The sequence below is a fragment of the Mytilus californianus genome, unplaced genomic scaffold (assembly GCF_021869535.1).
Source record: "Mytilus californianus isolate M0D057914Y unplaced genomic scaffold, xbMytCali1.0.p SCAF_3, whole genome shotgun sequence".
In the NCBI taxonomy this organism is placed as follows: domain Eukaryota; kingdom Metazoa; phylum Mollusca; class Bivalvia; order Mytilida; family Mytilidae; genus Mytilus; species Mytilus californianus.
This window is the reverse complement of record NW_026262679.1, coordinates 70064210-70206542: the sequence shown is the minus strand read 5'-3', so window position 1 is coordinate 70206542 and position 142333 is coordinate 70064210. Positions and strand designations below refer to the sequence as shown.

General features: G+C 31.8%; 2 protein-coding genes across 4 annotated transcripts; one reads left to right on the top strand and one right to left on the bottom strand.

Annotated features, from left to right (window-relative positions):
- Nucleotides 1–34171: 34171 nt before the first annotated feature.
- Nucleotides 34172–55604, bottom strand: LOC127734983 (putative methyltransferase C9orf114 homolog). Its single transcript, XM_052245039.1, has 11 exons — nt 55486–55604; nt 51615–51645; nt 49105–49224; nt 48674–48759; nt 47040–47110; nt 46094–46233; nt 44459–44589; nt 43619–43691; nt 39110–39314; nt 36800–36947; nt 34172–34265 (listed from the first exon to the last, which is right to left on the bottom strand). The coding sequence occupies exons 1-11, from the start codon at nt 55540–55542 to the stop codon at nt 34197–34199; spliced, it is 1131 nt and encodes a 376-aa protein (XP_052100999.1). The 5' UTR covers nt 55543–55604; the 3' UTR covers nt 34172–34196.
- A 211-nt stretch (nt 55605–55815) lies between these two features.
- Nucleotides 55816–127542, top strand: LOC127734981 (cytosolic purine 5'-nucleotidase-like). Of its 3 annotated transcripts, XM_052245034.1 has the most exons (20): nt 55816–55881; nt 63356–63720; nt 78171–78290; nt 94327–94400; nt 95170–95287; nt 97212–97307; nt 97802–97890; nt 99080–99137; nt 107138–107231; nt 107645–107724; nt 110363–110423; nt 111428–111460; nt 112593–112613; nt 113779–113880; nt 114299–114365; nt 117199–117421; nt 119420–119480; nt 119872–119929; nt 121429–121547; nt 122053–127542. In XM_052245034.1, exons 3-20 carry the CDS (start codon nt 78178–78180, stop codon nt 122290–122292), a joined length of 1707 nt encoding a protein of 568 aa, XP_052100994.1. In that variant the 5' UTR covers nt 55816–55881; nt 63356–63720; nt 78171–78177; the 3' UTR covers nt 122293–127542. The 3 variants fall into 3 exon arrangements, with proteins under 3 accessions (XP_052100994.1, XP_052100993.1, XP_052100995.1); XM_052245033.1 differs by lacking the exon at nt 63356–63720; XM_052245035.1 differs by lacking the exons at nt 63356–63720; nt 112593–112613.
- The last annotated feature ends 14791 nt before the right edge of the window (nt 127543–142333 follow it).

Below are 142333 nucleotides of genomic sequence, written 5' to 3'. Positions count from 1 at the left end.
CTCTCCGGTAGCAGTGGGGATAAGGTTCTCGCTCGCAATGCAGACAGCAATGCAGTGAATGGGGGTAACGGTTCGAATCCCGTGTACGGACGGTTGATTTCAAAAACACAAGATGACATAATTTTTGCATTTTCCCTTACGTTTAAATGTTGTCTTCCTATCTTTAAACATAGGTAGAGATGATGAAAATTGTTGACCTTTTGTCTCTATAGTGTCGTAAATGGTTCTGTTCAATATAGCATTGTTCCGAGAAACAAATGATTTTAAGCTTGCTTAAGTACAAACATTCAGATATTTCTACGTCTTTCTCCGTGTTAATTGACAAATTTGTTGGGACATAATTGACAATTTTATCAATGTTTACATTAATATATTTTTTTTTTCTGATAAAAATTGTTTTTCAAAATATTTTAACGAACGTGTCCTGTAAAGTTTATAAAAAGGACATTTTGTACCTTTTCGCATGGACTGGCTAATATCATTTTCAAAGTGACAAAAGAAAAAAAAAAATGCCGAAAAGATAGGAAATAGAAAATACTCATAACACCTCATACGGAACGTTATAATTTTATGCGAATTTTGAAGAAAAAAAACAATTATCCATTACAACTAAAATTATATCCTTAACTGGCAACCACACACCAATCAGCAAAAAGTCCATATTTCCAATGATTTAGCAATGATTTGAAGCCGTTTCCAATGGATTTGGCATCTATCAACACATATAGATTGCAAAAAACACATCTAAGATATATTGATTTCAATAAAAAGTTATGACAAAATCACTTATTTAACTTACTTGGTACTTTCGTCGATATCACCTATATGAGCCAGTCGGCCATGCAAAAAGGTACAACAACGAAAAAATTACCAAATTGTAAAGTGTGCATATAAATTATTGGTAGCAGACTTGTGATCTATAAAACTCAGTTACTTTTCCCAATACCCTTAAGCTGTAAGCTATACACATCTGCATGTGCTGACCCCCCTTGTTTTATTCAAATTTTACTGAATTATTTCATATAGTTTAATCATTTTCCATGTTGAGTTTAAATATCTTAAATTGCCATTTCATGATGATCTCTCCGGTAGCAGTGGGGATAAGGTTCTCGCTCGCAATGCAGACAGCAATGCAGTGAATGGGGGTAACGGTTCGAATCCCGTGTACGGACGGTTGATTTCAAAAACACAAGATGACATAATTTTTGCATTTTCCCTTACGTTTAAATGTTGTCTTCCTATCTTTAAACATAGGTAGAGATGATGAAAATTGTTGACCTTTTGTCTCTATAGTGTCGTAAATGGTTCTGTTCAGTATAGCATTGTTCCGAGAAACAAATGATTTTAAGCTTGCTTAAGTACAAACATTCAGATATTTCTACGTCTTTCTCCGTGTTAATTGACAAATTTGTTGGGACATAATTGACAATTTTATCAATGTTTACATTAATATATTTTTTTTTTCTGATAAAAATTGTTTTTCAAAAATATTTTAACGAACGTGTCCTGTAAAGTTTATAAAAAGGACATTTTGTACCTTTTCGCATGGACTGGCTAATATCATTTTCAAAGTGACAAAAGAAAAAAAAATGCCGAAAAGATAGGAAATAGAAAATACTCATAACACCTCATACGGAACGTTATAATTTTATGCGAATTTTGAAGAAAAAAAACAATTATCCATTACAACTAAAATTATATCCTTAACTGGCAACCACACACCAATCAGCAAAAAGTCCATATTTCCAATGATTTAGCAATGATTTGAAGCCGTTTCCAATGGATTTGGCATCTATCAACACATATAGATTGCAAAAAACACATCTAAGATATATTGATTTCAATAAAAAGTTATGACAAAATCACTTATTTAACTTACTTGGTACTTTCGTCGATATCACCTATATGAGCCAGTCGGCCATGCAAAAAGGTACAACAACGAAAAAATTACCAAATTGTAAAGTGTGCATATAAATTATTGGTAGCAGACTTGTGATCTATAAAACTCAGTTACTTTTCCCAATACCCTTAAGCTGTAAGCTATACACATCTGCATGTGCTGACCCCCCTTGTTTTATTCAAATTTTACTGAATTATTTCATATAGTTTAATCATTTTCCATGTTGAGTTTAAATATCTTAAATTGCCATTTCATGATGATCTCTCCGGTAGCAGTGGGGATAAGGTTCTCGCTCGCAATGCAGACAGCAATGCAGTGAATGGGGGTAACGGTTCGAATCCCGTGTACGGACGGTTGATTTCAAAAACACAAGATGACATAATTTTTGCATTTTCCCTTACGTTTAAATGTTGTCTTCCTATCTTTAAACATAGGTAGAGATGATGAAAATTGTTGACCTTTTGTCTCTATAGTGTCGTAAATGGTTCTGTTCAGTATAGCATTGTTCCGAGAAACAAATGATTTTAAGCTTGCTTAAGTACAAACATTCAGATATTTCTACGTCTTTCTCCGTGTTAATTGACAAATTTGTTGGGACATAATTGACAATTTTATCAATGTTTACATTAATATATTTTTTTTTTCTGATAAAAATCGTTTTTCAAAAATATTTTAACGAACGTGTCCTGTAAAGTTTATAAAAAGGACATTTTGTACCTTTTCGCATGGACTGGCTAATATCATTTTCAAAGTGACAAAAGAAAAAAAAAATGCCGAAAAGATAGGAAATAGAAAATACTCATAACACCTCATACGGAACGTTATAATTTTATGCGAATTTTGAAGAAAAAAAACAATTATCCATTACAACTAAAATTATATCCTTAACTGGCAACCACACACCAATCAGCAAAAAGTCCATATTTCCAATGATTTAGCAATGATTTGAAGCCGTTTCCAATGGATTTGGCATCTATCAACACATATAGATTGCAAAAAACACATCTAAGATATATTGATTTCAATAAAAAGTTATGACAAAATCACTTATTTAACTTACTTGGTACTTTCGTCGATATCACCTATATGAGCCAGTCGGCCATGCAAAAAGGTACAACAACGAAAAAATTACCAAATTGTAAAGTGTGCATATAAATTATTGGTAGCAGACTTGTGATCTATAAAACTCAGTTACTTTTCCCAATACCCTTAAGCTGTAAGCTATACACATCTGCATGTGCTGACCCCCCTTGTTTTATTCAAATTTTACTGAATTATTTCATATAGTTTAATCATTTTCCATGTTGAGTTTAAATATCTTAAATTGCCATTTCATGATGATCTCTCCGGTAGCAGTGGGGATAAGGTTCTCGCTCGCAATGCAGACAGCAATGCAGTGAATGGGGGGTAACGGTTCGAATCCCGTGTACGGACGGTTGATTTCAAAAACACAAGATGACATAATTTTTGCATTTTCCCTTACGTTTAAATGTTGTCTTCCTATCTTTAAACATAGGTAGAGATGATGAAAATTGTTGACCTTTTGTCTCTATAGTGTCGTAAATGGTTCTGTTCAGTATAGCATTGTTCCGAGAAACAAATGATTTTAAGCTTGCTTAAGTACAAACATTCAGATATTTCTACGTCTTTCTCCGTGTTAATTGACAAATTTGTTGGGACATAATTGACAATTTTATCAATGTTTACATTAATATATTTTTTTTTTCTGATAAAAATTGTTTTTCAAAAATATTTTAACGAACGTGTCCTGTAAAGTTTATAAAAAGGACATTTTGTACCTTTTCGCATGGACTGGCTAATATCATTTTCAAAGTGACAAAAGAAAAAAAAATGCCGAAAAGATAGGAAATAGAAAATACTCATAACACCTCATACGGAACGTTATAATTTTATGCGAATTTTGAAGAAAAAAAACAATTATCCATTACAACTAAAATTATATCCTTAACTGGCAACCACACACCAATCAGCAAAAAGTCCATATTTCCAATGATTTAGCAATGATTTGAAGCCGTTTCCAATGGATTTGGCATCTATCAACACATATAGATTGCAAAAAACACATCTAAGATATATTGATTTCAATAAAAAGTTATGACAAAATCACTTATTTAACTTACTTGGTACTTTCGTCGATATCACCTATATGAGCCAGTCGGCCATGCAAAAAGGTACAACAACGAAAAAATTACCAAATTGTAAAGTGTGCATATAAATTATTGGTAGCAGACTTGTGATCTATAAAACTCAGTTACTTTTCCCAATACCCTTAAGCTGTAAGCTATACACATCTGCATGTGCTGACCCCCCTTGTTTTATTCAAATTTTACTGAATTATTTCATATAGTTTAATCATTTTCCATGTTGAGTTTAAATATCTTAAATTGCCATTTCATGATGATCTCTCCGGTAGCAGTGGGGATAAGGTTCTCGCTCGCAATGCAGACAGCAATGCAGTGAATGGGGGGTAACGGTTCGAATCCCGTGTACGGACGGTTGATTTCAAAAACACAAGATGACATAATTTTTGCATTTTCCCTTACGTTTAAATGTTGTCTTCCTATCTTTAAACATAGGTAGAGATGATGAAAATTGTTGACCTTTTGTCTCTATAGTGTCGTAAATGGTTCTGTTCAGTATAGCATTGTTCCGAGAAACAAATGATTTTAAGCTTGCTTAAGTACAAACATTCAGATATTTCTACGTCTTTCTCCGTGTTAATTGACAAATTTGTTGGGACATAATTGACAATTTTATCAATGTTTACATTAATATATTTTTTTTTTCTGATAAAAATCGTTTTTCAAAAATATTTTAACGAACGTGTCCTGTAAAGTTTATAAAAAGGACATTTTGTACCTTTTCGCATGGACTGGCTAATATCATTTTCAAAGTGACAAAAGAAAAAAAAAATGCCGAAAAGATAGGAAATAGAAAATACTCATAACACCTCATACGGAACGTTATAATTTTATGCGAATTTTGAAGAAAAAAAACAATTATCCATTACAACTAAAATTATATCCTTAACTGGCAACCACACACCAATCAGCAAAAAGTCCATATTTCCAATGATTTAGCAATGATTTGAAGCCGTTTCCAATGGATTTGGCATCTATCAACACATATAGATTGCAAAAAACACATCTAAGATATATTGATTTCAATAAAAAGTTATGACAAAATCACTTATTTAACTTACTTGGTACTTTCGTCGATATCACCTATATGAGCCAGTCGGCCATGCAAAAAGGTACAACAACGAAAAAATTACCAAATTGTAAAGTGTGCATATAAATTATTGGTAGCAGACTTGTGATCTATAAAACTCAGTTACTTTTCCCAATACCCTTAAGCTGTAAGCTATACACATCTGCATGTGCTGACCCCCCTTGTTTTATTCAAATTTTACTGAATTATTTCATATAGTTTAATCATTTTCCATGTTGAGTTTAAATATCTTAAATTGCCATTTCATGATGATCTCTCCGGTAGCAGTGGGGATAAGGTTCTCGCTCGCAATGCAGACAGCAATGCAGTGAATGGGGGTAACGGTTCGAATCCCGTGTACGGACGGTTGATTTCAAAAACACAAGATGACATAATTTTTGCATTTTCCCTTACGTTTAAATGTTGTCTTCCTATCTTTAAACATAGGTAGAGATGATGAAAATTGTTGACCTTTTGTCTCTATAGTGTCGTAAATGGTTCTGTTCAGTATAGCATTGTTCCGAGAAACAAATGATTTTAAGCTTGCTTAAGTACAAACATTCAGATATTTCTACGTCTTTCTCCGTGTTAATTGACAAATTTGTTGGGACATAATTGACAATTTTATCAATGTTTACATTAATATATTTTTTTTTTCTGATAAAAATCGTTTTTCAAAAATATTTTAACGAACGTGTCCTGTAAAGTTTATAAAAAGGACATTTTGTACCTTTTCGCATGGACTGGCTAATATCATTTTCAAAGTGACAAAAGAAAAAAAAAATGCCGAAAAGATAGGAAATAGAAAATACTCATAACACCTCATACGGAACGTTATAATTTTATGCGAATTTTGAAGAAAAAAAACAATTATCCATTACAACTAAAATTATATCCTTAACTGGCAACCACACACCAATCAGCAAAAAGTCCATATTTCCAATGATTTAGCAATGATTTGAAGCCGTTTCCAATGGATTTGGCATCTATCAACACATATAGATTGCAAAAAACACATCTAAGATATATTGATTTCAATAAAAAGTTATGACAAAATCACTTATTTAACTTACTTGGTACTTTCGTCGATATCACCTATATGAGCCAGTCGGCCATGCAAAAAGGTACAACAACGAAAAAATTACCAAATTGTAAAGTGTGCATATAAATTATTGGTAGCAGACTTGTGATCTATAAAACTCAGTTACTTTTCCCAATACCCTTAAGCTGTAAGCTATACACATCTGCATGTGCTGACCCCCCTTGTTTTATTCAAATTTTACTGAATTATTTCATATAGTTTAATCATTTTCCATGTTGAGTTTAAATATCTTAAATTGCCATTTCATGATGATCTCTCCGGTAGCAGTGGGGATAAGGTTCTCGCTCGCAATGCAGACAGCAATGCAGTGAATGGGGGTAACGGTTCGAATCCCGTGTACGGACGGTTGATTTCAAAAACACAAGATGACATAATTTTTGCATTTTCCCTTACGTTTAAATGTTGTCTTCCTATCTTTAAACATAGGTAGAGATGATGAAAATTGTTGACCTTTTGTCTCTATAGTGTCGTAAATGGTTCTGTTCAGTATAGCATTGTTCCGAGAAACAAATGATTTTAAGCTTGCTTAAGTACAAACATTCAGATATTTCTACGTCTTTCTCCGTGTTAATTGACAAATTTGTTGGGACATAATTGACAATTTTATCAATGTTTACATTAATATATTTTTTTTTTCTGATAAAAATCGTTTTTCAAAAATATTTTAACGAACGTGTCCTGTAAAGTTTATAAAAAGGACATTTTGTACCTTTTCGCATGGACTGGCTAATATCATTTTCAAAGTGACAAAAGAAAAAAAAAATGCCGAAAAGATAGGAAATAGAAAATACTCATAACACCTCATACGGAACGTTATAATTTTATGCGAATTTTGAAGAAAAAAAACAATTATCCATTACAACTAAAATTATATCCTTAACTGGCAACCACACACCAATCAGCAAAAAGTCCATATTTCCAATGATTTAGCAATGATTTGAAGCCGTTTCCAATGGATTTGGCATCTATCAACACATATAGATTGCAAAAAACACATCTAAGATATATTGATTTCAATAAAAAGTTATGACAAAATCACTTATTTAACTTACTTGGTACTTTCGTCGATATCACCTATATGAGCCAGTCGGCCATGCAAAAAGGTACAACAACGAAAAAATTACCAAATTGTAAAGTGTGCATATAAATTATTGGTAGCAGACTTGTGATCTATAAAACTCAGTTACTTTTCCCAATACCCTTAAGCTGTAAGCTATACACATCTGCATGTGCTGACCCCCCTTGTTTTATTCAAATTTTACTGAATTATTTCATATAGTTTAATCATTTTCCATGTTGAGTTTAAATATCTTAAATTGCCATTTCATGATGATCTCTCCGGTAGCAGTGGGGATAAGGTTCTCGCTCGCAATGCAGACAGCAATGCAGTGAATGGGGGTAACGGTTCGAATCCCGTGTACGGACGGTTGATTTCAAAAACACAAGATGACATAATTTTTGCATTTTCCCTTACGTTTAAATGTTGTCTTCCTATCTTTAAACATAGGTAGAGATGATGAAAATTGTTGACCTTTTGTCTCTATAGTGTCGTAAATGGTTCTGTTCAGTATAGCATTGTTCCGAGAAACAAATGATTTTAAGCTTGCTTAAGTACAAACATTCAGATATTTCTACGTCTTTCTCCGTGTTAATTGACAAATTTGTTGGGACATAATTGACAATTTTATCAATGTTTACATTAATATATTTTTTTTTTCTGATAAAAATCGTTTTTCAAAAATATTTTAACGAACGTGTCCTGTAAAGTTTATAAAAAGGACATTTTGTACCTTTTCGCATGGACTGGCTAATATCATTTTCAAAGTGACAAAAGAAAAAAAAAATGCCGAAAAGATAGGAAATAGAAAATACTCATAACACCTCATACGGAACGTTATAATTTTATGCGAATTTTGAAGAAAAAAAACAATTATCCATTACAACTAAAATTATATCCTTAACTGGCAACCACACACCAATCAGCAAAAAGTCCATATTTCCAATGATTTAGCAATGATTTGAAGCCGTTTCCAATGGATTTGGCATCTATCAACACATATAGATTGCAAAAAACACATCTAAGATATATTGATTTCAATAAAAAGTTATGACAAAATCACTTATTTAACTTACTTGGTACTTTCGTCGATATCACCTATATGAGCCAGTCGGCCATGCAAAAAGGTACAACAACGAAAAAATTACCAAATTGTAAAGTGTGCATATAAATTATTGGTAGCAGACTTGTGATCTATAAAACTCAGTTACTTTTCCCAATACCCTTAAGCTGTAAGCTATACACATCTGCATGTGCTGACCCCCCTTGTTTTATTCAAATTTTACTGAATTATTTCATATAGTTTAATCATTTTCCATGTTGAGTTTAAATATCTTAAATTGCCATTTCATGATGATCTCTCCGGTAGCAGTGGGGATAAGGTTCTCGCTCGCAATGCAGACAGCAATGCAGTGAATGGGGGTAACGGTTCGAATCCCGTGTACGGACGGTTGATTTCAAAAACACAAGATGACATAATTTTTGCATTTTCCCTTACGTTTAAATGTTGTCTTCCTATCTTTAAACATAGGTAGAGATGATGAAAATTGTTGACCTTTTGTCTCTATAGTGTCGTAAATGGTTCTGTTCAGTATAGCATTGTTCCGAGAAACAAATGATTTTAAGCTTGCTTAAGTACAAACATTCAGATATTTCTACGTCTTTCTCCGTGTTAATTGACAAATTTGTTGGGACATAATTGACAATTTTATCAATGTTTACATTAATATATTTTTTTTTTCTGATAAAAATCGTTTTTCAAAAATATTTTAACGAACGTGTCCTGTAAAGTTTATAAAAAGGACATTTTGTACCTTTTCGCATGGACTGGCTAATATCATTTTCAAAGTGACAAAAGAAAAAAAAAATGCCGAAAAGATAGGAAATAGAAAATACTCATAACACCTCATACGGAACGTTATAATTTTATGCGAATTTTGAAGAAAAAAAACAATTATCCATTACAACTAAAATTATATCCTTAACTGGCAACCACACACCAATCAGCAAAAAGTCCATATTTCCAATGATTTAGCAATGATTTGAAGCCGTTTCCAATGGATTTGGCATCTATCAACACATATAGATTGCAAAAAACACATCTAAGATATATTGATTTCAATAAAAAGTTATGACAAAATCACTTATTTAACTTACTTGGTACTTTCGTCGATATCACCTATATGAGCCAGTCGGCCATGCAAAAAGGTACAACAACGAAAAAATTACCAAATTGTAAAGTGTGCATATAAATTATTGGTAGCAGACTTGTGATCTATAAAACTCAGTTACTTTTCCCAATACCCTTAAGCTGTAAGCTATACACATCTGCATGTGCTGACCCCCCTTGTTTTATTCAAATTTTACTGAATTATTTCATATAGTTTAATCATTTTCCATGTTGAGTTTAAATATCTTAAATTGCCATTTCATGATGATCTCTCCGGTAGCAGTGGGGATAAGGTTCTCGCTCGCAATGCAGACAGCAATGCAGTGAATGGGGGTAACGGTTCGAATCCCGTGTACGGACGGTTGATTTCAAAAACACAAGATGACATAATTTTTGCATTTTCCCTTACGTTTAAATGTTGTCTTCCTATCTTTAAACATAGGTAGAGATGATGAAAATTGTTGACCTTTTGTCTCTATAGTGTCGTAAATGGTTCTGTTCAGTATAGCATTGTTCCGAGAAACAAATGATTTTAAGCTTGCTTAAGTACAAACATTCAGATATTTCTACGTCTTTCTCCGTGTTAATTGACAAATTTGTTGGGACATAATTGACAATTTTATCAATGTTTACATTAATATATTTTTTTTTTCTGATAAAAATCGTTTTTCAAAAATATTTTAACGAACGTGTCCTGTAAAGTTTATAAAAAGGACATTTTGTACCTTTTCGCATGGACTGGCTAATATCATTTTCAAAGTGACAAAAGAAAAAAAAAATGCCGAAAAGATAGGAAATAGAAAATACTCATAACACCTCATACGGAACGTTATAATTTTATGCGAATTTTGAAGAAAAAAAACAATTATCCATTACAACTAAAATTATATCCTTAACTGGCAACCACACACCAATCAGCAAAAAGTCCATATTTCCAATGATTTAGCAATGATTTGAAGCCGTTTCCAATGGATTTGGCATCTATCAACACATATAGATTGCAAAAAACACATCTAAGATATATTGATTTCAATAAAAAGTTATGACAAAATCACTTATTTAACTTACTTGGTACTTTCGTCGATATCACCTATATGAGCCAGTCGGCCATGCAAAAAGGTACAACAACGAAAAAATTACCAAATTGTAAAGTGTGCATATAAATTATTGGTAGCAGACTTGTGATCTATAAAACTCAGTTACTTTTCCCAATACCCTTAAGCTGTAAGCTATACACATCTGCATGTGCTGACCCCCCTTGTTTTATTCAAATTTTACTGAATTATTTCATATAGTTTAATCATTTTCCATGTTGAGTTTAAATATCTTAAATTGCCATTTCATGATGATCTCTCCGGTAGCAGTGGGGATAAGGTTCTCGCTCGCAATGCAGACAGCAATGCAGTGAATGGGGGTAACGGTTCGAATCCCGTGTACGGACGGTTGATTTCAAAAACACAAGATGACATAATTTTTGCATTTTCCCTTACGTTTAAATGTTGTCTTCCTATCTTTAAACATAGGTAGAGATGATGAAAATTGTTGACCTTTTGTCTCTATAGTGTCGTAAATGGTTCTGTTCAGTATAGCATTGTTCCGAGAAACAAATGATTTTAAGCTTGCTTAAGTACAAACATTCAGATATTTCTACGTCTTTCTCCGTGTTAATTGACAAATTTGTTGGGACATAATTGACAATTTTATCAATGTTTACATTAATATATTTTTTTTTTCTGATAAAAATCGTTTTTCAAAAATATTTTAACGAACGTGTCCTGTAAAGTTTATAAAAAGGACATTTTGTACCTTTTCGCATGGACTGGCTAATATCATTTTCAAAGTGACAAAAGAAAAAAAAAATGCCGAAAAGATAGGAAATAGAAAATACTCATAACACCTCATACGGAACGTTATAATTTTATGCGAATTTTGAAGAAAAAAAACAATTATCCATTACAACTAAAATTATATCCTTAACTGGCAACCACACACCAATCAGCAAAAAGTCCATATTTCCAATGATTTAGCAATGATTTGAAGCCGTTTCCAATGGATTTGGCATCTATCAACACATATAGATTGCAAAAAACACATCTAAGATATATTGATTTCAATAAAAAGTTATGACAAAATCACTTATTTAACTTACTTGGTACTTTCGTCGATATCACCTATATGAGCCAGTCGGCCATGCAAAAAGGTACAACAACGAAAAAATTACCAAATTGTAAAGTGTGCATATAAATTATTGGTAGCAGACTTGTGATCTATAAAACTCAGTTACTTTTCCCAATACCCTTAAGCTGTAAGCTATACACATCTGCATGTGCTGACCCCCCTTGTTTTATTCAAATTTTAATGAATTATTTCATATAGTTTAATCATTTTCCATGTTGAGTTTAAATATCTTAAATTGCCATTTCATGATGATCTCTCCGGTAGCAGTGGGGATAAGGTTCTCGCTCGCAATGCAGACAGCAATGCAGTGAATGGGGGTAACGGTTCGAATCCCGTGTACGGACGGTTGATTTCAAAAACACAAGATGACATAATTTTTGCATTTTCCCTTACGTTTAAATGTTGTCTTCCTATCTTTAAACATAGGTAGAGATGATGAAAATTGTTGACCTTTTGTCTCTATAGTGTCGTAAATGGTTCTGTTCAGTATAGCATTGTTCCGAGAAACAAATGATTTTAAGCTTGCTTAAGTACAAACATTCAGATATTTCTACGTCTTTCTCCGTGTTAATTGACAAATTTGTTGGGACATAATTGACAATTTTATCAATGTTTACATTAATTTATTTTTTTTTTCTGATAAAAATCGTTTTTCAAAAATATTTTAACGAACGTGTCCTGTAAAGTTTATAAAAAGGACATTTTGTACCTTTTCGCATGGACTGGCTAATATCATTTTCAAAGTGACAAAAGAAAAAAAAAAATGCCGAAAAGATAGGAAATAGAAAATACTCATAACACCTCATACGGAACGTTATAATTTTATGCGAATTTTGAAGAAAAAAAACAATTATCCATTACAACTAAAATTATATCCTTAACTGGCAACCACACACCAATCAGCAAAAAGTCCATATTTCCAATGATTTAGCAATGATTTGAAGCCGTTTCCAATGGATTTGGCATCTATCAACACATATAGATTGCAAAAAACACATCTAAGATATATTGATTTCAATAAAAAGTTATGACAAAATCACTTATTTAACTTACTTGGTACTTTCGTCGATATCACCTATATGAGCCAGTCGGCCATGCAAAAAGGTACAACAACGAAAAAATTACCAAATTGTAAAGTGTGCATATAAATTATTGGTAGCAGACTTGTGATCTATAAAACTCAGTTACTTTTCCCAATACCCTTAAGCTGTAAGCTATACACATCTGCATGTGCTGACCCCCCTTGTTTTATTCAAATTTTACTGAATTATTTCATATAGTTTAATCATTTTCCATGTTGAGTTTAAATATCTTAAATTGCCATTTCATGATGATCTCTCCGGTAGCAGTGGGGATAAGGTTCTCGCTCGCAATGCAGACAGCAATGCAGTGAATGGGGGTAACGGTTCGAATCCCGTGTACGGACGGTTGATTTCAAAAACACAAGATGACATAATTTTTGCATTTTCCCTTACGTTTAAATGTTGTCTTCCTATCTTTAAACATAGGTAGAGATGATGAAAATTGTTGACCTTTTGTCTCTATAGTGTCGTAAATGGTTCTGTTCAGTATAGCATTGTTCCGAGAAACAAATGATTTTAAGCTTGCTTAAGTACAAACATTCAGATATTTCTACGTCTTTCTCCGTGTTAATTGACAAATTTGTTGGGACATAATTGACAATTTTATCAATGTTTACATTAATATATTTTTTTTTTCTGATAAAAATCGTTTTTCAAAAATATTTTAACGAACGTGTCCTGTAAAGTTTATAAAAAGGACATTTTGTACCTTTTCGCATGGACTGGCTAATATCATTTTCAAAGTGACAAAAGAAAAAAAAAAATGCCGAAAAGATAGGAAATAGAAAATACTCATAACACCTCATACGGAACGTTATAATTTTATGCGAATTTTGAAGAAAAAAAACAATTATCCATTACAACTAAAATTATATCCTTAACTGGCAACCACACACCAATCAGCAAAAAGTCCATATTTCCAATGATTTAGCAATGATTTGAAGCCGTTTCCAATGGATTTGGCATCTATCAACACATATAGATTGCAAAAAACACATCTAAGATATATTGATTTCAATAAAAAGTTATGACAAAATCACTTATTTAACTTACTTGGTACTTTCGTCGATATCACCTATATGAGCCAGTCGGCCATGCAAAAAGGTACAACAACGAAAAAATTACCAAATTGTAAAGTGTGCATATAAATTATTGGTAGCAGACTTGTGATCTATAAAACTCAGTTACTTTTCCCAATACCCTTAAGCTGTAAGCTATACACATCTGCATGTGCTGACCCCCCTTGTTTTATTCAAATTTTACTGAATTATTTCATATAGTTTAATCATTTTCCATGTTGAGTTTAAATATCTTAAATTGCCATTTCATGATGATCTCTCCGGTAGCAGTGGGGATAAGGTTCTCGCTCGCAATGCAGACAGCAATGCAGTGAATGGGGGTAACGGTTCGAATCCCGTGTACGGACGGTTGATTTCAAAAACACAAGATGACATAATTTTTGCATTTTCCCTTACGTTTAAATGTTGTCTTCCTATCTTTAAACATAGGTAGAGATGATGAAAATTGTTGACCTTTTGTCTCTATAGTGTCGTAAATGGTTCTGTTCAGTATAGCATTGTTCCGAGAAACAAATGATTTTAAGCTTGCTTAAGTACAAACATTCAGATATTTCTACGTCTTTCTCCGTGTTAATTGACAAATTTGTTGGGACATAATTGACAATTTTATCAATGTTTACATTAATATATTTTTTTTTTCTGATAAAAATCGTTTTTCAAAAATATTTTAACGAACGTGTCCTGTAAAGTTTATAAAAAGGACATTTTGTACCTTTTCGCATGGACTGGCTAATATCATTTTCAAAGTGACAAAAGAAAAAAAAAATGCCGAAAAGATAGGAAATAGAAAATACTCATAACACCTCATACGGAACGTTATAATTTTATGCGAATTTTGAAGAAAAAAAACAATTATCCATTACAACTAAAATTATATCCTTAACTGGCAACCACACACCAATCAGCAAAAAGTCCATATTTCCAATGATTTAGCAATGATTTGAAGCCGTTTCCAATGGATTTGGCATCTATCAACACATATAGATTGCAAAAAACACATCTAAGATATATTGATTTCAATAAAAAGTTATGACAAAATCACTTATTTAACTTACTTGGTACTTTCGTCGATATCACCTATATGAGCCAGTCGGCCATGCAAAAAGGTACAACAACGAAAAAATTACCAAATTGTAAAGTGTGCATATAAATTATTGGTAGCAGACTTGTGATCTATAAAACTCAGTTACTTTTCCCAATACCCTTAAGCTGTAAGCTATACACATCTGCATGTGCTGACCCCCCTTGTTTTATTCAAATTTTAATGAATTATTTCATATAGTTTAATCATTTTCCATGTTGAGTTTAAATATCTTAAATTGCCATTTCATGATGATCTCTCCGGTAGCAGTGGGGATAAGGTTCTCGCTCGCAATGCAGACAGCAATGCAGTGAATGGGGGTAACGGTTCGAATCCCGTGTACGGACGGTTGATTTCAAAAACACAAGATGACATAATTTTTGCATTTTCCCTTACGTTTAAATGTTGTCTTCCTATCTTTAAACATAGGTAGAGATGATGAAAATTGTTGACCTTTTGTCTCTATAGTGTCGTAAATGGTTCTGTTCAGTATAGCATTGTTCCGAGAAACAAATGATTTTAAGCTTGCTTAAGTACAAACATTCAGATATTTCTACGTCTTTCTCCGTGTTAATTGACAAATTTGTTGGGACATAATTGACAATTTTATCAATGTTTACATTAATTTATTTTTTTTTTCTGATAAAAATCGTTTTTCAAAAATATTTTAACGAACGTGTCCTGTAAAGTTTATAAAAAGGACATTTTGTACCTTTTCGCATGGACTGGCTAATATCATTTTCAAAGTGACAAAAGAAAAAAAAAAATGCCGAAAAGATAGGAAATAGAAAATACTCATAACACCTCATACGGAACGTTATAATTTTATGCGAATTTTGAAGAAAAAAAACAATTATCCATTACAACTAAAATTATATCCTTAACTGGCAACCACACACCAATCAGCAAAAAGTCCATATTTCCAATGATTTAGCAATGATTTGAAGCCGTTTCCAATGGATTTGGCATCTATCAACACATATAGATTGCAAAAAACACATCTAAGATATATTGATTTCAATAAAAAGTTATGACAAAATCACTTATTTAACTTACTTGGTACTTTCGTCGATATCACCTATATGAGCCAGTCGGCCATGCAAAAAGGTACAACAACGAAAAAATTACCAAATTGTAAAGTGTGCATATAAATTATTGGTAGCAGACTTGTGATCTATAAAACTCAGTTACTTTTCCCAATACCCTTAAGCTGTAAGCTATACACATCTGCATGTGCTGACCCCCCTTGTTTTATTCAAATTTTACTGAATTATTTCATATAGTTTAATCATTTTCCATGTTGAGTTTAAATATCTTAAATTGCCATTTCATGATGATCTCTCCGGTAGCAGTGGGGATAAGGTTCTCGCTCGCAATGCAGACAGCAATGCAGTGAATGGGGGTAACGGTTCGAATCCCGTGTACGGACGGTTGATTTCAAAAACACAAGATGACATAATTTTTGCATTTTCCCTTACGTTTAAATGTTGTCTTCCTATCTTTAAACATAGGTAGAGATGATGAAAATTGTTGACCTTTTGTCTCTATAGTGTCGTAAATGGTTCTGTTCAGTATAGCATTGTTCCGAGAAACAAATGATTTTAAGCTTGCTTAAGTACAAACATTCAGATATTTCTACGTCTTTCTCCGTGTTAATTGACAAATTTGTTGGGACATAATTGACAATTTTATCAATGTTTACATTAATATATTTTTTTTTTCTGATAAAAATCGTTTTTCAAAAATATTTTAACGAACGTGTCCTGTAAAGTTTATAAAAAGGACATTTTGTACCTTTTCGCATGGACTGGCTAATATCATTTTCAAAGTGACAAAAGAAAAAAAAAAATGCCGAAAAGATAGGAAATAGAAAATACTCATAACACCTCATACGGAACGTTATAATTTTATGCGAATTTTGAAGAAAAAAAACAATTATCCATTACAACTAAAATTATATCCTTAACTGGCAACCACACACCAATCAGCAAAAAGTCCATATTTCCAATGATTTAGCAATGATTTGAAGCCGTTTCCAATGGATTTGGCATCTATCAACACATATAGATTGCAAAAAACACATCTAAGATATATTGATTTCAATAAAAAGTTATGACAAAATCACTTATTTAACTTACTTGGTACTTTCGTCGATATCACCTATATGAGCCAGTCGGCCATGCAAAAAGGTACAACAACGAAAAAATTACCAAATTGTAAAGTGTGCATATAAATTATTGGTAGCAGACTTGTGATCTATAAAACTCAGTTACTTTTCCCAATACCCTTAAGCTGTAAGCTATACACATCTGCATGTGCTGACCCCCCTTGTTTTATTCAAATTTTACTGAATTATTTCATATAGTTTAATCATTTTCCATGTTGAGTTTAAATATCTTAAATTGCCATTTCATGATGATCTCTCCGGTAGCAGTGGGGATAAGGTTCTCGCTCGCAATGCAGACAGCAATGCAGTGAATGGGGGTAACGGTTCGAATCCCGTGTACGGACGGTTGATTTCAAAAACACAAGATGACATAATTTTTGCATTTTCCCTTACGTTTAAATGTTGTCTTCCTATCTTTAAACATAGGTAGAGATGATGAAAATTGTTGACCTTTTGTCTCTATAGTGTCGTAAATGGTTCTGTTCAGTATAGCATTGTTCCGAGAAACAAATGATTTTAAGCTTGCTTAAGTACAAACATTCAGATATTTCTACGTCTTTCTCCGTGTTAATTGACAAATTTGTTGGGACATAATTGACAATTTTATCAATGTTTACATTAATATATTTTTTTTTTCTGATAAAAATTGTTTTTCAAAAATATTTTAACGAACGTGTCCTGTAAAGTTTATAAAAAGGACATTTTGTACCTTTTCGCATGGACTGGCTAATATCATTTTCAAAGTGACAAAAGAAAAAAAAAATGCCGAAAAGATAGGAAATAGAAAATACTCATAACACCTCATACGGAACGTTATAATTTTATGCGAATTTTGAAGAAAAAAAACAATTATCCATTACAACTAAAATTATATCCTTAACTGGCAACCACACACCAATCAGCAAAAAGTCCATATTTCCAATGATTTAGCAATGATTTGAAGCCGTTTCCAATGGATTTGGCATCTATCAACACATATAGATTGCAAAAAACACATCTAAGATATATTGATTTCAATAAAAAGTTATGACAAAATCACTTATTTAACTTACTTGGTACTTTCGTCGATATCACCTATATGAGCCAGTCGGCCATGCAAAAAGGTACAACAACGAAAAAATTACCAAATTGTAAAGTGTGCATATAAATTATTGGTAGCAGACTTGTGATCTATAAAACTCAGTTACTTTTCCCAATACCCTTAAGCTGTAAGCTATACACATCTGCATGTGCTGACCCCCCTTGTTTTATTCAAATTTTAATGAATTATTTCATATAGTTTAATCATTTTCCATGTTGAGTTTAAATATCTTAAATTGCCATTTCATGATGATCTCTCCGGTAGCAGTGGGGATAAGGTTCTCGCTCGCAATGCAGACAGCAATGCAGTGAATGGGGGTAACGGTTCGAATCCCGTGTACGGACGGTTGATTTCAAAAACACAAGATGACATAATTTTTGCATTTTCCCTTACGTTTAAATGTTGTCTTCCTATCTTTAAACATAGGTAGAGATGATGAAAATTGTTGACCTTTTGTCTCTATAGTGTCGTAAATGGTTCTGTTCAGTATAGCATTGTTCCGAGAAACAAATGATTTTAAGCTTGCTTAAGTACAAACATTCAGATATTTCTACGTCTTTCTCCGTGTTAATTGACAAATTTGTTGGGACATAATTGACAATTTTATCAATGTTTACATTAATTTATTTTTTTTTTCTGATAAAAATCGTTTTTCAAAAATATTTTAACGAACGTGTCCTGTAAAGTTTATAAAAAGGACATTTTGTACCTTTTCGCATGGACTGGCTAATATCATTTTCAAAGTGACAAAAGAAAAAAAAAAATGCCGAAAAGATAGGAAATAGAAAATACTCATAACACCTCATACGGAACGTTATAATTTTATGCGAATTTTGAAGAAAAAAAACAATTATCCATTACAACTAAAATTATATCCTTAACTGGCAACCACACACCAATCAGCAAAAAGTCCATATTTCCAATGATTTAGCAATGATTTGAAGCCGTTTCCAATGGATTTGGCATCTATCAACACATATAGATTGCAAAAAACACATCTAAGATATATTGATTTCAATAAAAAGTTATGACAAAATCACTTATTTAACTTACTTGGTACTTTCGTCGATATCACCTATATGAGCCAGTCGGCCATGCAAAAAGGTACAACAACGAAAAAATTACCAAATTGTAAAGTGTGCATATAAATTATTGGTAGCAGACTTGTGATCTATAAAACTCAGTTACTTTTCCCAATACCCTTAAGCTGTAAGCTATACACATCTGCATGTGCTGACCCCCCTTGTTTTATTCAAATTTTACTGAATTATTTCATATAGTTTAATCATTTTCCATGTTGAGTTTAAATATCTTAAATTGCCATTTCATGATGATCTCTCCGGTAGCAGTGGGGATAAGGTTCTCGCTCGCAATGCAGACAGCAATGCAGTGAATGGGGGTAACGGTTCGAATCCCGTGTACGGACGGTTGATTTCAAAAACACAAGATGACATAATTTTTGCATTTTCCCTTACGTTTAAATGTTGTCTTCCTATCTTTAAACATAGGTAGAGATGATGAAAATTGTTGACCTTTTGTCTCTATAGTGTCGTAAATGGTTCTGTTCAGTATAGCATTGTTCCGAGAAACAAATGATTTTAAGCTTGCTTAAGTACAAACATTCAGATATTTCTACGTCTTTCTCCGTGTTAATTGACAAATTTGTTGGGACATAATTGACAATTTTATCAATGTTTACATTAATATATTTTTTTTTTCTGATAAAAATCGTTTTTCAAAAATATTTTAACGAACGTGTCCTGTAAAGTTTATAAAAAGGACATTTTGTACCTTTTCGCATGGACTGGCTAATATCATTTTCAAAGTGACAAAAGAAAAAAAAAAATGCCGAAAAGATAGGAAATAGAAAATACTCATAACACCTCATACGGAACGTTATAATTTTATGCGAATTTTGAAGAAAAAAAACAATTATCCATTACAACTAAAATTATATCCTTAACTGGCAACCACACACCAATCAGCAAAAAGTCCATATTTCCAATGATTTAGCAATGATTTGAAGCCGTTTCCAATGGATTTGGCATCTATCAACACATATAGATTGCAAAAAACACATCTAAGATATATTGATTTCAATAAAAAGTTATGACAAAATCACTTATTTAACTTACTTGGTACTTTCGTCGATATCACCTATATGAGCCAGTCGGCCATGCAAAAAGGTACAACAACGAAAAAATTACCAAATTGTAAAGTGTGCATATAAATTATTGGTAGCAGACTTGTGATCTATAAAACTCAGTTACTTTTCCCAATACCCTTAAGCTGTAAGCTATACACATCTGCATGTGCTGACCCCCCTTGTTTTATTCAAATTTTACTGAATTATTTCATATAGTTTAATCATTTTCCATGTTGAGTTTAAATATCTTAAATTGCCATTTCATGATGATCTCTCCGGTAGCAGTGGGGATAAGGTTCTCGCTCGCAATGCAGACAGCAATGCAGTGAATGGGGGTAACGGTTCGAATCCCGTGTACGGACGGTTGATTTCAAAAACACAAGATGACATAATTTTTGCATTTTCCCTTACGTTTAAATGTTGTCTTCCTATCTTTAAACATAGGTAGAGATGATGAAAATTGTTGACCTTTTGTCTCTATAGTGTCGTAAATGGTTCTGTTCAGTATAGCATTGTTCCGAGAAACAAATGATTTTAAGCTTGCTTAAGTACAAACATTCAGATATTTCTACGTCTTTCTCCGTGTTAATTGACAAATTTGTTGGGACATAATTGACAATTTTATCAATGTTTACATTAATATATTTTTTTTTTCTGATAAAAATTGTTTTTCAAAAATATTTTAACGAACGTGTCCTGTAAAGTTTATAAAAAGGACATTTTGTACCTTTTCGCATGGACTGGCTAATATCATTTTCAAAGTGACAAAAGAAAAAAAAAATGCCGAAAAGATAGGAAATAGAAAATACTCATAACACCTCATACGGAACGTTATAATTTTATGCGAATTTTGAAGAAAAAAAACAATTATCCATTACAACTAAAATTATATCCTTAACTGGCAACCACACACCAATCAGCAAAAAGTCCATATTTCCAATGATTTAGCAATGATTTGAAGCCGTTTCCAATGGATTTGGCATCTATCAACACATATAGATTGCAAAAAACACATCTAAGATATATTGATTTCAATAAAAAGTTATGACAAAATCACTTATTTAACTTACTTGGTACTTTCGTCGATATCACCTATATGAGCCAGTCGGCCATGCAAAAAGGTACAACAACGAAAAAATTACCAAATTGTAAAGTGTGCATATAAATTATTGGTAGCAGACTTGTGATCTATAAAACTCAGTTACTTTTCCCAATACCCTTAAGCTGTAAGCTATACACATCTGCATGTGCTGACCCCCCTTGTTTTATTCAAATTTTACTGAATTATTTCATATAGTTTAATCATTTTCCATGTTGAGTTTAAATATCTTAAATTGCCATTTGATGATGATCTCTCCGGTAGCAGTGGGGATAAGGTTCTCGCTCGCAATGCAGACAGCAATGCAGTGAATGGGGGTAACGGTTCGAATCCCGTGTACGGACGGTTGATTTCAAAAACACAAGATGACATAATTTTTGCATTTTCCCTTACGTTTAAATGTTGTCTTCCTATCTTTAAACATAGGTAGAGATGATGAAAATTGTTGACCTTTTGTCTCTATAGTGTCGTAAATGGTTCTGTTCAGTATAGCATTGTTCCGAGAAACAAATGATTTTAAGCTTGCTTAAGTACAAACATTCAGATATTTCTACGTCTTTCTCCGTGTTAATTGACAAATTTGTTGGGACATAATTGACAATTTTATCAATGTTTACATTAATATATTTTTTTTTTCTGATAAAAATCGTTTTTCAAAAATATTTTAACGAACGTGTCCTGTAAAGTTTATAAAAAGGACATTTTGTACCTTTTCGCATGGACTGGCTAATATCATTTTCAAAGTGACAAAAGAAAAAAAAAAATGCCGAAAAGATAGGAAATAGAAAATACTCATAACACCTCATACGGAACGTTATAATTTTATGCGAATTTTGAAGAAAAAAAACAATTATCCATTACAACTAAAATTATATCCTTAACTGGCAACCACACACCAATCAGCAAAAAGTCCATATTTCCAATGATTTAGCAATGATTTGAAGCCGTTTCCAATGGATTTGGCATCTATCAACACATATAGATTGCAAAAAACACATCTAAGATATATTGATTTCAATAAAAAGTTATGACAAAATCACTTATTTAACTTACTTGGTACTTTCGTCGATATCACCTATATGAGCCAGTCGGCCATGCAAAAAGGTACAACAACGAAAAAATTACCAAATTGTAAAGTGTGCATATAAATTATTGGTAGCAGACTTGTGATCTATAAAACTCAGTTACTTTTCCCAATACCCTTAAGCTGTAAGCTATACACATCTGCATGTGCTGACCCCCCTTGTTTTATTCAAATTTTACTGAATTATTTCATATAGTTTAATCATTTTCCATGTTGAGTTTAAATATCTTAAATTGCCATTTGATGATGATCTCTCCGGTAGCAGTGGGGATAAGGTTCTCGCTCGCAATGCAGACAGCAATGCAGTGAATGGGGGTAACGGTTCGAATCCCGTGTACGGACGGTTGATTTCAAAAACACAAGATGACATAATTTTTGCATTTTCCCTTACGTTTAAATGTTGTCTTCCTATCTTTAAACATAGGTAGAGATGATGAAAATTGTTGACCTTTTGTCTCTATAGTGTCGTAAATGGTTCTGTTCAGTATAGCATTGTTCCGAGAAACAAATGATTTTAAGCTTGCTTAAGTACAAACATTCAGATATTTCTACGTCTTTCTCCGTGTTAATTGACAAATTTGTTGGGACATAATTGACAATTTTATCAATGTTTACATTAATATATTTTTTTTTTCTGATAAAAATTGTTTTTCAAAAATATTTTAACGAACGTGTCCTGTAAAGTTTATAAAAAGGACATTTTGTACCTTTTCGCATGGACTGGCTAATATCATTTTCAAAGTGACAAAAGAAAAAAAAAATGCCGAAAAGATAGGAAATAGAAAATACTCATAACACCTCATACGGAACGTTATAATTTTATGCGAATTTTGAAGAAAAAAAACAATTATCCATTACAACTAAAATTATATCCTTAACTGGCAACCACACACCAATCAGCAAAAAGTCCATATTTCCAATGATTTAGCAATGATTTGAAGCCGTTTCCAATGGATTTGGCATCTATCAACACATATAGATTGCAAAAAACACATCTAAGATATATTGATTTCAATAAAAAGTTATGACAAAATCACTTATTTAACTTACTTGGTACTTTCGTCGATATCACCTATATGAGCCAGTCGGCCATGCAAAAAGGTACAACAACGAAAAAATTACCAAATTGTAAAGTGTGCATATAAATTATTGGTAGCAGACTTGTGATCTATAAAACTCAGTTACTTTTCCCAATACCCTTAAGCTGTAAGCTATACACATCTGCATGTGCTGACCCCCCTTGTTTTATTCAAATTTTACTGAATTATTTCATATAGTTTAATCATTTTCCATGTTGAGTTTAAATATCTTAAATTGCCATTTGATGATGATCTCTCCGGTAGCAGTGGGGATAAGGTTCTCGCTCGCAATGCAGACAGCAATGCAGTGAATGGGGGTAACGGTTCGAATCCCGTGTACGGACGGTTGATTTCAAAAACACAAGATGACATAATTTTTGCATTTTCCCTTACGTTTAAATGTTGTCTTCCTATCTTTAAACATAGGTAGAGATGATGAAAATTGTTGACCTTTTGTCTCTATAGTGTCGTAAATGGTTCTGTTCAGTATAGCATTGTTCCGAGAAACAAATGATTTTAAGCTTGCTTAAGTACAAACATTCAGATATTTCTACGTCTTTCTCCGTGTTAATTGACAAATTTGTTGGGACATAATTGACAATTTTATCAATGTTTACATTAATATATTTTTTTTTTCTGATAAAAATCGTTTTTCAAAAATATTTTAACGAACGTGTCCTGTAAAGTTTATAAAAAGGACATTTTGTACCTTTTCGCATGGACTGGCTAATATCATTTTCAAAGTGACAAAAGAAAAAAAAAAATGCCGAAAAGATAGGAAATAGAAAATACTCATAACACCTCATACGGAACGTTATAATTTTATGCGAATTTTGAAGAAAAAAAACAATTATCCATTACAACTAAAATTATATCCTTAACTGGCAACCACACACCAATCAGCAAAAAGTCCATATTTCCAATGATTTAGCAATGATTTGAAGCCGTTTCCAATGGATTTGGCATCTATCAACACATATAGATTGCAAAAAACACATCTAAGATATATTGATTTCAATAAAAAGTTATGACAAAATCACTTATTTAACTTACTTGGTACTTTCGTCGATATCACCTATATGAGCCAGTCGGCCATGCAAAAAGGTACAACAACGAAAAAATTACCAAATTGTAAAGTGTGCATATAAATTATTGGTAGCAGACTTGTGATCTATAAAACTCAGTTACTTTTCCCAATACCCTTAAGCTGTAAGCTATACACATCTGCATGTGCTGACCCCCCTTGTTTTATTCAAATTTTACTGAATTATTTCATATAGTTTAATCATTTTCCATGTTGAGTTTAAATATCTTAAATTGCCATTTGATGATGATCTCTCCGGTAGCAGTGGGGATAAGGTTCTCGCTCGCAATGCAGACAGCAATGCAGTGAATGGGGGTAACGGTTCGAATCCCGTGTACGGACGGTTGATTTCAAAAACACAAGATGACATAATTTTTGCATTTTCCCTTACGTTTAAATGTTGTCTTCCTATCTTTAAACATAGGTAGAGATGATGAAAATTGTTGACCTTTTGTCTCTATAGTGTCGTAAATGGTTCTGTTCAGTATAGCATTGTTCCGAGAAACAAATGATTTTAAGCTTGCTTAAGTACAAACATTCAGATATTTCTACGTCTTTCTCCGTGTTAATTGACAAATTTGTTGGGACATAATTGACAATTTTATCAATGTTTACATTAATATATTTTTTTTTTCTGATAAAAATTGTTTTTCAAAAATATTTTAACGAACGTGTCCTGTAAAGTTTATAAAAAGGACATTTTGTACCTTTTCGCATGGACTGGCTAATATCATTTTCAAAGTGACAAAAGAAAAAAAAAATGCCGAAAAGATAGGAAATAGAAAATACTCATAACACCTCATACGGAACGTTATAATTTTATGCGAATTTTGAAGAAAAAAAACAATTATCCATTACAACTAAAATTATATCCTTAACTGGCAACCACACACCAATCAGCAAAAAGTCCATATTTCCAATGATTTAGCAATGATTTGAAGCCGTTTCCAATGGATTTGGCATCTATCAACACATATAGATTGCAAAAAACACATCTAAGATATATTGATTTCAATAAAAAGTTATGACAAAATCACTTATTTAACTTACTTGGTACTTTCGTCGATATCACCTATATGAGCCAGTCGGCCATGCAAAAAGGTACAACAACGAAAAAATTACCAAATTGTAAAGTGTGCATATAAATTATTGGTAGCAGACTTGTGATCTATAAAACTCAGTTACTTTTCCCAATACCCTTAAGCTGTAAGCTATACACATCTGCATGTGCTGACCCCCCTTGTTTTATTCAAATTTTACTGAATTATTTCATATAGTTTAATCATTTTCCATGTTGAGTTTAAATATCTTAAATTGCCATTTGATGATGATCTCTCCGGTAGCAGTGGGGATAAGGTTCTCGCTCGCAATGCAGACAGCAATGCAGTGAATGGGGGTAACGGTTCGAATCCCGTGTACGGACGGTTGATTTCAAAAACACAAGATGACATAATTTTTGCATTTTCCCTTACGTTTAAATGTTGTCTTCCTATCTTTAAACATAGGTAGAGATGATGAAAATTGTTGACCTTTTGTCTCTATAGTGTCGTAAATGGTTCTGTTCAGTATAGCATTGTTCCGAGAAACAAATGATTTTAAGCTTGCTTAAGTACAAACATTCAGATATTTCTACGTCTTTCTCCGTGTTAATTGACAAATTTGTTGGGACATAATTGACAATTTTATCAATGTTTACATTAATATATTTTTTTTTTCTGATAAAAATCGTTTTTCAAAAATATTTTAACGAACGTGTCCTGTAAAGTTTATAAAAAGGACATTTTGTACCTTTTCGCATGGACTGGCTAATATCATTTTCAAAGTGACAAAAGAAAAAAAAAAATGCCGAAAAGATAGGAAATAGAAAATACTCATAACACCTCATACGGAACGTTATAATTTTATGCGAATTTTGAAGAAAAAAAACAATTATCCATTACAACTAAAATTATATCCTTAACTGGCAACCACACACCAATCAGCAAAAAGTCCATATTTCCAATGATTTAGCAATGATTTGAAGCCGTTTCCAATGGATTTGGCATCTATCAACACATATAGATTGCAAAAAACACATCTAAGATATATTGATTTCAATAAAAAGTTATGACAAAATCACTTATTTAACTTACTTGGTACTTTCGTCGATATCACCTATATGAGCCAGTCGGCCATGCAAAAAGGTACAACAACGAAAAAATTACCAAATTGTAAAGTGTGCATATAAATTATTGGTAGCAGACTTGTGATCTATAAAACTCAGTTACTTTTCCCAATACCCTTAAGCTGTAAGCTATACACATCTGCATGTGCTGACCCCCCTTGTTTTATTCAAATTTTACTGAATTATTTCATATAGTTTAATCATTTTCCATGTTGAGTTTAAATATCTTAAATTGCCATTTGATGATGATCTCTCCGGTAGCAGTGGGGATAAGGTTCTCGCTCGCAATGCAGACAGCAATGCAGTGAATGGGGGTAACGGTTCGAATCCCGTGTACGGACGGTTGATTTCAAAAACACAAGATGACATAATTTTTGCATTTTCCCTTACGTTTAAATGTTGTCTTCCTATTTTTAAACATAGGTAGAGATGATGAAAATTGTTGACCTTTTGTCTCTATAGTGTCGTAAATGGTTCTGTTCAGTATAGCATTGTTCCGAGAAACAAATGATTTTAAGCTTGCTTAAGTACAAACATTCAGATATTTCTACGTCTTTCTCCGTGTTAATTGACAAATTTGTTGGGACATAATTGACAATTTTATCAATGTTTACATTAATATATTTTTTTTTTCTGATAAAAATCGTTTTTCAAAAATATTTTAACGAACGTGTCCTGTAAAGTTTATAAAAAGGACATTTTGTACCTTTTCGCATGGACTGGCTAATATCATTTTCAAAGTGACAAAAGAAAAAAAAAAATGCCGAAAAGATAGGAAATAGAAAATACTCATAACACCTCATACGGAACGTTATAATTTTATGCGAATTTTGAAGAAAAAAAACAATTATCCATTACAACTAAAATTATATCCTTAACTGGCAACCACACACCAATCAGCAAAAAGTCCATATTTCCAATGATTTAGCAATGATTTGAAGCCGTTTCCAATGGATTTGGCATCTATCAACACATAAAGATTGCAAAAAACACATCTAAGATAAATTGATTTCAATAAAAAGTTATGACAAAATCACTTATTTAACTTACTTGGTACTTTCGACGATATCACCTATATGAGCCAGTCGGCCATGCAAAAAGGTACAACAACGAAAAAATTACCAAATTGTAAAGTGTGCATATAAATTATTGGTAGCAGACTTGTGATCTATAAAACTCAGTTACTTTTCCCAATACCCTTAAGCTGTAAGCTATACACATCTGCATGTGCTGACCCCCCTTGTTTTATTCAAATTTTACTGAATTATTTCATATAGTTTAATCATTTTCCATGTTGAGTTTAAATATCTTAAATTGCCATTTGATGATGATCTCTCCGGTAGCAGTGGGGATAAGGCTCTCGTTTGCAATGCAGACAGCAATGCAGTGAATGGATGTAACGGTTCGAATCCCGTGTACGGACGGTTGATTTCAAAAACACAAGATGACATAATTTTTGCATTTTCCCTTACGTTTAAATGTTGTCTTCCTATCTTTAAATATAGGTAGAGATGATGAAAATTGTTGACCTTTTGTCTCTATAGTGTCGTAAATGGTTCTGTTCAGTATAGCATTGTTCCGAGAAACAAATGATTTTAAGCTTGCTTAAGTACAAACATTCAGATATTTCTACGTCTTTCTCCGTGTTAATTGACAAATTTGTTGGGACATAATTGACAATTTTATCAATGTTTACATTAATATATTTTTTTTTTATGATAAAAATCGTTTTTCAAAAATATTTTAACGAACATGTCCTGTAAAGTTTATAAAAAGGACATTTTGTACCTTTTCGCATGGACTGGCTAATATCATTTTCAAAGTGACAAAAGAAAAAAAAAATGCCGAAAAGATAGGAAATAGAAAATACTCATAACACCTCATACGGAACGTTATAATTTTATGCGAATTTTGAAAACAAAAACAATTATCCTTTACAACTAAAATTATACTAAATTGCCAGTATATTCAGAAAGTTGAATGTGGGCAGTATATGGAAGAAGAAGAAGATATCCTTAACTGGCAACCACACACCAATCAGCAAAAAGTCCATATTTCCAATGATTTAGCAATGATTTGAAGCCGTTTCCAATGGATTTGGCATCTATCAACACATATAGATTGCAAAAAACACATCTAAGATATATTGATTTCAATATTAATTTATGACAAAATCACTTATTTAACTTACTTGGTACTTTCGACGATATCACCTATATGAGCCAGTCGGCCATGCAAAAAGGTACAACAACGAAAAAATTACCAAATTGTAAAGTGTGCATAATTATTGGTAGCAGACTTGTGATTTATAAAACTCAGTTACTTTTCCCAATACCCTTAAGCTGTAAGCTATACACATCTGCATGTGCTGACCCCCTTGTTTTATTCAAATTTTACTGAATTATTTCATATAGTTTAATCATTTTCCATGTTGAGTTTAAATATCTTAAATTGCCATTTCATGATGATCTCTCCGGTAGCAGTGGGGATAAGGCTCTCGCTCGCAATGCAGACAGCAATGCAGTGAAAGGGGGGTAACGGTTCGAATCCCGTGCACGGACGGTTGATTTCAAAAACACAAGATGACATAATTTTTGCATTTTCCCTTACGTTTAAATGTTGTCTTCCTATCTTTAAACATAGGTAGAGATGATGAAAATTGTTGACCTTTTGTCTCTATAGTGTCGTAAATGGTTCTGTTCAGTATAGCATTGTTCCGAGAAACAAATGATTTTAAGCTTGCTTAAGTACAAACATTCAGATATTTCTACGTCTTTCTCCGTGTTAATTGACAAATTTGTTGGGACATAATTGACAATTTTATCAATGTTTACATTAATATATTTTTTTTTTCTGATAAAAATCGTTTTTCAAAAATATTTTAACGAACGTGTCTTGTAAAGTTTAAAAAAAAGAGGACCTTTTGTACCTTTTCGAAATGGGCTGGCTCATATCATTTTCAAAGTGACAAAAAAAAAAAAAAAAATTGCCGAAAAGATAGGAAATAGAAAATACTCATAATACTTTATATGGAAAGTTATAGTTTTATGGGAATTTTGAAAAAACAAAAATTATCCATTGCAACTAAAATTCTACCCTTAATAACCACAAACCAATCAGCAAAAAGTCCATATTTCCAATGATTTAGCAATGATTTGAAGCCGTTTCCAATGGATTTGGCATCTATCAAAACATAGTTTGCAAAAAACACATTTAAGATATATTGATTTCAACAAAAAGTTATGGCAAAATCAATAATTTCCTTTACCTAGAACTAACTTACTTGGTACCTTAGCCGATATATCACCTATATGAGCCAGTCCATGCAAAATGGTACAACAACGAAAAAATTACCAAATTCTAAAGTGTGCATTATTAAAGTATTAAATAGAAAATGACATCATAGTCATGGCTAAAAATAGAAAACTTTGATCAGCAAAATTTAATAGTAATATCTAAAAATAAATTCCTTCATCAAACCAAACCCATTTAAGTACATCAAAGTATTAAATAGAAAATGACATCATAGTCATGGCTAGAGAAAGAAAACCTTGATCAGCAAAATTTAATAGTAATATCTAAAAATAAATTCCTTCATCAGCATTTAATATAAGTTCTAAAAATAAATTGACAGCTAATCACCTCAAAAGAATACAACATTTCTTTATAACAAAACCGTTGAGAACTTAGAATTGGTTATAGGATTTGAATTTATACTTAAATTTTTGCTTTTGTGCAATACACTTTGCTGTTGAGAATTGTCCCCTCCAAAAAATTAAAAAAATTACCCCTCCTTTTTTTTTATTTTGTGCAATACACTACGCTGTTGCATATTGACTCCCCTCCAAATAAATAAAAAAAAATTTACCCCTCCCCCACCCTTTTTCCAAACATCCCCCCCAAAAAAAACAAAACAAAATTTTTTTTATCCCCCCTTTTTTTTGCAAAAAAAAAAATATATATATGAAGAAATTGTCTTTCCCTCAAGATATGGTCATAATCTCAATTCAAATTTCCATTGGAGTTTGCAACCAAAATTACCCATTTAAATACATCATAAAAGTCTTAAAATAGAAAATGACATACATAGTCATGGCTAAAATCAATATTCCTTAATCATCATAAATTTAATAGTAACTTCTTAAAGTAAATTGACAGCTAATCACCTCAAGACAGTACAACATTCCTTTTTACATAATTTAAAACATTGTTTGTGTTTGGATTACCTCCCTTACACTGCTTTTAAATTGTCTTAATTGTATTTTAACCAGGAAACCCTTGTTTTTCCCCCTTTTTTGTCCCTAACTGTTTGAGCCATAACCCCCCAAAGCCAATCCTAACCATCCCTTTGTGGTATAGAAACTTGTGTATAATTTCAGAGAGATCCATACACTATAACACAAGTTATTGTCTGGAAACTAAATAGATGCTTATGTGGGCCTCTTTTTGGCCCCTAATTCCTAAACTGTTAGGACCATAACCCCCAAAATCAATCCCAACCTTCCTTTTGTGGTTATAAACCTTGTGTTTAAATTTCATAGATTTATATTTACTCACACTAAAGTTATTGTCCGGAAACCAAGTGTCTTCGGACGACGACGACAACAACGTGATACCAATATACGACCGCAAAAATTTTTGGCGGTGGTATAAAAATTGGCTAATCAGAATAAAGGATTGCCTGTGGAAGCAATGCTTTAAAGTCTAAATCAAATTCTAATGAGGATCATTTGTAAAAGGCCATCATACATAATACCAGTCAAGCTTGTTTAAAATTTGGAAATATGATTTCACAGCTTTATGGGTGACATATAATGATGTGAAGTGATAGCAATAGATCACATGACCTTTCAGGCCTGGTGCTCTAGTTTAGAGAGATGTGAGGTATGTCAATGAAAAAGCAACCCAAATACAGGAAAAATAACAAACATTGTGACATCTGTGTATTACAAACCAACACAGTTAAGACTGCACACATACCATGGTTGTGGTACAATTGCTTCTATTATTTAGAAGTTTTCAGTCATTATGTGTTTATTTGTTTGTTTGAGGTGTCATGCCATTTCTATAAATTGCAGATTTAAAATTCACAGCTGTCAGTTGATTTGGTGCAGTAATTTAAAAAAATTTTACTAGCAAACTCGATCATCTACTGATGAAGTCGCATATCGCCTTTTAGAAAATGACTGGAAGAGGTCTTGAAAAAATATGGTTTTGGTGTAATGCTGTATTGATTTTGAAAAGCTACTGCAGTATAGTTGAAAATTTGGGCTAATTTTTATTTTTACAGTTCTTATTCTTTAGAAAAATGAAAACTACAAATAATCTATGGCAAATTGCAAGGGGAAACCATGATAAAAGAATGAAAACAAACATGCACTGGAAGGTCAATAGTAATTACTAATTCTTAAAAAATCTAATTAAATACACCAAATCATTTAACAACTGTTCAGGAAAAGTTTAATTTACAAACGGGAACGCATGGAAAAGAAAAGAAAAAACAATATTATGGCTCCACATGCTCTGTGTTGATTGTTTATCAATGTAACGATACGGTAAATTTGAAAGTTAAATAGCTTGCATCCTTTATTGCTGATTTTTTTTGCTGTTTATAGTCTCTATTTATACGTTTTCAAAATAATTGATAATAAAATGCTCCGCTGGGCGCAGCTTGATACGACCGCAGAGGTCGAACCCTGAACAGTTGGGGCAAGTATGGACACAACATTCAAGCTTGATACAGCACTGAATTTGGATTGTGATTAAATATTTGACACAGCATAGTTTCTGACACAGAATTAATGTGGTCTAAGAACTTAAAAAATTTTAATTTACCTATTCAAACCATATCATTATTATTTGCTTTTATATATAAATCAGAAATAACCAATTTAAAATGGAAAATTTTAAAGAAAAAAAAGGGGAAAAAAAATCCCCCTCAAATTTTTTAAACCCCCTTATGATTCATCACCCCCAAACTCAATCCCAGCCTTCCCTTTGTGTTACAATGTATGGTGCCTTGCAGTACAATTTCAGAGAGATCCGTACACTTGAACACAAGTTATTGTCTGGAAACTAGAAAAATGCTTGTTTTTTTGCCCCTTTTTTGGCCCCAAATTCCTAAACGTTTAGGGCAATTACCCCCAAACTCAAACCCAGCTTTCCCTTTGTGATATGGAACCTTGTTGTACAATTTCATAAAGATCCATACACTTACACACAAGTTATTGTCCTGAAACTAGAAAAATGCTTGTTTTTTTGCCCCTAATTCCTAAAATTTTGGGGCAATTACCCCCAAAATCAATCCCAGCCTTCCCTTTGTGATATGGTACCTTGCAGTACAATTTCAGAGAGATCCATACACTTGAACACAAGTTATTGTCTGGAAACTAGAAAAATGCTTATTTTTGGGCCCCTTTTGGCCCCTTATTCCTTAACGTTTTAGGCAATTACCCCCAAACTCAATTCCAGCTTTCCCTTTGTGATATGGAACCTTGTAGTACAATTTCAGAAGGATCCATACACTTACACACAAGTTATTGTCATGAAACTAGAAAAATGCTTGTTTTTTGCCCTTTTTTTGGCCCCTAATTCCTAAAATTTTGATGCAATTACCCCCAAAATCAATCCCAGCATTCCCTTTGTGATATGGAACCTTGTGGTACAATGTCAGAGAGATCCATACACTAACACACAAGTTATGTCTGGAAGTTACAAAAATGCTTATTTTTGGCCCCTAATTCCTTAACTGTTGGTACCATAACCCCCAAAATCAATCCCAACCTTCCTTTTGTGGTATTGAACCTTGTGGTAAAATTTCATAGAGATCCATTCACTTAAACTAAAGTTAGAGCGCGAAAACCAATGTGTCTTCGGACGATGACGATGACGACGCCAACGTCATACCAATATACGACCACAAAAATTGTTTGCTCTTACTCCTAAATCCTGTGTGCTTAGCGTATAAGTAGCAAATATCAATTTTTAAGTCTTTTGTTTTGACGCAGCTGGGGATCAAACCAAAAATCTTCTTCACTGGAGGCTATCACTCTACCAAAAGACCACTGAGGCAGTTTACAAGACAACAGATAAGAAAAAATCTAAAACTGCTAGCTTTTATCAAGGTAGCCATGATGGTTAATTGGCAGAAACAACAAACCAAAAGTTTAAACTAGATACACTTATAGTTAATTCAGGCCGATTTGGTTGAAATTGGTCCAGTAGTTTCATAGGATACCAGTAAACATTTTTTAACAACTGACACTGAATGATTACAACAGCTAACATGGCCCATAAGATAAGGTGTCAAGTGAGTTAACAAAAGTACAATATCATCCAGCACAACAATGGAATCATATCTAAAAGGAAGATCAAATAAAATGAAGAATGATAAAACAAACAATTTATTTTTGTCATGAATCTGGAGATCTGTTTCTGTGAAGTTGTGGTCGTAGTGATGATAATGTGATCAAAATGGCTTCCTAAAAAGAGAGAAATATCTTTCAGTATAAAGCATTGTAATTTGTTTACACATGTTTACCTAGAAATGCATGAATTATTTTTACAAGAGCAATTACACATGTCATCAAAATATTGTTTTATGTCTTGAATTAGGATGTATTGTTTTCAATGAAAATAAAAACCACCAAAATAGAAAAGTAACCAATGTTTATTAACTCTAAGATTTGCCGAAGGATTCTATCAAAGCAAATGTATCTTTTGTGCAATACTAGAAAAAGTCCTATAATTCTGTTATAGACAAACTGAAAACTCTACAAATTTTGTAGGAATTTTCAATTTTCGTAAATTAAAAAATTGAGTAAAAAATCTATGAAAGGAGGAGTGTTTTGGGCCTGTAAATATAAAAAAAAATGAAAAAGGTTCTCCTGAACCCTTTGTCTCGTCTGGACTGCTGTTGGCAGTGTAAATTGAATGTTGACTGCCAAAAAATAAGTCCTTTTAATAGTAAAATACTGAGAAAAAAAAAGAAGAAAACTTTGCTTAGGATGCTGTCTTGATTATAAAGAAGCTTCTGTCCAACTTTTGTAACATTCCATGAAGAATTGACAAAGATATTTAAGTTTTAAAATCTTTTACCACAGACTGCACCTAAATTTTTAAGGTGAATAATAAGTCCATTATTTAGTAAAGTACAGCAAAATGATGAACAAAATGTAAATTTTACTCTTGAAAGTAACTTTTGATTTTTGAGATGCTTCTGTAAAAATTTCCAGAAATTCTATGAAGGTTTGAAAAAGGTTATTAAAGTTTTAAAAACTTTTAAAAAAAAATGTATCTGAATATTAACCGCGAAAAATTTTATCAGTAAAAAACAGAAAAGTAAAAAAAAACGTTTAAACTTCAGTTCTGTCCAAGTTATTTGAGGTATAAAAAACTTTAACTCCAGAATGTATCTAAATGGTACCGGTAATTAAAAAATACTATGTCCATCTATCAGTAAAATACAGAAAAATAAAAAAATATATTTTCAAAATCTTGTATCAGATGCTATCTCTTATTAATACAGAAGCTTCTGTTCCGATTTCATAAAATTCTATGAAGGTTTGACAAAGTTATTGATTTCTACCGTAATAAGCCCTGTATAGTTTGCACTGGTAAATTGTCTGCATCCCCTTCTCGTCACGAGAATTCAGGTAAAAAACTGTTTGAAAATGTCTAATGAAACTCCGGTAATTTCCAATCGTGTGTGATCATTTGCAGTATTTTCAAGGAAAAACATGTTTTCGAAACATCATCATATAGAAGTTGAAATTCTTGTAAATGATTCTAAAACACTTCACAAGTGTTAAAATAAGTCAAAATCACAAAAAACAAATAATTGAGAAACTTGTGTTTGTTTAAACAGCAACTTCGAATAGCACGTGTAAACGAAAATAAATACGGTGAGAGTGTTCAGAAAATCTGTACTTAATAAATATCACTAGAATACGACTTTGAAAGTAAAACAGTTCCATCCTCAAGTAAAATAATGTTTAACATATCTATCACCTTAATGTGTGAAGTATCTTAAGCTAAAACAAACATGTGTTAGTACGAAACATCAAAACGGAACGAATAACTGATTATGTTTTGTAGTTTATACATCGTTATGCATAAGCTGGTTCCTGGCTGACTTATTACACTTTTTCTTTTTTTTAAAATTCAAATGGATTCCATTTTCTTTTATGCAATGCAGTGAAGAGAAACAAGAAATTTGTAATGAAGCATTTAATTTTGAAATTTATCCGTTTATATTTGATATGGAATAAAAGTGCATATTATATGGATTAGGTAAATTATTAGTTTTGAAAATCATAAGAGCGCCCACTACAATTTCAATAACAAACCTGACAAAACTTAAACAAACCTTGCGAAATCAAATTTTTCTCTTATTTCTTGCTTATCATACTCTATAATCCTTACCCCTTGTGGCAGGTTCAATTTTGGAGAACAAAACCGTGGACTATACAAGCCTGAATTGGGTAATAAAACTTTAACCCAAGACTATATCTATACAATGTGCATATTCAAAAGGCTTTGTCCTTTCACAATACTAATTTTCTAAAATGTTTTACCTTATTGAAGTTTGGATTCATCTTTTCAAACTGATCAACTGATAAAATATTTTAGCTAATTGATAGTAAAAGGTTATTTTTTGGGTAGCAATAATTATGCTTTATTCTATTTCTCTGTATGTGTATGTATAAAGTCAAGTTTTAGTATAATTTTGTCACTTTGCCCAATTTATTGTCATATCATGTCCATGTAAATCATGAAAAGAAAATAATTAAAAAAAAACAATCTTTCATTGTAAAACTCTACCCTAAAGCAAGAACCTACTTTACTTTTAGTAAACTCTCTTTAGCATAATAATAATTGAATATTTTTAACCTTTTACGTTTGAATGATAACTTTAAAGCCTTCTATTTTTTGTTTTAAAAAAAAATAAAAATTTAAACTGCTTTCTGTAAACCCAAAAATATCTGTTTACAATTTTTCTTTCTCTATAACTCACTTCAGTTCTGATGGTGCGACTCCCTTGACACGGGCAGGTGTTGAGGTAATGTTGGAACAACAAGCTAGGATCATCTACATTCAGCGCTTCATCTGCATCTAAACTTGCCTCTAAACCTTTAACACCACCAAATACTACTAGTGCATGTCTGAAATCCGATGTTACAAATTGTCAAAAAGGTATTTAAAAAAACATAAAAGTGACTCATCAGAAATCTTGAACAGTACTTCTTGGCTTTATTTGTTTAAGATTCCATGCAATTTTTTTAGAATACTTATGGCACTGTTTCACTATCTGTTCACTAGAAAGAGGTTGGGTACATTGTTTTTTCAGCTGAACAAATTTCCTCATGTTGCACTTAGAATTTTGAAAATCAAAACAAAAAACAAACAAAACATTGTTATTTGGTATGATCAGATAATATATGGCACTGTTTCAGATCTTTTTATAACTAGAAAGCAAGTTTAAAAAACCTATATAACTGAAAAATCTGCTCCATGTTCCTTTTAGATTGATAAAAACTAAACAATCTGCTCCATGATAAAAATGATAAAAAAACAAAAAAAAAACAAATGTAATTTGATATGATGAGCTGCATATAATGACAAAATTTTGAAAGGAAACATGAGAGCTATCAAACCAAGAGATCTAAATGACAGAAACTCTTGCTAAAAAAAAGCAATATATCTAAATGGCAGAACAATATGGTGAATTCTTAACATAACCAAACATCTTACAAATGAGACATCTTCTTTACAAAAGTCCTTGGAGAGATTGTTTGGTTGTCATGTGACCAGTTTAATGCACATAAAATTAGTGTGGTTAAATATCTATAATCTAAACAGAAGACATGTTTAATTTTGTACTTTTCATACTGTGTTGTATAAATAACAAATAGCTGAGAGGGTTATAGAGCAGATTGTTACCTCGAGAAAACAGTGCCAACCCTCTTAGGTATGTGATATTTAATTTATTAAACTCAATGTTCTGCCAATATTGTCTTTTAAATTTTTAATTGGAAATAATTAACTATGACGTCATGGTCATAACGTTGTTGTTATTGGAAAAACAACAAAATTGAAGCGAGATGTATCATTTATTTTGACAGTCTATGAAAAAAATTCGGAGGCCAAAACATAGCAATTGAGCATTTTCTTCAAAATTATTGATGTAAATTCTATTCATTGTCCTTTAAATTATCAATTTTGATTTGTCTGAATGGGAGGATAATATTCAAAAATTGAAATAGAGTAAACAAGTGAAACTGTGAGCTACTGCTAACTGATGATACCCCTGCCCAAATATTTTGGTAACCAGGAAGTTGTTGAGTGATGAATCTGAAAACGCATCAAACGGTATAGGCGACTTATATAAACCCTGAAACCAAATTTCAGAAATCCTTGTATTGTAGTTCCTGAGAAAAATGTGCCGAAAATTTTCAATTTGGCTATCATGTGTAAAATGATACAAGTGTTCAGTAAACAGGAAGTTGTTGAGTGATGAAACTGAAAACATATCACACGGTATAGCCGACTTATATAAACCCTGAAACCAAATTTCAGAAATCCTTGTATTGTAGTTCCTGAAAAAAATGCGAAGAAAAATGTTCATGGGACAGATGGATGGACTGATGGACTGACGGATGGATGGATGGACGGACAGACAGAGGTAAAACAGTATACCCCCACTTTTTTAAAGAGGGGGTATAATTATCTCCCTCATATTAGCCAATCAAAATCTGGCATTTTAACGTAAAGTATAACAAATTTCATTAACAAATATTTTTGCATTCAATGTTATAACCAGTACCATGTCTACATTTGATCTTTATCTTTTTGTCTAGGTCATTGAATAGAATGACTTTCTATATATATAGAATAATGGCATTTTTGTTTTTAATAATGACTTCATCAGCAAGAATATTTGCTTGAGAATATGAAGTAAAATGAAATAATAAGTAAAACTACTTTATCGAGTTCAAAATGTTTGGATAGTTGTTTGGTTGTATGAATGAAGTCGTGTGCATTTCATTGATAAATTGAAGCGGATGGACACACACATGTGACGTTGCTGCACTGATACATGATGGCATTGCCTAATATTTTCTAATATCAAGTCCTGTCCATGATCTTGAAAATATTAGGCAGTAAGATCAAAGGGAAATGTACAAATTGCCGATAATTAGACAGCACAGTGAGGGCGAAAATAGCTGATACCAAATTACCATAGTTTGTACTGAAGAATTAGAAATTTTACTTCTACTTAAAGAGACATCTTAAATATAGTTAAATAGATTTTCCTAAGACTTACTGATAACCATCCGATGTTGTAAATGTATCTATATGTGATCCTTTTTCTGAAGTACCGATGGTCAGATCATAACCAGATTTATATGGACACTCAGTAAACACGGCACCTAAACTACTGGCTAATCTGACATTGTATCCCCAGTACAAATCAGCTTCTTTCTGTGGTGTAGATGGTGATACAACTATGCCTTTCCATTTCTTTTTCTCTATAAATAAAACAATACTTTGTTATCATTGACTGCATTAATTCAAGGGAATAATTATTCATTTTAACAAGTTAAGAAATGTTGACCTGAAATGTCAAATCTGCAAATTGTAATAGAAAACTGTATGGTGCAAATGTAAAACTCATGAATCACTTTTTAAAATAAAATGATTATTACACTATGTTGCTATGTGCAAACTGTCTGGAAATTACATTTTATGTAACAGTTAACATTTCTTATCCTCAATTTAAAAGAAGATGTTCTGTTTCATGGACTTAATTGTAATGAACTTTGCAAATTATAATAAAAACTCAACGTAGGTCGTAAAGATGGTTGTACATGATAGCAGTTGATATTTTGGAATTAAAGGGATACTTCGCAAAAAAATGAAAAATTGATATTATGTTGATTATATATAAAAAACCACAAATTCATAAATATTAAAGTTTAATTCTGCTAGATAAGAGATCACCATCGATTTTAAATTTAGTGTATCACTTCTCCGTGTGCGGCCATTTTGACATCATCCCTGAATAGAAACCACGATATATCTATAAACCACAATGGACCAAAACAAGCAGTAACCTAACGTAGCCGCAATTGAGTGTTGATATCTTGTCATACGTACGGTTGTTTTACCCGACAAGGAAAGCCTAAACAGTTTCCCGGCTCACAAAAAAGATTATAATAGACATGGTTGTGCATGCAACCTTTCCTAACTAACTTGATAAGGAATTTTTTTTTTGAATAACTAGTACTATGGTCCGTCGTTTTAAAACTGTTTTTTTTTCACTAAGTTTTTGAAACAAGAAATTTTAATGGAAATTAGTTAAAAAGTTCAAAGTGATAAATTAAGTGTTCCGTGTAAAAATGTTTTCGAAAATCTAGTGTGTTCATAATTCATTTATGTAATAATCTTATTTAAATAAATTCGGACCTTCCCTTATCTGATCACCAGCATGGCTAAAAAATTGTTCCCAGAGGTATTGTGAGTTGACAAGTCCAGGTATTCAAGCGATTTCCTGTCGGGCTTTCAAACTCTTATTACACAATTACATAAAGCAAGTACGTGCATCACTTCACCTCTGAGGGTATTGAGAAGTGTACACGGCCGATAACTTGTAACTTTCCATTTTGAAACTATCAGGTGAATATACATCTTTGTCTTGCGTGTCCGATAGTGATATGCTAGTCTTTACTAAACCATAGATATAATAGCCATTATATTTATGACTAAACTCATACGCTTGTTAATAAATAACATTTATGGTGTAAAGAATATTTATGAAAATCTAAATAATTCCCAAAAAAGTTTTGATAAAATAAAAATATATTTACATATTTTCCAAACGTAAATTGGGGAAAATGTAAGTAATTACTCGTTGTCAATAATTATGGACATTTTGAAAAGTACAAATATTGATTTAACAAAATGTACACATTTGTCGATCATTGGATTATACGCCTAGATAGAAGGTTACGGAACTATAGATAGTAGCAATTTAGAATATATACATGTATATTGAATATACGAGAGAAACATCCAAAACCAATCTGATTTAAATACAGGTCGATATCTAACTTGCTTTGGTTCATCGAAGTTATGCACATAGTAAAATCACAGATTTTTATTTCAATTAGATTATTTTGAACAGTTTAAGAAAGTCGTCATCATCTCAATGGTTGTGTATTATGTATAATAATGTGAACATGGTTCTATTATACCGGTAGTACCTCATGTCAATTTTCCTGTTCCGACATGCATGTAATATATATGCCACTGGACGTACACTAATGATCCCCAAAAAGCTTATTTGAAGAAATAAAGAAACTTCACTCCGAATAGACTGATAGTAGATGTATTAACGTCTGGTCAGCTAGAGGGTTGATTAATTTATTTAGTTAGCTTAAAAGGGAAGGGGGGGGGGGGGGGGGGGGGATAAACCATTCCTAATATTGCACTTATGCATAAAATATTAAATGAGAGTAATATAAGAGAAAATATAAATACGAAAAGTCGCATATCTGGTAAAAAAAAGTCTCACTGGCAACTTTAGAATTTCACGTACAATTGTCATTCTTAATCGAAATAACGGACAGTCATTAAAATCAGAGACATATAATACATAATATATGTCTCTGTTAAAATACATGTATGTACACTTTGATAAAAAGGGGTGCTGCAGTTGCATATTATTCATCATAATTCTATTTCAAGTATATACTTTCCTGTCATTCTTATAAATTAACGCAGAGACATGTAACTATACATCTCTAGTTAACGACAATCAGCCATATAAATATTTGAATCTGATGTGACTAACCGTTCATCTCTTTCTTTTTTCTTCTTTTTTTATTTTATTTGGGCAGGTACACAAACATTGTAATGATAGATATACTGTTCCCATGTTGGGAGGGGGCGGTGGTTAGAGGTGAAGTATATCGAAAGATACAAAATAAGAACGTTGTATTTATGAATTTACATGAAGAATTCTTATCTTGGGCGTAGGTTTCTTTTTTCTTTTTTAAGTTCAGTAATTTAAATTGAGAGAAAAAAATCTAGTCAGAATTTAAATCGTACCGGCAATTTCCACCTAAGACTCCTCTAAAATCATGAATGGTCAAGCTTCACAATCATCAGAATTTTCTTTGCATTGGTACATTCTGTATCGGAAATGATTTACCTTGACATTTCCGGGTATAACAGAGCTACTTGTATATTACCTGTATGTGGTTAGGTGACGTCCCATGAGGTCTTACGTATACAGGTTCACATTTATAATGGTTTCTGATATAACAAGGTTTCATGACATTCACACTTCTGCATGTTCTGTATACCAAATTCTTGTCTTATTTTCAGACCAAACGAGGATGTGAATATTTTCCAGGAAAAATATTGAGTATCAAAGTATCAAATTAATTTCCGGATTTTTTTCTTTCTTGGTATTAAATCACAGAAACTTAAAGAATATACTGCTTGTCCGCTTTAGGTGTATTCTTGTCAGTTAAGACTGACATATATTTCTCTGGTATATAGTGGGTTTATGAATGAATGATAAGTCTTGCAAAGGTACAAGATATAAAGCACATTGAACATTTATTCCGCCGGTCTGTCTCCATTCAAAAAAGGAAAGTTGACGTTAGATTGATTCTGTTATTTTTTTTTAAACATCGTTGGTCAAATAGCTAAAGTATGTATACGTTGTTTTAATAAGGGCATTCCCGATTAGGTAAATGTAGATTGCTGTGGACGAACCAAGCTATATTAATCATGTAACCGCGATAATTTTCTCTAAACATTGAAATATTCAAGGTTAATACCCATGATAATTTGAAAAAGTAAGTACAGTGTTTGGTTTATACGCTCGTTTTCGTGGGCCATTTTTATTTATAAAATAATTTAATTGAAAGTAATTCAGAATTTCGATGTTACACCAAAATACTCACCTATCTATTTTAAAATTAAGCTTACGCAAAATATAAAAGATATACATGTATATAACGGCGATTCAGGTATTTTTGCCACCGCATTCCACCCCAAATAATTAATGTTTTTATCATTCATACGAAAAGTTGTTCACACCTGTAACGGTGAACCGTGTTGGCTAAAATTCACTGAGTGAAGATCAAAAGAATAGAATTACAGAATGCTAATCTTTTAATTACCTTCCCGAATTTAACCACGCATTCAACAGGTAGTCACTAAGTGTCACAGTACAATACACATTGTATTTACACAGTACTAGTGGGAAGTGTTTGCTAGACTGAAGTAAAAGCCTTCAGGTGAGAATACAAACATGCATTTATAAAACAATATCAGTTATATATGTTTGTTCAAAATATCTGTCGGAAAAAAAATTCATAAAAATATATTCTATTGTATGATTTACTTTTATTACTAAAATCATATCAGAAATCCTTTGAATATAAATCGTACATTTTAATTTTGAAAGTTGCACGGCTGATCACTTTACTTTCTTAATTATTAGTTGGTTAATAGCTACACCAAAAGTCGTCGATGCGCTTTAAATCTAGTTATAAGATGATTAACGAACAAGACTTACAATGAGATTTATTCACTCCCGGCATGCAAAAAGACTTAAACTACGTCACATAAGTCAGGAAGTTGGAATAAATTAAATTATTAATTCCCAATTTTCTTCTTTATTAGTGTTCATATCCAGATAAAACTTGGTAAATATGTTTTTTATGGTATTATGAACATAATAAGATGAAAAGTAAAAAATCGTGAATTTTCCCTTTAATAAGGAAATTGAACAACTAAATTATGGAATAAATTTTACCTGGATCTTGGTCAGATAATTTGACTGTAACTCTTATTCCTGGTTGTAAATGTTTATCTATCTGTACTTCTTTCTGTAAACATATATACACAGTTTGTATGATCAACATTACATGTCTGTTGTGTGATTCATACAATTCTAGGCTTTTTGGTAAAGCTCAACATTAGTGTTATCTTGGAAACAAATTATTTAAGCCTAATCTTGCTGTATTTGTTGCAAATATACAACAAATATGGCAATTTTGGCAATTATGTAATTTAATATTGATAACACTGAAAACTTTAAACTTGAAAATGATAGTTGAGACTTCTAGATTCATATTATCCTCAGTTTCATAGATAATATAAGGAAGGTTTCAGAATTTGTGCATTGTATCCAAGCATTTTTTATGACATGTAGATTTACAAAAAAGTGAAATAAACATATGAAATTCTAAAATACAGTTGACTGGAGTTATCTTGAAACCGCAAGAGTTATAATATTTCAACTCAACTGAAGTTCGACTCAAGAGGAGCTTATGTAAAAACAATCAAGGGGAGACAACTCAAATTTGCACTAGATAAAACCAGAATTGTGTATCTGATTGATCTAGTCATGTTTTGTACTGGTGAACATCAATTAGATATATGTTTTTCATTTGAGGCAGTGTTTTAGTTTTCTGAAGTTTTTAAATACTGTATTGTTCTAATTATGCAGCTGCTGCTTTGAAACAAAAAGTACAATATATCATGTTTGTGAAACAAAAAGTACAATATATCATGTCTGTTTGAATATTACTAGTTTCATTCTGACCCATTCTTTACATACTGTTTAAATATATAATATATGTAAAAGATTTACCTTTAGAAGACCAACATTAGCAAAAGATCCCTTGCCAGTCTTCACAGGTTTATCTAACACTACACCCTCTCTGTACTGGCAATTGTCGTCTGCTCTCATGTGGTGGGGACTATCAAGGGGATTCAAAATGCCTGAAATAAAATAAAAATTGGTCTTGACCAACTGAACATTGATTGCTTTGGTTCTTATAGCATACTCAAGGAGATTTTTAAATCTACAACAAATCTAAATGAAATAATACTTTGTAAGTACACATGTATAGAAAATTGGTTGATGCTGCTTCTTTGCCAACTTGCAGCATTGAGCAGTAAGAGCAAAGAATGGTGTTACAGGGTTCACCACAGAATGAAAATCAAGGGTGGGGGAGAAAGTTCATCAAATCAGAGATTTTGTGTTGCGAAGTCGAATCAATTCCTTGTGCATGAATTATTAATTATATGCCTTACATGTATTTGTCATATATATAGCTAATTTGGAAAGGGGGTCTCACACAGATTTTGTAGTTGGTCCTATTAGTGGTCACCACACTTGTAGGAACATATCAAACAGGGAGAGTTAACTCCTGATGTGGCTTCCCAGATTGCAGGAATATTCTGACAAATTTTATCTAAATTGTCTTATGTAAAACCACATGGTAAAAAGGTCTAAATAGATAAAGAAATTAATAATAAAAAAAAATATTCAGTCACAGAATTTCAGTCACTTCAACCAAATTAAGCCTATCTAGCAGTTTATAAAATCAATTAACTCCCCTCTTTTCTAATACAATTATGTAAAGATATTATATATCCAGTTTACTCTTTTCCTACATTAAAAGAGTTTTAAGATAAGGAAACTCCTATTCCAGATCTATAACTGTCTAAAAATAACCAGACAATGTTTGTCTGTATTTAGGTATTACCCAGTATTTTCACGCCAAAAGAGATCATGTGACATTGTTGTCAACAAAAGGACCATGTGGTCAGGGAATCCATTTGTTTTCTGGATTACTGGTTTTATTAATCTAGTTAGGATATAAACATTCCATTTAAGGTATAGTCAAACATATGCATTTATAAAATAACTGTAGTTTGCAAACAAGTTTTACTTTTCAAATTGAAGAAACTGGGTCATGATCGTTCATTGGTTGTTACCTTGTTCAACCACGTGAGACCATGTAAATAATATAATCAGCTGTCAGTGACAATGTACATCCCATGAGGCAATTAACAATAATTCGACTTCTTAATTGCCACTGACATGATAATTGGATTAGGGATATCTGAAATTTAACTTCAATCTATTGAATTTTGAAGTGTGGCGGACAATAAAATAAGCGTGGCGCTGGGAATTTTAACGTGGTGCTAGAAATTTTAGCGTGGCGCACCGCCATCCTTAAATAGGTTGTGGTGATCCCTGTGTTATCATCTGAATTAGCATGTAATACCTTAGTATTTGCTGCTGGAAGTTAAGCAGTCATCAATTCACACCTTGACCTACAGTTCTTAGGGTAAATGACTCTTTTAAAAGTATCTGTTGTCATGTGCACTTATATTCATAATGATTTCACCATGCTACATCTTGTACATGTGTAAATACATAAAAAAAATCATTATAAAAATACAGTCAAACTAAGAACTCTGATCCATAAACAACCTGCATACTGTAAATCTTTGTGTTGTGGGAAGAAAGATTTTCTGAGATACTGTGGACATTCCAAGTATTGTAAGATTCTGGCCATTTGAACATTAGCATGACCTTTCTTTCCAACTCCTTGATAATCTCCTTCCACACTTCTGTGAATAAAAAAAATAATTTCTAAAACTGTCTAAATCTTTACTGTTTGAGGAAAAATTATTGTCATTTTCAACACAAGAAATACTGGAGCATAACTAATGAAGGTTATTCTGAAACTGGTATCTGCACTCTTGAATTGGTATCATTATGTTTATACTGCCTGAGACAGTAATAGTGACATATAAAATCACAATAGATAAAATGATATATGGCCTGATCTTTGAGTATACATTGTAGCCAGAACTATAAAAATTTTATAACATAAAAAGTTGAATAAATATATTCATAGCGTATCTGCCTTGAGGTCGCGGTTTAATATTCTGTGTTCTTATGCGCCAAGTCTTAATTGAGATCAAGAACATGAGTTTCCCAGGTAAGGTGTGCAAGTTTTTTTTTTAGATATATTTTGTTAAATAAATTATAATGATATAGACCTGGATTTCTTAACCTGTCAATATTCACATCTACTGGGTTTTCTAGAAAATTTTGGACACAGTCCTTATACATGTATTTCCAAAGTAAACCTATTGCATGAAATCAATGTAATCTACTGCATAGTGGGCCATGACCAACCTCCCTAAAATTATCTAAATATTCAAAATTATCAATATAAAATTGTTGATGATATAACCTGGTACTAATCTACTATTGCTTTACTAGATGACCAAAATAACTGTTTTGTACTTCCTGGGGCCATACAACAGATGCCATCAGTCCCAAAAATAAAGAATATATTATCATACAACAGCGCCTAATTCTTATATTGGAAATCAGCAAATTCTCTTATTTTGTATCAGTACCTTACCTGTCCAAAGATCCTGTTTCATCAAATATAATGATTTCATTTACATTAAATATCACTGCAGCTCTGGCTATCTGTAATACAATGTAAATACACTACGATTATAACAGATTATCTCCCTTCCTTTGATCTCCTCAGCTCTTCACAACATTAAATATTATGTCTTTGCAAAATTAATGTATTTGCCTAAGCCTTAGTAACTCTGATCCTGAATCATCATCAATGTATTGTTTAACAAAGCACTTCTAATTTTACCTCAGACTTATAATTATTTTTATTTACACCTGGTTAGGTTATAACTAAAGAAAATCTATTGTTTTGATCGTGAAAACTACATACATACAATTAGATAAATCAATTAAAAGATTTTTCTTATACTGGTATGGTAAAATATCAGCTTTATGTCAAAATATGAAGATTTCTTTGCATTCATGACTAACCAACAAAAAATCTTCATATTGTGACTCCAAGCTGATATCTTATAATATTATTATTTATAAAATACAACAATTTTTTTATTTCATAAATATCACAACAGCCTTGGCCATCTGTAATTATAAGCTATCAACATGATATGTTTTAAATTATATAAATAATTCCATGTATGTAGTTGGATGAAAAATTCAAATAAAATTAGTTTTAAATTAAAATGCAAAGGAGTAGGGGCAATAAGGCTTCTATTTGGCCCAACTATTACTGCAAATTTAAAAGTTATCACAAATATTCTTAAATTTGTCCGAAGTAGACAAAGGTTCAAGGTATTCAGAAAATAGAAACAAATTTTACATTTAACAAGTTACCATGGCAACAAGCCATGAAGAAATTTGTATATTTTGTACGATTTCTTTAATTTCCTTGTTTTACGTCAAATTTTAAGTATATTTTAGATCGGCAAAGTATGTGCGCACCCAAGAAACAACTTTAAATTTGGTGCTATTATGTCAATAGTTATAATAAAGCTTCTCTCAAATTATTTTGTTGTTTCTTGGCTGTGCACGATGTTTCCACAATGAAAATAATGATGGATAACTGCATAAATTCTGTATTTTTCATTGTTTTCATGAAAACGGTACATATTATGACGTAATTGTGACGTCATCAGATAAAAAATCTTAGGTTTTTCATTCATATTTCTTGACTCCATGCATTTCCAAACATTATGTGCCAATTTGGAATAGTTATCAAACATTTTATTTTCTTGGGCCAAAACCGGGCCTTAATGTCCCTACTCCTTTTAACTGAAAGAGCACATTTTCCTAAATTATTCTAAGATTTCTTATCCGAAATATCTGTTTGAGATCTGCATTCCAAAAATTAAATTAAACTTTATGAACTAATACCCATGCATGGTTGACCACAATGATATGGAATAACTGGCTAGTTTCAACAAGGAACTTTAAAAATACATTCATAACATAAAAATTGCCTAAAATCACAAAAGAAAATGTAGTGTCATTACTTCTGATACAACACAGAGCCATTGGGTGATGGATGTAATAAAATTTTTCTATACCTACCTGGACAAGGTTAAATTTTAGAGGATATAAAATTCAAAGCTAACATGAAGGGTCATAATACAGATCAAAAGATAATCTTCCTAATGTTCATGCTGATTAAAACTTGACATATATGTATACCTGTCCCGCTAAGTAAGTCCTGAGTTCTGGTGACTGTGCATTGTCCAGTATTGACCCTGGAAGTGCTATAGATAAGGTCTGCTGCACTGCAAAAGAAAATTATTAAATAATTTATAATGCCATGAATAACTGGTAATTATGTTTGTTGCTACATCTAATTATTTCAATAAGTTCTTTACTGGTTTTAATTATGTGATTTAACTAATCTTAGTGCAGTGTAAAGAGGTTTTTGCATTATAAGTAAAAAAAGATGTTGTACTAAAAGTAAACTAAATAATGTGTCAACACAAATCTATCTGTCACATTAATTGGAATTCACAGTTGTATAGTTATAGATGTTAAAAGCTTCTACATGTAGCAAGAATGTAATCTCCAAAAATGCCTCCAGTTGATAAAAACTACTTTCATTTTTAAAAATGTGAATGATGTACCTTTATTTGTTTCTTGCAGAACTTTCTTACTCTTTTCCTCTTCTTCTTGTTTTTGAGCTTGAACTTTCTCTAGGTTTTGTATTAGTCTCTGTTCTTTCCATTTTCTTGTTTCTGCTTTTTCTTTGAAGAAAATAAAAGTAGATGTAATTTGTGCTTTAGTTGAACACACAACAAAGTATAAATGCAGGCTGATTCATGTCAATGCCTAAAGATCTGACACATAAAATAAAAATATATCTGTATCAAAAATTAAACAATTACAGTTCTATAATACAAGAAAACATTGTTTGATAATTTGTCAGAAATTACTATTTCTCATTGGATTGAACATTTTCTTGAAAGTGGGAGATTTGACCTCCCTGTCAGGAGACTAGGCTTAAGAGAAAGATTTAGATGTGTTTATAATATATATATATATATTGGGAGGCTCCCATTGATAGTCAGGGTATTAACATGTATGCCATAATCAGAATTTGTTTGTCTCTGTTCATTTTGTTCACATTTTGCTTACTGAGGGTCTTTTATAGCTCATTTTATGGTATAAATCTGTTGATAATTGAAGACAACAAGGTGAGATATATTTACAGATGTTCTCTCTCTTGTCATATTTACCCTTTGGTTAATACCTTATTGGCAATCACACCACATCTCCTTATTTCAATTCATTTATTGTTTCAGGAATAAAATTCATCAGGTATACACATGAGATTTTCTCATTGTTGAAGGCCTTTACAGCTCTTCTATAAAAGCATGCAAAGCAAACCTTTGATCAACTTGCTAGCTATGTTTGCTTGGATGTTTGCAAACAATAGGTAGGCGGAGTTTCAGTCTGTTTTATATATACTGGGATTTGATTGGACAATAAAAATTGACATGCAATGAAGTTAATGTTTATTGTCCAATCAAATTCCATTATATAGTAAACAGACTGAAATAGACTACCTACCTTTTGTTTACAATCATCCAAACAAACATAGCAAGCAAGGTGATCAAAGGTTTGCTTTGCATGCTTTTATAGAAGAGCTGTAATTGCTTACATCCACTTCATTTGAACTTGGGTGGATAGTTGTCTCATTGGCAATCACACCACATCTTATCTTTTCTAATTTGAGAGTATAAACCAAAAAAGGCCTGCACAGAATTGTCAAAAAAAATCTACAATGATCTAAAATTTGGTTTGGGAAATGCAACCTTAGATTTAGTACAATTAAATAATTATTTATTACAATTAAATAATTTTTTAAACTTGAAAATTAGCCAAATCTATAATGGTTTGAGCATTGTGAATTTTTATCCAAGTTGGAAATAAATGAACTGTTTGGCATTGCTTTGACAATTTTAGCAAAATACATGTTTAAACATTATTAATATATAATTAATATAATTTGATTTAACATGCTAGGCCTTTGTAATTAATTGTGTAGAGCTTTCCACCCATGAATATATCATAACATGTAGTGTTTAAGATACCCAACTATTATCTATCTGACAGCCAAAACATTTTGGTCTCATGTCAATCATTCAATATGAAAAATCCATTTTTCTTTTAATATCAATTTGCTACTGTGTCTTGGCAATGGTAGAAATTATTGTTACGGACTGCCTTGGGAAAATGTGACTTATTAATTTTTTTTACTGCAATGAAGTAGAGCTTTTCTTTATAATCATTTTGTGATGGTATCAATTTTTGGATGTTATCTTTTCATAATTTTTCATTGGTCAGATGTTTGGTTAATGTCTGTCATATTTGTTTTTTGTAAATTGTTTTATAAATTAGGCCGTTAGTTTTCTCAATTGAATTGTTTCATATTTTTCATGTGGGGGCCTTTTATAGCCAACAATACGGTATGGGTTTTTCTCATTATTTTTACATTGTTCTAAAGTGTTTCTTTTATTTTTTTTCTGTAATGCCTGTTTTTGGCATGGTACCTTCAGAGTTCATGACATATTGCTAAATAGAATCTTCTTTAAAGTACAACACCCAATATTAAGCGTAGCAAGACATGATAGCAGCAATTAAGAACTTTGAGCTTGCTTTCAGTAACTACTAGCATTCTCTATTTATCAAGTTAATTTGATAATTATTTTGTTATCTATTATCATGATTATACTGTTATCTATTATCATGATTATACTGTTATCTATTATCATGATTATACTGTTATCTATTATCATGATTATACTGTTATCTTAGAGTTTAGTGCTTTCCTGGGCTGGTTTTTATGTGGTATGTTCTTTTCTGTGTGTTTTGTTAGTCTACTGATTGAGATTAAAAATCAGGAGGGTTGAGATCTCAAAAACCCACTTTAAACCTAGACATATTGTATAAACACCAGTCTATTGTTAATGATTGTATGTTGCCCGCTAGAAGTCTTTTGGTTATGTTTGTCCTTTGGTTGTTGGTTAATTGACATATACTTAACATCTCCCTTTACACATATCAATTTAAACTACTTTTGCTATTAACAATTCTTTCTCAGTTTCTGTATATGGTCTTTAAAATAGCTTACTTTCTTTTTTCCACTTCTTCCATTCTTTGGGCTACAAAATATACATAAATATTATTTAAATGCATGACACTGGTTAATTATATCAAACATTTGTATTGTAACTTTATACAAAATTGGTTTGTTAAAATGATTCTACGGCTGAAAATAAAATTTCACACTCACCAGAAGGCTTTTTGTGTTTGTTCTAGATGACAAAGCAGCCAACAATGTTGTCAATTCAAACATTACAAATTCTAGATCTAGTACATCAAAACAAACTGTAAAGCCTGAAATAACTTCAATTTACACCCAAAATATACATAAGGAGATGTGGTATGATTGCAAATGAGACAACTATCCACCAAAGTTCAAATAAAGTAGATGTAAGCAATTATAGGCAAATTTGGGCCTTCAACAATGAGAATAAAATACTTCGCTGAGCGCAGCCTGATACGACTGCAGAGGTCGAACCCTGAACAGTTATGGCAAATTTGACCACAATATTCAAGCTTGTTACTGTCTGAATTTGGATTGTGATCAAATTTTTGACATAATATAGGTTTCTGACACAAAATAAAGGTGGTCAAAGATCTTACAAATCTATTGCGCAATACTGTGCAATTGAAGATTTCTTCTTGAAACTTTTCAAAAATTCGAAATTTGAAAAATTTTGAAAAAAAATATGAATCCTTTAAAAAAATTGTAAACAAAAAATCCTCCCCCCCCCCCCAACTTATTGAAACCCCCCTTGAAGCAATAACCCCAAAACTCAATCCCAGCCTTTCCTTTGTAGTATAATTTCAGAGAGATCCATACACTTAAACACAAGTTATTGTCTCGAAACTAGAAAAATGCTTCTTTTTGGACCTTTTTTGGCCCCTAATTCCTACATGTTTGGGGCAATTAACCCTAATCTCAATCACAGCCTTCCCTTTGTTATATGGAACCTTGTGGTACAATGTCTGAGAGATCCATACACTTACACACAAGTTATTGTCCGGAAACTAGAAAAATGCTTGTTTGTGGCCCTTAATTCCTAAACTGTTTGCCCCATAACCCTTAAAATAAATCCCAACCTTCTACTTGTGGTATTAAACATTGTGGTACAATTTCAGAGCAATTGAAATACTTATACACAAGTTATTGTCCTGAAACCAGATAAATGCTTGTTTTGGGCCCCTTTTGGGCCCCTAATTCCTAAACGGTTGAGACCATCATCCCAAAAATCAATCCCAACCTTCCTTTTGTGGTATAGAACCTTCTAAAAAATTTCAAAGAAATCCATTCACTTAAACTAAAGTTATTGTCTGGAAACAAATGTGTCCTCGGACGACGACGACATCATACCATTATATGATCCCAAAAAATTTTTTGCGGTCGTATAAAAACCCATACTGTATAGTCGACTATAAAAGGCCCCGACATGAAAAATATGAAACAATTCAATTGAGAAAACTAACGGCCTAATTTAAGACAAAACAATTTAGGAAAAACAAATATGACAGACGTGAACCAACGACAACCACTGAACAACAGGCTAAAATTTCATAGAGATCCATTCACTTAAACTAAAGTTATAGTGCGAAAACCAATGTGTCTTCGGACGACGACGACAACGCCATACCAATATATGACCGCAAAAATTTTTGCGGTCGTATAAAAATCAGTTGAAAAAGACTGAACTCATCAGATCAATACAAAGAAAAACATCAAACAAAGCTTTTTTTGGACAGTAAATTTATAAGAAACAGGTCGTTTCATTACACTGTATGTAAATAATGATAGCAAAATTAATATTTGATTGGTTGAGACTATCCCGGATGGCATTGAACCCCATTGAACAAAACTTCATATTCCCCTCTGAACATCTGGACTACCTGGTACGATGTTACATGCGGTTAATGTACATAATGCTATAACTTTTTTAGTATAATCCTTATTGTGTTCAAAATTATTTCAGATGCAAGAACAAAACAAACAAAAAATCTTAATAATAGAATAAATAATAAACTTTTGATCGGTACTGTACATCATGTTTCGTTATAAAAGCAAGCAGATATGAAAAATTGAATGTAAATTAATTTAATATGTTCAGGAAGTAAAAATTGTGTAGGCAGTGGAATAAAACATTCATTTCCCTTTTGCTTGGCATGCTTCGCCTCATAGGGAGATATGAAGATTTATTCACTCTCGAAAAGTGATCAAATCTTCATATCTCCCTTATATAAGGAAAATACTATAAACCAACTTATTTTCGCAGATACTTTATTTCAGATTTAGCCCTTTGCAGTCCACTTTAAGACAATGCACAGATGCACTGCTGAATATAAAATACATTACTTTGTTACTTTTACCGTGTAAAATTCTTCCCAAAAATCATGATAAAAGTTAAAAAAATTTTACAAAGAAATATTTAACTATGTTTTCTTATTCTATGTCTGAAAAGTTTCAGACTGCCCTTCTTTATATTAATGCAATAACTTTTTTCTTCCAAGAAGACATTTTTGTTGAATAAATCCTAAGTGACAAAATATATGATAATACGAAATCATAGGCAATGATGAAATAAATATTCTTTGTGTGTATTATCTTATCTTTATTTTATGTACATGTATTGTTAATGTTGATGTAAAAGCTCTGTATATATCCTTGATGATTGGAAGTTTGTTACCCTAACTCGAAACGGAAGAAAAAAATCACAACCTTGGAGCAAATATTATCTACTGGGGATGTAAATATTCTTTACTTATTTGCAAACAGTCTGATACATTTAATTGATGAAAAGCTTCAGAAACATGGTCAATCTTTCTATGTTTCGTATTGTGACCCGATTCCGTAAAATAGGTAGACATACTTGTAAGTTCGTGACCTTTGTCTTGGACGGTGGCTTTTGCGCATGTGCAACAATATATAGGTCAGGCCTATTGTTTTATGTATTTGAACATTACAGAATAAATTTGAGATCAAATAACAAATGAATATCTCGAAAAAAAAGAGAGATTGGGACATACTAGCTTTTTATTCTCCCTACAAAAACTATACTAATTTTTACATGTGACTTTCAATGGTCAATTGGAAAGTCCAGAATTAACACTTTAAACACATTTAAGATAACTATAACGATGTCATAATGTCATTAATACATCAAAGTATTTTTTCATTCAATTTGCATTCAATGGCATAGGATTAAATTACTTTTATGAGCCAATATTCGGCAGGTTTTGTTTTATCAAAATATATCAAATCATTTTCTGATCTTAAAAAATCCGCTCACATACAGAATTTAAAAAATAATACTCTTGGCCTTAAAAAAAAGGATTGAGAGGCCACATAACCTAAAAATAGATGATGACTCATTGTTGAGATGTCAATAACATTGCTGAAAGGATTTTCCCAAGAATTCAACGAAAATTCTAGGAGAGAAAAAAACAGTAGTAGTGGAAATAGACGTTTAAACAAATAATATGCTAGAACATACACAACTTCTCTTTTTCAAGTCGATATAAATGAAAATGCAATGAAAAATATTCGGTTTAGTTTTTTTGAAGTAGCACGTTGCCGATGATAAATACTTTTGTATGACGTCACGAATAAAGTTAAAATCCTCAAATGTCACGAACTTGCAAGCATAACATTAACAAACTTGCAATCAACGACGATATATGCAGTAGAGCTTGTGTTGTCTATGTTTTAAGATGTTCCGACTTAAAAAAGAATTTTTTCTTTGTATTTAAGTAGGTGCGTCTTTGGCTGCGCTAGGTGGTTCCAACCTGCATGACCTGTTAAAACCATATATTTCCTGAAACCGCATGTTCTGAACAGCTGAATCTGAAATTGACAGAGATAAACCCTATTTAAACTAATATAAATAGTGCAACACAAGGTCATTTACATTTTGTGGCATATCAGCTTTTTCATAACTTCTCTTCTCTCCCCGATCCTCTTGCATTTTGTCAAAAGAAGTCAAAATAATAAAAAAAATGTGCAAGTATCTTTTCCAGAAGGGAGACAATTCCTGAGAAATACCTAAAACCTGGAATTTATTAGTTTTTATCACCACTCTTTCAAGTTTAGTATTAAGTTTTAATTATTTGTAGCGTTTATATTTTCACTAGTATTGAAGTTGTTTTAATACATTTTGTTTTAATTATATAATTAATATATTTAATCTTTTAAATTTCAAGATTAACTGAATAAAATGTTCTGGGTTATAGAACGTCTATCCTACCAGCTGTTCATTGGAAAACGACGCATTTGCCTTGATCATTACAATTCAGTTAATCTAACGGTAAGTCTGCATTATTTTAATGATTTTCAATAGTTTTACATATTTGGCAATTTAAGAAAAAATGTGTTACCTTTAATTTTTTATATAGCTTGAGAATCTTAAATCACAGCCAGACATACAATTAGAAATTCATCTGGACTGTCCGGGACATATTATAGTCTGACACTGAGTGACAGTATACTAGTTAATCTGGTTAAATATTGGAGCAATTAGATGGTTATAAGGCATTTGAACACATTTTTATTCCCAGAGAACTGCACATCAAGTTAGTTTACTACTCACTGGACCTGGGAATAGTATATCAATATGTCAATATATATGTTCCTGACTGGACACACTGGTACAACAACAAAAGAACAATAGAGATTCACTGTGACTGTGTATTCCAGCAAAAAATGTTTTGTCTCAATAGTATCTAATATCCGGTATCCTGGGGTACTTTAGACACAGTGAGATTTTTGGAAAATATTCTTTATTTAATGCAAGACGTTTAAGCCACACTACCACGACTACTGCTCTGGATATCCAGCCATAGCAGTTGGGGACACATTTTGTTTCAGCCATACAACCAGTTTGGTTTCCATAAAGTGTAAAGTTAAGGTAGAGGGGGGTCTAAATTAAAATACTTAATTTTTAACCGGATTTTCGAAGGAAATATCGTTATTGATTTGGGGATGTACTAGGGCGGACGGGCGGCTGCCAAACAGTGTTTCTTAAATAACATGAAAACGCTGTAATGATTTTTTTTCAAATTTAGATACGTTGTTTCTTGTGACTAAATGAAGGTCTAGTTCAATTTTCACTATTTTAGTATTTATCCTTTTTGAGTTATCACCATTTTTAATATCCAAAAGTGGTATTTTTAAATATTTTTCTCTTGTAATCATATTATGACTAAGCGTAGTAAATGTCTTATCTCAAACAGGGGCGTAGCTACCCGGAGGAACGGCAGCACGTGCATCCACGTCGTTTTCACAAAAAAAAAAAAAAAAAAAAAAAGAGAGAGAGAGAGAGGGACAAAGTTAACATATAGGAATTGGTCTTTCTATGTATGCATTTTAAAAACTACACAAAGAATAAAAGCAAGAGGAATACACATGCAGTTGAATTTTTAATCCTGTAAGACATGTATGTGTACGATAAATACATACAACTGGTGTAAACTTAGAGGAACTTTTATATTATGGGCATTGTTTAGAAAATACCAGCTACATAGTTGTTGGTACCACAACCATACCGTATACTCGCTTTGAGTGCAAAAAAAAAACATAATCCCTTTAGGGTTAACAAAAAAACTTGAAAATTATTATTTTACGCTTCGCCCCAAAGCACCCATCTTACTAGAATGAAGACTCTTCAACTCGTATCGATCCGGGAATAATGACTGTTACCTTGTGAACAAGTTCAATATTGACTAAGTATGTAGGTCTTGACAACACGAATAGTTCATTTTCACATCACGTCAACGTATCTAGTCCTGTGTGCATGTAATATTTGCTACCGGACATTAATAACCATTCAACCAATCAATAGCTTTCCGTATACTAGTAGATGAGAAGTTGGAACTGCTGTTATTATAAAAAAAAGTACACATTTTCCAGTACATGTTTTACGTTTTTATTTATTTTACAAAAAAAAACTTTTATATAGATTCGATAATTCAGAGTCATTTCTATATGGGCCGGCTATACGAATGATTGATTGTAAAACCATTTAAATAAATTGTTAATTCTAACTCGTTTTACTGGACTATTAGGTCATTCAATTTTAAAAAGAACTATCTGTCCGAGTAGGACACTAAACTGCTGATTCTTGTTCGAAAGATACACCAAACTTTTATTACACGTATCTTCACTGTTATCATCTAGATATTGCCATACAACTGGTCGAATGCATATGCATTTGTTTATTAGCTGGCTAATTAAAAACGCAGATTATTAAAAAGATCGTGATCAAAGTACCATTAATTCTGAAAAAGTTCATTAATTTCAACTTCGAATATTCCTAACTATGTAAAATTCGAAATTCCCATCGCTCTCTTGTAGATTTTACCCACAAAATTTTTAAACATTTAAATACATATGTTAAGCAAAATATATGAGAATGTGTCCACCAAGTATTTGGTATCCATGATGTTTATGCTAACAGAAACTCCACATATAATATTGTGTTTATGTTTATTGTTTGTTTTTTTTAAATCTACTTTGCTCAATACAAATACTAGCATATGGAACAAATCTCCGTGATTTTAAAAGCTTTCACGTACAAAAAATGCGAGCGACAATGTTAAGTCTTCATTCGACTTGAAGTTAAACAAATAGTTGACAAAAAAACCAAAACAAAAATGTCCAAGTTTTATTTCCGTTGTGATTGTTTTGAAACGCTATATATGCGGAGCTTCCGGGGGGCTTCGCCCCCCTGGCCCCCTACCAGGGCTTTGTCCTGGACCTACTGGGGGCCTTAGGTGGCCCCCAGACCCCTCGCCCTATAGTTTGTGATTCCACTTCATTAAGAAGGTAGCTACGCCCCTGTCAAAATTGAAATTGGAGTGACAGATTTATTTGAAAATTTTCTATTTCCTTAGTGGTGATGATTATAAGGCCAACCTTAAAAATATGTTTGTTTGCAGTTTTCCGACTGTACCTTCAGACTGCAGGGTCGGTAGGTAGGAAAAATATTTTATTTTATCAGCCAGAATAAAGTTTAAACAAGTAGTTTAACACAAACCAAGTTTCTTGTGAAGAAAAAACATTTTAAAACAACAAACACTGAAAACCAACATGAAATGAACAGGCATTTTCAAAAAATGATAGATATCCCTATATGTATAGTACACAATAAGTCATGTTGTAAGTTGGATCAAATAAACATACAATAAGTAGCCAAAAAGAAAGTAAAAGTTAAGCATGTAATATATGACCGCCGTTGATGGTAAACTTGGAATTGATAGTAATTAGCAAATACAATGTACACTTTATTTATAGTATATGTATGTTCATAGTATACAGATAAAGCGGGGGAAAATATGTCCTGTCCCCCAAGCACCTATGAAAGAGGGTAGTAATGCCCTTTAACGTCAGGCGTCAAACAGTCATTTCGGCTACCGTTAGCGTCAAATTGGTAAATTTTTTACTGTGATTCGTCAAAATATCCTTATCGTGATTCGTCAGAGGTCTCAAATAATTATCGTTACCATCATTTTTGGAAAATAACCCAAATGGAATAATCATAAGCGAGGATGACAAATGCGACTATGCATGGTACCTATAGGAAACAAAGGCATGATGATTAATTTTTTGTGGAAGGAAGAGAAGCGACACACAAAATGAGGTCTTATCGTTTAATAATATAGATAACCCTTCAGATTTGCAAGTATGATTGATAATCATTGGAGTGACAGATTTATTTGAAAAATTTTTGTTTCCTGATAAGATCTGTAGGACTGTATATATAAAGTTTGAAATTTACTAGAAGGACTGTATAAATGAAGTTTGAAATTTACTGTTCATTATTAGACATTTTGTAGATAATTAAGTCTCCCTAAACCATATCTATTCTTACCCCCACCCCCCTTCAATTTGAGAATGTGCTTTTATCTTGTAAACAGTCGAGATCCCCACCCCTAAACCATATATATTCTTGCATGGGACAATAAAACAAATCAAATGAAATAAAAGGCGAGTCCCCTGAGGTCACCCCCACCCCTTCGGTTTGAGAACTTATAAACGGTCGAGATCCCCACCCCTAAACCATATATATCCTTGTATGGGACAATAAAACAAATCAAATGAAATATAGGGGAAGTCCAGAGGGGTCACCCCCATCCCCCTCTGATTTGAAAACTTATAAACAGGTCAAGATCCCCACCCCGAAACCATATATATTCTTGTATGGGACAATAGAACAAATTAAATGAAATAAAAGGGGAGTCCCCTAGGGTCAACCCCACCCCCTCCTGTTTAAGAACTTGTAAACGGTCGAGATCCCCACCCCTAAACCATATATATTCTTGTATTGGAAAATAAAACAAATCAAATGAAATATAGGGGAAGTCTATGAGGGTAACCCCCACCCCCCTTCTTTTTGAAAACTTATAAGCGGTCAAGATCCCCACCCTGAAACCATATATATTCTTGTATTGGATAATAATACAAATCAAATGAAATTAAAGGCTAGTCCCCTGGGGTCACCCCCACCCCCACCTGTTTGAGAACTTGTAAACGGTCAAGATTCCCACCCCTAAACCATATGTATTCTTGTATGGGAGAATAAAACAAATCAAATGAAACATAGGGGAAGTCCATGGGTCACCCCCACCCCCCTTCTTTTAGAAAACTTGTAAACAGTCAAGATCCGCCACCCAGAAACCATATATATTCTTGTATGGGACAATAAAATAAATCAAATGTAATAAAAGGTGAGTCCCCTGGGGTAACCCCCACCCCCCTTCTTTTTGAAAACTTGTAAGCGGTCAAGATCCCCACCCTGAAACCATATATATTCTTGTATTGGATAATAATACAAATCAAATGAAATTAAAGGCTAGTCCCCTGGGGTCACCCCCACCCCCTCCTGTTTGAGAACTTGTAAACGTTGAAGATTCCCACCCCTAAACCATATGTATTCTTGTATGGGAGAATAAAACAAATCAAATGAAACATAGGGGAAGTCCATGGGTCACCCCCACCCCCTTCTTTTAGAAAACTTGTAAACGGTCAAGATCCGCCACCCAGAAACCATATATATTCTTGTATGGGACAATAAAATAAATCAAATGTAATAAAAGGTGAGTCCCCTGGGGTCATCACCGACCCCTCCTGTTTGAGAACTCATAAACGGTGGAGATCCCCACCCCTAAACCATATATATTCTTGTATGGGACATTAAAACAAATCAAATGAAATATAGGGGAAGTCCATGGGGGTAACCCCCACCCCCTTCTTTTTGATAACTTGTAAACGGTCAAGATCCCCACCCCAAAACCATATATATTCTTGTAAGGGATAATAAAACAAATCAAATGAAATATAGGGGAAGTCCACAGGGGGTAACCCCCACCCCCCTTCTTTTTGAAAACTTGTAAACGGTCGCGATCCCGACCCCTAAACCATATATATTCTTGTATGGGACAAAAAAAACAAATCATATGAAATAAAGGGCGAGTCCACTGGGGATCACACACACCCCCCCCTTTTGAGAACTTGTAAATGGTCGAGATCTCCACCCCTAAACAACCATATATATTCCTGTTTGTCATTTCAAGAAGATTTGAATGACATACAGGGTCAATCCATAGGCGTCGCTTATGCATATCACAAACCAATTTGTACTGGACTTTGCCCAATGTCAGGCGACCATGGGAATGACGAATTATTGGAGCTTTGTTTGGGAGACTTCGTAACAGCATCCTGTTACAATTATTTTTTGTTACTGATAAGTTTTATAGATTTTGAAAAGACATTGTATTAATGATAAATAAGATTTTGGATTTTTTTCTTCTTTTCTTTGGTAAATTGTTTGAAGAATTTTGTGGCAAGTTTGTTTGTTATTCTGTAAAAACTAATTTTCTGAATGCTATATATTTTTTTTTATGAAGTGAACTCCTTTAAAAACTAAGCTTAAATTGTTTATTAATAAACATATATTTAGATTTCTGATTTTGGGCCCAGTTTTCAAGTTGGTCCAAATCGGGGTCCAAAATTAAACTGTGTTTGATTTCAACATAAATTATAATATATATAGGGTTCTTTCAAATGCTGAGTGTAAACCTGTATTTAAATATTAGATTTATGGGCCCAGTTTTCAAGTTGGTCCAAATCAGGGTCCAAAATTAAACTTTGTTTGATTCAACAAAAATTGAATTTATGGGGTTCTTTGAAATGCTGAATCTAACCATGTATTGAGAGATTTTGGATTGTGGGCTCCTCTAACAAATTGGTCCACATTGAGGTAAAAAGGTTCCTAAATTAAACTTTTGTCTGATTTCATCAAAAATTGAATTCTTGGGTTTCTTTGATATGCTGATTCTAATATGTACTTAGATTTTGGATATTGGACCATAATAGGTAAATGTCCAATTTCAAATATTTCAGTTCTTTGACCACATTCATTTTGTGTCACATACCTATGCTGTGTCAAATATTCAATCACAATCCAAATTCAGAGCTGTTTTAAGCTTAAATGTAGTGTCCATACTTGCTCAACTGTTCAGGGTTCGACCTCTGCAGGAAAATCCGGTTTGCTGTCACTCTGACAGCCTCTTGTTTTTAACAATTTGCCAAACTGTACATTTTGTAGTTTATATCATTCTTTTTTTTATAAATAGCAAAAAGTATAGGTTACCAGGCTTTTTTCACGCGACAGATTGTGCAAAATTGTCAGATTTTGTATAGATTATGCATGTTAAACCCAATTTTGTGTGATAAAAAGAAAACTAAACAATAGAATTTTAAGATAAAATATGAAAAGATAGCTCTAATTGTATTCTTTCAGTAAAGAAAAAGAAAAATTGGGTCACAAAACTTGTTTTCTTGCTACATGATAGAATATGTAAATTCATAACACATTCCTGTATAAAAGTTACTTTATCTGAGTCATCTCCCCTTATTTGGCAAAATCGAAAAAAAATGAATCAGTCGAAAAATGTTCTGTTTTTGTAATATACGGTTGTAAAATTTGATAAAACACATGATTATCTGTATTAATATGAAAAGTCTTACAAATGAAATACATTCTACTCTCGAAATAAGCACATTTCATTAAAGATCTTACACCAATTGTGTTCTGCTATTTTACAATCCAAGATGGAGGTAGACACCAAAGCTACCTTAAGGGATAGAATAACCTGGCAAAGTACTATTTGCTACATTTTGTACATGTACTTATGGCCTTCAACACAGAACAGATTCCATAATGTATTGTTAAGTTATAAGAGCCTGGTAATGACATAATGTGAAACTAGGGTCAATCTAAGGAGTGCACTGCAATGAAAATCCCATAATGCTTATAGATCTCAACCGTCCCTACACAATAGCAAACATAGATATATATTTATGTTCATGATGTTAGAAAGAAATCAACACAGCTGATTTCTCACATGTTAGAGGCAGTCATTGGGTGTCAATGTGTCTTATACTTACATGTACATGTATGTTTGTTATGAAATTTTTCGTATGTGTCTACTTTATTCATCCATAAATGACATATTGTAATACATTCAGTCTGCAAAGTTGAAGTGGTTAAACCAAAATAGCAGATGTAAGTGGTACATGCAAATGTTAGTCACCTTTTGTAAGCTGTTTCTATACAAATGCTTGAATAGCTGACACTGGTGAAGGTACCAGTTGGGATTCAAGATTAGCTATATTTCATAACTTCTCCATTTTGTAGCATTAGTGTCGGGATCCGATACTTATGTTTAACAAAATAAATTAAAAATTAAAAAAATGTTTTTGGTACTATATGCATCTTTCAGAGAACCACTAGCTGGATTTAAACTCAAAACCTCAGAGTTGACAAGCTATTGATCACTGAAGATGAACAACTCAGACCAGACGGCCACTGAGGCCCCACCAGAGTTTGAAATAGATCATGTTTTATACATTTATACATGTATGAGGGTCAGGATGAGATTTACAGAATAGAGAATATTGGCCAGAAAGTGCATACTAAAGGACAAACAAAATATATAAAGAACAGAGAAAAATAGGAACTCATTAAATAAATAAAGAATAGAGAAAAGTGGTCTAAAAAATTAAAGAATAAAGAAAAGAAAACCACCCCATTCAGACCCTCATGTATGATCTCTTGTTTTTTTCAAGCAAATTTAAGAAGACTATGGTAATTTGTTTAGTTTATGTACATATATAACCCCTTAATAGTCTTGATGTTATGATCAATCAACCAAATTGAAGAAAAGTTTAAAAGTACATTGATCATGTTTATTATAATTGAGGAAAAATGAAGAATAAGTTTAAATGAAATTGGTATTTTAAATATAGGTTAAATTTAAAGTTGCAGCCTTTAATGTGTAAAATTTACAAACAAATTTTAATTTCTCGGAAGTTAAATCATGAGTATTTATAACTTTTATCAGGTAAGCAACTTTGTTACTGATATATCTTTAATTTACTGTGAGAATATCTAGAGTACATTGTACTCACATCTGTTTGATTAACAGAGCCTTTTGTTAAGATTTTTCCAAGAAAACATTTCTTGTTAGATATTTTTTTTTTTTAATTTTGAATATAAGTTATCATTTCCCTGTATGCAGCTGAGTACATGAAATTGAGAAGTTTCTTTCAGACTTTAAAAAAAATTCAATGGGGAATATATTGATAATGTGAAATAAAAGTTGAGTTGCAAGAATTTAATTTTGATAGAATCTGTAGTTAAACTTTGATGTGTGTATTGACTTGTATGGACCTACATCCTGTTGATGTTTATATTTTTTGCATTACGAAAGGCCATGCTTTTCTCAGACTGTTATGAAATATTTACACTAAATCTGTTCAATGTATATACATGTAATATATACTGATTGATACATGTTTTTATGCGGTCATATATTGGCATGACATAGGCGTCGTCGTCGTCCGAATACACATTGGTTTTCGCACAATAACTTTAGTTTAAGTGAATGGATCTCTATGAAATTTTACCATAAGGTTCAATACCACAAAAGGAAGGTTGGGAGTGATTTTGGGGGTTATGGTACCAACAGTTAAGGAATTAGGGGCCAAAAATAAGCATTCTTCTAGTTTCCAGACAATAACTTGTGGAACGGTGTATTGATCTCTCTGAAATTATACCACAAGTTTCCATACCACAAAGGGATGGTTAGGATTTGCTTTGGGGGGTTATGGCTCAAACCGTTTAGGAATTAGGGGGAAAAAAGGGGGGGAAAACAAGGGTGTTCTGGTTAATGGACAAATACTTTAGTACAAAACATAATTTAAAGCAGTGTAAGGGAGGTTATTCAAATACATCATTTGAATTACCTCCCTTACACTGCTTTTAAATTATGTATAAAGTAATGGTTAATGAACAATTAAGACAATTTAAAAGCAGAGAAAGGGAGGTAATCCAAATACAACGTTTTGATTACCTCCCTTACACTGCTTTTAAATTATGTTTAAAGAAATGTATATTTATAAAGGAAGACCAGTAAAAATATCTGCAAATGTTGCATCAATTTTCTTTTACAAAAAAATCCATATGAAAGATTTGACACCATATTTTAAATTCTTTTATAAAATAGATTAAGTTAGAACTATGGTAAATTTAAATGGGTTAATTATGGTTGCAAACTCCATTGGAAATTTGAATTGAGATTATGACCATATCAATTTTTTTTCATTTCAGATTTCAGAAATTAAAGAAAAATTCTTCAAATATTATTTTTTTTGCAAAAAAAAAAGTGTGGGGGGGGGGGGGGGGGGGGGTTAATACGCAACAGCATAGTGTATTGCACAAAAGCAAAAAGAAAAGGGGGGGGGTACATTTTTTAATTTTTTTTGTGGGGTGAGGGGGGGTTAATTCCCAACAGCAAAGTGTATTGCACAAAAGCAAAAAATTGAATATAAATTCAAATAATATAACCAATTTTAAGTTCTTTGACTACAGTAATTCTCTGTCAGAAACCTTTTATGTGTCAAAAAATTTATTACAATCCAAATTCAGCGCGAATATTGGGTCCATTTTTGCCCCAACTGTTCAGGGTTGGACCTCTGCGGTCGTATCGAGCTGCGCTCGGCTAAGCAATTTTTTTAGACTGGGAAAATTGTTTTTTTAGTTAAAATTGGCTTTGAACTAGCTTTGAATAACTATGATTTCTCTTATATCTGTACAAGCACGTTCCAATATTTTTTTATGCCCCCGCTGTAGCGGAGGGGGCATTAAGTTTTATCCTTGTCCATCTGTATGTACGTACGTACGTACTTCCCAAAATTGGTTTCCTTTCTCTAACTTTAGTTTGCCTCAACCAAATGTTATGAAACTTATACACAATGCTTATTACCACAAAACACAGAACAAGTGTGAATTTTGGTCGCGTCACTTTTACTGTTCTAGAGTTGTGCCCCTTTACAAATGGAAAAATTGCTGAATTTTTCGTTTCCGTTCTCTAACTTTAGTTTGCCTCAACCAAATGTTATGAAACTTATACACAATGCTTATTACCACAAAACACAGAACAAGTGTGAATTTTGATGGAGTCACTTTTACCGTTCTAGAGTTATGCCCCTTTACAAATGGAAAAATTGCTGAATTTTTCGTTTCAATTCTCTAATTTTAATTTGCCTCAACCAAATGTTATGAAACTTCTGCACAATGCTTATTTCCACAAAATACAGATCAAGTTTGAATTTTGGTGGTGTCACTTTTGCTGTTCTAGAGTTATGCCCCTTTACAAATTGAAAAATTGCTGAATTTTTCGTTTCCATTCTCTAATTTTAGTTTGCCTCAACCAAATGTTATGAAACTTCTACACAATGCTTATTACCACAAAACACAGATCAAGTTTGAATTTTGGTGGCGTCACTTTAACAGTTCTAGAGTTATGCCCCTTTATAAATGGAAAAATTGCAAAATTTTTATTTTTTTGTGTGTTAGTGTATGGATCTCTCTGACATTGTACCACAAGGTTCCATATCACAAAGGGAATGCTGGGATTGATTTTGGGGGTAATTGCCTCAAAATTTTAGGAATTAGGGTCCATAAAAGGGGCAAAAAACAAGCATTTCTATATGGACAAATACTTTAGTACAAAACATAATTTAAAGCAGTGTAAGGGAGATAAATCAAATACATCATTTAAATTACTTCCCTTACACTGCTTTTTAGTGGGCCCCACTATCAAATTGGTTCATATTGAGGTCAAAAGGGTCCAAAATTAAACTTTGTTTTATTTCATCAAAAATTGAATTATTGGGGTTCTTTGATATGCCAAATCTAACCATGTATTTAGATTTTTAATTTTGGGTCCAGTTTTCAAATTGGTCTACATTAAGGTCCAAAGGGTCCAAAATTAAACTTAGTTTGATTTTAACAAAAAATGAATTCTTGGGGTTCTTTGATATGCTGAATATAAACATGTGTTTTGATTTTTGATTATGGGTCCAGTTTTCAAGTTGGTCCCAGTTGGGGTCCAAAATTAAACTTTGTTTGATTTCAACAAAAATTGAATATATGGGGTTCTTTGATATGCTGAATCTAACCATGTATTTTGATTTTTGGGCCCCGTTATCAAATTGGTCCACATTGAGGTCAAAAGGGTCAAAATTAAACTTTGTTTGATTTCATCAAAAATTGAATACTTTGGATTCTTTGATATGCTGAATCTAACCATGTATTTAGATTTTGGATATTGGACCATACTAGGTAAATTAAAAAATTTTAAGTTCTTAGACCACATTCATTCTGTGTCAGAAACCTATGCTGTGTCAAATATTTAATCACAATCTAAATTCAGAGCTGTATCAAGCTTGAATGTTGTGTCCATACTTGCCCCAACTGTTCAGGGTTCGACCTCTGCGGTCGTATCAAGCTGCGCCCGGCGGAGCATTTTATTATACTGTGGAAATCACCAGATTTTTTATATGACCTCAAAAAATTTGCGTTTGTATATTGCTATCATGTCATCGTCGTCCATAGACATTTGGTTTCCAGACAATAACTTCAGTATAAGTGAACAGATCTCTATGAAATTTAACCACAAGGTTCAATAGCACAAAAGGAAGGTTGGGATTGATTTTGGGGGTTATGGTCCCAACTGTTTAGGAATAAGGGGTCAATAAGGGGCCAAAAAAGGCATTTTTCTAGTTTCTGGACAATAACTTGGTATAAGTGTATGGATCTCTATGAAATTGTACCACAAGGTTTTATACCACAAAAGGAAGGTTGGGATTGACTTTGGGGGTTATGGCCCAAATCCTTCAGGAATTAGGGGCAAAAAAAGGGGGGGAAAACAAGGTTTTTCTGGTTAATGGACAATTACTTAAGTATTAGTCTATGGATCTCTATGAAATTGAAACACAAGGTTCCATACCACAAAGGGAAGGTTGTGTTTGACTTTAGGGGTTATGGCTCAAACTGTTAAGGAATAAGGGGCAAAAAGGGAGGGAGGAACAAGGTTTTTCTGGTTTAAGTATTAGTCAATGGGTTGTGGCTTAAATCGTTTAGAAACTAGAGGACAAATAGGGGCCAAAAACAAGACTTTTCTAATATTGGCTAAGCTGGTTCTCACAAACATTATTTCCGATCTATATAAATAAACAGCAAATACTGATATATATGGCAGGAGTTACACACCAAACAGGGTGTGTAAATTATTATATTTAGTTTGTAAACATATTTACTAAGTATTGCACAACAGAAAGAAATCTTCGATTGAAAATAAATACAAATCTTTTAACCAATTTCAATGAGGATTAATTTAAAGTCTTGAATTGTTTGAGGTTTTTACCATGTATTACTATATATTGGATATTTGAACATTTTTAAATAGGTCTACATTGAGGTCCAAAGGGTCCAAAGTAAGACTTTGTTTAATTTCATCAAAAACTGAATTCTGGTGGTTCTTTGATACATGTATGCTGAATATAACTGCATGTGCATTCAGATTTTTAATTTTGGGCACTGTTTTCAAATTAGTCCATATTAAGGTCCAAAGGGTCCAAAATTGAACTTTGTTTGAATTCATGTTTTTTTTTTTTTATATATGCTTCATCTAACCATTGGATTTTGGATATTGGACCATTAGGTAGATTAAATGTCCCATTTCAAATTTTTAAGTTATCTGACCACATTTATTCTGTGTCAGAAATCTATAATGTGTCAAATATTTAATCATTATCCAAATTCAGAGCTGTATGAAGCTTGAATATTGTGTCCATACTTGCCCCAACTGTTCAGAGTTCGACCTCTGCGGTTGTATCCAGCTGCTTCAGGCGGAGCACATTTTTTAGTCCCCTACCGACTAAGCCGAAGGGGACTTTAGGTTTGCACTCCGTCTGTCTGTCTGTCCGTCCTTCTATCCATTCGTCATTCCGGCAAATCAGTTTTCCACACTTTTTTCTTTGTTCTTTAAGATATTGATTTGATTTTATCATGACAAGTTATAGATCAAGTTCAAATTTTGTTCCGGTCTGATGATTTAGTCCAGAGTTATCATGGTTCATATCTAATGTTAGAGTACCACATTTTGTATGTTAAACCATATTTCTGTACAAAGGGAGATAACTGATTTTTTAAAAGACATTTAGTTAAATTGTTTGAAGTGTTTGTTATTTTGTATAAACTTATTTTGTGAATGCTATATATATAAAAAAAAAATTATGAAGTGACATCCTTTAATTAGATAATAATGTATTTTTATTAAGGTATATTTTTCATTACATTACATTGTGTTTAGATAAAAGTTGTTGACATTTTATAGATAAGTTACAAATCTAAATTAGTTTGTGACAAATGAAAGAAAAAATATTTGGAACTATTAATTATATTTGATTATAATTTGAAAATAGATATACATTGTATTACATCATATCTAATTTTAGAGAACTATTAATCATATCTAATGTAAAGAGTGTTTTCCACACTTTTTTCATCATGCTTGAAGATATTGATTGATAATTGGTATATAGTTTTATCATGACAAGTTACAGATCAAGTTCAAATTTTTGTTTTGGTCTGATAATTTTGTGCAGAGTTATGGTCCTTGGACTTGAAAAATTCACTCATATAATCTGTTTTAGTCATGCTTGAAGATATTGACTTGATATTTTCTTTTTGTTTACACCATGACAAGTTATAGAACAAGTTAGCATTTTGTTCCAGTATAATGAATTGTTACCCGGTAGGGGACTATGTATTGCCATGCAATACTCTCATAATGCTTGTTCTCTATGAGATGAAACATCTTGGAACGCAGCTATGTACATTTGTGTAAACAAAACTAAATATCTTTTTAAATGTTACATATCTCACCACAAGAGGTAAGGTTTGTTAACCACCAATATTTACAAAGTAAAACCTGTAAATTATAAGTTTTACACACACACAGAAAAATGTATAATATGTTGCCCCTGATGTAAGAATTAATGTAACCTTCAACCTTATTCCCTTTATTACTTATATTTTTATATAACATATTATGTTGATATATATGTTAATAAACATGATCTGAATAAAGATTATACTAAAGGCTATTTTGTCTATTGTCATTTATAAACATGAAGGATGTTTATTGTTAATCTTCTTATCATTTGCAATCTTTTACTTAGATTCAGGTTGTGTTTTTTTACAATTGTATCTTAGTAATTACTTAGTTGAGCTTGATATGCTAAAGATACAGAAATGGAAGTTCAGTAGGGGAATTTAATGTGTTTGAGAGTTCATGCGATGTTTTGTGTATTCCAATATAACTTTTTTTTCAAAGTAAAATATAAAAATTGTAATAGTAAAATCTATCTTGAAATATTTGACTAATGATTGAATTTAGGTTGTACTCTTAAATCTCATGTGTGTGTTATGAACAATGGAAATATTCAAAAGAAATAGATCAGGTAGATGTACATGTAGATAGTTGTGTTAGATAAGAAGGTCAGTAGTAAAAGACTTGTGTTAAAGGCCATAAGTGATGTTTATGATGCTGAATTGCATTTTTTTGTTTAAATACGACCGCAAAAATTAAAAAATTTTTGGTCGTATATTGGTATGACGTTGGTGTTGTCGTCGTCGTCCAAAGACACATTGGTTTTTGCACTCTAACTTTAGTTTAAGTGAATGGATCTCCATGAAATTTTACCATCAGGTTCAATACCACGAAAGGAAGGTTGGGATTGATTTTGGGGGTTATGGTACCAGCAGTTAAGGAATTAGGGGCCAAAAATAAGCATTTTTGTAACTTCCAGACAATAACTTGTGTGTAAGTGTATGGATCTCTCTGACATTGTACCACAAGGTTCAATATCACAAAGGGAAGGCTGTAATTGATTTTGGGGGTAATTGCCTCAAAATTTTAGGAATTAGGGGCCAAAAAAGGGGCAAAAAACAAGCATTTTTCTAGTTTCATGACAATAACTTGTGTGTAAGTGTTTGGATATTTCTGAAATTGTACTACAAGGTTCCATATCACAAAGGGAAAGCTGGAATTGAGTTTGGGGGTAATTGCCCGAAACGTTTAGGAATTGGGGGCCAAAAAGGGGCCAAAAATAAGCACTTTTCTAGTTTCCAGACAATAACTTGTGTTCAAGTGTATGGATCTCTCTGAAATTGTACTGCAAGGTACCATACTACAAAGGGAAGGCTGGGATTGAGTTTGGGGGTGATGAATCATAAGGGGGTTCAAAAAATTTGGGGGGGGGGGATTTTTTTTTTTTCTTTTTTTTTCTTTTTTTCCTTTTTTTTTTCTTTTAAAATTTTCCATTTTAAGTTGGTTATTTCTGATTTATATTCAAAAGCAAATAATAATGATATGGTAGGAGATACACACCAAACAGGATGTGTAAATTATTATATAATAAGTATTGTGCAATAGCAAGAAATTTTCAATTGCACAGTATTGCACAATAGCAAGAAATCTTCAATTGCACAGTATTGCGCAATAGCAAGAAATCTTCAATTGCACAGTATTGCTCAATAGCAAGAAATATCCAATAGCACAATATTGCGCAATAGCAAGAAATTGTCAATTGTACAGTATTGCGCAATAGCGAGAAATATTCAATTGCACAGTGTTGTGCAAAAGAAGATACTTCGTATAAATTGCTTATTTCTTGATCAATTTCAATGGGGTTTTATTCTTGAATTCTTGGGGTTCTTTAATATGCTGAATCTAACCATGTATTAAGTTTTTGGATTTTTGGGCACCGTTTTTAAATTGGTCCACATTGAGGTCCAAAGGGTCCAAAATTTAACTTTGTTTGATTTCATCAAAATTTGAATTATTGGGGTTCTTTGATATTCCGAATCTAACCGTGTATTTAGATTCTTAATTTTTGGTTCCGTTTTCAAATTGGTCTACATTAAGGTCCAAAGGGTCCAAAATTAAACTTAGTTTGTTTTTAACAAAAATTGAATTTTTAGGGTTCTTTGATATGCTGAATCTAAACATGTATTTAGATTTTTGATTATGGGCTCAGTTTTCAAGTTGGTCCAAATCGGGGTCAAAAGGGTCCAAAATTAAACTTTGTTTGATTTCAACAAAAATTGAATATATGGGGTTCTTTGATATGCTGAATCTAACCATGTATTTAGATTTTGGATATTGGACCATAATAGGTGAATGTCCAATTTAAAATTTTTAAGTTCTTAGACCACATTCATTCTGTGTCAGAAACCTATGCTGTGTCAAATATTTAATCACAATCCAAATTCAGAGCTGTATCAAGTTTCAATGTTGTGTCCATACTTGCCCCAACTGATCAGGGTTTGACCTCTGCGGTCGTATCAAGCTGCGCCCTGCGGAGCATTTTATTGATATATCAGTAGTAAGAACAAAATGCTTCAGGATGATTGACATTATCACTTATGACCATAGTATAACATTAAGTTGTGGAAAAGAACATGGAGATCAGCTACAGGGGGTAGTGCCATATATTTGTAAGTAAAAATTACATTGAAACTTGTTGGTGAAGTATCAATTGTATTTATTAAAGAATCTCTTCAGCTAGTTACATTTTAAGATATAGAGAAAGTGGATCAGTGTACAAAATTTTTATATCTGCATATACTGTAAGTTCAGAAATTTTTGCGATGTTTTTATTATTGTAAAAATTGCGACAGAAAAGGTATCTCAGATATAAATTCTCATTTTAAACTTTGATAGCATTATTTTTATTTAGCATTTACAGACGTCGCAATTGTTTATCTCACAATTTTGTCCATTCTTCAAAAATCACAAAAATAAATGCATGCATCTGCAAAAATTCTGAATATGCCTGAGTACACATGAAGCTATATGATATTGATATTGATATTCTAGGATTATGTTAATGAACGGATTTTCTCATGTACATGTATGGATATAATTAATGTATCAAAATGAATCTAAGAATTCTTAAGTATATTACATGTACTGTTATTTTGTGGCATTCAGTTTTTAAAATTTAGTAGTTTGCTAAGCACATCTTGTTCTTGGTTATTGATTTTCAGATTTTTACTGACTTTCTGTTTTATGGTAGTAATATTTTTTCATCAATGATGCTATTTTTTTATGCATTTCTTGAGTGTGGAGGTCATGGGTTCGATTTCATGTTGGGTCAAATCAAAGACTTTGAAATTGTATTTGCTGCTTCTCCAATAATGTAACATTTTGAAGTAAGAGCAAAGAATAGTGGGCTCTATGTCAAAATAATTGGTTTGAATTGAGTGACAAGTCTTTCTGTGTTCTTTTACCTTTTGAGCAAGCACATTAAAAATCTGACTGGTCATGCCTTTCTTTTTAGAAGCAGGGTTTCTTCCCATATCATTAACATGTTGTCATCCTCATTTGCCTCTGGATGTTAAATCGCCATAGTGGATTTTAATGTACATTGTACTGCAAAAATACAATTGTTATTGTTCTCTGTGTAGTTAAATCACTGAGACCTTTAAATTTCTTCTAAGAGAAATCTATCACTCATTGATTAATTTACCAGAGTAAAAAAAATATCATCTAAATAGATGAAAATACATGTTTCAACTCAAAAAAATTGCATTTGATGTTGTATTTATTCAATAACAATAATATTTTTTCAATCTATTCAATATAAACAATTAAACACAGATTTAATCATAAAAAGTTGATTTCTGACAATATTTTTAGCATTGTTCCTATTGAAATTTGCATTTTTTTTGTTTTTTGTTACAGAATACATTTAAGAATTTAAACATCGTCATTTTCCAGTTTGAATTTGTCAAACACTGATAATGTTTGGTTAAGGTCTAGCTAACTTGATTAACAAAAATATACGTTTGTACATGATGTACATTGTGGTAAAATAAAATTACATTACATAGTTTATAATTTAAATACTTCAATCTCATTTAATTTACAAAATGTTTATTAAAAAAAAAAAAATTGACAGAGTAAATAATATAAATTTTAAAATATTGTTTACATGCTCCATCTGTTGCATTGAAATTGTTACACATTAGACTATATTGTAGATTTATGCTGCATATTTGAAAATCCTTCTAATGAGAATGTTTTGCCAACATTATATTTTTATTTTTTTTGACATTTGTTGAGTCAGAATCCACTAGTAATATTTAGTGCAATCAACTTAAATGTTATGCATACCACTGTTGATAAACAAACTTGGATGAATACTTGTGCATTTTATTACTGTGCAGTAATTGCATCAGAATTTGTTATTTATTGTATAAATGAGGTATTCAAAATTTTACATGATAGAACAGGTTTTTGGGATACGAGTGCCGTCAGTCAATCTGTAGACTTTTACCATATTGACTCCCTTCCAAGACTCTCACGTCAACCGTTTTGTGTTTACATTAATAGGAACAACTCAGATTCTTAAGATTGTCCTGTTATAAAAAGTAAAAACAAACAAGAGATTGAATTTAAACAACATTCTGTTAAATTTCTTCTCATAATCCTCCTGTTTTGATAACTCCCTTTTTTTATTTGCGTTTATTTTCCAATACGGAAAATCAGAATTAAGCAGTATTTATATTTAGGGTTTTATATATTTAGAATCATGTCAGAGAGGGAATTCTGTAACCCGAATAATCCAGTCGTCATATAACAATCACTTCGATCACTCCATTAACGCTGGTCAACCGGAAATTAAAAATATGCTGCACCATGGGATCAATGTCTCCTGATGTATGGCGTGAAAAAAGGAGGAGTTTAAAATTGTTTGTAAACATGTGCAATGGAGCACGAAACATGTTTTCAATGTACACACATGTTTGAACAGGAGAATTTAGCGAAGGAATGCAGACGAAATATTCAGAAGATTCACGGTGAAATCGATATAACTATTAGAAATTTTGAAGTCAATTTACGGTGGTGTTGAACTGCATGGTGGTTTTGAACAAGAATGTTTTGTTTGCAGTAAGAAGTGCCATAATGTCATACAGGGCATCCCGAATAATCCAGTCTTTATATTATGATCACTTTGATCACTCCATTAATTTGAATTTTCCAAATTTCATAGAATTTTATTGTACTACCTGGATAGGCTAAATTTGATCAAAAGGGCAAAATTTTGAAGGAAAAACAAATTGTAATATAATTCTTTTAGTATTTTACTGAGAAATTAAAATGTACTCAGTTATTTGTAATGGGGCAAAGTAATTTAGACATCAATGAACATGATGAATAGCTTTTTTTTTAACAAGACATCAATGAATACTCAGTCATCAAAATTTCTTTAAACATCTTTAATGTATTAAGGTGGTACCCAACACCTTCACTAAAATTGATTTGGCTCGTTTAATTTTCATAAAATTTTGACAAAGTATTTACTTTGACCCTTTGACAAAAATATAAAAATTTCAAAAAATTTGAACCAACCAATTTATCAGAAAAATTAGACTGGTTATATAGCAGTTTGACAAACACTAACTTTGATCATTGAGAAGCTTAATATTCCCTTAACAACACAACGTAATTAAAACGTTTAGCTGATTTTACTCCCTTTTACTTGAGTTATCTCCCTGTAGTGTTAGGTACCACCTTAAATGAACAGTGGACATAATCAAGAAATGCATTGGAAGAAAAAGGTTGATTATTTCATACTGACAGAAGATACAGAAGCATAAGTAGCAAAATCTCATGTACAAAAAATGTATGGAACTTATAATTTGGTACGCTAGAAATGCTACTTAAAACTCATTAGTGGCATATGAATCAAAACAGTAAGAAAGTCAATCAAATACAAAGTTGAAAGTTGAAGAACATAAAAAACAGGGTTTAGTTTAATCCATTAGATTTTTTTTGTTAAATTGAGATACCGTTTTCCAAAAAGCTTTTCATTCATGATAGAATTTACAATCTTGCGCGAGATCATCATTTAAATGTGTGCAATTTTGGAAGACGTCTAGGATTTTTACATTTTGGGCTATTTGAATCCTAAACCAAAAGAAAGAACCCATTGACTTTTGTGTGCTTGTACAAATATATATTTTTGACACTTAGTATGTGGGATTACACTTAGTATGTGGGATTGATAACATTTAGAAGGAATCTATACTACTAAAGGAAGAGACTGATTTCATTGAGTCCCAAATCCTCTGAAACCATACAAAGTCGGAAATATTTGTGATATCATGTATAAATCTAGTGTTTTGTTCTTCCTAAATTTGTCTTTGAAACACTTGTTTTTCCACAGAAAATGCCAATTTTTGAGAAAATATCCAAATTTCGGAGACCGTTATCAATCTTTGTCTTATACACTGTCCTGCATGCTCAATTGACGTACTGCACGCGAAATCTAACTAATATAGGACAATGGTGTTGATTGAAAATTACGACATTCCAGGCCCGATCCCAATAGTACCTGTTACCTGTTGCATAATCTGTACTTTCCGACTGTCAGGTGCACCACCAAACGGTGTATATAGGATCAAAATCACACCTGAACTTTGTCATTATACTGACTAATATCAATGAAAACAATGGCAATCGTATCCCTCAGAGCAATCATGCTCTTTGATTTAGTGGAATGGATAAATACTTTTTTTTTAAATCACATAAAAATAGAATGCAAATTTGGCTAGACAACCCACCTCCCCCTTTTTTCCGGGTGAAGATCACCTTGAGTCGTCTTTCTATGTCTGGTTGTTTTGAGATTGTTTTTTACTTATACTCTTTTTTTCGACAGTCCATTTTATGTAAATAAATGGAACAAGAATATAGTCACATGATAGTGAGAGTCAATCCTATACTTAACATATGGATTACGAAACTCACATGCAATATACAAATGTATAATTGTTACCTGAATTTTATTAGTCCCCTTCCGACGAAGTCGAAGGGGACTTTAGGTTTGCACTCTCTCCGTCTGTCCATCCGTCAGTCCTGCAAATCATCTTTCCACACTTTTTTTCTTCGTTCTTGAAGATATTGATTTGATATTTGGTATATAGTTTTGCCATGACAAGTTATAGATCAAGTTCGAATTTTGTTCGGGTCTGATGATTTAGTCCAGAGTTATGGACCATAACTCTGGACCATATCTAATGTTAGAGTACTATGTTAAACCATATTTCTGTACAAAGGGAGATAACTCATTTTTTTAAATACATTCTTTGGTAAATTATTTGAAGAATTTTTTGTCAGGTTTGTTTGTTATTTTGTATAAACTAATTTTCTGAATGCTATATATATATATATATATATATATATAAAATTATGAAGTGAAATCCTTTAATTAGATAATAATCTATTTTTATTAATGTATAATTATATTACATTACATTGTGTAGATAAAAATTGTTGACATTTTATAGATAAGTTACAAATCTATATAAGTTTGTGACAAATAAAAGAAAAAATATTTGGAACTATTAATTATATTTGATTATAATTTGAAAATAGATATACACTGTAATACATCATATCTAAATTTAGAGAACTATTAATCATATCTAATGTTAAAGTGTTTTCCACACTTTTTTTCATCATGCTTGAAGATATTGATTGATAATTGGTATATAGTTTTAACTTGACAAGTTATACAGATCAAGTTCGAAATTTTGTTTCAGTCTGATAATTTTGTGCAGAGTTATGGTCCTTTGACTTGAAAAATTCACTCATTTAATCAGTTTTCCACACTGTTTTTAGTCATGCTTGAAGATATTGACTTGATATTTTCTTTTTGTTTACACCATGACAAGTTATAGAACAAGTTAGCTTTTTGTTCCAGTATAATAAATTTTTACCCGGAAGGGGACTATGTATTGCCATGCAATACTCTCAGAATGCTTGTTATATATGTAACATATTATATATAAATCAATTTCTTGTGTAATGTTTAGCAAATAACTAAAGATTGTGAATTTAATTGTTATGCTTAAAGCCATAGAGTTAAGCCAATTAGCCTGATTACTGTTATAATATTGTTGAGAGGCAAAAACAATGAAATGAATGAATTTTTGATGGATAGTCAGACTAAATCAATGAAGAAAGTAGTTATGGGATGTATATCATGTAGATATAGATATATATCAATAGGTTAAGTATTGATAAAGTCATTGACACATATAAATAGAATTATATTTCACTTGAATCAGTAGTTGAGGGAGTCACAGATAAGTGAAAGGATATTAATTTGTTACAGATAAACAATGACAGAGCTCGCTAGTTCACCTGTTAAACGTCCACGTGAAAATAATAAATTGAATGGGAGTACAATTACTGAAGGAACTATCAAGATGTACAAGAGGGATCCTGCCCACAGGTATGTTGATGCTAAATGGATCAAATAAAAATTACAAACATTATTTAAGTGCTAGCAGTCAGGGAAAATAAATATTTCTTTATTCAGGAACAGCTGGGAGGTAAATGCATGCATATAGACATGTACATGTAGATAAGTACATATATTTCATTGATTGGGGTTAATACTCCCAACGAAATGAATTAAAACTCCTCTGTAAATTAAATAAAATTTCATTTAATAAAAGTTACAATAGGTCCGAGTACACAGTTATTTCGTAGTGCATTTCTTTTAGACAATAAATGAAAATTAAAAAAAATCCCACCTGCGCTTTCTCAATAATATTTTTACAGTGTGTTGTACTACTTTTGGGACAAATTATATCAAAATTATAGAAAACTTCATCGGCTCTAACTCAAAATATGGACAATTTTATGTTAAGGGGGTCTTGAAATCTTTTGACAGCTTCCGGAGTGCTAATTTTTAACCTTTTTCAGCTGGACCAAATCACTACTTTACTTTAAAATTCATGACCCAAATTTTTTTACAGTGTCATTTCACCCCCTAACTTGCTATTTGAGGCATAAAACATGGAGAAATAAATTTGGAAGGGGTATAAAAAAAATTGGCAAGTAACACACTGTCCACACTAAGGACTATATTCGTGGACAACGAAAATCAAAGGACAATAACTGTGTACTCGGACCTAATAGGATAGAAAAAGTTGACCAATCTTAATAAAACTTGGTATGATCAAAGCTTAATAAATTATAAGGCTGCTTACAAAGATTCATTGCAATAGGATATATATTATAGACAATATGATTAATTCTATATTCAACTTTGCATGTTAAATTTAGACGTTAAAATTGAAAAATTTCAACTATCAACATTTGGGGCTTTTAAAATTCAAATTTAGCAAAAAAATACTTTTAAAAAGCCTTAATATATAATATATCATGTATTAAAAGCAATAGAGTACTCATTTGATACATCAGACTTAGCATAATTATTCAAAAGTCAAATCTATATGAGCCTGTGCCTAAAAATTGAGGTTTTCCAATGAAGGGGGGCCTTACATGAAGATGTAATATTTTCCAGCAATTTTAAATTTGTGAAGCTTTTTGGTTATAAATAATCCTTACATATGTATTTAATGTACTTTAAATGGAAAGAAAACTTACAAATAACATATCATATTAGTTTAAAAGGGTCTTAGGCCAAGTAAGACTGAAAATAATTTAGGGTCAATTTAGGCCGTAGCACATATTTACATTTAAAAATGCATATTGAAGCTATAGGAAATAAAAATTTGTGTCTTTTCTATCATTTCTATACTCAAGTGACATGATGCAATAAATCTGAGCACAAAAAGACTCTTGCATTCAACTTTTTGTGCAGACAGTATGGTCTGATACAAAGATTTTTCACTTTTTAGTGAAAAACTTGCATGCAATTTTAGTCTCAACAGGCTTATATTTGAACCACATGCTATCCTACAGAAGAAAAGAAAGATATTATGTGAAATGAAACAGGTACAACAGACATTGTTGAGTTCTTTTTATACAAATTTAGTGAGGCATTTATTATGGACTTCAACTTTTATGTACCAAGCTCCTCACATTTAACTTGATCCAAACAGGGCGTTAGACGAGGGTCATTTATACAACACATTTTGCACATATTGTCTGAGATAATCTTCTTTTCTGTAGATTCAGAGTTCACAAATGAGTAACACAACTGGATTAAAGCATAGAAACACAAATATTGACACATGAAAACCTGTCAGATAGAAAGTCAGAATGCAAATTATGCATCAAAATTGAAAAAGCTATGAAATGCTTATTTTGACCATATAATGCCAAAATTGGTAATTTTTGCAGAAATTCTATCAAATAAAAGTTTAAATCCTTTAGTTTTATGCTATTTGACAAATTGACACCATCAAATCATTCAGGGAAGTTGCCAAAGTACAGATTCTATATTTCCTGATTTGACCTCTTAGGTCCGAGTACACAGTTATTTCGTAGTGCATTTCTTTTAGACAATAAATTAAAATTAAAAAAATCCCACCTGCGCTTTCTCAATAATATTTTTACAGTGTGTTGTACTACTTTTGGGACAAATTATATCAAAATTATAGAAAACTTCATCGGCTCTAACTCAAAATATGGACAATTTTATGTTAAGGGGGTCTTGAAATCTTTTGACAGCTTCCGAAGTGCTAATTTTTAACCTTTTTCAGCTGGACCAAATCACTACTTTACTTTAAAATTCATGACCCAAATTTTTTTACAGTGTCATTTCACCCCTTAACTTGCTATTTGAGGCATAAAACATGGAGAAATAAATTTGGAAGGGGTATAAAAAAAATTGGCAAGTAACACACTGTCCACACTAAGGACTCTATTCGTGGACAACGAAAATCAAAGGACAATAACTGTGTACTCGGACCAATAGTTTTTACTCCGGTTTTGGACCCTTGAGAAAGTAATATTGATTATGTTTTTGTCGTATTCCATGAACTATTCAAAAGTCTTCTGACAAATCTACATTTGAAACATGGGAAAATGTGTGAAAGAAAATGAGACAAATTGCCATGAAATATCATAAGAAATTAAACATATCAAACAGTGCTTTAATTGCTGTCCTTCATCTTGACAGTAGCAAGAAAGTCTTAAATGTATGATGAGAGAAGAACTCATAGCTAACAGCAAGGTCAAGATCACTACTAGCTGTATAAAATTTAGTTAATCTGTAATCTTTTGAAGGGGTCTATCATGTATATATGCTGGAATTACAAAATTGGTCAAGTCGACTACAAATTCTATCATTCTTTGTCCAGTTAGAACTTCTTGTAGAAATGGTTTGTAAGGAAATGGTCAAAAGATCAAATTTCCTTCAAATTTCATGAAATTATAACACAGTTTGATTTATTTGTAATTAATCTATTAATCTACCCACCTTTTGATATATATATATATATATATATATATATATATATATATATATATATATTGGATAAGTATCTGAAAATTGTTTTATCTTGCCTTGACATGAGGTGACTGTTTATCAGGTGTGAATCATACTGATATTTTCTTTATATACATTGTAACATAGAGAGATATAAGTAAAGATCCACAGCATGTCTATAGAGAGATATAAGTAGTAACAAAAATTAAACACATTTATAATTGTAGCATTCCAGTGTATTTTAAGAATTAGAATCTAAAAAAGCAATAATGTGATGTAATACATACAAATTTACATATAAAACTCATATCTTGTCAGTTATTTCATTAATATTGGCAAAGATTGAATTTATATTGATAAAAATGATTAAATATTTGTTTTTTGCATACCCCGTCTACAAATAGTAAGCAGTGGCGGATCCAGAAATTTTCATAAGAGGCGCTCCAGTCATGCTTCAGTGATTCCCTATATAATCAACCAAATTTTTTCTACAAAAGGGGGGGCAGGGCCCCTGAAAAACCCTCTAAATCTGCCTCTGGTAAGGGATATTATGCTTATCCATCAGTCCTTAAAAATGTAAAAGTACATGTATTGACTTTAAAAGCAAAATATTAAGCATCATTTTCATGATATTGAAGATTAATGTTTTCTAATAAAATTTGAAATAAAAGATTATTTTGAGATAGATTATGATTAATAATTAAAAAGAAGTTTGCTTGATATTAATGTTCAGAAATTTGAACAATATATACATGTATGAAGTAAAAGAAACTGCTTCTGAATAATCAGAAAAATAAATAATAGTCCAAGATAACAAATCTTGATAAAAAGGTTTTATCATATATAAAAATAAGTTGTGGTATGATTGTCAATGTGACAAATCTCAACCAGAGACCAAATGACTTAGAGGGTTAACAACTGTAGGTTACCGTAAGGCATTCAACATTGAGGAAATCCATACCGCATAGCAAGCTATAAATGCCCCGATATGACAAATGTAAAACACTTCAAATGAGAAAACTAACGGCCTGATTTATGTAAAAAATAATAAAGAAAAACAAATATGGCATACAGCATCAAACTACAACCACTGAATTACATGCTCCTGACATGGGACAGGCATATACAGAATGTTGCAGAGTTAATATGGCCTGCCAACCCTCCCTTACCTGGGACAGTGGTGTAACAGCACAAAATATGCATATGCATGTAATTTATATCTCACATTTGATTTTTGGATAAAATAAGAATTATGAAAAAAGGAGATGTGGGTATACATGTACATGAATGAAACAGCAATGGAACAACACACCAAAAAAATCTAAGAATTAGAATACAGTCCTCAACAATGATAAACAGGTTTCTGTACAGACCAGAGTCTTAAAAAGTTTTGTATAAATTTAACAGTGATGATCAAAGATCTGCCATCAACACCGTATTCCCTAACTACAAAAAAACCTAAAAGATATGTCTTATAGACCACCATTGATCATCAATGTCATCAGATGTGGTTCTTAACTTGGGGAAACCTTGGTGAGCTGCAAACAATTTGTCCCCCACGTGACTTGTTGCGGGGGACATAGAATTACTGGGCGTCTGTCCTTCCTTCTGGTCTTGTTAACGGTCTCATGTATACAATTCTTGCCAGGTTTTTATACGACCGCAAAAAAATTTTGTGGTCGTATATTGGTATGACGTTGGCGTCGTCGTCGTCGTCGTCTGAAGACACAATGGTTTTCGCACTCTAACTTTAGTTTAAGTGAATGGATCTTTTTGAAATTTGACCATAAGGTTAAATACCACAAAAGGAAGGTTGGGATTGATTTTGGGGGTTATGGTACCAACAGTTAAGGAATTAGGGGCCAAAAAGGGGCCAAAAATAAGCATTTTCTAGTTTCCAGACAATAACTGTGGAACGGTGTATGGATCTTTCTGAAATTATACTACAAATTTCCATACCACAAAGGGATGGTTAGGATTTGCTTTGGGGGGTTATGGCTCAAACCGTTTAGGAATTAGGGGCAAAAAAGGGGGAAAAACAAGGTTGTCCTGGCTAATGGACAAATACTTTAGTACAAAACATTTAAAGCAGTGTAAGGGAGATAAATCAAATACATCATTGAAATTATCTCCCTTACACTGCTTTTAAATTATGTATAAAGTAATGGTTAATGAACAATTAAGATAATTTAAAACAGTGTTAGGGAGGTAATCCAAATACAACGTTTTGGTTACTTCCCTTACACTGCTTTTAAATTATGTTTAAAGAAATGCATATTTATAAAGGAAGACCAGTAAAAATATCTGCAAATGTTGCATCTTTTTTTTTTTACAAAAAAATCCATATGAAAGATTTGACACTATATTTTTTTTATTCTATTATAAAATAGATTAAGTTAGCACTATGGTAAATTTAAATGGGTAATTATGGTTGCCAACTCCATTGGAAATTTGAATTGAGATTATGACCATATCTTGAGGGAAAGAATTTTTTTGGGGAAAAAAGGGGGGGGGGATAAAAAGAAATTGTGGGAGGTCAATTTTTTCTCATTTCAGATTTCAGAAATTAAAAAGAATTATTCTTCAAATATTATTTTTTTTTCAAATTTCAAATATTGAAAAATTTCAAGAAGTAATCTTTAATTGCACAGTATGGCGCATTAGATTTGTAAAATCTTTGATCACATTTATTTATTTGTTATGCCGAATCTAACAGTGTATTTAAATTTTTAATTTTGGGTCCAGTTTTCAAATTGGTCTACATTAAGGTCCAAAGGGTCCAAAATTAAACTTTGTTTGATTTTAGCAAAAATTGAATATATGAGGTTCTTTGATATGCTGAATCTAAACATGTATTTAGATTTTTGATTTTTGGCCCAGTTTTCAAGTTGGTCCAAATTGGGGTCCAAAATTAAACTTTGTTTGATTTCAACAAAAATTGAATATATGGGGATCTTTGGTATGCTGAATCTAACCATGTATTTAGATTTTTTATTTGTGGACCCCGTTATCAAATTGGTTCATATTGAGGTCAAAAGGGTCCAAAATTAAACTTTGTTTGATTTCATCTAAAATTGAATTATTGGGGTTCTTTGATATTCCAAATCTAACCGTGTATTTAGATTTTTAATTTTGGGTCCTGTTTTTATTTAAATTGGTCTACATTAAGGTCCAAAGGGTCCAAAATTAAACTTAGTTTGATGTTAACAAAAATTGAATTCTTGGGGTTCTTTGATATGCTGAATCTAAACATGTGCAGTGTTCTCCCCAGGCCCTTAAAGGACCGCGGGCCCGCGATGTATAATTTTCTACCGTGGTGGTATCGTTCTTGCCGCGATGTATAATTTTTCTCCGTGGTGCTAAATTTTTCGGTAAAAAAATCGTAAATCGGTAAAGTTTTAAACGACTTGTTAAACCTTTTCCGTGGGGTATAAAATTTCAGATGAAATTTGACCAGTTCAAACCAGTTCAAACAACTTGATTGTTTACACCACGTGATCGATTTACCTTTTGAGGTTAACCTTGATGATTGGATTTAATCGATGTACATGATTCTTTTGTGTTTTAATTAATTAAGAGATCATAATTAATGATCAGACTTGTGAGGGACAAGCAGACATTTGTTAATTAACTCTATTACTCCAGCCTTTGGTTATAAATAACTTGCGTATTTTAAACGTGTTGGAGTTACTTCCCCTGAATTAGCTTATTACAAATAAGTGCTCCTAAAATATCATCTATCATTGAAAATAGAAGTAAAGTACAAATTGAATGCAAAATTATATAAGAATGTTACCTTAAGGATAAAAACTTTCTTTGAACATACCAACAAAAATATATTGCAAATTATTTTTGATAATCATACTTTTATTAATGCACAGACATATTATAATAAATAGGTAGTAGTTTCTAATTGGTTATTAATTTCTTCCCAGTCTTTAAACACTGATTGGAATTCAGCTTGATATGATATGTGGGTGTACATATAGATGATATAAACTTACTTTACATGTCTATCTACCAAGTAACACAATAATGATTCTAATAATAATTGTATTGTTGTTTAAAAGAATCATGTCTAAAGCTATGGAAAATAGTTTTTAATTTACTAGAGGTTCTGCATTAAAATTTAATCTTGTTTAAATTTAATTGTTATGGTGTAATCTAACAAAAATGGGGAAAGTGTAGTGTAACTACAAGTATCAGGACAAATTGGCTTGATCAAAATATAAAAAGTGACTTAAGTTTAAAGACTAATAGTGCTTTCTTTTATTTATTCTTAAAAGAAATTAAAGTATACAAACTGTTTATTGATTTACTTCTTTTTTTACCAGTAATTTTTTGACCCAAAGTCTACATAACACAGTAAACAAAACAAAGACAAAAAGGTAATGACACAAAAACTAACAAGAAAAAAAAAAGCAATGCAACGCGACACAGCATATTGTACAAATCATTTTGACACGTGTTACCCTGGTGCTATCCAAAAATCCTGGGGAGAACACTGATGTGTTTAGATTTTTGATGATGGGCCCAGTTTTCAAGTTGGTCCAAGATAGGGTCCAGTATTTAAACTTTGTTTGATTTCAACAAAAATTGAATATATGGGGGTTCTTTGATACGCTGAATCTAAACATGTATTTAGATTTTTGATTATGGGCCCAGTTTTCAAGTTGGTCCAAATTGGGGTCCAAAATTAAACTTTGTTTGATTTCAACAAAAATTGAATATATGAGGTTCTTTGATATGCTGAATCTAACCATGTATTTAGATTTTTTATTTGTGGGCCCGCTATCAAATTGGTTCATATTGAGGTCAAAAGGGTCCAAAATTAAACTTTGTTTGATTTCATCAAAAATTGAATTATTGGGGTTCTTTGATATGCCAAATCTAACCATGTTTTTAGATTTTTAATTTGGGTCCCGTTTTTTAAATTGGTCTTCTTTGAAGTCCAAAGGGTCCAAAATTAAACTTAGTTTGATTTTAACAAAAATTGAATTCTTGGGGTTCTTTGATATGCTGAATCTAAACATGTGTTTAGATTTTTGATTATGGGCCCAGTTTTCAAGTTGGTCCAAGTTGGGGTCCAAAATTAAACTTTTTTGATTTTAACAAAAATTGAATATATGGGGTTCTTTGATATGCTGAATCTAACCATGAATTTAGATTTTTTATTTGTGGGCCCCGCTATCAAATTGGTTCATATTGAGGTCAAAAGGGTCCAAAATTAAACTTTGTTTGATTTCATCAAAAATTGAATTATTGGGGTTCTTTGATATTCCAAATCTAACCGTGTATTTAGAATTTTAATTTTAAGTCCCGTTTTTTAAATTGGTCTACATTAAGGTCCAAAGCGTCCAAAATTAAACTTAGTTTGATTTTGGCAAAAATTGAATTCTTGGGGTTCTTTGATATGCTGAATCTAAACATGTGTTTAGATTTTTGATTATGGGCCCAGTTTTCAAGTTTGTCCAAGTTGAGGTCCAAAATTAAACTTTGTTTAATTTTAACAAAAATTGAATATATGGGGTTCTTTGATATGCTGAATCTAACCATGTATTTTGATTTTGGACATTGGACCATAATAGGTAAATTAAAAAAATTCAAGTTCTTAGACCACATTCTTTCTGTGTCAGAAACCTATGCTGTGTCAAATATTTAATAACAATCCAAATTCAGAGCTGTATCAAGCGTGAATGTTGTGTCCATACTTGCCACAACTGTTCAGGGTTCGACCTCTGCGGTCGTATCAAGCTGCGCCCCAGCGAAGCATTTTATTATAAAACTTATATCATAGGTTTATATCAGCAATGTCTCAGACAAATTCGAAAATCAGTGCAAATCAATTATTTTTAAAACAGTTATGCCCCTTGGAAATATTAATTATATGGAAAATTGCATCGTTAGCGCTCTCTTGTGTACAAGTCTTGTCAGATTTTTATCAAATTTATATCAAAGATTTATATAAGCAATGTGGACAAATTCAAAAATCAGTGGCGATCAAATATTTTTAAAAGAGTTATGCTTGGAAATATTAATTATATTTGAAATTGCATTGTATTTTTCATTTCTCTAAGATATTTGTCAAAAGTTTTAAAGAACAAAATGTTAGTCATTGCCCTTGGATAGATAAAATATGTGCAATGCAGGGGCATTGGAATTCTGTTCTTTTATTAGTCTCCTCCCGACAAAGTCGAAGGGGACTTTAGGTTTGCACTCTGGCCGTCTGTCCTTCCGTCAGTGAGGCAAATCAATTTTCCACACTTTTTTATGCCCCCGCCGTAGCGGTGGGGGCATTAAGTTTTACCCTTGTCCGTCTGTACATCCCAAAATTGGTTTCCGTTCTCTAGCTTGAGTTTGCCTCAACCAAATGTTATGAAACTTATACACAATACTTATTACCACAAAACACAGATCAAGATTGAATTATGGTGGTGTCACTTTAACCGTTCTAGAGTTATGCCCCTTTATAAATGAAAAAATTGCAAAATTTTTAGTTTCCGTTCTCTAACTTAAGTTTGCCTCAACCAAATGTTATGAAACTTATACAAAATGCTTATTACCACAAAACACAGATCAAGGATGAATTTTAGTGGCGTCACTTTAACTGTTCTAGAGTTATGCCCCTTTATAAATGGAAAAATTGCAAAATTTTTAGTTTCCATTCTCTAACTTAAGTTTGCCTCAACCAAATGTTATGAAACTTATACACAATGCTTATTACCACATAACACAGATCAAGTTTGAATTTGGGTGGCGTCACTTTAACTGTTCTAGAGTTATACCCCTTTATAAATTGAAAAATTGCAAAATATTTAGTTTCCGTTCTCTAACTTAAGTTTGCCTCAATTAAATGTTATGAAACTTATACACAATGCTAATTACCACAAAACACAGATCAAGTTTGAATTTTGGTGGCATCACTTTAACTGTTCTAGAGTTATGCCCCTTTATGAATTGAAAAATTGCAAAATTTTTATTTTCTTCTAAATATCAAGTAATTTTTAAAATTGGAGTTATTTTCCTTTGTCCATGATTATAGTTGAATCAACTACAATCAATGCTTTATACAATGCAATGTTTAATTTTGACTTTCACTGATAAAACACAGATCAAGTTGAATTTGGGTAGTGTCACTTTAACCATTATTGAGTTATGCCCCTTTCTAAATCGAAAGATTGCCAAATTTTTAGTTTCCATTCTGTAACTTAAGTTTACCCCAACCAAACATTATGAAACCTATACACAATATTCATTACCACAAAACTAAGATCAAGTACAAATTTTTTGTTTCCGTTTTCTAACTTTAGTTTGCCTCAACCAAATGTTATGAAACTTATATACAATGCTTATTACTACATAATACAGATTAAGTACGAAATTTGGTGGCGACACTTTTACCATTCTTGAGTTATGTCCCTTTATAAACATAAAAATTGCTGAATTTTTTAGTTTGTCTCAACCAAATGTTATAAAACTTATACACAACCGTTCTAGAGTTATGCGTGTTTACAAAAAGAAAAATTGCTGAATTTTTAGTTTCTGTTCTCTACTTAAGTTAGCCTCAACCAAATGTTATGAGACTTACACACAATGCTTATTACCACAAAACTCGGATCGAGTTGAAATTTGGGTAGCGTCACTTTTACCGTTCTTCAGTTATGTCCCTTTATAACTATATGATATGCAAGTGGGGGCATCATCTGTGTCCACATGTGGACACTATCCACATTAATTTCTTCACGCTTGAAGATATTGATATGATATTTGATGTATTGTTTTATCATGACAAGTTACAGATTAAGTTCAAATTTTGTTCCGGTCTGATGATTTTGTGCAGAGTTATGGTCCTTTGACTTAGAAATTTCAAACAAATAATCAGTTTTTCACACTTTTTTTCGTCATGCTTGAAGATATTGATTTTATAATTGGTGTATTGTTATATCATGACAAGTTAAAGATTAAGTTCGAATTTTGTTCCGGTCTGATGATTTTGTGCAGAGTAATGGTCCTTGGACTTAGAAATTTCACTCAAATAATCAGTTTTTCACAATTTTTTTCATCATGCTTGAAGATATTGATTTGATAATTGGTATATAGTTTTATCGTGACAAGTTACAGACCAAGCTCCAAATTTGTTCCGGTCTGATGATTTTGTGCAGAGTTATGGTTCTTGGACTTAGAAAATTCACTCAAATAATCAGTTTTCCACACTTTTTTTCGTCATTCTTGAAGATATTCATTTGATAATTGGTATATAGTTTTATCATGACAAGGTTCAGATCAAGTTCACATTTTATTTCAGTCTGATGATTTTGTGCAGAGTTATGGTCCTTGGACTTAGAAAATTCACTCAAATAATCAGTTTTCCGAACTTTTTATACGACCGCGAAAAATTTTTGTGGTCGTATATTGGTATGACGTTGGCGTCGTCCGGCGTTGTCCGAAGACACATTAGTTTTTGCACTCTAACTTTAGTTTAAGTGAATGAATCTCTATGAAATTTTACCATAAGGTTCAATACCACAAAAGGAAGGTGGGGATTGATTTTGGGGGTTATGGTACCAACAGTTAAGGAATTAGGGGCCAAAAAGGGGCCAAAAATTAGCATTTTCTAGTTTCCAGACAATAACTGTGGAAGGGTGTATGGATCTCTCTGAAATTATACTACAAGTTTCCATACCACAAAGGGATGGTTAGGATTTGCTTTGGGGGGTTATGGCTCAAACCGTTTAAGAATTAGGGGCAAAAAAGGGGGAAAAACAAGGTTGTCTTGGTTAATGGACAAATACTTTAGTACAAAACATAATTTAAAGCAGTGTAAGGGAGATAAATCAAATACATCATTGAAATTATCTCCCTTACACTGCTTTAAAATTATGTATAAAGTAATGGATAATGAACAATTAAGATAATTTAAAACAGTGTAAGGGAGGTAATCCAAATACAACGTTTTGGTTACTTCCCTTACACTGCTTTTAAATTATGTTTAAAGAAATGCATATTTATAAAGGAAGACCAGTAAAAATATCTGCAAATGTTGCATCTTTTTTTTTTACAAAAAAATCCATATGAAAGATTTGACACTATATTTTAAATTCTTTTATAAAATAGATTAAGTTAGCACTATGGTAAATTTAAATGGGTAATTATGGTTGCAAACTCCATTGGAAATTTGAATTGATATTATGACCATATCTTGAGGGAAAGAATTTTTTGGGGGTAAAAAGGGGGGGGGGTAAAAAGAAATTGTGGGGGGTCAATTTTTTTCTCATTTCAGATTTCAGAAATTAAAAAGAATTATTCTTCAAATATTATTTTTTTTTCAAATTTCAAATATTGAAAAATTTCAAGAAGTAATCTTTAATTGCACAGTATGGCGCATTAGATTTGTAAAATCTTTGACCACATTTATTTATTTGTTATGCCGAATCTAACCGTGTATTTAGATTTTTAATTTTGGGTCCAGTTTTCAAATTGGTCTACATTAAGGTCCAAAGGGTCCAAAATTAAACTTTGTTTGATTTTAACAAAAATTGAATATATGGGGTTCTTTGATATGCTGAATCTAAACATGTATTTAGATTTTTGATTTTTGGCCCAGTTTTCAAGTTGGTCCAAATTGGGGTCCAAAATTAAACTTTGTTTGATTTCAACAAAAATTGAATATATGGGGTTCTTTGATATGCTGAATCTAACCATGTTTCTAGATTTTTTATTTGTGGACCCCGCTATCAAATTGGTTAATATTGAGGTCAAAAGGGTCCAAAATTAAACTTTGTTTGATTTCATCAAAAATTGAATTATTTGGGTTCTTTGATATGCCAAATCTAACCGTGTATTTAGATTTATAATTTTGGGTCCTGTTTTTTAAATTGGTCTACATTAAGGTCCAAAGGGTCCAAAATTAAACTTAGTTTGATTTTAACAAAATTGAATTCTTGGGGTTCTTTGATATGCTGAATCTAAACATGTATTTAGATTTTAGATTTTTGGCCCAGTTTTCAAGTTGGTCCAAGTTGGGGTCCAAAATTAAACTTTGTTTGATTTCAACAAAAATTGAATATATGAGGTTCTTTGATATGCTGAATCTTACCATGTATTTAGATTTTTCATTTGTGGGCCCGCTATCAAATTGGTTCATATTGAGGTCAAAATGGTCCAAAATTAAACTTTGTTTGATTTCATCAAAAATTGAATTATTGGGGTTCTTTGATATGCCAAATCTAACCGTGTATTTAGATTTTTAATTTTGGGTCCCGTTTTTTAAATTGGTCTACATTAAGGTCCAAAGGGTCCAAAATTAAACTTAGTTTGATTTTAACAAAAATTGAATTTTTGGGGTTCTTTGATATGCAGAATCTAAACATGTGTTTAGATTTTTGATTATGGGCCCAGTTTTCAAGTTGGTCCAAGTTGGGGTCCAAAATTAAACTTTGTTTGATTTCAACAAAAATTGAATATATGGGGTTCTTTGTTATGCTGAATCTAAACATGTATTTAGATTTTAGATTTTTGGCCCAGTTTTCAAGTTGGTCCAAATTGGGGTCCAAAATTAAACTTTGTTTGATTTCAACAAAAATTGAATATATGGGGTTCTTTGATATGCTGAATCTTACCATGTATTTGGATTTTTTATTTGTGGGCCCGCTATCAAATTGGTTCATATTGAGGTCAAAAGGGTCAAAAATTAAACTTTGTTTGTTTTCATCAAAAATTGAATTATTGGGGTTCTTCGATATGCCAAATCTAATCGTGTTTTTAGATTTTTAATTTTGGGTCCCGTTTTTTAAATTGGTCTACATTAAGGTCCAAAGGGTCCAAAATTAAACTTAGTTTGATTTTTAAAAAAAATGGAATTCTTGGGGTACTTTGATATGCTGAATCTAAACATGTGTTTAGATTTTTGATTATGGGACCAGTTTTCAAGTTTGTCCAAGTTGGGGTCCAAAATTAAACCTTGTTTGATTTCAACAAAAATTGAATATGGGGTTCTTTGATATGCTGAATCTAACCATGTATTTTGATTTTGGAACTTGGACCATAATAGGTAAATAAAAAAAATTGAAGTTCTTAGACCACATTCTTTCTGTGTCAGAAACCTATGCTGTGTCAAATATTTAATCACAATCCAAATTCAGAGCTGTATCAAGCTTGAATGTTGTGTCCATACTTGCCCCAACTGTTCAGGGTTCGACCTCTGCGGTCGTATCAAGCTGCGCCCAGGGAAGCATTTTATTTTCATCATGCTTGAAGATATTGATTTGATAATTGGTATATATTTTTATCATGACAAGTTACAGATCTAATTCAAATTTTGTTCTGGTCTGATGATTTTGTGCAGAGTTATGGTCCTTGGACTTAGAAAATTTACTTAAATAATCAGTTTTCTTCATTTTTTTATACGACCGCAAACAAATTTTTGTGGTCGTATATTGGTATGACGTTGGCGGCGTTGTCGTCGTTGTCATCGTCGTCGTTGTCATCCGAAGACACATTAGTTTTAGCACTCTAACTTTAGTTTAAGTAAATGGATCTCAATGAAATTTTACCATAAGGTTCAATACCACAAAAGGAAGGTGGGGATTGATTTTGGGGGTTATGGTACCAACAGTTAAGGAATTAAGGGCCAAAAAGGGTACAAAAATAAGCATTTTTGTAGTTCCAGACTTAACTTGTGTGTAAGTGTATGGATCTCTCTGACATTGTACCACAAGGTTCCATATCACAAAGGGAATGCTGGGATTGATTTTGGGGGTAATTGCCTCCAAATTTTAGGAATTAGGGGCCAAAAAGGGGCAAAAAACAAGCATTTTTCTAGTTTCATGACAATAACTTGTGTGTAAGTCTATGGATCTCTCTGACATTGTATCACAAGGTTCCATATCACAAAGGGAATGCTGGGATTGATTTTGGGGGTAATTGCCTCCAAATTTTAGGAATAAGGGGCCAAAAAGGGGCAAAAAAACAAGCATTTTTCTAGTTTCATGACAATAACTTGTGTGTAAGTGTATGGATCTTTATGAAATTGTACTGCAAGGTTCCATATCACAAAGGGAATGCTGGGTTTGAGTTTGGGGGTAATTGCCCTAAACGTTAAGGAATTTGGGGCCAAAAAACAAGCATTTTTCTAGTTTCCAGACAATAACTTGTGTTCAAGTGTATGGATCTCTCTGAAATTGTACTGCAAGGTACCATACCACAAAGGGAAGGCTGGAATTGAGTTTGGGGGTGATGAATCATAAGGGGGTTCAAAAAATTTGGGGGGGGGATTTTTTTTCCTTTTTTTCTTTAAAATTTTCCATTTTAAATTGGTTATTTCTGATTTATAAATAAAAGCAAATAATAATGATATGGTTTGAACAGGTAAATTAAAAATTTTTAAGTTCTTAGACCACTTTCATTCTGTATCAGAAACCTATGCTGTGTCAAATATTTAAGTACAATCCAAATTCAGTGCTGAATCCAGCTTGAATGTTGTGTCCATACTTGCCCCAACTGTTCAGGGTTCGACCTCTGCGGTCGTATCAAGCTGCGCCCCAGCGGAGCATTTTATTTAGTCATGCTTGAAGATATTGATTTGATAATTGCCAATTTGGTATATTTTTTTATCATGACAAGTTACAGATCTAATTCAAATTTTGTTCGGGTCTGATGATTTTGTGCAGAGTTATGGTCCTAGGACTTAGAAAATTCACTTAAATAATCAGTTTTCCACACTTTTTTTCGTCATGCTTGAAGATATTGACTTGATATTTATTATTTAGTTTACACCATGAAAAGTTATAGATCAAGATAGCATTTTGTTCCAGTACAATGATTTTTTAACTGGTAGGGGACTATGTATTGCCATGCAATACTCTCAGAATGCTTGTTTATATATATACATCATGACACAGCAGGAGCTGCTTTGGAATAATTGATTTAATAAGAGAAATTCACCAAATAAATATTTCTTTTGAGATTAATATAGATCAGTTCTTGAAACATAGAGGTTTTTATAAGTGGATATAAATTTTGTATTTAATAAGATTTAATGTTGAGTATTGAGAAATTGATGGATGTATTTATTGTATATTTGTAGAGTGTTTGTAAATAGAAGTCTGAACATGGCAAAGATAAAGATATTTGGATTTGATATGGATTATACTCTCGCAGGTATACAATTAACAATAACAAAAAACTTAGATGTAACACTGCATACAAAATAAGATGATCTCAAAACAAAGGCATTAGGAATAAAAGGGAAGGTTAGGTATATCATGTCTATGTTATAAAAACCAACGATGTAAATTATGTTAAATAGAAATTTATAGGTCAATATAAGGTTTTTACAGATGGGCCAGATCCAATACTAAGAAATATAAGGTTGTAAATAGCCCAAAAAATTGGCAGATTATAAATAAGTTCAACAGAGATGACCAAATATTTCACAATACAATACAACACCATGAGTGTCTTGATGGATGTATCAGTTTATCATAAATAATCTTTGATTACATAGTCATAAAAGATAACAATAAAAAGACTATTACGCCATATTTTTATAAAAATGAGGAGATGTGGTATGATTGCCAATGAGATAACGATCCACCAGTAACCAAGGACGAGGATGTAAACAGCTAAAGGTCTTACCGCCTTTAACAATGAACAAAACCAATACAATGTAGTAGGCCCTGGCATTACAAAATGTGAAATTCAGAAGGGAAAACCAACTATCTGATTTATGCAAATAAAATAAGCAGAAAAAAATATGGGAGACACGATCCAATGACGACCACTAAAAAAATTTGCTCCTGACTTGGGACAGGCACATAAAGAATGTTGCAGGTTAAACATGTTGGTGGGTGCTCAACCCTCCCCTCACATGGGACAGTTGTGTAACAGAACACTATGGTTTTATTCATTATTTTTTTTTCAAATTTAGTGTACAAATCACCAGTGTATGAAGATATGGGATTTGAGAAATTGAAAGAAAGACTTGTTGCCATTGGTTATCCCAAGGAAATTGAAGATTTTAAATATGATCCAGCATTTCCCTGCAGGTAAGGGATAGCAGTTGTGTAAAGAAGTAATGTTTTATACTTGAATTTTTTTCAACATAAAAAAATATTTTAAATGTTGATTTTTGCAAAGCTAGGAAAAAGACATTTATAGTCTCTAAAGTATATCAGCCAGTATTTAAATTGTTTCTCTGTAAAATTAGTGCTTAAATTGGAATTCAACAACAAATAGATTTTTTAGACAGCTGAACTATAGATCATTCTTCTTAAAATTCTGTAAATCAATTATCTTATAAATCTTATCATTTAAAGTATCTTTTAAAAAGTGAAATAACAAAAATACTGAACTCCGAGGAAAATTCAAATCGGAAAGTCCCTAATCAAATGGCAAAATCGAAAGCTCAAACACATCAAACAAATGTCATATTCCTGACTTGGTACAAGCATGTAGAAAATGGTGGATTAAACCTGGTTTTATAGATAGCTAAACTTATATTGATAATTGATTGATTGATTATTGTTTGCTGAATGTCCATCTTCAAATATTTCATGTTTATTGAGGATGATTTAGGGAATCATTGGACTAATTTATACAGATTGCAGTCAAAGTTTTATTATAAAGTTTGAATGGAATAACATTTTACTGCAGCAAAAAATTGCATCAATGACTAAGATTTTGATTGAGTCAGTGAATTTTTTAAAGTTTTCCCTCATCTGTGTATAACTTGTCATTTTGACCTGTACTAAAATTCCTTAAATATATTTTGGTCAAATATTGAATCCTGTTGTTTATGACTATCCATTTATGATTTTTATACGCCCGTCAAAATTTTGATGGGATGTATTATGGTATACAAATGTCATCTGTCCGTCTGTCTGTCCGGCGTAAACATGTCGCACCGTAACTTGAGAACAACTTATCCAAATTTCATGAAACTTAACATAGTTGTTTCTTATGATGGTCAAACGATCTGTATACTTTTTGGTGAAAATAAGATTAAAACTTTTTGAGTTACGGGACTTAGTAACTAAAACAGGTGTGTGTTTTTTTTCACATGTCGCACCGTATCTCAAAAACAATTTATGATTATGGCTTAAAACTTTACACACTTCTTAGTTATATTAATCTTAAGATCTGTATACTTTTTGGTGATGATTCAAAATTTTATTGTAGAGATATTGAGTAATTTGTTAAAAAAGGGGAGGGGTTTTTCACATGTCGCGCCGTATCTCAAAAGCAGTTTATGATTATTGCTTAAAACTTTACACACTTCTTAGTTATATTAATCTTAAGATCTGTATACTTTTTGGTGATAATTCAAAATTTTATTTTTGAGTTATTGAGTATTTTGTAAAAAAAGGGGGAGGGGTTTTTCACATGTCGCGCTGTATCTCAAAAACAGTTTATGATTATTGCTTAAAACTTTACACACTTCTTATTAATATTAATCTTAAGATCTGTATACTTTTTGGTGATGATTCAAAATTTTATTTTTGAGTTATTGAGTATTTTGTAAAAAAAGGGAGAGGGGTTTTTCACATGTCGCTCCGTATCTCAAAAACGATTTATGATTATTGCTTAAAATTTTACACACTTCTTAGTTATATTTATCTAAAGATCTGTATACTTTTTGGTTTTGATTCAAAATTTTATTTTTGAGATATTGATTTTTTTTTTTTTAAAAAGGGGGTTTTTCACATGTCTCTCCCTATCTCAAAAACAATTTACGATTATTGCTTAAAATTTTACACACTTCTTAGTTATCTTAATCTAAAGATCTGTATTCTTTTTGGTTTTGATTCAAAATTTTATTTTAGGGATATTGAGTTTTTTGTATAAAAAAGGGGGTTTTCGCATGTCAGGCCGTATGTCAGAAACTATTTATGATTATTGCATAAAAATTCACACACAAGATGACGGGCGTATCATGTGCTCATGGCGCAGCTGTTTATTGTATTATTGTAGGGGTCTTTGGTTTGACAGGCAGTTTGGAACTTTACTGAAAGTGGATTGCTATGGTAATGTCTTGGTAGCTGTGCATGGATTCAGGTTTATGAAAAGGTACGTTCATACACTTTAGCTAGAAAGATTTTTTGGAAAGAAAGGCAAAAGGTTTTTTTTTTTTCAATTAAGATAGTTTATATTTAAGATAGTATATCATGAATCTGTGGTCTCATCAACTTGAAACTTATTACATATGTGCATAATGATGTGAACTATTTGAATCATATGCATAGTAAGCTATAAAAGGCCACAAAATGACATATACAGTATATATTAGCTTGCATGAGAATATGTTCCTCTAGAGACAATTCTAAATGACAAAACTTATTGTTGGTTTGCTACCATTTAATTATGAATTATTTCTCGTTAGTTTGATCTTTGACAGACACTTGAAAGATGTAAACTTTAAACAGTTTATGTGAGTGTGTATTAGAAAAATTTGAACAACTTGGTATGAATTAAGACATGATTTATCTAATAGGTATGTTATGTATAAAAAACTCTGATAGTTATATATTTCTTTTTTAACCTTTTCTTTTGTACATTTCCAGCTATGAGATAGGAAAAATGTATCCCAACAAATATGTACAGTTGGATGAGAACAGGATATATGTGCTGAATACACTATTTAATATCCCAGGTATGTTGTAATTTAGTATATATTGTTACTATAAATAAAAGGCAAAATTGTGATTGATTAATGTCCTTCACTTCATATCTTGAGAAAAAACTTTCACAGGATCTTAAAAATATTTGATCCTGAACTTTTCAAGAAGGAAGCAGTGAGGGTTTTTACCTCTTACATATTCACCTCATACTTTTTGTGAACTATCAAATTCTTGATAATGGATAGTTTGTGCCTTTGATGCAGCTTCCATTCAGTTCATATCATAAGTTAAATACAGGAAATAGAAAATGATATAAAGATTATCTTAAAGTTAAAATCCAGATTGCCAGACATGGGGAAATGGTTAATAAGATCAACAGATATAAGATTGAATGATTGATTGTGCTTAATATTTAGCAACAAATATGACACACATATTCTGGAAAATAACGTGAAATTGATATCAAGATTTCCTGCTTTGTATTAGACCGAAATGCTCAGTTGGATTTTAATGTGCTAGCTCACAGGGCAAAATGGTTAGCAGAAAGAAATGTCACTTTACTCTTGACAAATTATTCTTACTGTTAGGTAACCAGGCTAAATGCAGTGAACTGCCTCAATGGTCTTATGGTGACATGTTTGCCTCGAGTTTGGGAGGTCATGGGTTCAATCCCCAGCCTGGTCAAACCAAAACTTGAACTCTGGTATTTGCTACTTCTCCCCTTAGGATGCAGCATTTAAGAGTTAGAGAAAAAGACTTGTAAGTTAGGACTCTAAATAATGTGTCAGGGTAGGGTGATATGTCTTCCTGGGGACTGTTAGCGTGTGAAATAGCGCATTAATAACAGAGTGTCTACTGCAAAGTAGGTTTTACAATCATATCACATCCACCTTCTCGTCCTGATCTGCATGTAATATCTGCCACTGGATGTTTAACACCAATTCATTCATCCATCCATCCTTAATACATTGTGCTTGGTGGAGAGGCAGTAAACACTAGTTTGAAATTTTAGTTTGAAATTTCCAGGATCAAATAAATAATTTCCTGTATTAATGCCAGCTAGCAAGCCATTAGATATGTATTCCTGAACTTAAGTTATCCTCAAGTTAGTGTGGTTAGTAAAATTATAATCTAGTTCTATGATTATTTTTGTTTGTTTCTTGTCAAAATTTTTGTAAAAAAAACCCAAACTAAATCAAAATACTTCTATGTGTTTTTCAGAAACCTACATGATAGCCTGCATGATTGATTTCTTCATATCAAAGAAAGATTATGAACAGTAAGTATTGAGTACTTTTAATAATAGATAAATGTCATGTGATCATTGTTTCTTATATAAGCATCTAGTGCATGTTATTAATCAGGTCCATGTGTTTGCTTTCTCAATTTTACATTTCTTTTATAACTTGAAAAAACGGTAAGTAAAATGTTTAATTATGTAAGTAGACTAAGAAAAATGAGGTATGCAGAATGAGACATCGACATTCATAACATGATCTTCAAGAGGTCAAAAACACAAGTCATTGATATGAACAAGTGCTTATATCATATATTTGTCTTGACATAGGCAAATTGTATCATCAGTAGTACAATAATTCAACCAAAAAGATCTGGACTTCATAAACAAGATATCATTTTCTATCCAGATCCACAAATAACAATAGGAGATATAGACAAATAAAAAAGGGGAGATGATACCAAGAGGGCAATCATAAACTAGACAACCCAATGACCAAAAGAAAAAAGATCACAGACAAACAAAAGTCCAAAGAAAAAAGATTCAGCAACACAAACACCAATCAAAAAACCAGGGTGATGTCATGTGCTTTGAAAGGGTCAGTAGTTCCTGCTCCAATTGTGACACTTGTCTTGTAATGTTGATTATACATATCCTGTGGCAACAATTGGCATTTAGCCATGTTATGACAACAATTAGCATTTAGCTGTAGTCTATTTTGGTCAACTTGTTGGGTTGCTATTTAATCAGTGTTTACACTTCATCTTACGTTATTCACATATATCCTTGATGTAGTCAGGGACATTATGTGATTCTTATTTGAGGTCAACTTCAATTTTCTGTGTAACATTTACATAGTTCCATGTGCCCTTTTAAATGAAATTACACCAGGATGTTCTTGGAATCTAGGACAAACGCTAGTCAGTATTTTTCATTAATGATAGGGGAGTGATATAAGCTCTTTGGTTAACATTTTATTGTAAGACAATAAGTTTAAATGATAGAGCTAAAAGTACTCTATGCAATAACACCATGAACTTTTTGAGAATCTAGGCGAAATGCTAGTCAATATTAATCATAGATGAATGGAAAGTTATATACTGTGGATTCATTATTATTCGTGGGATACCAATTTTCATGGATTTTGTGGGTACAGGTGAACCACAGATTTAAATGGTCAAAGAATTACAGATTTTCTATAGGCATGTATGCAGCCTTTTGCAAAACCACAAAATCAAATATCCACGAAAAATGCAAGTTTTCTTCAATCCAAGAAAATTGGTACTCATGAAAATAAATGAATCCATAGTTAGTTCCTGGACCCTTTAGTATAAGTTTTATTTGTAAGAATTTACATTTCAAAGATTAGGCTAAATGTGAACAGTTTTTCATTAAATGTATGTAGGTTGATGTCAGGTCCTGCCAATAGTTTTATCATGATTCTTTTGATTTTGTATATGTAAATGTGTGCATTGGAGTACTGTATACAGTTGTAGTTGTATGTTTTTCTCAGTTTATTTGCAAAGTTTATAACTGATCAGATGCATGATGTACCATCAGTATTAAATTTTCCGTAGTCGGTGCAGTAAAAAAAATATAAATTTAACTATCAGGATGCCATGGCATATTAGCTGCATTGAAAAGGCACATTATATATTATCAACTGAACCTTTAGAGGAACATTGGCTAAGGGCATATTACTGTGGATTCATTATTATTCATGGGATTTACCATAGGGTTGTATGCAGACTTTGGAAAAAAAACGCGAAATCAAATATCCACGAAAATATGATTTTTTTTCAATTCACGAAAAATTGGTACCCACAAAAAAAATTAATTAATCCACAGTACCTGAATTTTAATATCATCATGTATGTTACCGTTTCTCTGGAAAAGGACACATTGTTTTGTTTGAAAAATTGTTTTATTTGGAATAATCCAATATGTTACACCATAAAGGAAGTTGAAGCAAAATACAATAATAAAACAAGCATTGCTTTTACTACACATTGAAAATTGCAGCTCCAATCTTGAAGTAATTTGTATGTTTCATATTTTGCTACAAATTTATATTTACAGTTACAATTACAATACAATAATATTTGAATTAAAGAACCTCTCAGTCTTCTAATTGCTGAAACAATTTAAAAATTTACATGAACAATTTGAGAGTAGAATTTTTCATTCAAAAACATCAAATGTGAAAAAAAGGCAAATGTGGAGTTTATAATACACAGCAATATCATGCATTACATTGCAAGCAACAATGAACATCTAGTGGCTACCATATGACCTCCAACTATGAAAAATCACTTGCAACATACATGTCCTGAGCTTGACATGTTGTAAAAGAATACAACACATTGTGAAACTTGGCTTTAGGAACTGTCAGTAATTCTTGATGAATGTTTAAAATTGACAAATGGGGGCAATTGTCCTGTTTTTTTTATCTCAAAATGTTATTATTAGAAATCTAGTAATTATTTGAGAATTTGATTAATTCTTTTCATAAAATGAAAATCATAATTTTGCTTCAGATGGTTTGTTAAAAAATATTTTTTATTGCTGTAGTATGAGATGTCAGAACTTTAGAAAGATTCAAAATTTGAAAAACTGTTTCAAACTTTAGGTTTAAGAGTCTTTACCTGAAAGACTAAATTGTCATAGAAAAGTAGAACTTAAATATCTTGGGAAACTTTTTTACTCACACTTTGAATGAAACAAACCAAGTAGAATGTTTCTCTTTTGACCTAAAACAGATAAATTCCATCTAAACCCAACGCTGATCTTACTGGTCTATTTCCAATATGCATCTTGTGCAAAATTTTCAAATGCCTAAACTATATCAATTAAGAAAGTTCTGACATTAATAAAACTGTGGATCAGATAATTGCCTACTTGTCGGTCTTGAACATTCTTGCTATATTTATTTTTTCTTTGAACAACATGGGAGAATATTTTGATGCTATTGACAGGTGATGTTACCATGGTAACGTGTCGCCTATCATGCCTATGTTTGGAGGTAAAGTATTAGGTAAACCTAATATCTGATGATAACTACAGAATTCTGGTATATTTCTCCTTAAATGTAACTAGTTATTGTTATATTATTTCTTAAAAAAGGTGGTGGGGAAATACTAGAGAAGTAAATAATCATTCCGTTAATCGTACACTTAGAATACTTTGTGCATTACTGTTTATCGTCCTTGTTCAATAGCTACAAGAAGATAAAATATTCCTAAATGAAAGCTGCTCTTAGCTAGGTAAATTTTGACTGAAGAATTAGGCAGCTGCAAAAAGTGGTAATATTTATTTAATAATGCTGTTAAAAAGGGAAAAAAAAGTATGGGTTTCTGTTCTGGTTGAAAAGAAGAAATATTTGAGATAAACTCATAAATTGTTAGTCTTATTTTCTATGTAAGGTACAGATTTTTTCATGAAAGTGTTCAAAATTGGTAGGAACTAAACTGTACATATTTTTAAAGAATGAATGCAAATGATACTTACCGGTAATAAGCAAGTGTCAAAATTTGCCAAAGTGGAATATAATGAAATATTTCTCCCCTGTTTTTTATGTCTACTAAAAAGTGGTGGGGAGGGAGTTATTCATTAGTGATCATTAGTTTTTGACTAACATTGATCAGTTAATTTTTGCTGTGTTTTACAAATTAATAGTCTATTTTGTTATTTATAAGGAAGACAATCCAATTTATCATCAAACATTTTTTTTCAACTTTTTATACCAATAATTGAAGAAAATACCAGAATTCTGCAGTTTTAATTATCTGCAAAACTTTTGCAATTTACGAAAAGTTTTTAGAAAAGAATCTACAAATAAAATCTACAGTCATATTCAATAATAATATAATGAGGATTTTACATATTTCAGCTCTTATGAAAATGAAATAAACAATAAACTGGGCAATGAAATATAGTGAAAACATTTTGTTAACACTATAGTTTGTTTCTTTTTAATACTAGTTTTCATGATTTAATGAAATTATTTTGAAAAGTTATTTAACCTACTAGTTGTTGGGCTGTGTGTATCAGTTTATAGATACATGTTCATGTGCTCCCCAAAATTGATGGTATATTCTCTTTCTTTACATGAACAATAACTTATTTATAGACTTTAAAAAAGGTCCAATTTCTATATACCAGTAAGTCATTAAACCCAAGGTCAGTCAGTCTTAAAACAAGTGGGGATCTAACATGTTGCATTATCCAATCTTTTGTTCAATGTAGAACAAGAAATAGAAATGAGGTTGTATGATAAAGCAACTGCTTAACCTTAAATTGCAAAAATAGTAAAATTTTCTATTCTTTCAAAATTTTGTAAATTCTACTGATGAAATATAGGAGGATAGTCTGGTAATTTCAGTGTAGAAATGTCATTTGTTATGTCATAAGTGACCTATTTGACCAAAAATGGCCAGTTTATATATAGTGTTTGGTTGGATTAAATATGAGCAGCAGCCTTTCCCGAAAAAGGTATTTCACTTTCATCAATTCTATATGACACTTTGTAGTAGTTTATCTTTTTTGGGGAAGACTATTGCTCATATTTGAATATCATTTCGAGTATCTGAAAATGAGGTACTAGCTATTTTTAGTGTTTTTATACGACCGCAAACAAATTTTTGTGGTCGTATATTGGTATGACGTTGGCGTCGTCGTCGTCGTCCGGCGTCGTCGTCCGAATACACATTAGTTTTCGCACTCTAACTTTAGTTTAAGTAAATGGATCTCAATGAAATTTTACCATAAGGTTCAATACCACAAAAGGAAGGTGGGGATTGATTTTGGGGGTTATGGTACTAACAGTTAAGGAATTAGGGGCCAAAAAGGGGCCAAAAATAAGCATTTTTGTAACTTCCAGACATTACTTGTGTGTAAGTATATGGATCTCTCTGACATTGTACCACAAGGTTCCATATCACAAAGGGAATGCTGGGATTGATTTTGGGGGTAATTGCCTCCAAATTTTAGGAATTAGGGGCCAAAAAGGGGCAAAAAACAAGCATTTTTCTAGTTTCATGACAATAACTTGTGTGTAAGTGTATGGATCTCTCTGACATTGTATCACAAGGTTCCATATCACAAAGGGAATACTGGGATTGATTTTTGGGGGTAATTTCTTCCAAATTTTGGGAATTAGGGGCCAAAAAGGGGCAAAAAACAAGCATTTTTCTAGTTTCATGACAATAACTTGTTTGTAAGTGTATGGATCTTTATAAAATTGTACTACAAGGTTCCATATCACAAAGGGAAAGCTGGAATTGATTTTGGGGGTAATTGCCCAAAAATTTTAGTAATTAGGGGCTATCAAGGGGCAAAAAATAAGCATTTTTCTTGTTTCCAGACAATAACTTGTGTTCAAGTGTATGGATCTCTCTGAAATTGTACTGCAAGGTTCCATATCACAAAGGGAAAGCTGGGTTAGAGTTTTGGGGTAATTGCCCTAAACGTTTAGGAATTAAGGGCCAAAAAGGGACCAAAAAACAATAATTTTTCTAGTTTCCAGACAATAACTTGTGTTCAAGTGAATGGATCTCTCTAAAATTGTACTGCAAGGTACCATACCACAAAGGGAAAGCTGGGATTGAGTGTGGGGGTGATGAATCATAAGGGGGTTCAAAAACTTTGGGGGGGGGGGGGGTTTTCCTTTTTTTTCTTTAAAATTTTCCATTTTAAATTGGTTATTTCTGATTTATATATAAAAGCAAATAATAATGATATGGCTTGAATAGCATACATGTGAACCTCCCGACAGGAGTACAATAATCCCGTTTTCAGGAGTCTCCTCCCGACCTCCCGTTGAAGAGGAAATAATCCTGTGTATGAAATTTTTCATGAATGAAAAATTTCTGCCCAACATATCATCTCAGGCATCTGGTGTAACTCACATTACCTGAAGTTATATTTTACCTGTAAATCAATTAACATGCATAATTATATGGCTTCACTTGTCAGCTTGGGTGTCAAACATACTGGTAATCAACGATTTTTTACCTCAGGCTAACTGCCGTTGTGTAACAAAAACTGTGTATTTATTGGGTTACTTCCCTTGATTTATCCTGTTTTAAGTTACTTTCCTTTTAATAATGAAAATTTTTAAAAGAATATAAATAAAATATAAATTGAACACATAATCATAAAAGGATGGTAAATAAATGATTTTAAATGTCTTAGGACAAATAAAAAAATAATAATTTGAAAATTATTTGAGGATTCTATACTTCCTTTCAAGGCTTAAATTGAAATTTATATGATAACTATGACCCTTGTTATACAGTTAGAATGATTTTCTGAGTATGCAAACAAAAGCTATTTGCAGATAGTTAAACAAATGTTCTGGTTGCAATGATTGTTTTATAGAATATGAAGTAAAAAATTTAAAGAACATACTGAAAAAAAAAATGTTAGATTGAACATGTAGAATATAAAGATGGAGAAACATTATAAGTACAAGGGTACTATAAACATAATAAGTTGGATAGAAAGTTGAAGAAAACACACTTTAAAAGACCATTTTTACAGCACACGGTTACATTTACGACAAAATTTATGTCGATTAAAAACCTCCAGATCTGAGTCCTAATCTCCTGACCAAAATTTCCCAATCTCCTGATCTGAGTTTCACAGTCCATCACATGTATGAATAGGTAAATTAAAAAATTATAAGTTCTTAGACCACTTTCATTCTGTGTCAGAAACCTATGCTGTGTCAAATATTTAATTACAATCCAAATTCAGTGCTGTATCAAGCTTGAATGTTGTGTCCATACTTGCCCCAACTGTTCAGGGTTTGACCTCTGCGGTCGTATCAAGCTGCGCCCCAGCGGAGCATTTTATTTGTAGTTTACCTTAACTTATGGAAGTTAAGAGGGTTCAAAGTATATTTTTCAAGACAAAATTCAAGTAGAAAATTATATAATACTTAGTGATTTTTCAAGGTTTAAAAAATAACCTTATCATTCCCTCTCTGTTGGTTAGAAATTATCATTTTGTCTGCTTTCTACAAAAATGACCAATGATAACTTGAATTTCAAGTCATCAAGACAGCTTGAGTACTGAACAACACCTACTTTTTAGACCAAATAGGATTAGGTCAAGGGACTTGAATTGACAAAACAAAGCAGTGGGTGTATTGGTTACAAGAATTGAAAAGAGTTTCAATTGAAAAATTCTGTGTTTAAAACAGCTTATTAGTTTTCCTCAAAGAAGTTCATGTGGAATATTGAAGTACTCATAGTCTTTATTTTGGGCAGATGTACCTCATAATATCATAGGAAACATAAGGGTAATCTTATTTAGATAGATATCTTGCAGTGAATTTGCTATTCTTCTTTTACTTAAATGTCAAGATGGCATTTCTGGTTTTATTGTGTTGTTCAGTTTCTGTCCTTTAATACATCTTCTTTTATTCATGTTTATTCTCACTGGAGGAACATTTAATGGTTCTGCCACATTGATGAAATATGGAGAAGTCATATTAAATTTTGAGTAGGTCAGCATCCAAACTAAATAGATCACATTAACTTATTTTACATTTTTGACAAAAAGTTTGTGTATAAATCACAGGTCCTATCTTGTTATGTTAAGGATTAGCCTAACTTTTATTGGGGTGCACAATTACAGAATAGGTTAGCATCAGGGGCAAAATAATATCCTACTTTATGGTTATGGGGTGTAGCTAATACTATATTTTTTTTGTCAGTGAGAATATCAGCCAAACTTTCTTATCTTATATTACCGTTATTTTGTAATACATTATGAAAGTTTATTATTCAAAGGACATAGTATCATGTAGTTACAAATCTTTTAAATAAAAATGTCCAATTTAAAAGTTGATAGTCTGATTTCAGTTTGAATTACAAGTGTATTTGAGCAGAGAATTGAAAGATCATACATCACAATATAGCTCAGAAATAACTTAACAAGATATTGTGCTTGGATTTTAATTACCTTGACATTATAATACATATAAATATATATAATATACAGACCAACTGCACGTTGTTTTTGTTTTCTATTTTTAGATCAGACATGGGTGTTAGATGTGGTGACCTGTTTATGTCCTACAAATCTATTTTCCAAGATATCAGAAATTCTGTTGATTGGGTTCATTTCCATGTAAGTAAATGGATTGTCAAAGTTATCACTAGCAAGTGAGTTTCTACAGCAACTTGTGCATGAAGGAAAAGTTTGAAAATTTTGCATAACTATGAGTTTTGTTTCACCTTGAGAAAGTCACAGAGGCAAGAACAAGGCCTGCTGTTTCTGGTGCAGTGTCAAACATGAACAAATAAATTTGTTTGTGATTAGGTCAGTTAAAGGGGAACGACTAGTGGTAAGTGAAATATATTTGTAATGCAGTTTTATTAGCATTGGCACATCTTATTTTCATGGAGATTATTTGGCCCTACCCCCTGAAGAAAGAAAATTGTTATAAAAACTGTATATGTCTTCAAAAACAAAATTAAATGTGGAAAATGCAGTTTGTGCATGAGAAATATTTCATTTATGACACTTCATTTCATTGTCAGGGTGACATGAAAGATCATACCGTACAGAACTTAGAGAAGTTTGTCCACAAAGACAAAAGATTACCATTGTTTCTGGAGAGGTAAGTTTTACAGTAGCAGAATAGCAAATACAATTACCAAATAATTCTTTCATATCATGCTCTATATAAAAATGAGGAGATCTGGTATGATTGCCAATAACATTACTATCCACCAGAGTTCAAATGAAGTAAATGTAAGCAATTATAGGCAACCATACTGCGTTCAATGATGAGAAAATCCCATACCTTATTGTTTGCTTTAAAAGGCCCAGACATGAAAAATGTGAAACAATTCAAACAAGAAAACCAACAGCCTAATTTATAACAAAATTTATGAAAAACACATATGACAGGCATTAACCAACGACAACCACTGAACTTCAGGCTCAAAAAGAATGTGGCGTGGTTAAACGTGTGTAAGCATTCAGCCCTCCTCTTAACCTGGGATAGTGGTTAAACAGCACAACATAAGAACAAACTATAAAATGATTGCAATCTATGTTCATTTTTACATTTAGGCATTCTATTTGTCAATGTCTTCACACTGGCCATAAACGAGGTGTCAGATGTTTAAAATATCATGCCTACGCATGTTTTCATGAGCATAGAGCTTAAAATGAAAGAATTATTTCAATTCAAATTGGAGAATTAAGAACTTTTGTATTTCTAATTTTTTTATTCAACCATACTCAGAAATAGTATTTAGATGATTGGGAAAAAATATGTAATGTAAAAAAAATTTCCAGTGTACACCAACATCCTGCAAGGACAATATTCTTTAATATGTCAAAACCGTTTAAAACTCAAGACTCAGTTTGTATAAGTGTCAAAGCCCATGTCAATTGTTAAAGACTGAGAAGTCAGAAATATTATCAGTGCTTGTTAGTCCCCTACCGACGAAGTCGAAGGGGACTTTAGGTTTGCACTCCGTCCGTCTGTCTGTCCATCCGTCAGTCCGGCAAATCAGTTGTTCACTTTTTTTTTCTTCGCGCTTGAAGATATTGATTTGATATTTGGTGTATTGTTTTATCATAAAAAGTTACAGATCAAGTTTGAATTTTGTTCCGGTCTGATGATTTTGTGCAGAGTTATGGTCCTTGGAATAATCAGTTTTACGCACTTTTTTTGTCATGCTTGAAGATATTGATTTGATAATTGGTATATAGTTTTATCTTGACAAATTACAGATCAAGTTCCAATCTTGTTCCGGTCTGATGATTTTGTGCAAAGTTATGGCCCTTGGACTTAGAAATTCGCTCAAATAATCAGTTTTCAACACTTTTTTTTGTCATGCTTGAAGATATTGACTTGATATTTGTTATATAGTTTACACCATGACAAGATATAGATCAAGTTAGTATTTTGTTCCTATACAATGAATTTTTAACAGGTAGGGGACTATGTATTGCCATGCAATACTCTCAGAATGCTTGTTTACAATATTTTAGGAAAGATGTGAGACTTAAATCAATACATAGTTTCTGATGCTTTGAAGTTTACATTATTTACAGGATTGTTAACATATGTTTCAAAATGAAATAAAAACTGATGTTAATCTTACTTTATATTATTTTGAACTTATTTAATGTTGTTATACGCCCGATTACGGGACGTATTATGGTATACCTCTGTCCGTCCGTCCGTCTGTCCGTCGTCAACATGTCGGACATTAACTCAAAAATGCTTTAACCAATTTGCATAAAACTTTGGTGAATTGTTTATATCTATTGACGTGAGCTCCCTTTCGTTTTTTAAAAAATTTAGATTTTACGTTTCCGAGTTATGGGGTTTTATTCATTAAAAAAAGGGGATTTTCCAGTTTTCGGACAATAAGTCAAGAATGCTTTCACCAACTTGCAAGAAATTGTGATGAATTGTTTATATCTATTGACATGAGCTCCCTTTCCATTTTTATAAATTTTAAATTTTACGTTTCTGAGTTACAGGGTTTATTCATAAAAAAAGGGGGGATTTTCCAGTTTTTGGACAAAAACTCCAAAATCCTTTCAGCAATTCGTATGAAACTTTGGTGAATTGTTTGTATGTATTGATGTAAGCTCCCTTTAGAATTTTATAAATTTTACATTTTACATTTCTGAGTTATGGGGTTTTATTCATTAAAAAAAGGGGTGATTTTCCAGTTTTCGGACAATAACTCAAAAATGCTGTCACCAATTCTCATGAAGCTTTGGTGAATTGTTTATATCTATTGATGTAAGCTCCCTTTTTATTTCCATAAATATGACATTGAGAATTAATTGAACTTTATTTGTTTATAGTCTGACAACAGATTTACTAAGTATTGGGGACTATTGCACAACAGCAAGAAATCTTTAATTGAATATAAATTCAATTCATATAACCAATTTTAAGTTCTTTGACTACATTTATTCAGAAACCTATAATATGTCAAATATTTAATTACAATCCAAATTCAGACCTGAATCAAGCTTGAATATTGTGTCCATTTTTGCCCCAACTGTTCAGGGTTGGACCTCTGCGGGCGTATCTAGCTGCGCTCAGCGAAGCAGTTTATTTTTTATTTGTCTTAATGAAAAAAAAACATTAGAAAATGAAAGCAATGTCTTGAAAGTCAAAAAATATTTAGAGATAGCTTGCACTGTAATTGGCATTCTTCATAACATAAACATATGTTGTTAAAAAAAATAATGATTTATATGAATATTTTTTATTGCAGAATTAGACAGCATGGACAAAAGACAATGATTATAACAAACAGTGATTATAAATATACAAATGTAAGTATAGTATGTATGCTCTCATGGAAAGGACAATACACTTGCATTTTGGAATATTATCTTGAAACTGTATAGTGGATAGAAATTTAAAAAGCAAAAATGATCATACAAGCCCTTTTCAACTGAATTTATAGTTTGTTCATATGTTGTACTGTTACACCACTGTCCCAGGTTAGGGGGAGGGTTTGGCACCAACAAACTAGTTTAACCCAGCCACATTCTGTATGTGCCTGTCCCAAGTTAGGAGCCTGTATTTCAGTGGTTGTTGTTTGTTGCTGTATATCATATTTGTTTTTCGTTCTTTGTTTTGTACATAAATCAGGCCGTTAGTTTTCTCGTTTGAATTGTTTTACATTTGTTATTTTGGGGCCTTTTATATCTGACTACGCAGTATGGGTATTGCTTATTGTTGAAGGCCGTACAGTGACCTTTAGTGGTAAACTTCTATTTCATTTGCTCTCCGGTGGAGAGTTGTCTCATTGGCAATCATACCACATCTTCTTATTTTTATAAGATCTACAATTATGTCAAGATGGCCAAAATTGTTTGTCATTTTTCTGTAGTTATTGCCCTTTAATGAAGATTCACACCCATTTTTGGCGAAAGTCAAGTGGATGAAGAAAAACTGGGAACAGCAAAAATAGTCAGGAAAAAAGATCTACAAAGAGATGAACATAGCTGAAATTGTCAGTAGACTCCTTATAGTAGTTATTACCCTGAAATGACAATTTTTACCCTTTTTAATTTTTTTGACAAAAGTTATAGAAGATAGAGAGTAACTGTAAACAGTAAAAATGATAGCAAGACACGATCAATAAAAAGAGTTTTTGTCATGAATTATATTCTAGTCTACAATGTTGAAGAGTGGCCATTGTTGAAGATGCACCGTGATCAAAGTGAGCCTCACGTTATAATATTCAGTATGACAAATGTAATTTTCCATTCAGTTTTCACTTTATTTGGTTTGAATAGAAATTATGTTGTTTTCTTTTATTTTCTTTCAGAAAATTATGGAATATTTGCTGGATTTCCCAGAGGTAAGGAAAAGATTTCAAATCTACTCTGATCAAAATTGGAAAGATTCTACATAATATATTTATCTTTAAAACAATATTTAATAACATCATTTTCCAAATAGTGAATGGGGAAAGAAGGGATATGTGATGGTTACAATCCCAAGAAATACAAACCTTTTTAACAACATATCAAAGATGCAATGCTCTTTGGGTTCCTGTTCTAGAGAGTTTCTGGATGGTCCTCCACTATTTACTAAAGAGGTGATACTTTTTTTGTTTGATAAAAGCATGAATAAAGACACCATAACATCAAATAATGCGGCACTCTTTGATATTCATCAATAACTACTACACATGTCTTTTAAGCTAGCCTGTATAATTATATTAATCTGCCTAACAGGCATATTTCTTAGTAAGCTATTGCTTTAACAAGTAACTAAGTATCGTCAGAACTAAACTTTTCAAAAAATTCATAATAAAGGTAGCACAACAGTCCAATACAGAAACATTTTTTGGGATGATTGTCAAAAATCGTTACAATAATTGCATGCACTAACTTCTGAAATTTACAGTATTATCACTGACAAACTGATTCCAAGCTTAAGCTTGGGTAGAATAGAATTATCATATGGTATTTGGAAAGCATGGCTAGAATATTATATCTGTCCATTTTGTTGATTTAATATTATTTTTACAATGTTAATAACAAACAACAGTGAACCAATGCCTGGTAAACCTTCAATACGATAGAATCTCTAAAGTGGATACCTCAGGTTAATAACAGTTGAGGCTATGGTAACATGTTGGAAATGTTTCAGACTGGAAAGAAACTTAATCTTTTTGTTTCATTTATTATCAAGGATGCACAGTAGCATAAAATATGAAATGGAAAATGTAGGTAGTTGTACATAAGACAATGTCCCAAATAAAAAAAAGGGGGGTTAAGCTCATTTTATGGTTTTCAGTGATGAGCCGAGATGCAAGTCATTCTTTGACAGTTAAAAACAATCTGTAGAGTGAACTGTAAAGAGTATCTTACGTCCAGTACCGGTAAATTGGAATTACACAGATTGTATGATGTGCCCATATTTATCATTAAAAGCTTCCATAAGAAATCTTAAACTTTATCAACATATTTTTTGACAATTTAAAGTTTCAGCAACCAGAACAAGGGGTATGTAGCTGTGTGCTTTATACCTACATAGACCATACATGTATTTTATTAACTTTAAATCTTTCCCCCTTTAAATTGTGTGATGTGTACAGTTTTTTATACAGTTTGCTATGCTGTTGCCAGTATATCGCTTTATGAACATGTTTCAAGTGAATTTTTCTATCTGCTGTTTAATATAGTATTAATAATTTTCATAGAAATCAGAGTTTTTGGTGGAATTATGATATTGAGTCATCATTGAGTTTGTTGACAATTGTATATACATGCATTTGAGTGATATGTTTTGTTATGATTTAATTAACCGGAGGATGTTGAGCAACACCAACAAAAATGTCTTTTTATCTCCAGAGTTGTTCAAAATAGAACTGACGTTGCAATATTTAATTGAGACGTCACAAACATGCATTGATATTGATATCATGCCCAACTGATGATGTCACAATATGTTCATTATTGACTGATATGTAGCTCATGATGTCACAATGTGTACCTGAAATGTACATAACTTTGCTTAGTTTCATTAGAATCCAGAATGTGCCATTGTTAACTGTTAGTGTATGATGAAATATTCAATGTAAAATGAATGCTTAAAGGCATACAAAGCTGAACACCAGCAATTCAGACTGATATGCCCAATTATCAGCTCAAATCTGCTTTCGGTCAAAGACTTTCTTCATTTTAAAAAGAATACAGACATATTGGTAATGATTACCGGAAGATCACGGCAGTAATGTGTCTTGAAGAGAGTATTCTACATCATTTTCTTTGTCAATCCTGATAACTTACCTCGATCCTCATGTCTAATGCCTCTGGTTGATATTGAAGTCTCTTGATGGTATTCAGATATGAAAAGAAATAATGTGTAATCATATATTAAAGAAAGATTAAAGAATTGTTTATCCCATAGACATTTTCAGGTGTAGTTTTATTTCAAATATATATACTGAATTCACATAATAAAGGTTGCATTATAATAGAATTGATATTATTTATCTTTTGTTTATTTGCTCATTTGCACTTTTAATTTTAAATTATTTCTCTGTTAGTTTTTTAGTAGATTTATTACATGTAGCTGTAGTACTCTTCCACTTATAGTATCCCCTTCCTAACAAACCTATTTTAAAGTTTATAGAAATATTGTACATGGATGCCTTTTGTATTTCAGACAAAAGGAAGAGATTGGATCACATTCTTTGATTATGTTGTGGTAGATGCAAAGAAACCTATGTTCTTCAAAGATGGGACAATTTTACGTAAAGTAGATAGGGTATGTATATAATAGTGTGGAAAAAGTATCTCTTATCCATAGGAAAGGTGTAGTAGACTATGTTCAAGTAGATAGGGTATGTATATAATAGTGTGGAAAAAGTATCTCTTATCCATAGGAAAGGTGTAGTAGACTATGTTCGATGGTTATTCAATAGTGATCTTAAGGTTTACATGGATTCTTACATTCATATATAAATGTAATAAAAATTGTATTTAATACAAGGTACTTAGCTTTGAAATGAAGGCATATATTGTTAATGTGTATGAGACAAAAGTGATTTTATGTTGGAACTCACACTCTGCAACCTTCAAAACAGTCTCAGGTGTTACCGGTACTCTTTGATATTTATAGTTAAATGCTATTTTGTCTTGTAAGGAATTTTTTTGAAGTTTTTGTACTGAATTATATTTTTCAGGCAACAGGTTCATTAAGTCTTGGACACCACATGGGACCTCTTGAAAAAGGATGTGTATATTCTGGGGGTAGGTATATACATGTTTTTATTTTGAAAACAGTTGGAGTGGGATTTGGAACTACCATTCTGTTTAAATTGATAAAATAAAATACCACTATTTACTTTTTAACTTTCAAAACTAGATTTATTTAGAAAAAAATATAACAATTATGATTTAGTTTTTACAAAAGGGCATTCTGGAAATTTATTATATCCCAGCTAATGGAAGCTGGAGAAATATGCTGTACAGCTTATTTTTCATCTGTATTTTGCGAAGACGTAGGTGCTTGGTAGCAATTATTTTTTTAATTAAATCATCAGTTTTTGTCATAAACTTTCAATTTAATTATACCCCTGCTTTAAAAAATTGGGGGTATACTGTTTTACCTCTGTCTGTCTGTCCATCTGTCAGTCCATCCATCCGTCAGTCCATCCGTCTGTCCCATGAATATTTTCGTCGCATCTTTCTCAGCAACTTCCTGTTTACCAAACACTTGTATCATTTTACACATGATAGCCAAGTTGAAAATTTTCGTCACATTTTTCTCAGGAACTACAATACAAGAATTTCTGAAATTTGGTTTCAGGGTTTATATAAGTCAGCTATACAGTGTGATGTGTTTTCAGATTCATCATTCAACAACTTCCTGTTTACCTAAATATTTGGGCGGGGTATCTTCAGTGAGCAGTAGCTTGCAGTTTCACTTGTTTTTCCTGTATTGAATCTCCATGATGTCAATAAAAATATAAAATGAGGAGATCTAGTATGATTGCTAATGAGACAACTATCCGTCCAAATAACGTTGATTTAAGAAATAAAGGTCGCTGTACAGCCTCTAATAACAATGAGCAAAACCCGTACCCTATAGTCAGCTATAAAATGCCCTCACATGACAAAATGTAAAATAATTCAAATGAAAAAAAACAACAACCACTGAATTACAGACTCCTGTCTTTGGACAGGCACATTTAGAATATGGTGGGGTTAAACATGTTTGTGAACACTCAACACACCCTCTTACCTCAGACAGTGGTATAAAAGCACAAAATAAGAACAAACTAAAAATCAGTTGGAAATGGCTTAACTTATCACATTTACTTAAGGCACAGAAACAACTAACATTAAGATAAAAGACACAAGTACAGATCTATTAAGAGTACTTGCAGTTACTGAAAGGTAGTTCATTAACTAATTGATAAATCAAGCCAAAATGTTAAGTTTATTAACAGTTTGTTATGCAATTTATGTTGTAATTTACAGTGAAACCTGTCTAAACAGAGCCCTTTCTTAACCTGGAACCTGTCTCTAATGAACATTTTTTTGTTTCTTGGGTTGCTGTCTGACTTACACCTTACACACATTTTTTGTCTCGCCTTGACGGAGTCAAAAAGCATGACATAGGTATGCTGTTTCCGGCAACGGCGGCGGCAGCAGCGTCAACAATGTATTAGTTTGTGATTAGGTCTAGTTCATGGTGAACCACTAGTGGTAGGTCAATGATATTTGGTATGCAGTTGTATTAGCATTGGCACATCTCATTACCATGGAGATTATTTGGCCCCGCCCCCTCAGTCAAGGTCTATCGACTTTGAAACTTTTCATAGTTTACATGTATTAGTTTGTGATTAGGTCAATTTATGGGGAACCACTAGTGGTAGGTCAATGATATTTGGTATGCAGTTGTATAAGCATTGGCATATCTCATTTCCATGGAGATTATTTGGCTCTGCCCCTTTAGTCATGGTCTATAGACTTTGAAAATTTTGCTAAGTTAACATGTATTAGTTTGTGATTAGGTCAGTTCAAGGGGAACCATTAGTGGTAGGCTAATGTTAATTGGTGTTCAGTTGTATAAGCATTGGCATATCTCATTTCCATGGAGATTATTTGGCTCCTCCCCTTTAGTCATGGTCTATAGACTTTGAAAATTTTGCTAAGTTAACATGTATAAGTTTGTGATTAGGTCAGTTCAAGGGGAACCATTAGTGGTAGGCAAGTGTTAATTGGTGTTCAGTTGTATAAGCATTAGTACATCTCATTTCCATGGAGAATATTTGGCCCCGCCTCCTCAGTCATGGTCTATTTATTTTGAAACTTTTGCTTAGTTTACATGTATTAGTTTGTGATTAGATCAGTTTAAGATGAAATGCTAATGTTAAGTCAATGATATTTGGTATGCAAATTTATTGGCATTTGCAAGTATCGTTTCCATGGAGATTATATAGCCCCACCCCTGATCATGGTTCATTGACTTTGAAACTTTTACATAGTTTACAAGTTAATGTTTGTGTTTAGGTTTGTTTAAAGGGAACGACTTATAATAAGTCAATGGTATTTGGTATGCAGTTGTATTAGCATTGGCACATCTCATTCCATGGAGATTGTTTAGCCATGTACCTTCAGCCATGGTTCATCGACTTTGAATATTTGCATAACTTACATGTTATAGTAGAATAGTATTGCTATTTTAATTTCAACATTTGCATTATCAAAATTACAAAAAGGCAAGACATATCTCTGTGATAACAGTTTATTTATTCATTTATTTGTACCTTGTTCTGTCATTCAAGAAAAATTAGAAATTGATGGTAAAAATTATAATTGGGAGGATACTTGAGATATATTGTGTGTTGACTGTACAGCAAATGTCAAATAAGTAGCGTCTTGATATAAGGGGAAATTTAAGGTATTTTACCCAAAATCTGTGCAGTGTGGGAAAAGTTGAGAATCGATTGGGTTCAACTGTTTCACTTCCAGTTCCTTGAAATTTTTTCAACTTTTGAGGTTTTGTTGATGTTATCTCTGAATTAATTGGTACAATGATAAAACTGTGCTGTATTTTTATCTATATAACTTTTAGGTTCAGTTGATGTAATCTCAGAATTAGTTGGTGCCAAGGGTAAAGATGTGCTTTATGTAGGAGACCATATATTTGGTGACATACTAAAATCTAAGAAGGAACGAGGATGGAGGACTTTCCTGGTTGTTCCAGAAATGGCACAGGAGCTAAAAGTTTGGACTGAACAGAAATCTTTATTTGATCAGATAGAGAACTTGGAATGTGAAATGGCAGATTCTTTTAGGTATGTGTAAAGATCAGAAAAGCATTTATTAGGGTTTTAGGTACTGGTTTCAGGAGGAAGAAAAAGAAGTCAGTATTATACTAAGTATGATTTGATGGAGCTTGAAAATTATGGATGAAATTGATGACATGTAAATTTGCAGAATAATAATTTCCTTTTTGTAACTAATACTTTAATTCAGATGTTAAAGGCCGCCCCTTTTGAGGTATCCATTTGGAATTATCAATGGTTTACATTGGCTCACGCTAGTGGGTGACTAGATGAAGTTGCTTTTCCATCCAACATTTTGTTTCTTTGACTGCCAAAAACAAAAGCATGTTGTCCTGGTTTTCCAACCAACAATCACATGGTAGGTTATTCTCAGTTCGGATATTACATCATTTTTTTTTTTTTATGTTTAGGTAAATAAATTTAGAGAGGATTTATTTCTAAACAAACAAAGTGAAAGCTTTAAATTATAGAATATTCTTTCAAGAGAACATTGCTTTTGCAAACCTACCTGGTGTCTTATTTAAGACTTTGTTACTTTGTTATACCTTCATTAAAATTGTCATTAATCACTGCTTAACACATTTATTGAAGTATAAACATTTTATTCCTTTCCAAATCTCATGTTAAACATTGTGGACTTGTACGCTCTGGTAAATTTTGGCATCCACAATTTGCAAATATTAAGCACTGGTTGCTAAGGCTGACTCATAATGACTGGAATCCTTATAAGTACAGTAATAACTACAGACAGATAACGGACTCGGCTAACATAGGAAAATTCTGCATTCGGCATGTATGCATAGAAGTTTTGTTGGAATCACTTAATTAATACTAGTACCGGTATATAAATATTAATACAGATGCAGTATTTCAATTCAGTTATTAGTCCCCTACCGACGAAGTCGAAGGGGACTTTAGGTTTTCACTCTGTCTGTCTGTCCGTCCGTCCGTCTGTCCATCCGTCAGTCCGGCAAATCAGTTTTCCAGACTTTTTTTCTTTATGCTTGAAGATATTGATTTGATATTTGGTGTATTGTTTTATCATGACAAGTTACAAGTCAAGTTTGATTTTCACGATTTTAGCTTTTCTCCTTGTTCAGTTAAAGCCCTTTCCCTAGAATTAAATTTTTGATGAAATACTTATTAATTACTAGATTTCTGTTCAAATGGAAATAACTCATTTTTTTAACTTTCCCTAGAATTAAATTTTTTATGAAATACTTATTAATTACTAGATTTCTGTTAAAAGGAAAATAACTCATTTTTTTTTAAAGATTTGTAAAAGACATTGTATTAAGATAAATGACATTTTGGATATTTTTCCTTTTCTTTAGTAAATTGTTTGAAGAATTTAGTGGTAGGTTTGCTCCATTACAATGAATGTTTAACCTGGTAGGGGACTATGTATTGCCATGCAATACTCACAGAATGCTTGTTAAATTTGTTTATTTTATTTTTCTAATTTATGCATCCTTTTATTAAAATCAATTGAGATCTATTCACAGAATAGCTTTCCTCTTTGAATGTTAATTGATAATAGTTATATTTTTTTCTTTATTATTTAAATCTGCTTCAGCTTTACAGTGCTATATATTTAGATGGCAGCACAGTTGCCTGACTAGTGGAAAAAATGTAATTATGTGTTACTATACAAGACATAGAATACAACATATTTGACTTGTACTTAACAAAAAAGAATGAAATTAATAGAAGTGCTCTGTGTCAGTTTCAAAAAGAGTCACTTTTCCATAGGATTCTGAAGTAGTAAATGACAGACACCCCTGACTAATAAAAGAATGATTTGCATGTGGTAAATTGCAATCATAAGCTAATGCAATACTTAAAACATCAACATCAATATTTGTTGAATTACTATATATAATTTTTGATAAGATAATTTGATAACTATTATATATTAAATAATGCCTTCAATTTTGTTCACATTTCATGTAGATTTTTTACAATATATACACATATATTAAATAATTTTATACTTTTTATATACAGAGATTTAGACAGTAGTACTAGAGAAATACCAGATATATCAAAATACAAAAAGGAAATGATGGTAGGTGCTCCATTAGAAATTTTAAAAAACCAACACATATAGTGTATAAAGGGAGATAATTTATAGAAGAGGATTCAGTACTGGTACATCTTGCATGAAGTAGGGACACTCTTTGATGAAGCTGTTATTTTGTGCTTCATTCGGCTATGAAGCATTATCTTGTGTACATAACAGCTTTTATGCTAATAAGAAATACTTATGTTTAAGTTTATGTTAAGTACACACAAGATAATTGCAAATGTATTTTTTATTATGAACAAATCTGGTCTTGATATGGTATCTCATTATAATTGATGAAGTAGAATTAAATGAATATATTTACAAAAGTTTGATTAAACTTACAAAGTAAAATTCATATGCTCTATTCTTGATTTTGTTATGTTATTTTTAGGAAACTGTCCACAAGTTAGATCTTTCATATGGAATGTTGGGGAGTATCTTCAGAAGTGGTCAGTATAATTCAGTTTAGATTTTGAGGTTATTTTTGCTGCATATTAATATACTGTGGATTCATTGTTATTCGTAGGATACCAATTTTTGTGGATTTCTTGGGTATAGGGGAACCATGAATTTCAATGTTGGAAGAAGTACAAATTTTCTAAAGGTTTTTATGCAGACTTTGGCAAAACGAAGAAATCAAATGTCCACGAAATAAAAGTTTTCCTCAATCCACAAAAATTTGAACCCACGAAAAATAAATAAATCCACAGTACGAAGATGTCATAATTAAATAATATTTTATTTACAGGGATATTTACAGAGTAATTAATGATGTACCTATATATAGTTGGGTGAAAGATGTTTATGGCTTTTCCTATTGTTATAAAAGGATGTCAATTTTATCAAATTTTCAAGATTTGTCCTTCTTACAACATACAGGTCAAAGTTGTTATGACTTGCTCCTCTCCATTTTCATGAAAGAATTGGAGAAGAACATTTAATGCAGTATGCTATTGTATAAACATCAGAGCTTCTCATCCTTAGATCTAGGGATATAGATTGGGGAGTAGGGATGAACTGCCAAAATATTTTGTGTTTTTTTGTGCTGATTATTATCAATAGTGCTCTATTCAGGTTCTCTGCACTCAAATTGTATAATATGAAGATTAGAGGCTTAAATCTGATGTACTTCAGTTTCTACATGTCATGTGACAAAATATTATGTAGCAATATTTACTAGAAATTACAGACACCCTTTACAACAAGTTAAATATGAGTTGGCCATATAGGTTTAGAAATCTTTGAAATTTTTATTTATCAGTATCTTATTTGATTCCCCATGAATGCTGGACTAGAGCCAGTGCAATAACTGGTTAAAAGTTTTCTACTGATATGTTTTATCTGGAAACAATGTACATGAATTTGTTTGTTAGTTATATAGATCCTCTTGTATCTTGTTTGTGCCCACATGAACTGGTTAATCCCCACCACTATTTGTGCCAGTACCATGTCCTGCTATCTGGACCATTTGTAGCTCATTGTTGTTTGTCTTGGTTTTTATGTCAATTTTTATGAGTAGTACAATGTTTATGGTTAAAGTGGTCGGTTTTATCCTATTTTTGGTACTTCCTGTTATTCTTATAATATATATGAAATAGAAAGCTGGTATTTTCCATGCAGTTTGTTGTACACACAACTTATACTAGTCAAAAAGAGTCATCAGTGAAAAAATAGCATATGTAAGTGTTGAAGCTGCACACATACCTTCAACCTACTGCAGCTCCTGTTAAAATCATAAATTTTGCATTTGTTATTTCCAAATTGACAGGATTGCTCGATTTACTTATACATGTTAATGACACAGTATATCAGCTACTCTTCTAAAATTTGTTATTGCAATATAAAGCTAGTGTAACTGCCATGATAGTGTATGATTTGCACTTATGGTGCCAATAACTATACCATACAAGCAAAATACAAATTATGTCATATTTTATTGTATTTCTAGGTTCTAGACAGACATTTTTCTCAGCACAAGTACAGAGATATGCAGATTTATACACATCGAATCTTCTAAGTCTTCTCCATTATCCATTTACATACATGTTCAGGGCACCATCTATGCTGGTAAGTTATATACAGATTTCCGAAACATACATGTTCAGGGCACCTGCTATGCTGGTATTTGTCTACAACAGTATTTCCCTTGGCCTTCCCCAAATCCTTAACTCTTTGAAAAAAGCTTGAATTCCACATAACTTGAACTGGTGCTTCTACATGACATACAGTTGTGCACCTGCAATTTTAGGGGTTTCCCATGGATTTTTGTCATGTCCTGGCCTTTTGTAGCTGACTATGTGGTATGGGTTTTGCTCATTGTTGAAGGTTGTGCTGCGACCTTTAATTACTTAAATCCATGTTGGATAATTGTCTCATTGCCAATCATACCACATCATCTTATTTTATATTATTTGGAAACAGCAGGCAACATACTTCTTCCTAGGAAAGCTTCGTACATATTTTGTATGAATTGTGTAGTCTAGTAATTAATTGTTTTCCACAATAGGGTATTCTCTCAATGGATATGTATTTTAAGACATGTTTCACTTTTAAACTTTATTTTTTAAAACAGATGCCTCACGAGTCAACAGTAGATCATGATCGTCATTATGCAGTTGAAGATGGTGACACAAGCCTTGGTTTAAGACAGCGACCTAAAGATTTTGACATTGAAACCCCAACGAAAATCATGAGACAGAATAATGTTCCACATCTTCATGCAAATATGCCCTGCAAAGTAACACATTATCACGATGAAGATGAAGATTCAGATGAAGACTCTAGCAGTGCAATGAGTGATAAATCAGGTTAGATTCAACCAGAATCGAGCATTTTAAGCTGTTATATGAGTAGTCAGACATGGGAAGGCGAAAATGATCAGTGACTCTTTTGACTCATTGTATTGCAATATTTGTCTCAAGTAACAAAGAAAGATAAAGGTTTATATTGGTTAGATTTCATTTATATGGATAAATTTGTGTCAAAACAGAATTCAAAGATCAGTTTTAGATTTGGAATTTTATAACTTCACTTCTTAAAATTGTATTCCAAAATATTTTTTTTTTTAACATAGATTTGATAAACATTGATGATTATTTTATCTCATCATTTGCCACATTTTGACCAGTTGATGAGATTTATAATGTAAATTAGTATATTGGAAATTAATGATTTGGAATTAGACTTGATGAAATATTTATAAAAGAAAAAGATACATCAATTGTTTATGCACACGGAAATCTGTCTAATATATTAAAGATTCTGGTGACATATTAACCATATATAAATGGATAACATGTTAGTTTTTATACGACCGCGAAATTTTTTGAGGTCGTATATTGGTATGACGTTGGCGTCGTTGTCGTCGTCCGAAGACACATTGGTTTTCGCACTCTAACTTTAGTTTAAGTCAATGGATCTCTATGAAATTTTACCATGAGGTTCAATACCACAAAAGGAAGGTTGGGATTGATTTTGGGGGTTATGGTACCAACAGTTAAGGAATTAGGGGCCAAAAAGGGGCCAAAAATAAACATTTTTGTAACTTCCAGACAAAACTTGTGTGTTAGTGTATGGATCTCTCTGACATTGTACCACAAGGTTCAATATCACATAGGGAATGCTGGGATTGATTTTGGGGGTAATTGCCTCAAAATTTTAGGAATTAGGGGCAAAAAAAGGGGCAAAAAACAAGCATTTTTCTAGTTTCATGACAATGACTTGTGTGTAAGTGTATGGATCTTTCTGAACTTGTACTACAAGGTTCCATATCACAAAGGGAAAGCTGGAATTGAGTTTGGGGGTAATTGCATGAAACGTTAAGGAATAAGGGGCCAAAAATAAACATTTTTCTAGTTTCCAGACAATAACTTGTGTTCAAGTGTATGGATCTCTCTGAAATTGTCCTGCAAGGTACCATATCACAAAGGGAAGGCTGGGAATGATTTTGGGGGTCATTGCCTCAAAATTTTAGGAATTAGGGGCCAAAAAGGGGCAAAAAACAATCATTTTTCTAGTTTCAGGACAATAACTTGTGTGTAAGTGTATGGATCTTTATGAAATTGTACTACAATGTTCCATATCACAAAGGGAAAGCTGGGTTTGAGTTTGGGGGTAATTGCCGTAAACATTTAGGAATTTGGAGCCAAAAAGGGGCCAAAAAACAAGCATTTTTCTAGTTTCCAGACAATAACTTGTGTTCAAGTGTATGGATCTCTCTGAAATTGTACTGCAAGGTACCATACCACAAAGGGAAGGCTGGGATTGAGTTTGGGGGTAATGAATCATAAGGGGGTTAAAAAAATTGGGGGGGGGGGATTTTTTTCCTTTTTTTTTCTTTAAAATTTTCAGTTTTAAGTTGGTTATTTCTGATTTATATATAAAAGCAAATAAAGTTCTTAGACCACATTCATTCTGTGTCAGAAACCTATGCTGTGTCAAATATTTAATCACAATCCAAATTCAGTGCTGTATCAAGCTTGAATGTTGTGTCCATACTTACCCCAACTGTTCAGGGTTCGACCTCTGTGGTCGTATCAAGCTGCGCCCAGCGGAGCATTTTATTGTAGTCTACTATAATGTTGATATTGACAGGTTTTAGGAAGTGTACATTTAGTTAACCTTGTGTTGGATGTGACAGGTTTCAATGTGGTCATGCCATTTAGGAAATGTAAATTTAGTTTACACTTTGTTTCATTTTGAGACATGACTTTTAGTAAGTGTACACTGCCATATATTAATTTCGGCATTGTATTATCACATTATAAAATCTATAATTATTTAGATCTCATTTTATCTCAGTATATACTTACAAGTTGAGTACCATGTATGCCTTTTATTCTAAAACTATTTTTTGTGTTATATCCTTTAAACGAATAGCCAAATTATTATTTATTTTTATCTTTATTTATTTACCTTTTTGTTTGTATTCCTGATTTGATCCCTATCAAACTGCCTTAACACAGAAGTATTTATGCTGTTTATACTTACTTTCAAGATCAATGAATAAATTTTGAACTTCTTTTTTTTTCAAACAAAATAAAAAGGTTTTGAAAAAGTCAATATTATTCTATACTAAATATCTTATAAGTTATTTAAAACTAAATAAATGATATAGTGACAAGACTCTTCAAAATTAATAAAAAAAAAATAACTTGAAATGTGATAAGACTTTTTTTCGTATGCTGAAATATGAGAGTATTTTCAGAGAAAACAATCTCTCTTTTTAAGGCTTAAAATATAAGAAGGTAGCCGAGCAAAGATTTCTATTTTTAATTGACATCTACAATTTACAGTGTAGGTTAAAAGTAGAAAAATCTTTATACAGTAAATTCAGAAATTATTGTGTGCATTTATTATTGCGATTTTTCCAGAATGAACAAAAATGCGAGTTTAGTTATTGCGATTTTAAAGCTTTGTATAGATATACACAACAGATATCAGAATGCGAGTTTTTATTTTTGTGTTACTCAAGGAGTCGCATTATTCGCATTAATAAAAACCTTGCAATAATTTCTGAATTTACAGTAGTTTTTTAATAATGAAGAGTTTCTTTGGTTAATAGAAAACACATCTATATTTAGAACTAAACAGAAGTAGATCTGCCTTTAAATGGAAACATCATTATTTAGCAAAGATTATATGTATGTAAGTAGATATAGCAAAAATGTATTGTATTACATCATTCTATATAATTATGATATTATCGCAATTAAGATAACTTATGTGCAATGGATATTACCATATTGATTTCACCTGAATGAGTGTGGTGTAACAATCAAACATATTTACAGATCATTCAAGAAAAGATTTATAGTATAAAAAAATGATTTCTAACACTCAAATTAACACATCACTGTATAAATGTATCACAAAGCATAGAACATTAAGTAATTGGAGTATTTTAGCTGTAAAAGAATTGTAGCATGTAAGAAAGTTGTTTCGTTATTTATGAACTTTTCTTAAAAGACTGTCTAACATTTGCTGTAGCCATCCTTGGTCAGAATTTAATATGATTGTGCATGTGATGTTCATGCGGTTCTTTTTTTTTAATTCTAAATATTCATTTGTTATATCTTTCACATATTTATTTGGTATTACTGTGGATTCATTTATTTTCGTGGATACCAAAATTTATGGTGTTTGAGGAAAACTTCATTGAATTTTTAAATTCTTAGTTTACCTGTACCTACAAAATCAAAAAAAATTAATATCCCACTAATTATAATGAATCCACAGAAATTTGCATATTCAGTTATCTTCATGCAATTGTTTTCTGTATAAGTTAAGTTTGAAAGGGAAGGATCACTTTTTTAATGTAAAAATACATTGTCTAATTGATACATATAATTTGTAGATTTTTTTCCTTTTGTGTTTTGATTTATCATGATTCTAGCAGTATTCATGTAATCTCTAAAACTCAAATAAATATTTCAAAAATAAGTAGAAGATGGTTGATAACATGTTCATAAAAAAAATCACAATCAATTGAAAGACTTACTACAATATATAAAATTCCCTGATAGATTTTAGCTAAAATGCCTAAATACCTAAAACTGTTGTGTATAATTTATTTTTAAGGGTTATCATATGTATAGTTTTATTTTTATTGTTACGTGCTTGTTATAAATATTTGATTATAAGCTTATTATTAATTGATTAGTATCATATTATGTGTTATTTTGTTTTAAAAATAGATTTTAGTTTTACGCATATACATATACTTGTAGGTGTCACGTTATATTTATTGTTGTTATTATATATAATTATTTTATGCTTTGTTAGCAGTGCCCAAGTTTTGTTAAGAAAATCAAAAAAGATCTTTGAACTTAATGTGTATGCATGGCTTATTTAGTTAGATAGTATTTAATAGATATAGTTATTAGTTGTTTAAAAGTTTTCCTTTATTCATATCAAAATTTCCCCTAAAATGGTAACAATGCTTATATACTTTGTTTATTTCATATTTTAGACCACTGTCAGTGCCATATTTATATCTAAATCATCATTGTATTATCACTTTCAAAAAGGTAACAACATTGGTAAAGAAAATGTATCCATATAAATAGGGATAGTTTTTGGTTATTGGTCAAATTATAAGTTTTTAAAAAATCTATCGCGTAAAATTGATATTATGGACAATCAAGCCATTAGGAGGGGTGACCTCCTTTGAAATGAACCTTATGAAAGGAGAACTATTGCATACAAACCTTAAAAATTTTTTTTGTTAATATGACTGAACCAGAAACAAATAGTTAATTCCTTGAAAAATGACGTAATGTACCTAACCAATTTTTTCCCTTCATCTACAGAATTGAGATATAGTTAAAGTTCAAATTTCAATGACATAACTGTTCTTAGTATCCTATCAGATCTAGGGCTTTTCATCCTCAGCTGTTTTTTTTTTTTTTTTTTTTTTTTTTTAATATGCTTCATCATTTAAAGACAAGTGCATTGTTAAAGGGTTTTTTATACATACATAATTTGTGAAAATATTCTGGGTATTTGTAATGGAAATCCTATTTACTTCTGAATATTGCATTTTCCAAATATTTCTTCAGCGAATAATATGTATTTTAAATGTATGACTGATTAATTTTCAATATTGTAGTAGAATGTGTAGCTAAATTTTTGAGTTTAGAATTATTTTTACTTGGAATATAAACAACTATTGTGTGTTCAACAGTAGATGCATTTATTATCATGAATTAACCCATTTCTCTGACGTCATTCTATTGTTCTTACAGTGGATTATTTTTCAAGAATCCACTGACCACTTCGTTAACTTAAGATAACTTATTTTATAACTTTAAACTTTTAACTTACGATTTTTTATCCTCTCAAAAACGAGTGGCATATGAAGGGTTCGAACTCGCGCGTATTTTCTTCATAATCAGTAGAGTCTTCAGTCTATGCATGATACCACTATACCACGAGTGCTCACATAAATCAATATTTAAATAACACTCTTAAAGCGCACAACTGTCAATACATGTCAATCAACTGTATTTCTATCTCAGAGATAATTCGCTTTTGTTATCTAATAAAATATATATACTATGTCTGGATTTGTTCATGTTCCTTTCAAATTTATTTATATCACGTCAACATTGAACGGACTCTAATTTGAGTAAAGTGTGATATATAAGCTACGACCGTTAAACTACTTCTTTGACTGTAAAACCAGAAACAAAATCATCGCCTTTAAATGAAAATGAAGTATATAATACCTCTAAGATTAAAACTATTTTTATCGATAAAAAAATTACAATGAAAAAATTTCATTCCGGATACAAGGTTCGAACTTTGCACTGTTAATATCACCGTTATGACATTCGTTACCAACGACTAGACGATCACAGCTACGAACAGCTTGATGGTAAGTTTATGAAATCAAGATAATTATTCATTGTACATCCGTAGCAAGAGCAATTCTGATGGGGATTCAGAATGCGTACCTCAGATAAAAGTAGTTTATTTACCGGTGAACGATATATGCCAAATGTAATAACGTTAAAATAATCGTAACTTAATGAAACGGAAACAGCTTAAACAGATTTGAATATAATTGTTCAATTTAAATCGTAAGCACATAATTTTAATACTTTAGGAAAGCAACATGAATTTGAGCATTATGAAATTGCAGATTTATGGCATCTACCTTATCAATATTTTTTTGACTAAGAACGGCTTAACGGTGTTTAGTATTCAATTAACCAAAACATGTTGCTAAATATTATATATATAAATTTTGAAGGTTCTAAATTTTGGTAATTAAATTTTTTTAACTTTTCAAAACAAGATAAATACATTCTGTATATTAATATATGTCTTTTTGAATAAATTAAATATACCAAAATCTATTCAATATAAATAATTTGTAATGATTAAACATTAAATGAAATATGTATATACAAAACTAAAATCTGGTGTTAAAAAGGGGAGCTAACACCCCATTTAAGTTATCTTAAACTTATGTTAACTTGTCAAATGTCTAATTATAGATGCGAACCGTGTGGATATAATCATTTCCAGCTATTATAGAATAAAAAAGACAAAATACTAAACTATTTTTATGAAATATCGTTGATTCATTGTCAAAACGTAAAACAGGCAGTCGTTTTAATAGAAATGGGTTAAGCTAGAGAATTGATAAGAAGTAGTGGATTCGGAAACGATAATCAACTTGCGACTAAAGTCGCTCGTTGATTATCGTTTACGAATCCACTACTTCTTATCAATTCTCTACTACGGAATTATTTTATTTGAAATTCATTCAAGTTGAATTGATTGCCTTACAAAAACATACTTTTAAATTCATGAATCTCTACAAAGTTGACTGTGATGAAGGGTGCCTTTACAGAAGTGTTTATTTACATGAAAGGAATGAGTCTATAACCAATTAAAAGACTTTGTTTTTGCTCAAAATGTTTTTGTTCCTAAACTAAATCATACAAAAGGTCATTATTGGGTGGAAAGCCTTCGCATATTAATATTTGATATTTTATTCAGAATGTAACGTTATATTTAAAAGTACCCATAATTTCTACTTTTACCCATGTCATGGGAGATATAAATTAAGTGAAATGCACTGTGGAAAATTCTGAAAAGGGAGATATCTCCATAATCTGCAGTACATTCCAGTAAATATGAAGTCCAATTTCTTTAATGAACAGGCAATTTTGGAAGAATGATTATCAACTTGTATGATGTACACTAATGCATTAGTAAAATATCAAAATTTTCTGGTTGAATCACATTTTTTATAAATTGCACAATTGATATCAATGAATACAAATCCAAAGATTTTAGCCTATAGTTGTGAATCATAAGTTTTCAGTTAGCCATTAATTTTTGTTGGTAAAACTAGATGGGGGAAAAAGAATGCAGTGAAAAGACATCCACATTTACTAAAACAAATCAAAAAATTTGATTTGTAACTTTTATAATATTTATTTTAAACAAAAAAGATTTTTATAGTGGTGACTTTTTAGAATATTTTGTATTTATTTTATTTTATGTTAATGTTATCATTAGGGACCATTCATGTATGTTTGTTATTTAGAGAGATAAGTTATTGATATGAATGTTGTCATTTTTAAAGGGAAAGAATATTAAAAAGAGCTTAAACAATCTGTTTGTGTTTCTATATTTTTTGTCACAAATAAAAAAAAAATCATTTTTTGTTTTTCTTAATAAATATTAATCAAGTATGCTCCTAGATTGGAATGGAATACCGCAACCAGAAAACATCAGGCTTATAAAGTGTAGCAGCAAATTAGACAAATCATATTGCCAAATATATTTACAGTAAAAAATGCCTGTATAAGCATAAAGGTGTAGTGTAGGCATAATTGGAAAAAAATTTAATATCAAACACAATTATCAAAATCATGAGGGGAATCATAATAACATCATACCAACCTTTGCATAAAGTAAAATACAAAAAACTGCATATAAGGGCTCATGAATAATTTTTTTAGAAAATCATTCCAATCTCTACATTTGATAGTATCCCCAGCTTTACATTTTGGAAAAAAGAAGAGCTACTAAAATAAAGAAATGTGGAAAGATTGCCATTGAGACAAGTATCCACAGGGTCCAAAAAGACGGATATAGCAGGAACAGATCCAGGATTTTTGAAAATTACATAAAACTGAAGAAAAACTGCAGAGTGCTGTGAACAATGAGCAAATCCCATGCCGTACAGTCCGCATAAAATGCCCCAATGTCACTGGTGTTAAACTGATAATCGTAACTGGAATTACGACGATCCCAATATGGCGACAGCAGAAATAGGTAAAATCTTTTCAGTCAAATGTAGCCCGTTGTTGTCAAGAGTTAAACAGCTGCAAGGTTTTTCTATACCATTACATCATATTTGAATCGTAACGGTGCACTATAATTGTCTAAGCGCTTAGAAAATTGGCGTTGAAAAATTCGAGATGATAATCGTAATTCGATGGCATTTTTCTTGTTTGATAATCGTAATTTCTTTATGGGATAATAGTAACTGAAAAATAATAAATGTGTCTTCCAGCTTGTCAATGGTATTTTGTGTGTAAAAACGGCAATGTCCAGTTAAACGATGACATTAACGCGCAAAATAAAAAATAATGAAGCAACTTACAGGTTAATATTTAGGACAAATTTACTTACATGTATATATATCTCGATTTATAACTGTCAACAATATGCATAACCTTTTAATATATGCATGTACCTGTTAAAGATATGGAAAATGAAGCAGCTGTCAAGTCAGTTATTGTGGTAAATAGATAATTTAAATTCCTTCAAAGTTTCAATGTTGTTTTCGCGTTTAGGTTTTTTTTTGGAAGTGGGGAAAAGGGGGGGGGGGGGGGGGGGGGTATTAGCATTATCCAATATCCCAAAAGTGCAATCCTTTCAAATGAAAGTCCTGTATACCACATTTCAATATGCCATATGTTTTGCCTCAAATATTGCCTATATTCAATCGACTTTTAAATCAATAAAAAGGGCAAGTTAACCTCCCCTATCTCAATATTCCCTATACCACGGGGGTGGCTGTGGGTTACTTCCTATATAAATATATAAGTTATAACATGGATCAGATTTTTGGTCTTCGGCAATATATGAAAGGGGATATTTTTTTTTAATTTCAGCAGCACGCCAGAAGTGACACCACCCCTTCCCCCGTGCCTTATACAGACCTCATTTATCATAAGATCGCTGTCAGTTTTGAGTTCCCTGTTGTTTATATTCAAGGGTGGGTCCACAAATTATGTAAAAGGGAAATGGGGGGGGGGGGTGCTATAAACTGAACGTTTATACTAAATTTCTGCGAGAAATGAACAAAATTTTTCATCAGTTACTTAACTGCATTATTGGATTTAACAGTTGATACTTTGATTGGTGGATATGAGTTTTCATTTTGCCCTTTTCCTTATATTTCAATAGAAATACATATAGTTTAATTTTGGAGTGAAATGTATCCCGGTTAAAATAGCCGTTCATATTTTTCAAGTGAATTCACTTTTGTTCTGTTTTACACTGATATTTTATATGATTTTGAAAATTAAATTCAAATACTTTGATTAAATACCCATGTATTTTAGGACGTTTCTTTAAACAGGGTGGATGGTAAAGGATCTAGAATAGTTACCAGTTTATTGTTACTATTGTTTATTGTTACTATTGTTTATTGTTACTTGTGTTTATTGTTCCTTGTGTTTATTGTTACTTGTGTTTATTGTTCCTTGTGTTTATTGTTCCTTGTGTTTATTGTTACTTGTGTTTATTGTTTTTATTAGCCTTAAAACAAGGAATTATTTGAATCTGGAATAATTTTGAATTCTGGAAAATTGATGAGAAATATATGATGAAAACTAACCCATCTAAATAGGGTTAGCCATGTGCGCATGGCTAAGGTGGGTTAGTTAGTTCATACTGAAATGATAGTGAAAGTAAAATTAACCTTAGCCATGCACGCATGGCTAACCCTATTTAGTTGGGTTAGTTTTCATCATACATTTCTGATCAATTTTCCAGAATTCAAAATTATTCCAGATTCAAATAATTCCTTGTTTTAACTAAATGGCGCGTATAGTCTTGCAAAGTACTTGAAGGATTGAAAAAAAACACAAATATATATTATATATATATGTGTATTGGTCCTCAGAAGGCATAATATGTAGATCATCACGGTCGAAACTGGTTTAATTACAAAGACTTTAATAGATAATCAAACAAATATTTTGTGCTTCAGAAAAATGCATGACAATTATGAAAGGCTAATTTTTGTTTTCATTTGATAGAAAAGTACTAAATATATGATAATTATGCAAGTACAAAAATGTTCTTTGTTACCTTCAATAATTTTTCTCTACAATAGCTTCCATGCATATGTATGCAGCATATTTTTCATATACTAAGTATTTATGATTTCTTGAATCAGTTTGTTTCTGATATGGGGGAATATGCGCTATGATTTCTTAAAGTTGCAGTCATTCTTTGAATAAATATAGCTTGTAAGGTAATTTAAGGCCACGTCAATTTGATTTCTTGATCTTCTGGCTTTTGGCCAAACTATTAAACAACACAAATCCATGTTTGCCAATGAACTCCACGTCACCATGTGGTTAACTCCATAACACACAAAGCATTCCAACTTTTCTCTACTCTTATATTATCATTAAACGTTTTAAGGATGTCATATTATTAGAATGCCAAACTAAATTGGTGTTGTTAAAATTTATAGTTATTTTCTGAGATATCGAAATGTCAGTGACGGTCATGAAGTAGCTAAGCATTTTTATAGTATTTATGGGCTATACAACTTTTTACACATTCAAAAAGGTGTGACATTTGTTTTCAAGTCCGGGCGTATTCAAATAGAATACCAAACAATATTTCTTTTTAACTCTAAACATGAAGAGATCGTGATGACATTTTTTAAAATTTTCTCCCATATTTTGTGACGGTCCTAGTTCCTGGAGTTTTCAGTATTTTAACATAGTTCGTGTTTCCCCATTTACAAATTTATTGAAGCTGGTCCCCTTCCAATTTTATGATAATTACTAGTATGTGGCTGTTAACATTAGAACTGTTAATCATATATGCACAAAAAGAAATGTCATAAGATGTGGGAACGTTTTCGTGATTAATCCATCACCATATTTTCATCATATGCTTATGTAACAGTAAATTTGGTCCGGTAGTAAAATTTGTCCGCCAGACTTTTTTTCCTAGTTAATCAAGTCCATGACCATTATTTTACTAGGAATGTATGTCCCAGGACAAATTTTCCTAGGAAAATAAGTCCATAGCTAGTAAAATATGTCCATGATGTCTGGCACTTATTTTACTAGGAAAAATTCGTAAGGGTTCCGCGGAACCTAGTGTCTCGCCTACTTCTGCTGTTTATCACAGGCTCAACAAAAATGAGAAAAAAATTAATAAAAATATTCCTCTCTATACTATCTTTTGATTGTAAGTAGCTTCTGTCCAAGTTTGGTAAAAATCCAGGATAGTTTATGAATCTTATAAATGTTTTAAATAAAAACTTAAACTGTTATGTAATGTTAACTGGAAGAAAAACTAAGTCCATTTATAAGTAAAATACGGAAAAAATGGAAAAATATTTTAACAAAATTTCCTTTTAGATACTAGCTTTTAATCATAAACAAGCTTCTGTCCAAGTTTGGTACAAATCCAGGATAGTTTAAGAAAGTTGTTAAAATTTTAAAAACTTTAACCACAGAGTGAATGTAATGTTAACTGGCAGAAAAACTAAGTCCATTTATAAGTAAAATACGGAAAAAATGGATTTTTTTTTTTACAAAATTTACTTCTGGATACTATCTTATGATCACAAACAAGCTTCTTTCCAAGTTTGGTACAAATCCAGGATAGTTTAAGAAAGTTATTAAAATTTCAAAAACTTTAACCACAGAGTGAATGTAATGTTTCCTGGCAGAAAAACTAAGTCCATTTATAAGTAAAATACGGAAAAAATGGAATTTTTTTTTTACAAAATTTACTTCTGGATACTATCTTATGATCACAAACAAGCTTCTGTCCAAGTTTGGTACAAATCCAGGATAGTTTAAGAAAGTTATTAAAATTTCAAAAACTTTAACCACAGAGTGAATATTTGTGGACGCCGCCGACGACGACGACGACGACGACGCCGACGGAATGTAGGATCGCTATGTCTCGCTTTTTCGACAAAAGTCGAAGGCTCGACAAAAATTGTCCTAAAACTTGTTTTTCTAGTAAATTTTATTATATTATAAAAATTAATGAAAAAAAAACATATTTTCTTAGTTAAGATAGGAAAGTTTTATTTTGTTCCCTACTAAAATTAAGGACATGGACGTTATAACCTAGGAATATTAATGACATGGACATGATGTCCTAGGAAAATTAGTCTGGGGACATGAATTTTATTAATGCACAAATCTTTAACAATATTAAAACATAAAAATTGAATTTCCATTGTTTACATATAAATAATTTGTTTCATTAGAATTTTCCTTTTAACATGTTTAAAATAAAGGACATGGACGTTTTTACCTCGGCATATTCATGACTTGGACAAGATTTCCTAGGAAAATTAGTCTGGGGACATATATTTTATTAAAAAAATTGATACACAACTCTTAAACAATATTAAAACATAACATTTATATTTACCTTTCAAAATAAAGGGCATGGACGTTTTTCCTAGGAATATTAATGACATGGACATGATTTTATGGAACGCCGCAGCTGTCTTATGTTGAACTCTGATATTACTTTATGTTGTTTTATTATTACTTGATGATATTTTGTCTTTACTTAATATGGTTTTGACATTACGTAATGATGTTTTGATATAACTCAATATGGAATAATCATTACTTAATGATATTTCGATATTACACGATATGGTTTCGTATTGACTTGATATAGTTTTGTCATTACTCAATATAGTTTTATCATTACTCGATGTGATTTCATCATTATTTAATGTGGTTGTGTCATTAGTCAATGTGGTTTTAACATTACTTGATGTGAATGTGACTTAACGTTATGTAGTTGTTTCATTACATGATGTGGTTTTGTTATTTTGTAATTATGATTTGCCTATTCTTTATATGGTTTTAACATTACGTAATGATGTTTCAAAATTTGACGATTTTACACTACATGATGTGTTTGTTACATTATTTGATGTGGTCCTGTCATTCTTTGATGTGGTTATCCCATTACTTGATGAGGTAAAATCACGTGACCAATTCGGAAAAACCTGTTCTATATTTAGATAGATTTCCATGTTGTATGTGCCTTGGATGAGTGTGGCCATCCATCGAATTAGAGTTCAAATTAAAGTTCGGGTTACTGTTTGAGTTAAACTTTGAGTTGGTCTCCGATTTCGAATTCAAGTCATTATTAGAATTAAAGTTTTAGTTAGCATTGAGTTTCGAGTTGGACTTCGAGTTTGAGTCACATTTAAAGGTAGAGTTCTAGTTACAACATTAAATTTGAGTCACTTTTTGAGGTAGAGTTTGAGTAAGATTCGAATTTAAGTCTCATTTAGATTAATTAAGATTTTGAGTTGAAATTCGAGCTATCTTATATGAGTTCGTAATTAAATTTTCTATCGCGGAACAAGGACTTTTGCTCGGGCTTCCGAAAAGAGGGCTCCGGGGTATGCGTACAAAAGATAAACAATGTTACAGTATACAAAACGCAACATAGAAGTTGAAATAAAGTTAGATGTGGTGTGATTGACAATGAGACAACTATCCACCAGAGTTTAAATGCAGTGGATGTAAGAAATCATATATAGGCAACCGTACAGCCTTCAACACACCGTATAATCAGCTACAAAAGGCCACCATGCACCATGTGAAAAAATTCAAACGAAAAAACAAACGGTCTTATTTATAAATAAACAATCTACAAAAACAAAAGACACACATTTATACAACGACAAGGATTGAACTTCATGCTCCTGACTTGGGGCAGGTACATAAAGAAAGTGCACGTGGCGGAGTTTAACATGTATGTGAGCGCTAAATCCTAACCTTACACCGGACTGTTACAGTTGTGTAACAGCACAACACGAGAAAAAAATGTAAACTAGACAAAGTGATGCCCCCGCACTCAACTCATTTAACCGCTTATACCCCAAATTGACAAAAAAAAGTTCGATTATCTCCCAAAAGAGCAAAAGATAATAAAAATTAAAAACCCTGACCACATGCACACCTTCAATATATTTACACCCCAGTTCTATTGTTATACTTCATAGTTTCTATTTCTGAAACAAGTGTAAATTGAATAGATCTATTGTAACGAATAACAATGGATTTTGACCAAAGGGTGTGACGAGCGGGGTTTCTGGAAACCCCTGCTTCTACATCCCGCAAACAAAGTCCATTGTTATTCGTAACAATAGAAATTGATTATTTTTTAAATAGCATGAACATAAGAAATAACTAATAGTGTTCACTACAAATTGTTTCATGATATTAAAAAAAAAAACACATTTTAGGAAATTCCAATAATTAAGCATCCATATGGAATTCAAAAATAATCCTTTAAATACTCTTAAATTTGCTTGAAGGTAATTTTTTTTATCCCAGCCATATGTCTCTATTCTAAAGCATTGATCTTTAAAAAAAAATGGGGATTCTAACTCCCGTACCCCCCCCCCCCCCCCCCCCCCTTACCCAGTGGCCGATCCGGGGTTTGGGGGTTCCGCGGGTTGGACCCGACTTTTATTTAAAAGATCAATGCATTTGAATGGTTGGACCCCCCTTTTTCTCTTGAGTTGGGAACCCCCGGCTTGATCAGCCCCTGATCCCCCCCCAAAAAGGGAGTTCCTCAATATTAAATATTGTATGTTGAGCGTGTCTGGTAGTCGGGTTTCTAATGCAGATACACATATCCCTTAGAATGTTCGAATATGAATGTTTGTTTATTCTCGAGAAGAGGGGGGGGGTTGTTTTTGATAAAATCGTAAGATAGAAAATACAGTTATGATTACCTTTATTAAACTGATACAGGTAAGTACTTTGGGTTATAATATTGCCTTTATCTTTAGTCTCTTCTACCAAATCCAACGCTTGCCACAAAATGTCGTCCGTCTTATACCCGTCCATATTGACAATTAACTGTATACCAGGAGCATGATGTATTTTTTGATTGTAATAAGAATACACGTAACACTCAACCTTGACCTGCTGATCCACATAAGCACATGGATTTAACGGGAATATGCAAAACAACTTTACATTTGTAAAATATACTCACTTGTCAAAGTTTGAACGAAGATAACCAAAGAAAGGTTACTAGTGGGGTTTCATGTAATAAAAAAAAATTCTTATAAATCATGGTTTAATATTGTCTTTCGTTTTGTTTTTTTTTTTCATTTAATAATCAATGTTAACAAATATAGGGTTTAGAATGGGGTGTAAGTTAGTTATACACCTCGGGATACGGCGTGTCTGGATAAGAAACCCCTCCGGCCTCCGGCCGACGGGGTTTCTTATCCAGACACACCTATCCCTCGGTGTATAACTATTACGTACAAACAGACAGTAAAGAGAAAACTTCCTAGGATTCAAACTGTAGGAGGAGTTATGCGGAATAACTATATACCCATAATGGGACGGACAGACGGACGGACGGACGGACGGACAGGGGTAAAACAATATGCCCCCCAACTTTCAGTTGCGGTGGCATACAAAACAGTTTCATTTGGCTGATTCAATAGATCGGTATGACTGGGTAATATACATCCACCGGGGTGATCTCGGATGCTCCAGAAAGGCAGCCGTCGTGTTATTCGAGAAAGTACAAACCCAGTGATTTGGTTTTATTTGGTAGTTTACATTCAAGGAAAAGATGATGGTATTATGGTTACGACCACTGGAACATGTCCGTCGTCACATGTGAAACAGATATTCCAAAAGTTTATTTTTCAATTAGTGCGAGGTAGATCAGGGAATTCAATTGATTACAAATAAAAGATTGATATTCGTATAAGTCCAAATGATCATTTACGCTAAAAACAATTCGGAGAATTCTTATTTTATTGTATTGATGCTTTGTCGCTTAGTCCGAGCCCCCCTCCCCCCGTTTCCCTATAACTTTAGTGTGAGTTGATTTGAAGTGTTTCATTTGTTCACAATAAAGTTCAAGTCTGTTGATTTGTGTCGAGCCTGCGACATCAATGTAGCGGCAGTGAGACACAACAAACCTTTATTTTGTCGTCGATAGTGGCGTCGGCGTCTCCATCTCCATTTTTTTTATTTCTATTGAGTTTAACCTTTCATTATACATGTTACTAAACATGTATGCCATCATAGTTTTGTACTTTTAGAATATCATACTGTATTTGTTTATCTCGACTATTGTATCTGTATTTATATTGTATGTTTCTCTGTAAACTTGTATTTAGTTTTTAGAGAATAAAGTGTCTATCTATCTATCTATAGATCGTTAGGTTTCTAGTTTTTTACATTTTTCATTTTGGGACCTTTTATAGCTTACTATAGGGTATGGGTTTTGCTCATTGTTGAAAACCATACAGTTTTGTTTTAGTTAAACAAAACCGAATTAAACTGTTTTGACATGATAAATTTGTAAACCTCCATGAAGTGTTTTAAAACTTGTATAGGAGTTATTCCTCAATTTCAAGAAAAGCATTTACAGAAAAACATTTTTTTTTTTTTTTTTTTTACCGATAAATGTATAGATAAATGTACAGCCGATCAACATGACGCTTTTACACTTACAGCAGCAATATCAGGCGAGACACAGGGTTCCGTGGAATATTTTACAAATTTATTACAAAAATACTGCTTCCGTTTAAGACCTTATGATAAAAACAACAGGACCAAGTGGTTTGGGGATATCCCAATTATGTCCGAAATACTGTAAACTTTTTAATACTTTTTTTTCTTATTTTTGTCTGCCGTTCCCCTTTTTCATACCAAATAACTCTGAACAATTACTCGAACTTTAATTTGAACTTTAACTCAATGGATAGCGATACCCATCCAAAGCACATTAAACAAACGATATATTGAAATCTGTTTAAAAATAGAACATATTTTTTTTCCGAATTGGTCACGTGGTTTAACCTCATCAAGTAATGGGATAACCACATCAAAGAATGACAGGACCACATCAAAGAATGACAGGACCACATCAAATAATGAAACAAACATATCATGTAGTGTAAAATCGTCAAAGTTTGAAACATCATTGCGTAATGTTAAAACCATATAAAGAATAGGCAAATCATCATTACGAAATAACAAAACCACATCATGTAATGAAACAACTACATAACGTTAAGTCACATTCACATCAAGTAATGTTAAAACCACATTGACTAATGACACAACCACATTAAATAATGGTGAAACCACATCGAGTAATGACAAAACCATATTGAGTAATGACAAAACTATATCAAGTCAATACGAAACCATATCGTGTAATATCGAAATATCATTAAGTAATGACTATTCCATATTGAGTTATATCAAAACATCATTACGTAATGTCAAAACCATATTAAGTTAAGACAAAATATCATCAAGTAATAATAAAACAACATAAAGTAATATCAGAGTTCCACATAAGACAGCTGCGGCGTTCCATATGATTTCCTAGGAAAATTAGTCTGGGGACATACATTTTATCAAAAATATAAATACCCAGCTCTTAAACAATTAAAACATAACATTTAAATTTCCATTGTTTAAATGTAAATGATTTGATTCATTAATATTTTTCCTATAAAAAAAAGGACATGGACGTTTTTACCTAGGAATATTAATGACATGGACTTGAATTCCTAGGAAAATTTGTCTGGGGACATAAATTACTAACATCGGACTAAAATTACTAGTAAATTCTGTAACCATGGACTTTTTATACTAGTAGTATGTGTCCGCCCGGACATATTTTACCAGGACAAATTTATCTCTTACACTATTAGATAGACGTTTTTCGTGCCAATACCAATCAAACACTATCCAGTTACGATTATCTTCTTATTTATTAATACCGAAATTACGATTATCATTTTTGCGAGTTACGATTATCATCCCGAATTTTTCGACGGCAATTTTCTAAGCGCTTAGACAGTTATAGTGCACCGTTACGATTCAAATATGATGTAATGGTATAGAAAAACCTTGCAGCTGAGTAACTCTTGACAACAACGGGCTACATTTGAGAAAATGACTGAAAAGATTTTACCTATTTCTGCCGTTGCCATATTGGGATCGTCGTAATTCCAGTTACGATTATCAGTTTAACACCAGTGAATGTGACAAATGTGAAACAGTTTATACAAGAAAACAACAACCTGATTTATGACAAACCAAAACAAAAAACAAATATCTCGACAGCACTGAGTTACAGGCTCCTGACTTGGGACAGGTACTTCAGAATGTGGTGGGGTTAAATATGTTTTTGAGTCCCCAACCCTTAAGAATAAATTGTAAAATTCAGTTGGAAAAGTCTTGATTCATCACATTGGCACTAAGCACAAAACCAACTTTTTAGCTATTAAAAAGACAAATTACAACTAATCAATAAATCATGTTGTCCCAGAAAAAAATAACAATCAGTACAATTCCTATTGATTTACTATAAGAAGTCATATACAGTCTAAGAAAAGCATGACGTTGCGTAATGCCAAACTTAAGTACATTGTATCAACAGGATGTACGTGTTTAGGACCAGAAATTTTCTTAACTTAAGCAAAACATATTTAGTTATATTTAATTAATTAAAAAAACAAAACCAAAGTCAGTACTGATAAAAAAATATTCAATGATCTTACTAAAGCTGTGTTAAATTGATAACCTTAAAGAATAAGTTTATTTAAAAGATCAATGGGTTACATAGATCATATCTATATTTAAGGGTTCTATAGACAACATTAACTTGAAAATAAGGATGAAATATCATGTTTGTGAAAAAGGTACATTCAAAGAGAGGAGAAAAATATCGAAGGGACATTCAAACTCATAAGTTGAAAATAAACTGACAATGCCATGGCAAAAAACAAAAAGACAAACAACAGTATGCAAAACAAATATTTGTATTAATGAAAGAATTTAGTAGGGCCAAAGGAACATTACCTTCCAAAAAGAAAATTTCATGATGGGAGATGAAAAATTTACTCTTTTATTTTAAATTGTAATCCCCCCGCCACAAGGCAAAGTATGCATTAAGTGTTACCCTTGTTTGTCCTTCCATTCGTCGCTAAATTATTTTCACAAAATTTAAGCAAGCTTGAGTGGGGGCATTTGTGTCCTTAGACACATTCTTCTTTTATTGTATAAAGTTTTCCGTGTGAAATGGAAATATCCAAATTTATAAAAGAACAATTATTGATTTTTTTATAAGATTTATTTGAAATCAGTTCCTTTGGGTAAATTTCCACAGAAAACTCTTGATTCTTTGAGCAAAAATATCAAGGTAGTGTGCTATCAATTTAACAATACATTTAAATCGAATTTAGACGGATCTTTACTTATTTTGGCCATAAACTATGATTAATGACAATAGTGTTAAAGGAACAAGTCGACTATCAAAAGGGCACAATTGGTGCCCATATGAATACCTACACCGAGTCGATTAACTGTATTGCCAAAATGTACATAGATGTTGTCAAGGATATAAACTACAACTCTAATTATTTTGTAACAGTTTATATGGTTAACTATTGATAACAAAGAGCTGCGTCATGAGCGCATGATACACCCATCGCTCTTTAAATCGTCTTTATGCTTGAAAGGAATTTATAGGATGAACTAGAAATACTGTGACCCCCTCCTTTAAACTTACAGAGACACATTATTTCTATGTAAAAATCATTAAAACTTGTGGCTACAGGCGGACACAGCTGGACACAATGCTATTTCTATATAAAACTTTAAGAAACGGGGCTACAGGCGGACACAAGTGGACACAACATTATTTCTATGTAAAAATCATAAAAACTTATGGCTTCAAGCAGACACAGCTGGACACAATGCTATTTCTATATAAAACTTTAAGAAACAGGGGGCTACAGGCGGATACAAGTGAACACACCGTTATTTCTATGTGAAAATTATAGAAACTGGTGGCTACAGGCGGACACAGCTGAACACAGTGCAACGTCTACATAAAACTTTAAGAAACAAGGGACTACAGGCGGACACAAGTTGACACAACGTTATTTCTATGTGAAAATTATAAAACCTTGTGGCTGCAGGCGGGGTCCTACAGGCGGACACAGCTGGACACAATACTATTTCTATATAAAAATTATAGAAACTAGTGGCTACAGGTGGACACAAGTGGACACAGTG

Bases quoted from the DNA above. Each gene is read 5' to 3' on its own strand.
- LOC127734983 (XM_052245039.1), bottom strand. From the start codon at position 55,542: ATGCAAGAGGATCGGGGAGAGAAGAGAAGTTATGAAAAAGCTGATATG. The intron at 46,234-47,039 runs GTAAGGTACTGA...TTTTATTCACAG, and splicing joins GAAACAGGATCTTTGGACAG to AAGTGTGGAAGGAGATTATC. The intron at 43,692-44,458 runs GTAAATCTTTTA...ATATGTTTACAG, and splicing joins CTAATGTTGGTCTTCTAAAG to AAAGAAGTACAGATAGATAA.
- LOC127734981 (XM_052245033.1), top strand. From the start codon at position 78,178: ATGACAGAGCTCGCTAGTTCACCTGTTAAACGTCCACGTGAAAATAAT. The intron at 97,308-97,801 runs GTACGTTCATAC...GTACATTTCCAG, and splicing joins GGATTCAGGTTTATGAAAAG to CTATGAGATAGGAAAAATGT. The intron at 119,930-121,428 runs GTCAGTATAATT...TTGTATTTCTAG, and splicing joins GGGGAGTATCTTCAGAAGTG to GTTCTAGACAGACATTTTTC.